At 43.2% G+C, this 143,675-nt stretch overlaps 3 protein-coding genes and 1 long non-coding RNA gene across 5 annotated transcripts in view; 3 read left to right on the top strand and 1 right to left on the bottom strand.

Annotated features, from left to right (window-relative positions):
* Positions 1-50, top strand: part of LOC113839198 — an 820-nt gene extending 770 nt beyond the window's left edge. Inside the window, exon 2 of the long non-coding RNA XR_004768316.1 lies at positions 1-50. This exon is cut by the window's left edge and continues 198 nt beyond it. This is a non-coding gene — a long non-coding RNA (uncharacterized LOC113839198).
* A 21,573-nt stretch (positions 51-21,623) lies between these two features.
* On the bottom strand, positions 21,624-34,159 carry Haus1 (HAUS augmin like complex subunit 1). 2 transcript variants are annotated; one of them, XM_027397950.2, is made up of 9 exons: positions 34,093-34,159; positions 33,272-33,446; positions 30,649-30,784; positions 28,349-28,483; positions 26,440-26,563; positions 25,813-25,878; positions 24,293-24,364; positions 22,490-22,537; positions 21,624-22,250 (listed from the first exon to the last, which is right to left on the bottom strand). In XM_027397950.2, the coding sequence occupies exons 1-9, from the start codon at positions 34,120-34,122 to the stop codon at positions 22,200-22,202; spliced, it is 837 nt and encodes a 278-aa protein (XP_027253751.1). In that variant the 5' UTR covers positions 34,123-34,159; the 3' UTR covers positions 21,624-22,199. The 2 variants fall into 2 exon arrangements, with proteins under 2 accessions (XP_027253751.1, XP_027253752.1); XM_027397951.2 differs by lacking the exon at positions 28,349-28,483.
* Positions 34,160-38,360: 4,201 nt separating this feature from the next.
* Positions 38,361-47,695, top strand: Atp5f1a (ATP synthase F1 subunit alpha). The gene is made up of 12 exons (XM_027397952.2): positions 38,361-38,511; positions 40,317-40,395; positions 41,987-42,156; positions 42,866-43,039; positions 43,136-43,302; positions 43,495-43,643; positions 44,945-45,096; positions 45,200-45,424; positions 46,180-46,287; positions 46,413-46,557; positions 47,035-47,185; positions 47,477-47,695. The coding sequence occupies exons 1-12, from the start codon at positions 38,452-38,454 to the stop codon at positions 47,556-47,558; spliced, it is 1,662 nt and encodes a 553-aa protein (XP_027253753.1). The 5' UTR covers positions 38,361-38,451; the 3' UTR covers positions 47,559-47,695.
* A 46,780-nt stretch (positions 47,696-94,475) lies between these two features.
* Pstpip2 (proline-serine-threonine phosphatase interacting protein 2) lies at positions 94,476-142,491 on the top strand. Its single transcript, XM_035438712.1, has 14 exons — positions 94,476-94,574; positions 103,821-103,921; positions 114,453-114,530; positions 117,016-117,050; positions 123,792-123,898; positions 129,511-129,573; positions 134,278-134,376; positions 135,887-135,932; positions 136,081-136,160; positions 137,833-137,931; positions 138,841-138,937; positions 139,625-139,706; positions 141,300-141,334; positions 142,442-142,491. The coding sequence occupies exons 1-14, from the start codon at positions 94,476-94,478 to the stop codon at positions 142,489-142,491; spliced, it is 1,071 nt and encodes a 356-aa protein (XP_035294603.1).
* Positions 142,492-143,675: the final 1,184 nt, after the last annotated feature.

The following is a 143,675-nucleotide window of genomic DNA, read 5'->3' as shown; positions in this document are numbered from 1 at the left end:
TCACAGTCCATTTCTGTTAATAAATTGCCTCTGTGTAAGGAAAAAAAATCCTGAAATCTTGGGTGAGATTCCTCAAAAGGAGATTTGGAAAAATCTACAACACGGGGCCCAAGTCTCCATCAACATCAGTTCCCTCCTTAGACTAGGGAGCTCTGCTCTCTGATTCACTCAGGGTTTGTTTTTATCATGGGGGGGGGGGGGCAGGTGAGCACAGGAAACAACCTTGGGAATCTGTTCTCTCCTTTCACTATGGGCTCTGAGGGACAAACTCAGTCAAGCTTCCAAGGCAAGCAGTTACCCACTGAGTCTTCTTGCCAGCCCTTTCTCAAGACTTTTTTTTGGCGCGCCGGGGGGGGGGGCGGGGGAGGGGGGGGGCGTGTTCCAGACAGGGTTTCTCTATGGCTTTGGGGCTTTGGAGGCTGACCTGGAACTCGCTCTGTAGACCAGGCTGGTCTCGAGCTCACAGAGATCTGCCTGCTTCTGCCTCCCGAGTGCTGGGACTAAAGGCATGCACCACCAACGCTTCTCAAGACTTTTAAAGTATGTTTTATTCACATATAACAACTGTACTATTTGTGGGGTATGATGTGCATATCCATCACCTCAGACACTTATTTTTTTGGATTGAGGACATTTAAAATCCTCTCTATTTTATTCATGAATTGTTGCCATACATGGTTATCCTTCCCTGCTGCTGGAAAACTGTAAGCTGTTCCTCCTGTCCAGCTGCACCCCTGCACATGTTCTCAAACATCTCTCTACAAGTGATCCTCCCTCGTATCTCCCCCAGGCTCTGGGAACAACTGTCCTACTCTGTGCTCCTGTACCATCATCTTTTTAACCTCTGCATACATCATAGTGTCAGTTTTTCCACCAGCTAAAACACAACCATCCGATGGCCATCTTGGAGGAAAAATAACTTTGGCCCTCTAGTCGTGGCCATGGCACAGAACAACACAGTGACAACTAGGTCTGTGGTAACAGTAAGGGGACTGTTAATACATTCTAGTAAAAACAGGGGGGTGCCTTAGGACCTTAGCCTGGAATTCTAATCATAACTCCCCCCTGCCCTGCCCTGCCCCCAAATTATCACATGATCTTGGGAGTTTCCAGGATATATATATACACACACACCTATATATATACATGCATACATGATGTGAATGTATATATGTGTATATGAATTAGAAGGGTTAACTGAAGGCAGGACTCCATGGTACAGCTTCCTGAGGCCCCCACTCACTAGGCCCTTTGAGTGATGAAGCTGTTTTTGAATCACCAAGCTCCTGTCAGTAACCTCTCACTTGTGTTCTTATTATAAATGAACCAGTAAACTCACTGGTTCACTAAGTTGGACTAGAGTGCAGTCATTACATTGATCTGTCACAGGTGTCCTATTTTTTTCACATGTTCCCCACATTTCCCCCAGGAAAGTTAACGTGACAACATTTAAATGAAAGCATGCAGCATTTCTGCATTTGTCCTTCAGTCCCTGACATATTCCATTTAATATCCAAAACCTCCAAACCTCCAAGTTATAAGAAATGGTAGAGTTTTATTTCATGGCTGGGTAATATTTTACTCTGAATATCACATTCATATCTTGTAAATAGGGCTGTAATAAACATGCAAGTGCAACTGATCCCATTTGATATATATATATATATATATATATATATATATATATATATATCCCATACAGCTCATTCATTTTTGCTAACTGGCATTGGCACAAGATCTTTCCAGTCCTAAGTAAAGTGAGAGAATGAGATAAGAATGGCTTTTATTAAATACTTACTATGCACCAGATACTGTGCTATTTAAGTGGATTTATTCATCTACACCTCATAGCAGCCCCATGGGCTTGGAGGTATTTTTAATCCCTGCCAAAGATATAAGGCAATGGACTCTGGGGAAATGCTGAGCCTCCGCACTGTGATAGCCATGTAACCGCAGACAGGTGACAACTTCCAGAGTTAACTTACTTGCCCTGCCTGGGAGTATCCTCCCACAGAATCATGTTCCATCCTCATAGAGAAGGCTATCCAGAAGCAGTCAAAGGAATCCAAATAGTAGCAAGTCTGCATTTGGACCTGGCTCTGCCTCACTCCAGCAGGGTGACTTACATGCAATTGTGTGATCTCACTGACTGTGGAGACCCTACTGGTCCAAGGATGACCTCTTGATGCTCTTGAGGGTGAGGATGAAATGGGGAGTGCATAGGAAGACCCTAGAACAGTCCCTGGCTCAGGGAGAACAAACAAATCAGTGTCCCCAGTTACACAGGCGCAGTGCTTCAGTACAATGACATTCCCATCTCAACAGGATCCTTCCCCTACCCTCCCCCCCACCACAGAACAACAGGTTCACATGAAACCAGAGCCCTAATGGAATGATGCAGAAGGATGTCATGAGGCAGAACCAGGAGGTGGCCAAGGGAAGCTGGGAAGAGCTCTTTTTTCCTCTCTTGGCAAGATGACTGACATTTGTTGGCTGGGGTGAAGTGCCCAGAGACCCAGTTCCATTACCCTCTTTCTTGTCAGTTGAGCCAGTGAAACCTAGTCCATATAGAAAGACTAGGGTTTTTGTTTTGTTTTGTTTTTTTGGTTTTTTTTAGATTTATTTAATGTGTATGAATGTTGCCTGCCTGCCTATATATATGGTGCCTGTGGAGGTCAGAAGAAAGTGTCAGATCATCATAAGTGAGTCATCATGTGGGTGCTGGGAGTTGAACTTGGGTCCTCTGCAAGAATGAGTGTTCTTAACTGCTGAGCCATCTCTCCATCCCCAAGTCTAACTTCTTAAAAGAAGGGAAATGGAAATAAAGGCAAAATATAGTTCCTAATTTGTCAATTAGTCTCCCCCACCTTCTGCCCCTCTCTCTGCTTTCTTATAGAACCCAATCTATGCCTCAATGCCAATTGTCTTCCAGACCTGGGAAATACCAGGACATTCTGGAATTTACAATCAAAATAATAAAAAGGAACTGGATCTGTCTTGTTGATATTGGTGTTGTGATCGCTCAGAGAAAGAAAGATTGCTGCCGTAGATAACAAAGCCTGTGCCACAACCAGCAAGGCTGGAATCATAGTGCAGCAAGAATCTCAATGTGCTTCTGGGCCGGTGTCAGAGCACTTGCATGACTTAAACAAATCAACATAAAGAAGAATCCCAACGTGGAATGTTGCAGGCCTTGTGAAATTTCACGTGAAAACCTTCTACTTCTCTCCAGAAACTTTAGAACACACCTCCTCAACTCTATGCCAAAATGAAGGTTGGAGGGTCAACCCAAACGTCAGGGTCATACCATGGGCCTTCAGGAAGCTAGCCTCTATGCCAGCAGGTTCCCCATCCTCTTATGCAGCCCTGTTCCTTCAGCCTGCTCCTTGGCAGAGGTGTGCTCACAGCCAGAAACTTTTGGGTGATAGTTAGAAGAGCAAGCAAAGGCAGAGAGGCAGTTTGTCTCCCTGAAAGGCCTGCAAGAGATGGCCCCTGGCCACTGGGGGTGGGGATACTTAGTCATCGTCAAGGCCAACCTCCCTGCCGGTGCCTGCCAGGCTAGTGGCATAAATACCAGGTCTCTGGTTTCGCCCCAGCCCATTGGCAAACCACTACCTCAGGTCTGCTTCCTCGGTATGCCAAGCTCTGTTTCTTCTCCTTTTGTCTCCTGTCCCCACTCTGCTTTTCCTTCTTCTCTTTGAGCCCTGCTGGCCTTCTCTACTGTAGACTCTCTGGCTGTGTCTAGGTAGAGACAGGGGTCTCCCAGGCAGCCAAAGCGGGAAGCAATGAGAGTCTTCCAAGTGATCCATAGGAAGCCCTGGTGTCTTCATAATGGGAGAAGGGGGCAGCAAAGACAAGTGTGCTACAGAGAGGACAGAGGTGCCTGTGGTTTCCAAGAGTCCTCCTGGGGAAAAGGTGACAATACTGTCTCACAAGTTGAACTGGTATTCTTCGTATGCCCTTCGTCCCCTGGAGGTAGGCCTGGTGCTAGATGGCTGCATCATCTTCGGATCTGGCAGGATCCTGCTATTCTACACAGGCCCTTCTGGGCTTGTTTCTGGATGGGCCTTTCCTCTGCAGTTGTTGAACTTTATCTGTGCCATCCTCTCCACTCTGGTCCTCAGTGCTGGAACAATGGAAGGATTCATTAGTTGGCTGGGCCTTTGGTGTCCATTGACGAGAGTCCCTTTGTGCCCAACTTCCCACTGTGAGATAGCCACCATTCAGTCTCAGGAATGACAAAACACTCCCCAAGCAGATAAGGGAGTATGGAGTAGATTCTGGGTCAGTTCAAGACCTGGCAACATCTCCACAGTGTGTGTGGTGGTAATGATGGTGTGGGGGGAAAACTAGGGATGATTCAGAATTCCTTTACAGTGGATGACAATCTAGTCTTCCAATTCACCCATATAAGAAAAGTCACAAGCCAGGCCATGGTGGTGCACGCCTTTAATCCCAGCACTGAGGAGGCAGAGGCAGATGGATCTCTGTGAGTTCGAGGCCACCGTGGTCTACAGAGCAAATTCCAAGACAGACTCCAAAGCAATACAGAGAAACCCTGTCTCGAAAACAAAACAAAACAAACATACCAAACAAACAAACAAAAAACGGCTGGAGAAATGGCTCAGAGGCCAAGAATACTGGCTGCTCTTCCAGAGGTCCTTAGTTCAGTTCCCAGCAGCCACATGGTGGCTTACAACCATCCATCAAGGTCTGGTGCCCTCTTCTGGCCTGCAGGAATATATGCAGGTAGAATACTGTATACATAATTTTAAAATTTTTTTAAAAAGAAACATCACAAAGATACATCACCTATCTAATCTACCTACTTCACTATCTTCCTATTTATCTACCTACCTACTGATTGATCAATCTATTGATCTATCTATCTATCTATCTATCTATCTATCTATCTATCTATCTTCTATTTGTCTATTGTCTACCTCCAAAGCTGAGAAAAGAACCCAGACTCTCACACATGCTAGCAAGAGTCAACTCTAATGCCTAGTTTATACCCCCATCCACACTAATCTAATTTCTACTCCAAGACCCCCACCTGCCAGAAGAGCTCATGTCATTATTACCAAGGCCTTTTTCTCTTCCCTCCCTGCTAGGCACTCCCAGAATCCGATAGTCCAAAAAGATAAGCAATAAAGCTCAATCTATGCACATCCCTCACTTTCCCAAACCCATCAATACACTGGCCTCATATCATGTAGAATCCCCAAGGTCCTCCCAGGTCACCTCTGTAGTGGATGGCTGTCCAAGGGTGGGCACAGCAGCACCTTTCTCCCAGCTGAGGTTCTGAGGATTGGTTCTCTCAAAATGCACTTCCCACTCAACAACACACATGGAAATAAGTTTAGATTTTTCTTAAAAGACCGGAAGAGCTGCTAACCTTGGTTTCTTCCTCCCAAGTCCCTGACACTAGCAGTCACCAGCCTGGCAATCTACTGCCGATGGGAGAGGTGAAGAAGAAGAAGACTAGGTGGAAGGGATGGAAAGGCCAAATGCCAACCTGTAACTCATCCACTGAAGCAGCACTTCACAGACACCTGCTCCAGAGCCGAGTGCCCTACTAAGTGCCAAGTATACATGTGACAACAGGAAGCCCCTCCAGAGCAGCCTAGCCTCTGCTTTAGGACAGTCACCTCACATGAAAACTGGCTAAAGGGTTGTAGACAGGCAAGCTCTGCAGAGAAGACCAGTCAAGTCATCTGCATCTTCCTAGCAACTCTTGTATCAAGCAAGTGCTAAGAGAGGCCAGCCAGATGGGCTGAGAGATGGATCTGCATTAGCATTCATACTGCTCTTCCAGAGGGCCTGAATTTGGTTCCCAGCATCCACATCACAGCTCACAGCTATCTGTAATTCCAGCTCCAGGGGTTCTACTCCCTCTCCTGGTCTCCATGGAAATCCATATCCATACATGGAGATAAAAATAAAAATAAATCCTTCCTCTTTCTTTTTTCTTGTTCTTGTCTTTTTGTTTTGTTTTGTTTTTAAAACAGGGTATCACTGTAGCTCCAGCTGTCTTGGAACTAACTCTATAGACCAGGTCACCCTCCATACCATCAAACTCACAGAGATCTGCCTGCCACAGCCTCCTGAGTTCTGGGATTAAAGTCAAGCACAACCACACCTGGCAATTAGAAATAAATCTTGAGGGGGGGAAGGGGCAGTCCAGAGACACTCATGGAGAGAGGCTCTCACAGCACCCTAGCCGTATGGAAATAACGAGGAATTGCAATGAAGGCTCTTGGCACAAGCCAATGTGGTCCTTTCCTGAATCAAGAACTGCTATGCACATGGGTAGAAACCCAACTATGTACTTCCTTTTTCCTGGCAGTGCTGGGGATCAAACCCAAGTCCTCACCTTTGTTAGGCCCACACTCCACCACCCAATTACATTCCCAGCCATAAGAACTCAAGTTTGTGCGTGTGTGAACACACACACACACACACACACACACACAACAAGACAGGAAATCACCAAGGCCCACAGTCTCCTTTCACAGATAATGAGGTCCAGGTGTAGAGATAAGAGACCAACAAAGAGTGGCAGTTAGGTTAGAGGCTGAAGTTCCAAGCACTACCCAGTCCCCAGCTCATCTGACATTAAGGTCTGCTACCTGAAGCAGTCCTAGTGTTTGTATACTTTGCTCTGCAGCAACTATCCTTAAAACTAGCACAAATCTGCAGGGGTTCCAAGTGTCGCCCCAAGGTGTACTTCTGTTTGTGCTTGTCCTGTCTGGGCTCAGCTTAAGCACCAAGCCAGAGAGGATGATGAGCTAAATGTAAGCACGAATAAATGAATAGCTGAAGAACTGGAAGATAAGAAATGCTTTTTAAAGATATGAGTGAAGAGAGACTCTTGAAACAATAGAGCAAATGAACTTGGCATTAGCCAGAGGCCCCTGCCAGGCTTGTGTCCTGGCACCTGTCCCCATTCTCCAGGGATCTTTAAAGGTCATCTTGGGCTCCTTCCTCTCCTTCATCCCCATATCAAATTAGTTTCCAAGTTCTCTGGTTTCTCCTTCTTTTCCATTGCAGTGGCTGCATCTTGGCCTAGGTCCTTATCACTTGGGGCCAGTCTGGATGCTGGCTGGCTGTGTGCACACAAAGCCTGGCAGGCAGCTCCAAGGCCAGCTTACTGCCTCAGGCTGTGCTGGCTCTGGGTTTGTTTCCTCCCCCTTTGTGGCTCAGGTCTTCCCCCTTATCAGCTGCCCTCACATGTACTCCAGCTCTCCTGCACCCTGGGCCAGCTCCTGGCTTGGCCACCCAGGCCCAGTGTGCTCAGGCTTTCTCTACCACCTCTCCCTCCCCCCAGCCCCTTCCTCAGGTTTCAATTAACTAGCTGCCCATAGATTGCAGCAAATTTACTGTCCCTGAAATAGAAGTGGCCCATAGCGAGGCTTAATGAGATCATCCCCCAAGGAATTTAATAAGGGACAATCCCTTTAGCTAGGCAGAGAGTTTAGCTCTGTGTGCAAGGGAGTGTTGGGGGAGGGGAGGCAGAGGGTTCATGATGCACTCACTACTCCTGGGATGAATTGGGGGTGTCTGGGATGGTGGGACTGAGAGCCAGAAAGGTGTGATGGAGGGAGATAAGGTAGATCAGCTGGGTGGGGGAGTGCAGCACAGCCTTAAGCTTCTGAAGCTTGTCAAGAGCCAACCGGAAACCCGACTCCAGCCCTGCTGTGCTCCAGAGGGCCCAGGCCAGTTCTAGAGGACAAGCAGCAAGAGCTTCCAAAGTCTTGAGAGGAGGCTCTAGAGCTGTAACCTTTTCCCTCTCCTAAATATAGCGGGCCAGTGTCTAGCACGGAGGAACTTGCCTTCCAAGCAGGGGAAAGAGAGTGTTTCTTTTTCCTGCTCTTTGAAACTGACTTCCTCTGCAACAGAAGCCATGCCAGCTGCAGTCAGTGGCCAGCCTAGCAGATGCGGCAAGAGAGACCCAAGATGAGTCCTCAGCTGTCTGCACTTCCTCTGCTTGTACATTAGCCACTTCAACATCACAGCTCTTGGGCCAGAACAGCCCCCTCTGCCCTCTCAGGGAAGGGCTACACGACCACACACACACACACACACACACACACACACACACACGAGCAGTTGTTCTCAACTTTCTTAACCCTTTAATACAGTTCCTCATGTTGTGATGACCCCCGACCACACAAAATTATTTTTGTAGCTACTTCATAACTATAACTTTACTACTGTTATGAATCATAATGTGAATATCTGGATATATGATATGGAACACTTGTGGGAGTCGTGACCCACAGGTTGAGAACCACTGTTGTAGCGTTATTAGCCACTGGGTAGTATACAGTCACTCTAAAAACTGAAGCCTGAAAGACTCACAACCATGACCTAGACCAGCCATCCCTTTAATTCATAGGTGAGCAACCAGCACCTGGAGAGGTGCAGAGCCATCGCCGGGTCCTAGCTCCTAGGCTGTAGAGCAATTGCCGCATCTAACAGATCAAGCCAGAAGTCCCTTAGCTGAGTTTCTAGAGTGGGAGAGCCGTGCCACTGCCAGTTGGCACTGGTTTAGCTCTCAGAAGCTGAGATCAAGGTGTAGGGTCGAAGCTAGGCGGTGGTGGTGCATGCTTTTAATCCCAGCACTTGGGAGGCAGAGGCAGGTGGATCTCTGTGAGTTCAAGGCCAGCCTGGTCTATAGAGCTAGTTCCAGGACAGCCTCCAAAGCTACAGAGAAACCCTGTCTCAAAAAAAAAAACAGAAAAAAAAAAAAAGGTGTAGGGTCGGGGCAGCAGCCTAGGTCTCATGAGGACTCAGCTGAGGAAAGACCTCCCAAGAGTCCTTGAGCTGTTAGCAGAGCTCTTGTTCCTTTGCTGATGGTCAGATGCGACCACAGGTGAAGGCTGCCCACATCCTTGGCTATCTCCCATGGGTCTTCTAACAAAACTGCAAGCTATTCATTCATTTAAGCCAGGGTCCCACATACTAGGTGGGCACATTACATTGTTCTACACTTCCAGTCCCATGACAACTCCGAGTGAGTGAATGCTACTAGGGGTTAAAATCTCTTCTCTTTGCCATATTCTCTTGGTTAGTGGCAAGTTCTATATCAGTAGGGTTGTTTATAGGGCCAGAACAAATATGAGACAGACAGATCTAAAGCCAGGATGGTGGCAGCTTGTTTTTATTGCCAACTTGATTGGGATAGTGAGGTTCCCCTTGGCTGTGTCTCCGAGGGCATTTTCAGAGAGGAGTGACCTGAGAGTGGGCAGGCTGCACCTTCCCATGAATGGGGATCCCAGACTGAATAAAAACAATGGAAGGAGGAAGCTCGTGGAGCACTCATGCTTGCTTTTCAGCATCTTGAGCTGTCCATATGTGAGCAGCAGCCCCACAGTCCAGCTGCCACAGCTAACACAGCCAACAGCGGTCCTCCATCCCAGGCCTTCCCTGCCCGGTGGACTGTACCCTCAGACCTTGTGCCAGCATAAGCCTTTCTTCCAGTACTCTTGTCAGTGCTCGCTTCTCAGTATTTGGTTATAGCAGCAAATAAATGCGTAGTAATTAATACACATGCTTCTAATCCCAGTAGTTTGGACCAGGAGAACAAGGCCAACCTGGACTACATGGGGAATCCTGTCTTACAAAAAAACAAACAAAAAAAAACAAAAACAAAAACAACAAAAATAGATAAATAAGGGCTTATTAGGAGACTAGGTTCATGTTCATCTGACTATGTGGACTGAGAAGTTCCAAGACAGACCCAAGGGTGCCCGTACTACCATACACCCTTGAAAGGTAAAGGCCCAAGAACCCATGGCTTAAAGGCCAGAGATCCTAGAGTTCTGATGGCCTATAACAGGAGGTGATAAGCATCTCGGTTAAGAGAGAGAGAGAGAAAGAGAGAGAGAGAGAGAGAGAGAGAGAGAGAGAGAGAGAGAACATGAATACTGCCTTTTCCACATCTTCTCTAGAAATGACCTCACAGTCACAGTTCTTTAATTACCCACTTAATCCAGTCCAGTTGATTTCTAAACTGAACCTCACAAGGTCCCACCCACACTCAAAAGAAAGGGGTCACTAGAGGCATGGGTCCTGAACCTGAGGGCCACCTCAGGCTCTATCCATCACACCTTTTGTCACATGGATGGAGAATGGCTGAGATAAATCAGAGAGCCCTATTTCACAATAGGAACGTGTTCTCAAGGCCAGCTCTGTTTCAAAATTCAGGATGTTTCGGATTCAGGATGTTACTACCTTCAGGAAGTAGGTAGCTGTACTATAAACTCACAGTGTTCCAGTGAGGCCTGGGTCAGCACCCGTTATCACAGGTGTCCGCTGGCCAGACTGTTTGAGCCTGTTCCAAAGGTGGAACTCAGGCCTTTCATGCTAGTCAAGCCCTTCCTCCACCACTGAGCTTCGTGTAAAGTCCTCACAACGAATAAATCCAGGTCAGAGTTATGAAACTCTTTGGGTTTTGAGAGCTTTGGGAGCTTTGGAAATTCTGGTGAGGAGGTGTGAACATGTAGTAACTGATGTGCAGTGAGTTCTTACCGTAGGTCGGATGCAGGCCAAGGAGCTGTGTTCTCACGGTTCCAGGAGGGATACAGCACTGCCATGTCAGCCTGTGTCAGCCTGCTACTTCCTCCCTGTGACCCCTCTTCCCTTCTCACTCCAGTAGACTCTTCATGAAGATGGGATGGGAACAAGAGGAGGCTGCAAGAAGGAGGCAACTTTCTGTTTTATATTTTCATTATTATTAGTATCATCATCATCATTATTATTTGAGATACGGTCTCACTGTGCTGCTCTGACTGACCTAGAATCCGGTTCCATTGTGTTATCTTCCATCAGGGACAGGAGCTTCACGGTAAACTAGCAAAATCCCAGGCCTCCAGTGGGACAGCAGATTGGTTGCTGGACTTGGACCCCTGCCAAATTTTGCTATATAGTTCAGGCTAGTCTTGAACTCACAGAGATCATCTTGTCTCTTCTCTCTTTCTTCGTTTTTGTGGTACATAGATTGAACCTTACATGAGGTAGGTAAGTGCTCTACCACTTAGCTATATCCCCAACCTTTTATTTTTAAAAAAATTCTTAATTTTATTTTATTTTATTTTATTTTATTTTATTTTATGTGTACCAGTGTTTTACCTGCATGTGTGTCTGTGTGAGGGTGTTGGGTCCCCTAGAACTTCAGTTACAGACAGTTGTGAGCTGCCATGTGTGTGCTAAGAATTGAACCCAAGTCCTTTTGGAAGAGCAGTCGGTGCCCCTAACCAATGAGCCATCTCTCCTGCCCTATTTTTAAATTTTTTTATTAGCGTACAATTTACATAATACCTGATGGGTTTTGTTTGACATTTTCATAAGAGTATATAACATATTTTAATTATATTTGCCTTTGCTGCCCTCTCTTGACCTCTCCCACTGACATCCCTTCTCTTCGGGCTACCACTTTTTCTACACTCATGCCTTTTTTCTTTTTCTAACTAGTTTAATTAGGTTTACTCACAGGGGTGTGGGCAACTTATTAGTGTCTACACCATTGAAGGAAACCACTCTCCCTGCCCCAGCAATCACTGTCTTTCTAGCAATCTACAGAGAAGGGAGGCTTCCCATGAGCCCAATGCCCATCAGAATCCTGGAAGGTCCAGTCTTTTGCAGGTGATGTGCAGGTGGTCAGAGTTGCTGAGGGTTCAGGAGTGTAACTGCCATACTGTGCCTGGAACAGTGTTCCTCAGCTCTCCACCCCCTCCACCCTTTCTTCTGCCATCCCATCTGCGATTTCCCTGAGCCATGGAGGTTTTTGGGTTTTTTTGTTTGTTTGTTTGTTTGTTTGTTTACTTTCTATTTTGAAACAGGTCATCATTAAACTAACCAGGCTGGCCTTGAACTCACTGTACAGTCCAGCTAGACCTTGAGCTCCAGATCCTCCTGCCTCAGCCTCCCAAGTACATTACGGTTACAAAACCGAACTTCCAGGCTCCGACTCTCTTGCTTGTGTTTTCACAAATGTGCTCAAGCCCCATGTTTTGAGATTTCCAGGCTTTGACAAAAACACTTTAGAAACAAAAACCTACCAAACATATAAGCAAAACAGACAAAAAAGGCTGGGCTTCTGGAAGCACTCATGAGCCAGCCGGACACGAAAGGCAAGCTCTGTAGGCTGTTTAAACAACCTGAAATCTGGCCACATAGCAGCATTCATTCCCTCCAGTGGAGGGAAAGGGCATCCTGGCTGGGGCCACCCAGGAGTGCTGCCAGCCAGCCTTCTCTCGGTAGCTAGAGAAAGTCTGTCTCTCTCCAGCCATAGCTGTTGCTTAAAGAGCCATTGCTCAACAAATGCTCCCGACCGACTCTTCAGTGCAAACTTGACAGGTGGCATGCCTGTGGACGCTCTAGTACCGCCCCCATAGGTTCCTGCACAGCTAACATCGTGGGGGTGGGTGCCGGTTTGGGGTTTGGGAAACTCTGTGACCTAGATTGTCGTGGTGGGCATCCGGTTCCATTGTGTTATCTTCCATCAGGGACAGGAGCTTCACGGTAAACTAGCAAAATCCCAGGCCTCCAGTGGGACAGCAGATTGGTTGCTGGACTTGGACCCCTGCCAAATTTTGTTTCTTCTCCACATATCCGCCCAGAGCCTTTTCTGGACCGAATTTGTCTTTTTTGTTGCTATGTTGTTGTTTGGAAGCATTTTAAAGTTATAACTGCCCTCTGCTGTCTGAAATTATGTTTGCAGCGCCTGTGCCTTTCAAACATGATCCCAGACAGGGAACTTGAGTACCAGGAGCCTGAGAACAGCTGAAGTAGGTTCCTCAGTTATTTAGGGTCATGAGTGCAAAGCGGATTGTAACAATTTCCTGTGTTTACCAGAGTAAAAGTCAGACTTTAGTACATTTCATGTTTTTGCTTTGAGGTTTTGTTTGTTTGTTTGTGTTTTGAGGTTAGGGAATGTTTTGTTTAACCCACTGTTTAATCCTAATGCTTTGCAAGTGCTGGCAGGACAAGCAGTAACTACTCTAATATGTTGACTGACTGACTGTCTAACAAATGGCTCCTTAAAGGGAGCAACATAACTCCACTCATTTTTACCTTATTTTTCTGTCACTTCACAGATTTTTTTAAGGGTATTTGAAAAAAAAATCTACATTTATTTTTAGAGAAATTGCCAAAATTAGAATAGATTAGTTTCTTTAATATGATGGAACCAGGCTTAGAGCAAAACTTACTTAGTAGACTATTTCTGCTTAACTCAGGAGTGTTAGGCTCTCCTCTTTGGCAGACTGTATTTCTCAGTACAGCTCCATGTTCTTACTAAACAGTCCTGACAATCCCTTCTCTGGGTGAGAAGACAGCGTCCACTTTAAAGGAAAGTGGTATGGAGAACTGGGGAGAAGGTTCAGCTGTTAAGAGCCTTCCTTGCAGCATTTGCAGGGAACTTAGTTCCTAGCACATTGCTGGGCAGCTCACAACCACCTTTAACTGCAGCTCCCAGGATCTGAAGCCTCTAGCTTCTCTAGCCAAAGCCACAGAGAAACCCTGTCTCAAAAGCCAAAAAATAAAATAAAAAAAAAGAGTGTCTTACTCTAAGCCAAGCTGACCCAGAACTCACTATACAGCACAAGCTGGTCTTGAACTCAAGGTGATCTCTTGCTGGGGCCTTCTGAGTGCTAAGATCACAAGCAAGTACCACCATGCCTGAGTGTTCTAAAAGATTTTAAATGACAATGCCAAAGATCTATGAGGATGTGGAGCTGAACAGTATAGAAATTACTACAATTACTACTAGAAATTATTTCTATCAAATATTTTGATAGAAATGTCTAGTTTAACATATCAACAATTTTATACCTAAATGCATATACATGTATACTAAATGACATAAATGGTAATTTATAATCATTGTTCATATCTGTGGGCTTTGCATGGGCAGATTCTACCAACCCTAGAAAATACTTGGTTAAAAGTTACATGTACTCGAGTGGTGGTGGTGCATGCCTTTAATCCCAGCACTAGGGAGGCAGAGGCAGGCAGATCTCTGTGAGTTCAAGAACAGCCTAGTCTACAAGAGCTACTTCCAGGACAGCCTCCAAAGCCACAGAGAAACCCTGTCTTGATAAAAACAACAAAAAAGTTACATGTACTGACAAATACAGCCTTTCCCCTTCTCTTCTCTAGACAATACAGTGTAACAATTATTTTCATTGTACTGGATATTATAAATAATCTAGAAGTGACTTAAAAGGCCAGGCATGGTGGTGTATACTTTTCATCTCAGTACTTGGGAGACAGAGGCAAGTGGATCTCTGTGAGTTCTGGGCCAGTCAGGGCTACACAGTAAGACCCTGTGTCAAAAATAGATAAATAATAAATAAATAAGTGTGTTAGTTGGTGTTTTATTGCTGTGATGAGACACCATGACTATGGAAACTCTTTTTTTTTTTCTGAGACAGGGTTTCTTTGTATGGTTTTGGAGCCTGTCCTGGAACTCTGTAGACCAGGCTGGTCTCGAACTCACAGAGATCTGCCTGCCTCTGCCTCTGCCTCCCGAGTGCTGGAATTAAAGGATTGTGCCACCAATGCCAGGCGCCCATGGCAACTCTTATAAAGGAAAACATTTAATTGTGGCTAGCTTATTGTACAGGTTTCATGGCAGAAAGCATGGTGACATGCAGGCAAACATGATGCTAGACAGGTAGCTTAGAGTTCTACATACGGATCCCCTGACAACAGGAAGAGACAGTGAGCCATTAGGTCTGGCTTGAGCTTCTGAAACCTCAAATGCCACCCCCCAGGGACACAGTTCTTCCAAGAAGGCCATCCCTCCCAGTAGTACCATTCCCTATGGGGACCATTTTTATTCAAACCACCAGAATAAATAAAAAAATAAATGTGATTTAAAGTATATGGGAAATACAGAGTTCATGAGAAATACAGTCTCTAGACTTCAAACACAATTACCTTTGGAGAAGGAATAATATGTAGTAAGGTTACCAGCTCATGCTGAGTAATCAATAGCTCTCAATATATGAGTGTGTTGTTTTGTTTTTATTGAGAGTCTCCTGTGGTCCAGGCTGGTCTTGAATATGGATGTAGTTCAAGATGACTTTGAGTTCCTGTTTCTACCTCCATAGTGTTAGGATTACAGGCATGTGTCACCATGCCCATGTGAAATTTTATATACTTAAAAGGGAATTTACATGTATGGATGTTTCATTAAAAAATGTATGTGGGGAGGCAGAGGCAGGCAGATCTCTGTGAGTTCGAGGCCAGCCTGGTCTCAGAGCAAGTGCCAGGATAGGCTCCAAAGCTATACAGAGAAACCCTGTCTCGAAAAACCAAGAAAAAAAAAGTATGTAATGGGTGTTTGCCTGCATATATGCCTGTGTACAACATGCATGTAATGCTCAAGGAGGCCAGAAGAGAGAGTCAGATCCTCTGGAACTGGAGTTACAGATGGTTGTGAATTGCCATATGAGTGCTGGGAATTGAACTTGGGTCTTCTGTGTTTATAATAAAAAGTAATACAAATAGGCAAAGTCTATGGATATACAAGACATCTACACCATGTAAGGTGTATGTTTTACTTCGTTTACAAAACTATGATTTAGACTGGGCAGTCTGAGTGTCTTTGAATTTATAAACTGCCTCTCTGGGATTGAGGAAAAATTCTTAGTATCTTTATAGCTCCCCCTCCCCCCGTAAGATATCATGCTTAGTGCTAAGAATGGAGCCAGTGAACAGAGAAGAAGGCCTTTGGGCTGTGCGGTCTGACACCAGAGAGTTGCCCCGCAGCCTTTAAGGTCACACTGCAGGCAGCATAAGGCTCCGGTGCTCTGTGTTGTACAGGCTGAAAATTCGGATCCTGAAGAGGGAGAGAGCAGTGCCGCCTCCCTACACTGTGGAGGCAGGCTGTCAGCTAGCTCACAACTGCTGCTGAGGAGTTGAAATAAAACTGAACATGTGGGATCCGGGTGCTGTCAGAAGAGCCTAAAAATATACAGCTGTACAATGTGAGAGGAAGCATGCTGAGATCAGAAGGGAGACACGCATCATGTTCCCAAATAAAGGTGGGAGATTAGCCTGTTGGCCATGTCCCATCCGACCTAAAACCTCAGCAGTCCAGGTACGGGGCCACAGCCAGCCTAGGGCAAGCCATCTCTCACGTGCTTCTGTGATAATCCACAAGAAAAAGTTTCCCTGGCAACCAAGGACATCCGACACATCATTCCACTCTTAAAATAGTACCAGCCGCATCTTCACAGCAACGTCTTCTCGTTCATGCAGCACCTCTCTCCCACCAGCCAGCTTCCAGGGGCAAGTGGAGCAGAAGTATCAACAACTCAAGCTCATCCCTGGTTACATACTGAGTTTGAGACCAGCCAGGTCTACATTAAGATCCTGTCTCGCCTGGCAGTGGTGACGCATGCCTTTAATCCCAGCACTTGGGAGGCAGAGGCAGGTGGATCTCTGTGAGTTCGAGACCAGTCTGGTCTACAGAGTCAGTGTCTACAAGAGCTAGTTCCAGGATAGCCTCCAAAGCCTCAGAGAAACCTTGTCTCGGGGGAAAAAAAAAAAAAAAAAAAAGATCCTGTCCTGTCCTGCCGGGCATTGGTGGCACACCCTTTAATTCCAGCACTCAGGAGGCAGAGGCAGGTGAATCTCTGTGAGTTCGAGGCCAGCCTGGTCTACAGAGTCAGTGTCAGGATAGGCTCCAAAATTACATAGATAAACCCTGTCTCAAAAAAAAAAAAAAGAAAAAGAAAAAAAGACCCTGTCTCAAAAAAGCAGAAAACAGGGCTGGAGAGATGGCTCAGCAGTTAAGAGCACTGACTGTTCTTCCAGAGGTCCTGAGTTCAATTCCCAGCAACCACATGATGGTTCACAACCACCTTGAATGAGATCTGGTGCCCTCTGCTGGCAGGCAGGAGACTGTATACATAGTAAATAAATAAAATCTTTAAAAATAAAAAGCAGAAAACAAAGACAAACAGGACTATACATAATATATGTTCCTGAGTTGGGCTATTGTATATACTGTGCATTACTAAGATAATAGAATAAATTAATTAATTAAATTTCCTAAATTTGATTATTTTACTGTGCTTAAAACTACAAATGTTTCTGTTCTTAGGGGATGAATATGGAAATATCAGGAGGGAAGCAGTCAGACCTGTAGTCTAGGGTCAGACATAAAGACAAAAAACAGAGGCTGCCCCTCACACCAGCTCCCCTGTCCATACAACTGAGTTCACAGCAGAGAGCCGTGGTCCATATCCTTTGTTTGCTTTAAAAAAAAATTATATGTGTGTGGGAGTAAACACACCACAATGTGCATATGAAAGTCAGGGGACAGCTTGCAGGAGTTGGTTCCCTCCTTCCACCATGTGGGTTCCCAGAACTGAATTCAGGCTGTCATGCTTGGCAGCAAGTGCCTTCCTTCAGCCAAGGAGTCATCTCCCCTGCTGTGGTGGTTTGAATGAGAATGAATATGTTAGAATGTTTGGTCCCTAGTTGCAGGAACTATTTGGGAAGGATTAAGAGGTGTGGCCTTGTTGGAGGAGGTGTGTCACTGGTGGGCTTTGAAGTTTCAAAACTCATGTCACTCCCAGTTAACTCAACCTTTTTTTTTTTTGTTGATCAAGATGTGAGCTTTCCACTATTCCTGATGTCATGCTTTTGCTCCATTATCATGGAATCTAAACCTCTGGAACTGTAACTCCAATTAAACATTTTCTTGTATGAGCTGCCTTGGTTATTATCTCTTTACAGCCATAGAAAATAAACAAATATGCAAGTTGGTACCAGGAATGGGGTATTGTTGTGATAGGCTTAACCATGCTGTTTTTTCTTTGTAGAGGAACGTAGATGACTTTGAGATGTTATACTAGGAAAGCAGTTGAATGTTATAATCAAAGATTAATGGGCCACACTAGTAGGAACATGGAAGACAGTAGTGCTGAAGGTAGAGGCACAGCTCAAGAGGGGAACAATATTGGCAAGGAGGCTAGGGACCATTCTTGTGATACTTTGGCAAAATACATAGCTGCTTTTTGCCCCCATCCTAAGAATTTGCCTGAGGAAAATTAAAAAGTAATGGATAATTTCTTTGGTGAATGGGATTTCAGGACAGTCTAATGTTGGCTCTGTTACATGGTTATTAGTAATCACATCTATGTAGGACTACAATGAAAAAGAGCAAGTAGGGCAAAAGAAATAGAAAATGTAAAGTTTGAGGAGAAAAAGAGCACCTGGTAATTTCATGTTAGAGCCAAGGTGTGTGCTTAAAAGAAACAAGGAGATCAAGGTGAGGCCTGACCTGCATTGTTACAAAGGGAGAGGAGCCCTCAGGGCAAGACTCTACCCAGATAATCCAACAATTTGTGAAATCAAAAAACCCAAGAAGGGTTGGAGAGATGGCTCAGCAGTTAAGAGCAGTTCTTCCAGAGGTCCTGAGTTCAATTCCCAGCAACCACCTGGAAAACCACCTTAAATGAGATCTGGTGCCCTCTGCTGGCATGTAGGCAGAAGACTATACAAAATAAATAAAAACCTTAAAAAAAAAAACAAGAAATTTCGTTCCCCTTTAAGAGCAAAAACTAAGAACAGCTTCTGCAGATATGACTCAAGGGAGCCAGGCTCCAATCACAAGTGAGAGTGAAGGGACCAGCTCCCCATTTCGGCAGCCATGGCAGTAACACATGCTTGCCATGACCTTGTCCTAGTCACTAGAAGTCAGATGCCTGCCTTGTGGCAAGGAACCAATCAGAAGTTAGCTGGTGGCGCTATGCTTTACAGCTCTGGGTGTGCTTTACTGGACAAGTGCACAGCAATGACACGCAGAGCATAGCAACCACCCTGGGAGGGCCATAACAACCAGTTGGCCAATCAACACACGGCAAGCCCTCCAAGCCTGGAGGCACACCAATCCTGAGCCTGTGTGCACCCCTAGACACTCCCCTTACACTGCTCTACAAGATCTCTCTGCAGCCCCTTCGAGCTGTCTTTGCTAGCCATCCGCCATGGCGGGTGGGTGAAAGACCCAAGCTAACATGGGGTTAGCTCGTTAAACAATAAAGCCTCATGCAGTTTGCAGCAAGTTTTCGAATCTGCCTGGTGACTGGGGTGACTGCGGTCCTGGGCTGGAACCCCGGAGGCCTGAGTTTCCGGGGGTCCATCAAGAGGTCAAGTGAGGTTGTGTTGTCCACTTGGTTCTGGTTTTAAGAGTCATGAGAGATACATGAGCAATGGGATTATGGGATTTTCAGGGTAAGGAAACCTGAGGCCAGGTGTGTAGCAGAATCCCAGCATGGAGGCCCTGAGAAGCCAGTGAATGAAGTTGTGAAAGAGAAGCCTGTACTGCATCTGGAAACCCCAAGATGTTAGATCAGCCAGTCATGGGATATCTGCTAAGGAGAGCTACATACAGGGAGTGGAAGCAGCCTGAGAGAGAGGTGCCTTACAGGCAGTAAGCTGCAAGTGTGTAGTAAGCCCTTTGACATCAGACAGGATTTGGAGTTGATGGGTTTTGGTCTTTATGTTCCAATTCCTCCCTTTTGGAAAAGCACTACATACTCTGCCATTGCATGTTGGAGTATACAGTTTACCTTTTGATTTTATAGGGGGTTGCAAATAAGAGATTGCTTTGAGATTCAGGAAAGATTTGGACTATTAAACTGTTAAGACAATGAAAGACTATGGAGACTTGTGAAGCTGGACTAAATGCATTTTGCATTATGATATGCAACTAGTCTATGGCAGCCAGGAAGTGGAATATGGTAGCTTGAATGAGAATGACTCCCATAGGCTCGTGTGTTGTTGGCTTTGTTTTTATTTTATTTTTTTACTCTTTTTGGCTTTTTACTCTTTGGGGGCCCTGACATTCAGCTCCCAAATAAATCACATATGGAGACTTATTCTTACTTACAAATGCCCAGTCTTAGCTTGACTTGTTTCTAGCCAACTTTTCTTAACTTAAATTAGCCTGTTTACCTTTTGCCTCTGGACTTTTACTTTTCCCTATTTCTGTACATCTTTACTTCTTACTCCATGTCTGGCTGTATGGCTGGTCCTCCTCCCCCTTCTCTTACTCCTCCTCAATCTCTTCCCAGATTTCTCCTCCTATTTTAGTCTCTCTGCCTGCTAGGCCCACCTATCCTTTCTTCTGCCTTCTTATTGGCCATTCAGCTCTTTATTAGGCCAATCAGTTGTTTTAGACAGGCAATGTGATACACCTTCACAGAGTTAAACAAATGCAACATAAAAGAGACACATCTTTGCATCACTAAACAAATATTCCATAGCATAAACAAATGTAACACAACTTAAAATAATATTCAGAACACATGTTTGAATACTTGGTCCCCAAGTTTGGGAAGACTTGCAATGTGTGGCCCTGGCTACATACTGAGTTTGAAAATCAACTATCAGTCAACCTAGATACTCCGAATTATTCTCCCTGTAGCCTTTTCTTTTTGTGTTATTTCTCTGTGTATATCTTGCTTGGAATTTTGTTCAGATTTGGAGATGACTTTGAGATCTCTTTGGTAGAGTAAACTACGGTGTAGATTTTTTTTTCTTTACAGTTAGGGTAGACGGAGATTTTGCTTGAGTTAAAGAGTGGATGGCAGGGCAGACCCTTGATAGCATTACACATCTTCTCCCAGGTACTCAATCATACACCAGTCATGCGGGGTGCTACAAATAGGCTTAACATCCCACATCAGGTCAGCTCTGGCATGGGCCAGTATGCTTGAACTCTGCAGTCTGCCTATGACTCAACTGGTGGTAGAAACTCTAAGAAGGCGCACCTCATACATCTAGTAAAGCTTCCAGTCCAGCACTGAGAGAAGTCAGGGCAGAAACTTAACAGGAATTTAGAGGCAGGAGCTGAAGAAGCACATAGAAACGCTGACTAGCTTGCTCAATTGCATTTTTATACAACCCAGAACCATGTGGCCATGGGTGGCACTACCCACAATGGGCAGAGTCCTCTCACATCAATCAAAAAATGCCCTAAAAAGTTGCATACAGGCACTGGGCATTGGTGGCACACGCCTTTAATCCCAGCACTCAGGAGGCAGAGGCAGGCGGATCTCTGTGAGTTCGAGACCAGCCTGGTCTACAAGAGCTAGTTCCAGGACAGCCTCCAAAGCCACAGACAAACCCTGTCTCGAAAAACAAAAAAAAAAAAAAAAAAAAAAACAACAAAAAAAAAGAAAAGAAAGAAAGAAAAACCAGCATAGACATGCATACCATGCTGGGCTGGAGACTGAACAGAGCTTCATGTATGCCAGGCAAGCATAAATAGATTCATACTCCAGTCCAGTATCTTTATTTTTAAAATTTTATATTGGTCTTTGATCCTTTGGATTATCCTAATATAGGGCATGAAATATGAATTTAGAACCATATTATTCCTCTTTCTGCAACTGGCTTAAAGATCTAATCTTTTTCATAAACGAAACATATTGACATTTGGTGACAGGTCAGTGTGAGTTGCTCAGGAATGGAGGCAAAGCCCCAGAGAAGGAAGCAAGTAAACGAATGGGAACCACAGAGCAAGCCTGTAAGAACTGACATGATTGTTTTGTTTTTGTTTAAATTAGATATAAAGAAAAAGAGGAGGTGCAAGATAAGACATATTAACCAGTTTATTATTAGGCCCAGCAGAGTGAGTGCCCAGATTGTTGTCACGGGGCGGGGCCTGTCTCTTGAAGAGGTAGAGCTGATCAGCATTAAATGAACCTTTCAATGATGGTCACCTAAGGGACTGCCGCCTTCGGCAGAATTTTCTTTTCTTTTCTTTTTTTTAATGTGTATGAGTATTTTACCTGCATGTATGTCTGTGTGTCATGTGTGCCTGATGCCTGCAGATGCCAGAAGATGTCAGATCCAATGGTCTTGAGATGTCATGGTCTTGAGCCACCATATGGGTGCTGAGAATCAAACCCCAGTCTTCTGCAAGAGCAATATTTATTGCTCTAAACTGTGGAGCCATCTCTCCAGCCCCTCCCTGATTTTTGAGATTCTTAACTGCCAGGTATACAAATAACAGGTAACACAAAATGCTTTTTCATATGAAAACTGTACTTAGGCCAAAAAAATTTAAATGCATGACCAAAAACTGTTATTTTATCAAGAAGGATATTATTATCTCCTCTAAGAACAGTCATTGACTTCTTGGGAGAAGAATGTCTACTGGGCTCTAGTCACAGTTCCATCATGTCTACTTTCCTTGTAAGTTCAGCTTCAATGGCATCCTAGAGAAAGGAAATAAGCCATAAATGAAGACATGAAAGACATATCATCAACTTCTGATATCTAAAATAAGAGTAGAAAAGGAAAACATTAAAACCAATTTCTACCACAAAGCCTGTCTTGGGCTGTGTACTCCCAAGCAGCTGGACCTCATAGCTTGACCCAGCTTAGAAATTTTATTATCTCAACTTAGTAACTGCTAATTTAAAAGGGAAAATGAAGGAAGATGGAAACTACTTACTAATTCTCTCTTTGCCTCTTCAATTTTCACTTGAGCAAGAGATGGATTCTTAAAAAGAAAAACAAGCAAGCAAAGTGTGATAGTTAAATGAAGAGCTTCACACAGGCTCTGTTTGAATGCTGTTGGTACTGTTTTGGGAAGCTCTGAACCTTCAGGAGGAAGAGGTAACTATTGTAGGGAGACACTGTAGCCCCGCTTTCTAGTAGCCACTACAGGTGTGCCTGGCCACACCCATGAGGGTGTGGTCGGGGAGGTCGAAGATGACGAGGAGAGAATTCTTAAGAGGCCACGCTAGCTTTCGGCCTCTGGGGAGGCTCTGGCTTGCGTTTGGGCTGGTGTTTATCTGAATAAAGAAATCTTAGCCTTACGGACTACGGATCATCTTTGAGCGAATGCAGCACGCAATACACTATGGGTTAGGTTTTGAGGTTATAGCCTTGTTTGAGCTTGGGTTTCTATTGCTGTGACCAAACACCATGACCAAAAAGTATCATGGGGAGGAAAGGGTTTGTTTGGCTTCCACTTCCACATCACTGTTCATCACTGAAGGAAGGCAGGGCAGGATCCTGGAGACAGAAGCTGATGCAGAGGCCACAGAGGACTGCTGCTTACTGCCTTGTTTCCTATGACTTGTTCAGCCTGCTTTCTTTGTTCTTTCTTTCTTATTTTATTTCTTTTTTTTTTTCCTTTGGTTTTTTTGAGACAGGGTTTCTCCATGTAACAGTCCTGGATGTCCTGAAACTTGCTTTGTACTCCAGCCACGCTTTAAATTCACAGCGATTTCCCCTCCCAAGTGCTGCAATTAAAGGTATGTCTCACCTCCACCCAGCTCAGCTGAATTCTTATAGAACCCATGACCACCTGCCTAGTACTGCCCCACCCACAATCACTAATTAAGAAAACGCCTTAGAAGTGCAGGCATTCTCTCAACTGAGGCTCCTTTCAGATAACTCTAGCTTGTGAAGCTGACATAAAACTACCGATTACATGCCTGGTCACTGGTTTCTAACTTGCAGTACTGACCTGTCCCACCTGTCTTTCCCACCACTCTGGGTGACACTATGAAAATGTGACACGACTGAAATCTTGGCTTACTTAAGCTGTTTCTGTGAGGTAACATAGTGATACACAGTATCAGAGTTTGGTCATGGTGATACAAATACAGAAAGCAGTTCACTCAGAGGAAAGCTACTTCACAATACAATCCCTTCAAAAGCCAAGGAAAATCAGAGGGAGCACCCAGCCCACACTTCATACTGAAATTTACCAATAACCATTTGGGCAGAGTGGGGTGTGTGTGTGTGGGGGGTATTAAAACAGGATCTTGGTGGGAAAGATGGCTCACTAAGTAATGGCAGTTTCTGCCAAACCAGGTGACTTGAGTGCCCTTAGTTTAAGAGAATCTACTCTGGCCTCTATGTGCACTGTGGCATCTGAACCCAAAATAAACAAACAAACAAACAAACAAACAAATAAATGTAACAAGACAGAGCCCAAACTGGTCTTGAATTTAAGATCCTCAACCTCCCAAGTGCTGTGATTAGAGATGTGGACCACCATGCCAAGCCTACCACTGTCTTTATTTTTTTTTATTTTCTTATTCTGATACAAACTTCAGTCTGTAGCCTAAGCTGTTAGAACTCAATGATCCTTCTGCCTCAGCCTCCCAAGTGTTCAGATTATAAGTGGGAGTCACCACTCTCAGTTTTGACATTGATTTTAAATCCTTGAAACACAAACCCACTATGCTCTGACCACGTAGTGTCTTTACAGGAAGGTTAGAAAACCCATAACAACAGTTACCGGCATTAAATCTAAATAGGACTCCAGTTTTTTCTTCAGGGGTATAGTCTGCTGTTTTATTTCTGTGAGTTTCTGGAAATGAACAGAGAGTTATATAGCAACAGATATATCCACAAAACAACTGAACAGTGCTCATTTCTAAAATAAAATGCAATAAAACATTACTATTTAGTATTCATTCATTCATGGCTTCATGAAGGTTAGCAAGCAATCTACCAACAAGTTATACTGTCCAATCCACAGAAATATTAAACAAGGAATCAAAGAACTTCAAATAGATCACCTCATTTCTAATAAAAACAAAACAATACTTTTCCAAAATGTTGAAAAGTAAATTATATTCCTACTTACTTAGTATAGGACTATAGAGGCTAGCAATATGATTCAAGGGTAAAGACACTTGCAGCCAAGCCTGGTAAACTAAGGTTTTTCTATTTTTGTTTTAATTGTATTTTATGGTATAAGGTTTTTGTTTGTTTTGTACCTTTTTTATGTGCCTTTTGAAGTCAGAATAAGGCCTGAATCCCCTGGAACTGGAGTCACTGATGCTTTTGAGCCACCGTGTGGGTGCTGGGAGACAATCTGGGTCCTCAGCAAGAGCACAAGTGTCTTAACCACTGAGTCATCCCTCCAGTCCATCTTGTTTTTCACACTTATTTTATGTGTATGAGTGTTATGCTTGGATATATGACTGTGAGCCATATGTATGCCTGGTGCCGACAGAGGAAGGTGTTAGATCGCTGCAACTGGAGCTATAGACCGTTGTGAGCCACCATGTCGATGCTGGAATTGAATCAAAGCCCTCTAAAGAGCAGCCAGTGCTCTTAACCACTGATCATCTCTCCAGCCCCTGGTGAATGAAGTTGGATTCCCGGGACCAATGTGCAGACCAAGCTCCTCCAAGTTGCTTGCACTGTGTAAAGGCTGGAGGTTGATGTTGGGTGTCTTCCTCAGTCACTACACATGTTTTTGAGACAGTGTCCTTCACAAAATGTGGAGCTCACTGATAGGCTAGACTACCTGGCCCAGGAGTACCCAAGTTCATTACGTTACCTGTGAACCCTTAGCTACCCTCACAAGTGGTGAGTGGACGGGTGCCAAGTGTAAGGGTTTCAATGTCTGACTTGAACATAAACTTGGGCAAGTTACAGATCTTCTCTAGTTCCCTCATCTACAAAAGGGACCGATTACATAGGAACTGTCACTAGCCTCTAACTCCCCGGTGCTGGATTTTCAGACATGTGTAGCCACACCCAGACTTTATATGGGTGCTGGGGATCAAACTCAGGTAAGCACTTTCCCAGCGACTGAGCCATCTCCCACACCCTGGGATCTGCATTTTCTACTATGCACCTGAGAACACAGTAGAGGGCCCTCAGCAGATGTGGCCCTTGGATCTTAGACTTTTTAGCCTTCAGAATCATCAACAAAATAAACTTCTTGTTTTGACTGTTCCTAAGTGATCCAGTCTGTGGTATTCTGTGACAGCAGCAAAGGACAGACTAAGACAGGAAGCTTACCTCTGAAAGTGCCACTAGTGACCGGTGGGATAGAGACGCATCCATGCCTCTAGCAGAAAGCTGCTCCTACAATATGAGAAAAGAGTTTGGTTGAAAAATTAATTTGTAAGTAACCATCAGGCTAGTGAGATAGCTCAGAGCTTAAGAGCACTGGCTGCTCTCTTCCAAAGGTCCTGAGTTCAACTCCCAGCAATCACATGATGGCTCACAACCATCTGTAATGAGATCTGGTGCCCTCTTCTGGTGTGCAGGCATACATACAGGCAGAGCTCTGTATACATAATAAATAAATACATCTTAAAAAAAAAAAAAGTAACCACCATGAAAACATTTTCAACACTTAATAAAGAATGCTACAGATCACAATTAGAAAGCACACATGCATATAAGCTAGTTTATGTTACTTGTGAATCCTTTCTATACTCAGATGTGGTGAGAAGACAGGTGCTGAGTGTGAGGGTTTGAATGCCGACTTTGAACCAGGAGCTGCTGCTCAATAGTTACATAAACTTGGACAAGTTACAGTTCTTCCCTGTACTTCCATCATCTGCAGAAAGGACTGACACTGCTTCTTACTGTGAGGACAAATGTCTAAAAGGCTAGCTAGAAACAGTTCTTCATACACACCTCTGCAGCTTTGATTCCAAACCTGAACTCCTCTGCCTTTGCTTTCAGGAAGTCCATGTTCTGAAGACGACTGTCAACTTTGGCCCTTTCCGCAGACAGATGCAGCTCTGCCTTCTTGAGATCTCTTCCAAAAGTAAAATTAAAGCTTTTGTTTTTTCTTCTCAGTAAAGGATTGTTTAAGAACAAGAAAACCAACTCCCTCCTTAGAGATTTAATGCTGTCTTAGCCAATATAGATAACCTACTTGCCAGCTATTCCACCACAAGTTTTACATCCCAGACTACAATGCATGCTTTAGGACATTTGCTCCTCCATGTTGCCAAAGTGGAACTTTTCTCAAGGAACATAAAAACATTAACATTAACCTATAACAATTATTCTTGGACAAACTAAACCTGCTATTCAAAAAAGTGGTTTAATATATCCTAAGCCAATTTGAAATGCAGGATCCCAAAGACCTCTCTACTATATGTGACACAACACAGTGCCTAACACATACATTTTCTGTATTTGTTGAATTCATTTGTATGTCACCAATTTACTCCATCTTTACATAAATACTAACCAATAACTCTAATCTCTGGGGCAATCAGAATCTAAAGGCTCACAGCATCAAAGAGGACATTAGAGCGACAGAAAAAAAAAGCATACCAAAATATGTGACTTCAAATTATATGATAGCTTGGAAGTTTAAAAATTTGAAAATTAGCTCTTCTCTTTGCCTCCTCCTCTCTTTTCCACTGCTCCCCACCCCCTTCCCACTATTCCCCTGGGGCAGACAGGACTTTTCCCGTCTCCCTCTTCTCTTCTGTCCTCTCTCTGTCTCTGTGTCTCTTTACCTCTTTTCTCTTTCCTTCCCCCTCCCTCCCCTTTCTAAAACTTCTCACTTAAGCTCTGTCTGCCTGGCATGTTTGTCCCTCTGCCTCAGTCACCCTCACCTGTCATGGAATCTGCCAAGGTTCCCCAGGAGCTTTACACCTGCATGATCTCACTTTGTAGCCCTGGCTAGCCTTGAACTTGCTATGGAGACCAGGTAACCCTGGACTCACAGAAATGTGCCTGCCAGTCTAGCATTAAATGAGTGTATTACCACCTCAGGCAAGCCCCTGTATTTGATTCCCAGCACTGAAGAGGGATCCAGAAGACAAAGAAATCTCATGGAAAATATGGCTACACCTTGGAATCACCGAGACATTTGTTCAAAGAAATGATGCTTGGGGCTGGAGAGGTGGCTCAGAGGTTAAGAGTACTGGCTGCTCTTCCAGAGGTCCTGAATTCAATGCCCAGCACCCACATGGTGGCTCACAACCATCTGGAATGAGATCTGGTGCCCTCTTCTGGCAGGCAGAAATATATGCAGACAGAACACTATACATAGTAAATAAACCTTTAAAAAAGAAAAAAAAAATTGAAAAATTATAAAACTACATTTTTTTTTTTTTTTTGGTATTTTCGAGACAGGGTTTTTCTGTGGCTTTGGAGGATGTCCTGGAACTAGCTCTTGTAGACCGGCTGGTATCGAACTCACAGAGATCCACCTGCCTCTGCCTTCTGAGTGCTGGGATTAAAGGCGTACGCCACCAACACCCGGCCAAACTACACATTTTTAATAAAGCTAAAATTCCTCCAAAGCTAGAGAAACCCTGTCTCAAAAAAAATCAATAAATAAATAATATATTTTTTATATTTTATATATTTTAAAAAATAAAGCAAAAATAAATATACAGGTATTAAACTATATAACGTAAAATATGAAAGTCTGCACCTAAGCCCCTCCTGAGTTGCTCAGGCAGCCTTGGGCTTATTCGGCTCCTGCCTCAGCCATCCAGTAGCTGGGATTACAGTCCTATGTCATCATGCCCAGCTTGACAATGTGTTTATAATTCAAAATGTCAAGATTTCAACTCACTCTCGTAGACATTTTTCTAACACTAATGTTGCAGTCAGATTTTTTTCAAGTTTTTCCAATTCGAGCTTGATTTCTTCACTCTTGGATTTGGTACGAAAAAGGTCGGAAGTCAAATCATTCACTGCAGGGATAAAACTGAAAGAGGAACTTGGTTACAGAGCTGAGGATAAGCACTGCCTGAGATTGTCTTCTCTCTAGAGTTTATGTAATCACACTGCTCCATCCACTTACACAATTGTTACATGCTGTTCCCTTTGCCTAAAGCGCCCTTCAGCAGGTCAAAGTCCCATTTTCCCTATAGAACTCAGGTAGGCTGAGTGTGGTGGTGCACACCTTTTGTTCCCAGGACTGAGAGGCAAAGGCAGGCAGATCTCTGAGAGTTCAAAGACACCCTGGTCCACAGAGTGAGCAGTGAATTCCAGGCTAAACAGGGATACATAATGAGACCCTGTTTTAACAAAATAAAAACAAAACAAACAAACAAAAACCCTAAGGGAAAAAACAACAACAAAAAACCTCTTGGGTAAGATTTACCCATCCTGAATTCACTACCTTTTGTCTGTGTTTGCCAGGGATAGCATCTTTAGTTTTAGAGTGCAGCTGTTACAGGATGGTAGAATGCTCTCCATTGTCTTTCTCTCTCAATTGACTAAGAAACTGTCTTTGAAGGTCATGTCGAGCTCCCTATTCAGTATTACATCTATACAATTGTATTTGGTATCAGAAGAAATTATTTGGTCTACACCCCTGCTGCCATGTCGTCTACATGTTGTTACACTTACAACACTACTCTTCAAGCATTATATAAATCCCAAACATTTACACTGGCAGTTATGCGCAGCACACTCATGTGTACTCTTCTGATCATGGTTAAGTTGCAGTAGTAGTCCCAGCTAACAAATGACCACCAACAGTAGTCATATGACCTTTGGAGTCAGATTTGCTTAGAATCCTGACTCTTCAGCTTCCTCTGAGGACTGGTGGAAGAATTACATCATTATATAGGTGAAATTTCTATCTCAAACAATGAGGGTCCTTAGCAAGGTGGTAATGGTGCATGCCTTTAATTCCAGCATTCAGGAGGCAGTGGCAGGCAGATCTCTGTGAATTCAAGGCCAGCTCCTTCTACAGGGTGAGTTCCAGGACATCCAGGGCTACACAGTAAAACTGTGTCTAAAAAAAAAAAAAAAGAGGGTCCTTAACTTATTCAACGCTGTATATGACCAAATTTGCCATGTTCAACCAGATCATTTAACCTACTACTTTACTGTTCCTCTGTCTGTTCCGTGGTGGGAGGGGTCTCACATAGCACATGCTGGCCTCAAACTCCCTAAGTAGCTGAGGCTGACCTTGACTTTCTGATCTTCCTGCCACCACCTGGGTGCTGTACTTATTATAGGTATGTGCACACATACCCAGCCTCCAGCTATTCTAATGTGCTTTCCAGTGCTGTAATGAACACTAAGACCAAAAGCAACATAGGAAAGGGTTTATTTTAGCTTACACTTACAGGTACAGCAAAACAATCAGACAAGTCTCAGGGCAGGAACTCAAGCAAAAACAATGGAGGCTTCTGCTCTCTGGCTTCTGCTCAGCGGACCTTCTTTTCTTTTTTTTTAAATTTTAAATTTTTATTTTTTATTTTATTCTTTTATTAGTTCAAAATAGGAACAAGCTTGCTTCACATGTCAATCCCTTCTCCCTCTCCCTCTTCCTCCCCTTCCCCCCAACATCCTACCTGTCCCTAGCCATCCCCACTCCATTCCCCAGGTAGGGTAAGGCCCTCAAAAGGGGTTCCCCAAAGTCTCCCACATCATCCTGGGCCAGGCCTAGGCCCTTCCCCATGTGTCCAGGCCAAGAGAGCATCCCTTCACATGGGATGGGCTCTCAAAATCCCTTTTTTTTTTTTAAGACCTTACATATTTAATATAGTGCATTACCCCTGTACAAATGGAAAAAAATTAAGTTCAACATTTCTAGACCAATATGGCTGTTAATTTTTGTACAATTCAGCAGGCCTTCTTATACTGCTGAGCTAACTAGAACTCAGAGCGCACATGCGCTCTCAAATACATACACACACACACACACACACACACACACACACACACACACACACATCAACAACAAACCCACCCAAACCAATCTACCAAACAAACAAAACAACCACCTCAGTACTTTTGCTCTTATTGCTAATTTTCTATGCAGAATTACTGTGAGAACCAAAAAAAATCTTAGATCAGAGCCTTATAGCATATTCTCCTTATGGGGACACAGACTAAAACCATTAGAATAATTACCTTGCTAGTGAAGTGTCCTTTGTTTCCAGGGTGATTGCACTGTCAACCAATGCACTCAGAAACCTGGAACCAGTGTTAGACAGATTGGCAGGGGAAAAATTCACACTCTCCATAAGAAAATCTTGAAGATGTTTGGCTGAAATGATAAAAACATGTCATGATTATCTCAGATGTTTTGTCCTTTTTGTTTTTTAAACTTTTATTATAGATTTTTTTGTTTGTTTGTCTAAGATTTATTTGAGCCAGGCATGGTAGTGAAAGCCTTTAATCAAGAGGCAGGGGCACCCAGAATCAACCAAAACCAAAATGGGGCACCTCTGATTTCCAGGCTAACCTGATCTACATGGAGAGTTCCAAAAGAGCCAGGGCTATACAAAAAAACCCTATCTCAATAACAATAGCAACAACAACAATAATAATAACTGCTACTATTGTTTTTAATTATGTGTTTCTGTGTCTGTGCACTTTGAACACAGGTGCCTATGGAGGGAACCAACTTGTTCAATCCCCAGAATCCACATGGTGGAACACAGAACTGAGTCCTACGAGTTGTCCTCTGACTTCCACACACTCATGTATCCACCCCTCAAAAGCAGTAAATGAAATTTAAAAACAACATAAAACAGGGTCTCACTGTATAAACCTGTAATTTATTACGTAGACCATGATGACCTTGAACTCAGAGATCTGCCTGCTCCCTATCTCCTGAATGCTAGGACTAAAGATGGATGCCACCATATCCACAAGCGTAATTTAGCTGAATGGCAGTGGCCCATACCTTTAATTCTAGCACTCTAGATGGATCTCTGTGAGTTGGAGGCCAGCCTAGTCTACAAAGCAAGTTCCAGGACAGCCAGGGCTGTTACACAGAGAAACCCTGTCCAAAAAAACAACAAAAAATATCTAAAAATAAATAGAATTATAAAAAAGAAAGTTTCTGGAAATATACTTTAAAAAAACCCCAAAATCTACTTTTAAAAGACCATATGTGGGCTGGAGAGATGGCTCAGAGGTTAATAGCACTGACTGCTCTTCCAGAGATCCTGAGTTCAATTCCCAGCAACCACATGGTGGCTCACAACCACCCGTTATGAGATCTGGTGCCCTCTTCTGGTATGCAGATATACATGGAAGCAGAATGTTGTATACATAATAAATAAATAAAAATCTTAAAAAAAAAAAAAAAAGACCATATGTATGAGAATCCAAATAAAAGGAGTAAACATGGGTGTTTATTTGTGGTGATGGAATTGCTCTGTTCTCCATTGTGGAAGTATTCTACACCATTAAGATGGCACACAAAACACACTTGAGCTAATTTTAAAAGACTATTGAAAAAAGTATATATGCATTAGAATTAAATATAATTGCACTGTATTCATAGTATCATATAGGGTCTGGAGAGATGTTTGGTTTTTTGTTGTTGCTTTTTGTTTGTTTGTTTTGAGAAAGGGTATCTCTATGTAGCTCTGGTTGTTTTGGAACTCTCTATCTAGGCCAGGCTGGATTTGAACTCCCAAGTTCTAGGACTGCTCAACTAGAGCACTTGTCCTTGTAGAGGACCTAGGACCAGTTCCCAGGACCCACATAGTGACTCACAATCACACTTAATTACAGTTCCTGGGGATCCAACACCCTCTTTAGACCTCTACAAACACCAGACATGCACAGGGTGCATATAAATCCACACAGACAAAACACTCATACACATAAAATAAATCTAAAATTTTTTTCAAAATTTTATATAACAAACACCCTCCACTTGGTTAAAGGTATGGCAATCAGATCTCATTTCCTCTGTTTGATGTACGTCATCCTCAAATGTTTTTTTTGTTTGTTTGTTTAAGTAGAATGGGCATACATTTATTAAGAAAAAGTATGAAGGAACCCTAGAGTGGGAGGAGCACCCCAGGACTTTTGTCATTCCCTTTGGTTCCGTACCCTGCTCTCACTCTTCATTTTTTTTCACACTATACGTATGACCTACAAAAATGAGGGGAAAAAAAAAAAAACTTGTTTTAGAGTCTGGCTATGTGATCCAAGCTGACACTGTACTCATGACAACCCTCCTGCTTCTGCCTTCTGAATGCTGGCATTACAAGCTTGCACCATCATGCCTGGTTCAGTAGGAAATTTTAAAGCAGTTCCCTGATACACAGTCCAAGTCTCACACTTCTTGGCTGCTACCTCTGGCATCCTGCAAGCTATGTAAGGGGAAAAAAAAATACAAGTATCTTTCTTGTTAGGCTAATAAGCTTTTGTTTTGTTTTGTTTTGTTTTTTGAGACAGGAACTCACTATGCAGCCCAGGCTGACCTTGAACTCACAAATATCCTCCTGCCTCTGACTCTATAAAGCTCTGGGATTAAAGGCATTCCTCTACCAACCCCCGCCCCAGCAAATTTAATTCTCTTTCCGGATTCACTGTTTTAACTAGCAGAGAACCAATAAAACATACTACAGAGGAATTTCTAATCTGGAAGTTACTATAATAGAGCAGAAGTCAATTGTCTAAAATAATAATGACGATGATAATACAAGTTGTCTACCTTAATCTTAGACACTGGAGTGTTGTAAAATTTAGTTACCTTACTACCTCTTTCAAAACTCTAGACTTAACTCACCTTCTGATTCATACTCGTTTGCTTTCTGTTTTAAGTCCTCTATTACCAGGTTGATGTCCCTGTCCCGGACTCTGTTGCGTTCTGAAAGGTGATATAAAATTTCTGTCGTCCGTGGGTTCGCCTCGTATTTTGGAATGGGATGGTTTCCAAATATTTTTTTCAACCACGCAGCAACCTAGCCATTAAAAAGGTAAGCCTTGTTATAATGGCACAACGGAATCAGGCAAAAAAGTGCTCCGCGGCATGCTAAATGTTTGCTGTGACTATCCTGGGGTCCTACTTCACAGTCTGACTTGTCAACAAGTGAGGAGCCAAGTGACAAAGTCGAAATTAGCAAAGAGCATCACTATTTCCCGACGCTGCAAACCAAACGCAGCACAGGCGAAAACAACCACCACCTACAATTGCCTCACTTGGAAGATCTTAATAAGCGAATTAGAAAGCACGACAGACTGAGGATTCGTGCACGGTCTGAAAAGCGAGCGGCCTCCAACACACCGAACCCCGCGCAATGCCGGGCCGCTCCCGGAGTAAACTGCGGCTCAGTGTTTACATTCTGGACTGAAGCCGCACAGCACTGGGCTGCAAGGGAAAGGGTTTGCCCTCGGAATCCCACTCCAGTCTGAAGCGAGCGGCTCGATACAGCGCCTGGGTCACCAGGAAAGGGAGGCATGGCCTCCCAAGGGGCCTCCGGGCCCACAAGGGGTCGCGATGGCACAGTGGGGTTGGGACAAAAACACCAGTGGCGGCGAGCATGGAGTCCGGCCGAGGCGCGTCCCCAGCAGGGTTAAGCGGGGTCCGGACCCGGCTCCGGATGTCACCTGCAATTCTCTCTCCTCCGGCGCCGCCATGGCCGCCGCTCCCGCCACCTCACTCTCAAAACCTCGCGGGGAACGCCCCAGGCCCCACCTCCTCACCGTTGGGTCCGCCCCCCGGACCCGGGAATTCTGGGAGTTGTGGTTTTTACTGATTCCAGGACCGTGAACCCGGGGACTAGGCTGACAGAAGGTTTCAGCAGGCATCCCTACCTCTAAGCTTATATTTATTTCTTGAATCAAATTGTCTTAAAAAAAACCGGTAACTTCCAGTTTTTAATTATCAGATAGTGTTGCTTCTGCACTGATTGCATAAATCTAGTAAGTGGGGAGCATGGTGGTGTACAGGTGATGAGGTGCTGGAGCCAAGAGTGCTACGTCTTGAAGGCAACAGGACATCAACTGACAGTCACACTGATGGAAGCTTGAGCAAAAGAGACCTCAAAGCCCAACCTTACAGTGACACACTCCCTTTGGGGACCATTTTCTTTCAAATCACCACAAAACACTATCTCAAAAAACAAAACAAAACAAAATCAACTTTTTATTGTACACCAGCATAGGATCTGCAGCAATCTTTGTTTGTTTGTTTGTTTGTTTTTCTGAGACAGTGTTTCTCTGAGCCTCTCCTGGCACTTGCTCTGTTGACCAAGCTGGCCTGGAACTCACAGACATCCATCTGTCTCTGCCTCCTGAGTGCTGGGATTAAAGGCATGTGCCACCACTGCCCAGCTAGGATCTGCATCAATCTTAACATTAGTTTCTGCTATCAAGGATCTAAATGTCCTTAAGATTTATTTATTTAAGGTTTTATTACATTACAAGATTTGTTTGGGGGAGGTGGTAGTAGTAGGGGTTAAAGCACAGCTTTCAGGAGTAAATAGATTCTTGTGGAATAACCCTTCTGTACACTGTGAAGATGTGTTGCTCTCATTGTTAATAAAAAGCTGATTAGCCAATGGCTAGGCAGGATTTGGGGAGCAGAGAGAATGCTGGGGAGAAGAAGGGTGAAGTTGGAGGAGTCGCCAGCCAGACAAAGAAGCAGCATGAAAAGTACACAGATGAGGTAAATGGGCCTCCGGACAGCACATAGATTAATAGAAATGGTTTCATTTAAGTTGTAAGAGCTGGCTGGAGACAAGCCTAAGCTGTGGGCTGAGCATTTATACTTAAGAAGAAGTTTCCTTGGGGGTCAGAGAGATGGCTCAGCGGTTAAGAGCATGCCTGCAGGCATACATACAGGCAGAACACTGTATACATAATAAATAAATCTTAAAAAATAAAAGACTCTGTGTGGTTATTTGGTGACAACTACTGGAACACAGAGAAACTCTGCCTACAGATTCTCTCTATCTAACATTTGGGTCCCTGGGATCAAACTTGGGATCAAGGCTTGAAAGAAAGCATCTTTACCTATTGGGCCATCTCCATAGCCCTTTTTATTTATTTCTATTTGATTTGGGGCTTTCTCATGTAGCTCAAGCTGGCCTCAAAGTTGCCATGTATGAGGCTTTGAACTCCTGATATTTCTTCTATGTACATTTCTTCGGTTTTTCCACTCTGCAGTCAAGGATGGCCTTCTATGCTTTACTTCCAGCTGCCAAGTGTGGGGATCACAAGTGTCTGCACCAGAGGTGGCTATTGTGTGTAGGATTTTTTCCAAGACGGCTAATGCTGGCATAAGCTAGTCTGGATGGCTGTTTTTTGATTGGCATCCCTTTTGTTCAAAGCAGCCAGTATACAACATAAGGAGGCCAACAGTTAGGGATTTAGGGAGTTAGCTGGCGGTTAGGGAGTCAATTGCACTGTTTTCCACCACCATTGTTTATTTAGAGGAAAAATACAGTCAGAAGGGGTGCTTACAATAAGAACTTTAAAAATATCATTAGCCAGATGTGGTGGCTCATACATATAATCCCAGTGTTCAGAAGGCTGCAGCTGGAGGACTGCCATGAGTTTCAGGCTACAGGGTGAGCCCTTATCTCAAAGGAAGGACGGGAGACAGAAAGAAAGAAAGGAAGAAAGAAAGAAAGAAAGAAAGAAAGAAAGAAAGAAAGAAAGAAAGAGAAAGGAAGGAAGGAAGGATTAACACTAATAGGGATTTTAATTCTCACTGTATTTATTTACCCAGTGTGTATGTGTGCGTGCGTGCGTGCGTGCGTGCGTGCGTGCGTGCGTGCATGTGTGTGTGTGTGTGTGTATGTGTGTGTGTAGCATATGTGAAGATATCATGGGGCACCTTGAGAGAGTTAGCTTTCCTCCCACTATGCTGGTCTAAGAGATTGAGCTCAGGTCATCAGGTTTGGCAGCAGGTACCTTTCTACCTGCTGGCTCTCCTTGCCAGCTACTAATAGAGATTTTAACAGTGATTTTAGAGTGGGTAACATTTGTCCGTGGGGGAAAGGAGGGCCCTTGTTATCTAGCTCACTACATCACTACAAATTTCATCATTTGTGTAAGTAGTCTCCCTGCCACCTTAAGCATCTTCATACTCACTCCTTATTCCCTGCAAAGGCTTGCATATTTATCTCTGGCTCCCTTTGAAAATGCAGTTAGTTAGAGAATGGATTACTAACCATGCATTGACAAGCCATGTCTCAGGAGATGGCATTTTAAACCCAGTTATTCATAGCATTGCCTAAATTAAAGCTTTGAACGTAGGCCATGTTTGTGTGTATTGAGCTAAAAGATACCTCTTTGAACAGTTACAAGTGAAGCCAGTGCTAAGTCTCCACTATCATATCATGCCCAGCACAACAAAGAAAATTATGGGCATGTCACACACACAAAAAAAATCTCAGTGTCCTAAAATTCTGAAGGGAAGGACTGGAAAGATGGCTCATGAGTTCAGAGCACTTTCTGCTCTATCAGAGGACCTCAGACCAGTTCTCAGCTCAGATGTGGTTTTTTCAAAAACACCTGTAACTCTAGTTCCAGGGGAGCTTATTGTTTGAAATGATTTTTCTCTTTTTACTCTTTTGGATTTTTGGGGGGGCACCCAGCTCCCAAATAACTCACACATGGAAGCTTATTCTTAGTTATGAATACCTGACCTTAGCTTGGCTTGTTTCTATACAGCTTAAACTATTCTGTTACCTTTTGCCTCTGGGCTTTTCCTGTTCTCTTATTTTTCTAAATCTTACTCTTACTCAATGAGTTGCTGTGTAGCTGGATGGTTTGTGGCTGGCCCCTGATATCCTTCTGTCCTTGTTCTCTCCTTGCTCTTTTCTGCTTCTCTTTCTATTTTTACTCTGCCTAGCAGCCCCGCCTATCCTTGTTCCTGCCTCGCTATTGGCAGTTCAACTCTTTATTAGGACCACCAGGTGTTTAGAAAGGCACAGTAACACAGCTTCACAGAATTAGACAAATGCAGAATAAACAAAAGTTACACAACTTAAAATAATATTCCCCAGTAGGATCTGATACCTCTTCTGGCCTCTGAAGACACTTGCAAGCATGTAATACACATACTTAAACTCTCTCTCACACAAATATACATAAAATAAAAAAATAAAATCTTTAGGTGGGTGTGGTGGCACATGCCTTTATTTCTTGAATTTGGGAGGCAGAGTCAGATGGATCTCTGTGAGTTCAAGGATAGCCTGTTGTAGTGAGTTCCAGGACAGGCAGGTCTACATAGAGAGACCCTGTCTCAAAACAAACAGACAAAACCAAAACAACAATATGATGGTCCAGGGGGGTAAATTGCTTGTATTCCAAGCCTGACCCAAGTTTGAGTCCCAGGATCTACAGCAGGATGCAAGGAGAGGACTAGCCTTTGGGCTTCACATGCAAGCCCTGGCACACGAACATATACACCACACACTAGTAATAATAAACACTTAAAATAACTTCAGATTATTCCCAAGTCTGGGGAGAGGCCAGGACCTTAGGACTAAACCCTCTGGGTGGGTGCACTGTGCAGGAGTTACACTGCCCGGGATTGCTACACACTGCACTGCGGTGTAACCCCACAGACACAGGTAATCCTGCTCACAGTCCACGCAGTAGGCCCTAGGTGGAATGACACCCACTTCAGGGACAAATCACTACTCACGCGGTCGCCAGAGGCAACCACAAGGTCGATTCAAAAGACCAAAAAAAAAAGTATGATATATGCCAGGGAGGAGGCTAGAAACGATTGATTCGTTCATCTTCAGTTCCAAATGATAACTATTTTAAAAGAGAGAGAAAAAAAAAAATGTTTAAAAAAAAAAAAAAAGATTTGCGTCCGGCGGTGACGGAGAGGGGCGGTACTTCCGGGTCAGGTGGGCCGGTTGCCTTGACCTTCCTTCGCGCTCGGCCATTTTGTGCCAGTCGTCCGCAGGCTGCGGCTGCAGAGGATCTCCCCGAGAAGCTGCGAGGATGCTGTCCGTGCGCGTCGCCGCGGCCGTGGCCCGTGCCCTCCCTCGACGGGCGGGACTGGTGAGCGCCGGGGCCTGGGCAGGGGGCGTGGGCGCGGCTAGAGGTGTCTGCGGAGCGAGCGGGGCTGTGCGGTGCGGTGCGGTGCGGGGCTGGGCCGGACGGCGCCATCTTGCACCCTGGCTGCTCGACTGCTGTGCTGCTAGGACGGCCGCGTTTGCAGGCCTTCGGTGCGCGGTGCTGCAGCGGATCCGTGACCTCGGCGTTGCCGGGAGAAGGGGTTTTAGGAGGATTCCGGTGTTGGGGTGAGGGCCGGACCGCGGTGAAGGTCAGGGTTTGCGCGCTGCCTGTCTGGCCTGCAGTGAGGCGTGTTGCTGGGGTCTGGCTCCGCTGAAGGTCAAAGGAGCTGTCAGCAGCAGCTTTGTGCGGGTGAACGGAGAGAGCCTGACATTGCCTGAAGGTCAACAGGCCCGATCCTGTCACCCCAGCTCGGAGGTCAATTCAAGGGAAAGGAATAAATGAAAGTCATTTTTTTTTTTTTTTTGGGTGGTTGGCCTCTTGGTGCAGAGTACGGAAAAGGTCGTGAACACGTCGCTAGGTGCAGAAGCAGTTTATGTGGTTTACGCTGTCAGCGACGAAGGAATTGACTTTTTGTAAATGGCCTAGAATTAGGCAGACGTGGGATTTTTTTTTTTTTTTTTGACACTCTAAAAGATTTTGCCCTTGAGTTGTCCACCTCTTGTTTTAAAGAGTTGTAAAGCAGAACAAAAGGTTGGGAAATGTTGAGTCAGTGCTCTTCACTAATGATCTTCCATGATGTTGAGAATAACTCTTAAAAAATGTATGACCTTTAAGTCCTACATACATACATTTGCCGTTTCATTTATGGAACTAATCTGGATCCAAAAGGCGAAATAAATAATACTGGCTTTCCTGCTTCCCCAACAAAACACTGGTAGCATCTTAATTTTCTGTTATTAGAAAAGAGGCATTTTAAGAAAAGATTTGTATTGGTTCCTATTAAAAGATAGACAATTCAGAGTTCCCCTTGGCCAGTCGCAGTATTGCAGGTAGAAGGAAACATGCAGGGGTACAAGTTCCACATTGCAGCAGGATTTGCTCAAAATAGCGAACAACTTCCCTGCAGCATTGATTTACCCAACCAATCTTTATTTGCCTTTAAAAAAAGAAAAGTAGGAAATACAGTGAAGTTTTCCCCCATTTGATAGGGGTTATCTTACTGAGTTTTCCACAACTCAGTTGAAATCTGACAGCAAAATAGGAAAACCTACATGTCTTTAAGGGAAAGGCTTTCTTAACATTTGCTTTTGAAAATACTCTTCCTATAGTCTTGTGTGTATACCAGCAGTTTGCACAATAGATGCTGGAATCTCAATGTACTTTCCCCTGTAATTAAGTTTTCGACTTTTAAGCAAAATTTACCGGTTGATCAGCCTAAGCCCATATTTAAGCTTGTCAGTTTTGTGGAGGCTTTGCTGCTTGTTTTGTTGTTTTTGAGATGGGGTCTTGCTGTCCAGTTCTGACTGGCCTGGACCTTGCTATATAAACCAGTGTGGCTTCAAACTCCCGTAATCCTCATGCCTTTGTGCAGGTGAACGGGGAGAGCCTGAGGTGCCTCCTGAGTGCTGGGATTACAGGCATGTACCACCATCACAATCAGCTCTTAAAAGCTCTGTGAGTTTGTGTTTGTGTGTGTGTGTGTGTGTGTGTGTGTGTGTGTGTGTGTGTGTGTGTGTGTACATACATACATACACGTGTGTGTGCAAGTATAAGAGTGTAAGAGTGCAGCTTATGTGTGGTGAAAGCTTTTTCTAGAATCAAATTGCTAAAAGAATGTTTTGTACTAGGTCTCCAAAAATGCTTTGGGTTCATCCTTCATTGGTGCAAGAAATCTCCATGCCTCCAACATGCGACTTCAGAAGACTGGTAAGTCAGTATTTAAAAACCTACATTGTGGATTCCCCGCCCTTCCCCCAGCGTTAAATTTTTCTCTTTTAAAGCTTGGTACAGAAACTTGAGTTTTTAAACCATAATGTGCCTTGTCTTGGTAGATTCTCTTTGATAAAACTGTATTTATTTCTGTTATGCTCTATGGCTTCTAATTTCTTTTTCATGAAAACAATATACACAGGCAATAGGCACCCTCTCTGAACTATGTTTTTTTTTTTAACCTCATGTATGAAGTGTAAGAAAATGAACAGTTTTTTTAAAACTGATAGGCTTCTTCAAATACAATCACTTCTGTTTTATACCCACAGACAAATTAGGGAATTGGGGAACCAAGCATACATAAAAAGACTGTGGTTGGCAGTTTCTTTGGAGATGTGCTTTTTCTCTTATGGAGGTGCAGGTGTTGGGACCCAGAGCTTTGTAGGTCAACGTCCCTGACCATATATTAGTAATTTTAAATATTAAAATGAAGGTAAAATATATACATAGTGTATATAATAAGATGAGCACTAGGCTTTAGGTGCTTTAAAGGGACATTTTGTAACTTTTTGTTTATTTTTTATTTGTTCATTGGACAAGCACATGTTGAGAACAGTGGTGTATGTGTGGAGGTCAGAGGGCAGCTTTCAGGATCCAGGCTTGCTGGTGCCTTCACCCAGTGAGCCATCTCACTAGCTGCCATTTACATTATATTTTATTAGCTGTGGTGGAGGCACTGTATGCCATCAGGCAGGTGTTTGTTGAGATTGGAGGACAGGTTTTGAGAGTCTGTTCGGTACTGCCTTGTGGGTCGTGGGGTCAAGGTTGGGAGGTTGAGTTTGTCTGCCAGCACTTTTCCTAAGGAGCTAGTTATTCTGCTGCTCCCATGGCTCTTTTTCTTTTTTAATGTACTTCATTTAAAGTGTTAGTAGAGTTTAGCCAAAAACTCAGATTTTAACGTATGTGCAGAAATTAAATGAGAAAAGGTAAAACACTAGGAAGGGTAATATTTTTTTCATCAACTGTTTGTCTAGATTATTTTCTGCTTTCTGAAGAATGTTTTCCTCTCAACCACTTGGAGTTTTCAATAATTTTGACAGTGATGGATATCCAACTTTATAAAAAAGATTTACTTTAATTACAAGTGTGAGTGTTTTGCCTGGGTGTATGTATGTGTGTGCACATCTGGTGCCATAGGGGCTTCAGATCCCCTAGAACTGGGATGGATATAGTTGTGAGTTGCTATGTAGGTGATGAGCTGAACCCAGAGCCTCTGGAAGAGCAGCAAACAACATTTAGCTACTGAATCATCATCCCTCCAGCCCCAAGAAACCCAAGTTGGGTTTTTTGTCTTTTTTTGTTTTTTTGTTTTGTTTTGTTTTGTTTTTGAGACAGGGTTTCTCTTTAGCTTTGGAGTCTGCCCTGGAAGTCTCTGTAGACCAGGCTGGCTTCAAGACCCAAGTTTTTAAATAGAATTTGTATTATGTTTTAGAATGATTTTGATTATTACCATGAAACCAATTGTTGGGAAATGGGTTTTGAAAAGCTGTTTGGAGCAGATTATTTAAATTGAGTTGTTCTGTCTCAGGCACTGCTGAGGTGTCCTCCATTCTTGAAGAGCGGATTCTTGGAGCTGATACTTCTGTTGACCTCGAAGAGACTGGGCGTGTCTTGAGCATTGGTGATGGTATTGCCCGAGTACATGGGCTGAGGAATGTTCAAGCAGAGGAAATGGTAGAGTTTTCTTCAGGCTTAAAGGTAAATTAAAAAGTAGGGGTTTTGTTATTTTAGGATCTGTGGCTTTGGTTTCTCATCTAATAATTTAGAGCTTATCAAAATTTAAAAACATTGAAGTCTCAATTTGCCTCATTCCTCCCCATTATAGGATGTAAAGAGAATAAACTAGAAAAGCTTTGTTTAAGCCAAGTCCCATAGTTGCCTGTCCCCTCATAAGGGCTGATAAGTAAGTTGTGACTGCTGGCACCAAAATTAGAATTTTAGTGAACATTCACACAGATTTCAGTAAATTCATGTCAGTTCCTTTGTGGCTGTTAATATTGTTTTATACAAAAGCATTTGGTTATTTGAACTAAATTATGTTCCCAGTAAGAGTAGATCCATTACTAAAAGCTGAGTCAGTGTGTAGCTGACCAAAGCTCTGCTGCTGATACTTTACACTTAGTTATTAGAGGTTGAGGCTCCCACACCATAGTGTGCCAGTGTGGAGGTCAGGACAAGTTTCAGGTGGGGTTCTCCCACCTGTCTGTGAGCATCTCAAGTTAAGCACCCACCCTGTTACATGAGGTCTTCACCAGAGAACATTAGTTGAAAGAGATTAGCATAAAGGAGATAGAAGGGAAATTCTGCCCCTCCTGCTGCTTGCAAGCTGCTTACTGTTATTATTATTAACTAATATGTTGGGGTCGAGCCCCTCTGACTTCATTGTTCACGTGTTCCTTTTGTGTAGGGTATGTCCCTGAACTTGGAACCTGACAATGTTGGAGTTGTCGTGTTCGGAAATGATAAACTGATTAAAGAAGGCGACATTGTGAAGAGAACGGGTGCCATTGTGGACGTTCCAGTTGGCGAGGAGCTGTTGGGCCGTGTAGTTGATGCCCTTGGTAATGCCATTGATGGGAAGGTGAGTTAATGTTGATTGCATGCTGGTGTGGCAAACATCAAAACTAATTTTGAGAATTCCTTTTTATTTATTTTTCATGTTTAATATTTTTTACAGGGTCCAATTGGTTCCAAGACCCGTAGACGAGTGGGCCTGAAAGCCCCTGGAATCATTCCCCGAATCTCAGTGCGGGAACCAATGCAGACTGGCATCAAGGCTGTGGATAGCCTGGTGCCAATTGGTCGTGGTCAGCGTGAGCTGATTATTGGTGACAGACAGACTGGGTAAAGACTCAAAATCCTGTTAAAAGTTCTAACTGATGTTGATTCTAAGTAAATAATTTATGTGTTTATTTTGAGTGGCAAATGTCTTGGCTGTAATGGGGCAGTGACCAGTGATAATGGCGGTTAGCAGTAGGAGCACAATTTTGCCTAGAAATCCTACATGTAGTGACACTTATGTCACTCTCTTCAAAGGAAAACATCGATTGCTATTGACACAATCATCAACCAGAAACGTTTCAATGATGGGACTGACGAAAAGAAGAAGCTGTACTGTATCTACGTTGCTATTGGTCAGAAACGGTCCACTGTCGCCCAGTTGGTGAAGAGACTGACAGATGCAGGTATGGAAGGACATTAGCCTCATGGCTGTTCTAGTGCTGCTGGACTTGGAACAGCATGTAACCAAGGCTGGTTCTACTCCAGTGAACTGAAGTTACAAACATACAAACACACACACACACACACACACACACAGAGACAGAGACAGAGACAGACACTCACATACACACACACATACACAGAGACAGAGAGAGATATAAGTCAACAGAAACAAGGACACGCTGTGAATCACCACCTAACTAGGGTGCTTGGTATATCACTTTAGATTGCTGTTTTGATTAGGGTCCCCCCCCCCCCCCCAGGGTTTCTCTGTGGCTTTGGAGGCTGTCCTGGAACTAGCTCTTGTAGACCAGGCTGGTGTCACTCTCAGATCTTCCTGCCTCTGCCTTTCGAGTGTTGTGATTAAAGGCGTGCGCCACCACTGCCCAGTGATTTTTTTTTTTTTTTTAAATATCTTAATTTTGGTGGAGGAGGGGGGGTAGAAGAAGGTTTAGTCATGGCTGGCTTAGACCCTCCTATGTAGACTAGGCTGGCCTCAAACTCAGAGAGATCCACCTGCTTCTTACTCCCAAGTGCTGGGATTAAACATATGTACCACCACTGCCTGGCTTGATTTGTGTTTTTTTATATATAATTTATTTATTTTATTATATTAGCATGAAGGTGTCAGATCTTCTGGAACCAGAGTTACAAACAGTTGTGAGCTGCCATGTTGGTGCTGAGAATTGAACCCAGGTCCTTTGGAAGAGTTGCCAGTGCTCTTAACTTCTGAGCCATCTCTCCAGCCCCTTGATTTGTTTTTTTCTAAGATGGGGTCTCGTGCAGCTCTGTCTGACTTTAAACAATCATCTTTCTTCTACTTCCCAGGTGCTAGGGACTAAAGACTTGTGCTTAGGGTTATTTCACAGGGTGTGAGGAAAAGTGTAGTGTGTTTCATCTGTCCCTGGTTGACTTTGGGCTTGTTATAACCAAGGATATCGTGGAACTCTGCTCTTTTGTTTCCACTGCCTAGGATTATAAGCATGCTCTATTATGCCTGATTTATTTGGTGGTGGTGATCAAATCTAGGACTTCAAGCTGTTGAGCTCTGCCAGTTGAGCTCTTTCCTTTCACTTTTATGTAGGTTCTAGGACTTGAACTGGTGTTTTCAGGCTTGCATAGCAAGCATCATTGCCCCTAGGGCCCCGCCCCCCTCTCAACCCATTAGTTTAATAGAATGTAGTAAACAATTTTGTTTCCTAGCCTCTAATTTAAAATGACAGTATTAATAGCTTTGTAAAATGTAACCCTTTTTTCTCCTCAGATGCCATGAAGTACACCATTGTGGTGTCAGCTACGGCTTCTGATGCTGCCCCACTTCAGTATTTGGCTCCTTACTCTGGCTGCTCCATGGGAGAGTATTTTAGAGATAATGGCAAGCACGCTTTGATCATCTACGACGATTTATCCAAGCAGGTCAATGGGTGTCTTTTCATAACTTGTAGATTTGCATTAGTGGACGTTAGCAGATGCAGCTTGCTTAGCAGTTGAATTTCACTGCCTTCTCTCTGTCCCACAGGCTGTGGCTTACCGCCAGATGTCGCTGTTGCTGCGCCGACCCCCTGGGCGTGAGGCCTATCCTGGTGATGTGTTCTACCTGCACTCTCGGCTGCTGGAGAGAGCAGCCAAGATGAATGATTCTTTTGGTGGTGGCTCTTTGACTGCCCTCCCAGTCATAGAAACCCAGGCTGGTGATGTGTCTGCTTACATTCCAACAAATGTCATTTCCATCACTGACGGACAGGTATCAGATCAATGACTAAAATGATTAGTAAGGCACTGGTTGAGGCTAGTAAGCATGAACTAAATTAGTAACTTGCCTTTGCTTTTTTGGTGTATGCTGGGAGTGGGTGTCAAGACAAGGTTTTTCTGTATATCCTTGGCTGTCCTGGAACTCGATCTGTAGACCAGGCTTGCCTCTGTCTCTCGGAGTGCTGGGATTAAAGGCATGTGCCACCACCACCTGACACCTTTTTCTTTTTTATGAAATAAACATAAATCTAAAGAGAATAGGGACTGTAGAAATGCTTCAGTGGTTGAAAGTACTTGCTGCTCTTGCAAAGGCTTGAACCCCAACACTCATTTGCTCATAACCATCTATAACCCCACTTCCTGGGTGCTTGCCAAATAGCTGAGAATGAATTTAACCTCCAGTCCTGCTGCTGCTTCTTCCTAAGTGCTAGTATTAAAAACATAAGCCATCCCACCAGGCTAGACCTGTTATGGTTCATTATCTTTCAGACCTAGATAATTTTAAAGTTATTTCAGAAACTGTATTACTGCCTTTCCTTGTTTTAGTTATTTGTTGAGACTGGGCATTGTATAGTCTAGACTGGCCTGGAACTTTATGTAGCCCAGACTGGCCTGAATTCACAGTGACCCTTCTGCCTTTGCCCCTACATGTTGGGGTTACAGGCATGTGCATCATGCATGTATTTGGGAAAAAAGAGAAAAAAAATTTTTTTAGAGGTTGCTAACGTCTGGAATCTTGAATTGCAGATCTTCTTGGAAACAGAGTTGTTCTATAAAGGCATCCGCCCTGCCATTAATGTGGGTTTGTCTGTGTCCCGTGTCGGATCTGCTGCCCAGACTAGGGCCATGAAGCAGGTAATTTCTTCACCTCACTTGGACAGGGAGGAGTTTGTTACTAGGTTAAAATCTTATAAGTGTGTTAACTATTTACATACTGCTATGTGACATTGAGTCGTGTTAACATCAACTTGTGTGCTCAGGTGGCTGGTACCATGAAGCTGGAGCTGGCTCAGTATCGGGAGGTTGCTGCTTTTGCCCAGTTTGGTTCTGATCTTGATGCTGCTACTCAACAGCTCTTGAGTCGTGGTGTGCGTCTGACCGAGTTGTTAAAGCAAGGACAGTACTGTGAGTTCTTTTCATTTAACCAGGTTCCTATCGTAATTTAAGGTTCTTGCCAGGTCAACAGGGCTGTTGTACCACAAAGTCTTCTATCAAAGAAAAGCCACCTGTTTTATTTCACTAATGTAGTCCTTTTCTCCATTTGAATGAAATGTTACCAGTTTAGTAACCAAATACATTTAATACATCTTTGTGTTGTATGGATATGGGATTTAGCAGATTTAGAAGAATATTAGCATGTTTAATTATACCACAAATCCTGAGTAAACACTACCAGGTTATAAGCAATGCTTATAGGCTGTATCTAAAGGTTACACTTGGAGTTTGCAAAGGAGGGTTGGGGAGAGGGGTAAGTGGAATTATAGGTACAGAATGCTAGAGTGGGTGGGCCATAGGACCATGTTTAATATTAAAAAAAAGAAAATCTGTGACTTTGGTAAAATGACATTAGAGCAATTCATTTGATAATGTGCTTGTTTTCAGCTCCCATGGCTATTGAAGAACAGGTGGCTGTTATCTATGCAGGTGTGAGGGGCTATCTTGATAAACTGGAGCCCAGTAAGATCACAAAGTTTGAGAATGCTTTCTTGTCTCATGTCATCAGCCAGCACCAGTCCCTCTTGGGCAATATCAGGTATGAATGGAGTTAGTGACTTTCATTGTGACTAGTGCATTTTTTACATAGTCTTTCTTTCCCTGGGGCTTGGGGATTGGGATTGGGTCTTCTGTATACTAACCATACCTGGCCTTGGTACTCACTGTGTACCTGGGTTCTCAATATTTGGCAGTCTTGCCACAGCCTTGCAAGTGCTGGAATCACAGGTGTGAACATAAGTTGCCTTTCAGCTCTTTAGGTTAGCCTTGTCATTGAGTTTGCCCAGGTCATTTACACTAATCATTGATTCTTTTGATTTTATTCAAACAGGGCTGATGGGAAAATCTCGGAACAATCAGATGCAAAGCTGAAAGAGATTGTAACAAACTTCTTGGCTGGGTTTGAACCTTAAAGCCCTTTGAATCCATGTCAGACACTGCTTTGGTTTTGTCATTTGTTCTGGTGAAATCAGCTCCATTTGTAAAAGGACTGCTCTCGTACTCCTGATGTACAGAAATTACATAAATAAAAGTTCCGTATTGTGTGCTAGTTTGTGTGGGGACTGGTGTAAGTATATACTGTGGCTTGTGTGTGGAGGTCAGAGGACAGCCTGTAGGCGTCAGTGCTGTCCTTCCACTATGTGGGTTCTGGGATTATAATTCAGGTCATCAGGTGTGATGACAAGAACCTTCACTTGCTGAGCCATCTTGCCTGTCTTCATGTTGCGTTCATACACTTGTTTATAACTGAGGTTATTTATGCACTGGGGCCTTTAGAGGTCTTTGAATATGACTAAAGCATTCATAATCATAAAGGCTGATGAAGATATCTAGGCAGGGATATGTTTTGTTGAAGTACTCCTAAAGAGAAAAACCGTAGAGCTTGGGGTGGACTAGGGAAGGGAATAGATTTGAAGGACCTTAAATGTTAAGTATTTTGTACAGAACTAGAATACAATGGTTGTAGTAGTTACTTTTCTTTAGGACCAAATGTTCAAATACATGAGCCTATGGGAACATTTCTCATTTAAACCGCATTCTGCCCCTGCATCCCAATAGGCTCATGGCCACATCCTGCACCCCAATAGGCTCATGGCTGTCTCATGGTGCAAAATGCATTTGGTCCAACTCCAAAAGTATAAAACCTTCAATAGTCTCAACACTTAAGTTTAAAATATTGGGTCTCAAGGCAGTCTATTAACTTATAAAATTTACATGCTTCCAACATACAATGGCACGGTGTACATTCTAATTCCCAAAGGGAGGAGTGATGTCCTAGGAAAGATTGGACCAGAGGAAGACCAAAGCACAGCAGGGCAGTTTCCAAATCCTGTAGCTCTGTTTTTGGCATCAGAAGTTCCAGTTTCAACCCTTGCCACACATTGTCTGGCCTCAACAGCTCTGAAAACATGGAGGGACAAATGCAAACTCCTTAGTTGAGCATGTGTTGTCTCCCAAACCAGTACCCTGTGGCTGACACTGCCAAGTTTAGCTGCCAGCTTGAGAAGGACACCTTGGATCACATTCCTACCAGCTTGTGTGTGGTTGCATTCTGGTAGAACCTTTTAGATTCTTTCACAAATTGTAATTTTAGTGGTGGGATCTTTCCTTGAAGGTACCTTTCAGGGCAAATTGGGAGGTTTCTCTCTAATGGCACTAATCTAAACAACAGCTTCTAACCATGGCTTGGCTGAAACATTAAGCTTCCTGGTGTCTTAGTCTCTTCCTATGTGCATCCTTTTTTTTTTTTTTGGCTCACTTGTTGCTCTTTGGTTTTTTTGTTTTGTTTTGTTTTTTGGTTTTTTGAGATAGGGTTTCTGCTCGGCTTCATTTTTATTTTTTGGTTGCTGTTTTTAATTGTAGACAACCTAAGAGCAATAAGTGACAACCATGCCACAGACTCAATGTGATGCTTTCTTGAAATTTCCTACTTCAAATTAGTACACACAAGTTCTTAGGGTAGAATACAGCTAGGTTCTTTTTTGTGGGGGTGGGGCCAAGGTTTCTCTATATAAAAGACCTGGCTGATCTGGAACTCTACACCAGGTTGGCTGGAACTCACATCACACAAACACATGCACACTCATAATTCAGAGTCCACTAAAGTGACTCAAATACTCTTTCCATACAAGGCTGGTAACGTGAGTGAACCTTAGAACCATGAAAAATGAGAGAAGAGAACTAGCTACACGAAGTTGTCTCCTGCCTGCTACACATCTTGTGACGCCCACCACACACATCCTACACATGCATACACCTGTGAATAAGATTTTCTTTTTAAGAAATGTTGATTAAGATAGGGTAGATCAAGCTGGGCTTTGGTAGCACATGCCTTTAATTCCAACACTTGGGAGGCAGAGGCAGGCGGATCCTGAGTTTGAGACCAGCCTGGTCTACAAGAGCTAGTTCCAGGACAGCCTCCAAAGCCACAGAGAAACCCTGTCTCGAAAAACAAACAAAAAAATAGGGTGGAGCATTGTGGAGTCTTCTGGACATGGCACTCTTGAATTAAAGCAGCTCTGATGACCCATACACGATTGGGCCCATCAATGTCCCCTAGTGGAGAGAATTCAGATTCACAAGGTTCCACCCCTTCCTGAGGATTTAGAAGTAATTAATTAGATGGGGGCATGGGGAGACTTTTTTATGGTAGTGTACCCTTTGACAAGGTGCCCATGCCCTGTAATCTGTGTTTATATTAGTTTGTTGCTGTGATGAACACCATGATCAAAAGCAACCTGGGAGGAAAGAGCTTTTGTCTAACAGTCACAGTCTGTTGAGGGAAGTCAGGCAGGAACACAAGAACTGAATCAGGAGCCTTGGCAGACCCTTGATTACTCACTAAGCTATGTTTTGTGTGCTGTGGGGAGCAGAGGAAGACCTGAGTGAAGTCCTAAGTGAATGAGTATTGTTAACATGAGAACAACCATGTCAAGGACACCAGTGCCTCAGCCACATGGGAGTGGCAAAAGGTGAGGCTTATTCCTCCAGGGTCTAAGTGCAAGTGATTGACCAATGTGTACAAAAATAGTAACTGCAGCTAGTTCCTTCTTTTGGATGCTTATATATTGAGGCTGCTGTCCTATAGAAAGCTCCGACGAGACTAGCTAACCCCTTCCCCTGTGCTGTACATAATAAATACATTGAGATTCCTGGTGGTAGGTGCAGCTCCATCAGAAAATGCGACTCCTGACTCCAGCTTTCCTGTGTGTGGGTCTGTCTTTTCTTCATTTCCTTGATACCCCTAGTCAGGGTTCCTGAGCTGTGTGGGATTCTACATTATACAACTTGGGACCGCCTGCCAGGAATGGCACCACCTATACTGAGTTTGGGCCTTCTCACATCAATCACTAATCAAGAAAATATAATACAGATAACTAGTTTGTGTCACACACACACACACACACACACACACACACACTCATAAACAGAAGGGGGTCTAATTGTGAAGGAGATCAACAGCCTGGTTGTCCTGGAATGCATTATGTAGACCAATCTGACCTCGAACTCACAGAGATCCTGCCTTTGCCTCTCAAGTGCTGGGATTAAAGATGTGTGCCAATATACCCCGCCCCATATAAAATTTAAAAAAGAAAAGTCAAGGGACCTAGAGAGATGGTTCATGTAAGAGCGCAAACTGCTCTTGTAGAGGACTAGCGTTCAGTTCCAGCAGTGTCCATAGAGGCCAGAAGAGGGCACCAGATCCCATGGAGCTGGAGTTAGCCACAGTTATGAACTGTGGGTGTTGGGAAGCAAACTCTGACCCTCTGGAAGAGCAGCAAGTACTCTTAACTGCAGAGCCATACTCCAGCCTTGTATTTATTTATTTTTGAGAAAGGGTCTTGCTTTGTAGCCAAGACTTGTCTGGAACTTAGTATGTAGCCTAGGCTGGCCTCAATCTGATAGGGGCCCTTCTTCAGCCTTTCCAGTGCAGAAGTTACAGGCAGCAAAAGTCATACCCAATTTAACTCTTCTCTTTCTCCTTCCCTCCCCGCCCCATACATATTTATGTTTGTTTATATTGTGCATGTGCAAATGTGTGTGTGAGGGTGTACAGGCCAGAGATCAATGTTGGGTGTCTTTTTCAGTTGCTCTCCACCTTAGTTTTGAAGTTATCTTTCACTGAACCTTGAGCTCTTTGATTCAACTAGATGGCTGGCCAGCAAGCCCCGGGAATTCTCCCATTTCCACCTCCCCAGGGATTGAAAAACCAAGGTGATCCCCCTCTCCCACAAAGCCCACCATGCAGCTAACCCGGTGTGGAGGTCCTTCTGGGTATTTGTTGCTTGAATCTCATTCCTGAACTGTATTTACTCTCCATTCCACTCTTCAGACATCTCAGTTCTGAGCCCAGTGACCATGTCCAGCTTCTCAGATTTTAACACTGATTTAGCAGACCTGACCATGGCTTCCCCTTGGCCTCCAGTGCTTGAGGACCAGGGCCTCTGTTACGGAATATTGTTTAACTAGGCAAAGATGTGTTACATTTGTTTATGCTATGGAATATTACTTTAACTGGGTAAAGGTGTGTTACATTTGTTTATGCTGCATTTGTTTAATTATGCAAATATGTGTTGTTGTTTCACCTTGCCTGCCTAAGGCACCTGATTGGGCTAATAGAAAGCTGACTGGCCAATAGCTAGGCAGAACAGGGATAGGCGGGGCTGGCAGGCAGAAAGAATAAACAGGAGAAATCTAGGCTTGAGAAGAATGAGAGGTGAGAACAAGGGGAAAAGAGAGGAACATGACCAGGGCCAAAAGTCAGGCAGCTGCTAGCCAGCCAGTCATGGAGAAAGCAGGAAAGTAGGACATACAGAACAAAAAAAAAAATGGCAAAAAGCCCAAGGCAAAGCATAGATAAAGAAAAACAGGTTAAGTTAAGGCTAAGCTAAGGCTGAGCATTCATAACTAATAACAAGTCTCTGTGTCATGATTTGGGAGCTGGTTGATACCCCCCCCCCCCAAAAAAAAGCCCTTTGCTCAGCCAGTCTGAGTTTCTGGGATGCCACTTGGTTTTAGCTGCATGGCCCCTGGGCCCCTGGTGAGATGTGCTATGGTTCCTGGAAGAGAGAGAGAGAGCTGAAATAAAAATGAGTCCTGTTGTCCTTCTCATTGTCTAATCTACATGTTTTCAGGAGAAAAATCCCACCCTTATCTTGAGGTACTTGGCAGTCTTCTTGTGAGGAAGATTATGAGAAGCAGAAGCTAGAGGAGAGTATAAGATTATAAGCAATGATCTTTAAGGCTAATTTATTTGATAAAGATGACAAGTTATAAAAATCCAAGAAGTGAGAAAAATATTGAACAGTATTGACAAGGGCTGTTCACAGCATGGAGGGTGGAGGGTGATCCAGGAAACCTGCAAAGTTCCCTCCAGTGAGTGTGGTAGGAAATGAAATGGAATAAAAGCTCAGGATTAGGGGCTGTATGCAGAGAGGGGCACATGAAAGACAGGGGATCATCAGATTTGGGAAAGTTAAAAAAATAGGTTTCGGACATTGGGATTTGGTTAGGGTAAGTAACAGAGAAACTTTGTGGCTGTGGGAGCAGACAAAGAAAAGTGGGAAGGGGGATTTGGTTTTGAAGTCATCTAATGCTTGGGACTAGAAGATAGATTAGACTGCTCAAAGGTTCTTTTCAAATCATGTTTATAGTTCATAGATAATCCTACAAGGGGAAGGACTTTTGGCCAGAAGAAAAGGTTATAGAGGACACAGAGAGATTAGGTTATATAGATTAGGTTATATATGAGAAGTGGACTCCAAAAAGGCCTAATGAAGTGAAACTCAGTTCAATTGAATCAATAAATATTGGATGTTCATAATGTGCTAATTAGTACTAGGCCACAAAATGGAGGGATAGATGTGTGCAAAGCAGATGGCAAATTGATTAGTAAAATAGGCTTTCCCCCCTTTTCTTTCTTTTTTTTAAACCAAAGGCAAAGGGTTTCGATAATATCCAAGAGAGTGGGAAACATATAAAACCCGATCAATCACTTAGAAAGGCATGATTAAAGCTTGGATGGTTATAACCACATAGGTGGAATAATTTTCAAATTTTCAAGGGTGATGCATGATACTACTCAATGTTTGTGAAAGGGCTGAAGAGACTCCTGACACACTGGCAGTACAGACTTCAAAGATTTTCTGGAAGACAACTGCACTCAATACTTAATGGTACTTGTTTCTTTGACCTGCAATTCCTTTATTAACACTTCTTGAAAAGCCTTTTCTAAAAGATGTTCATCACGGTAATATTTCCCAAATAGAGAGATGCAGGGTATTCACAAGACTGGAAATCATACAATAATTTAAATGTTACTAAAGAGTTTTGAAAAGAAAAATTTGGTTTGCAGCAAACTCACAGGGTAGAAATTCAAAGCTGAAAATGGCACACAGTGAAGAGCAGGTCTGTCTTCCTTCTGTGTTACTTGCCCCCCAGTCTCTTGCCTCAGAGAGGACAACTCAAAATGTAGCTTTATTCTTTGATCTCCCTGTTGAAGCAGTAACTTCTTTTGCATTTTCTTTCTCCCCCACTTAGAAGTATTCTGAGCTAGGTGTGATGGAGCACTTGGAAGCCAGAGACAGGCTGATCTCTGTGAGTTTGAGGCCAGCCTGGTCGATATATTGAGTACTAGGACAGCCAGGGCTACACAGAAAAACACTGTCTCAGAGAGAAAAAAAAAGTATATTTGATGACTCATTATTTTTCTCGATTGCACATGATTGTATAGATATATCACAATATTTATTGAATCAATTCTCCACAGATAGATACTTGATTTTTTTTTCTCAAATAGCTACACTACTGTAAGCAACTGCATACATCTTTCACTTTGTGTGAGAATATATGTAGAGTAAGTCATCATTTGACATGGGACTATAGAGTGGAAAGACAGGCACATGCTCAATTTGAGGGATTTAGCCAACTGTCTCTTTAAAGAGATCGTCAATTTTTACACGCAAGAAGTCTATTTGCTCACACAGCAACCAGAACTGTGTGACATCAAACATTTTGTTAGGAAAAAAATGTACCTCATAACTTTAGAAGTCTTTATGAAATAGTGGTAAGTTAAAAAGAGAAACTCAAAATTTTGTATAGAATATGAACTTAGCCATGAAATGTATATTACTGAAAGAGATTATGCCAAAATACTAGTCTAGTCACTGTTTCATTATTGCATAATTTCTGTAGTAGTAGTATTTAACTTGGCTAGCAAAAATATACTGTTTCTCATAGACCCATAGATATAGCACACATTTAACTTGTCTTTCAAACACAATACTTTCCCCTGGTGATGTGTTTAAAGACATTTGAGGAGGAGCTGGAGAGGCTTAGTGGTTAGGAGGAGTATCAATTACTCTTCCAGAGGACCCAAGTTCAGTTCCCAGCACCCATGTGGTGTGGCTCACAACTGCCCATAACTCCAGCTCCAGGGGATCCCACACCCTCTTCTGGTGGAGGAACAGAAGTATACTCCACATGACTATCCATGAGTGTCCTACATATATACACAGAAACAAATTTAAGACCCACAAAACACCCCAAATGGGCTAGCCAGTAGGTAAAGTGCTTTTTGCCAACCATGAAGACTTAAGTCCAATCTCCAGAGGTCCCCTGTCAACCACACATACCATGGGTGCCAATGGCCATGTCAGAGGAACAGCAGATGACAATTAATGTTCAGGTGTTAGTTCACTAGAAGGAAAATCCCTGATGGGTGAATCTCTAGATAGGCAAGACCTGAGATCTCAGACCCCAGAATGTCTTTTGTTTCTGCTGTGCCTTTACATGTTTGCTGATGCCATCTTTTTCTGGTATCCAACATGATGTGAATGGGTGTGGGGAGATCCCCACTGCCTGTAAATGTGGTGTGTTTATCTCATGGAAGCATCCTGTTCTACTGGGTATTTTTACCTGTGGACTATTATGAAGATGATTTCTTCCTACGCTGTACTGTCTAATTGATAATAATGTTAGTTTACACAGAGTTTTTATGATTAAAAAAAAAATGAAGTGTCACACAGCTAGAACACATGAGTTTTATTGAGGATCTGTATAGACTGTGGCTTAGGTTAATGAAAAAACAATTGAGTTGGGCGTTGATGGCACATGCCTTTAATCCCAGCACTTAGAAGGCAGAGGCAGGCCAATCTCTGTGAGTTGGAGGCCAGCCTGGTCTAGAGAATAAGTTCCAGGATAGCCAGAGCTGTTACACAGAGAAACCCTGTCTCAAAAAAACCAAACCAAACCAAACCAAACCAACCCCGCCCCCCCAAAAAAGAGTCCCAGAAGCCCAGCTAGCTTAACTTTTTTTTTTTCTTTTTTAGACCGGGCTGGCTTTGAACTCACAGAGATTCGCCTGCCTCTGCCTCCTGAGTCCTAGGATTGAAGGTGTGCCTCACCAATACCTGGCCTAGCTTAGAATTCTTTTAACCTTAATGTTGGGAGATATGTTCACAGGTTTCAGAGTGCGTCACTAGCTGAAACAGAGCCTTAAAATAACTTCAGGTCAGATCAGATATCTTGATAATAGCTTTGAGGTGAAAGACCCAAGAAGACAATCTCAAGTTTTAGAAAGGCATATAGTTGAGTGAGGAACTCTTTAAGGTCAGGGAACATAATATAAAACAGCCCAATTTTTTTTATCATTTATAATTTTATTTTCCTTCTATAAACATGTAAACAGCTTTCAGTACAATTAATTATGTATTAAATTATGGTTTTTAATAAGTACGTAACTGTATTGTGTTTAATGCTGTGATGGCAGTGGGGTGCCAAAATTTCTGATCCTTACAGAGAAAGATAGTATTGTTTCCTTCTTGTTAAAGGGCTTTTACATAACCACAGGATTCTATGATGTCCTAAATTCCTTTTATAAATCCTAAGTTGAGCTTTCACTTTGATTTATTAGTAGGTATCGAATTCTGTACACCCATTTCACCTCTTTAGTTTTCCAGTTGCATCTCTCAAGGTCCTAGGACATATCTAGTTAGATAAACTTTCTTCCATAATGCACACTAGTCGTTTAATTATTACTACAATTAACTATAGAGTTATCTCCCTTAAATATAAAAAGGAGTCCCCTTTTTGAGCTTCTTTTTGATTTTGTTTTGCCTCAAAACAGCCCAATTTTTACTAGCTGACGTACTTTCCTTGCTAGGGTTGGCTGATGATCAAAGGTGATGATCAATTCCTTACACCCATTTATGCCCTCAATCTCCTGATATAAAAAAAATACTGATGAGTGGGTGTGCACCCTAAAGGTTTAAAGTAGAGCTGACTGATCTTTTTCATATATCGAAGTTTACATTTGTGATCCCTTTAAGATTCCTTATAAGATTACCTTTTAAGATAAGTAATAATGCCCCTCAACCGAAGAATGGATAGAGAAAATGTGGTACATTTACACAATTGAGTACTACTCAGCAGAAAAAAACAAACAAACAATGGAATCTTGAAATTTGCAGGAAAATGGATGGAACTCGAAGAGGTAACCCAATCACAAAAAGACAAACATGATATGTACTCACTTATATGTGGATTTTAGACATAGAGTAAGGGATTACCAGCCTACAATCCACACTGCCAGAGAAACTAGTAAACAAGGAGGACCCTAAAAGAGACAAAGTTTGTCCCCTGGAGAAGGGGAAAGGGTCACCATCCCCTGAGCAAATTGAGAGCATGGGAAGAGGGGGAAGGGAGCTACGAGAATGAGAAGGGAAGAAAAGGAAGGATGCAGAGGACATGAGGGAGCAGAAAGGTTGAGTTTGGTGTAGATTAGAAGAAAGAATATGTGATAACTAGGGTTTTTAGTTGGGGGGTGGTAGGGGAGGAAGGGAGGGAGAAGAGAAGTGGGATTGTCATGTAATTCAATCTTGTTTGTAATTCAAATTAAAAAAAAGGTAAGTAATAAAGTAATTGACCCTTTCTTTGTAACTGCAAAACGAAGCCTGCTAGTAAAAGACCAGACTGAGAAGAATATCTTGCTTGCCTACATCGTTAATCTATAACAAGTTGCTTGGGTATGAATGTATGTGGGTTCTGGGGATAATTTTGTTTCCCACTTGTAATATTTAAAATGTAAGGATATGGAAAACATAGTGTTTTTTACTTGTATTCATTGTATTCATTAACATGAAAAACAGAATGTAACCACATTTTAAGTTATATTGCTGGAAAGATTTTGCTGGGACATATAAGCTGTAAGGGAAAGAATAAAGAGAGAGTTAAAATGGGTTAGAAGGAAAACACCAAGAATGAGAAACTTAGAAGGGAAACATGAAGAGAGATGGAAGAGACATTTCTGGATAGAGATAAGAAAAGAGAATATAGAATGAAGAACTCAGAAGAATAAAGAAGGAAACCATCAAAGACTTTTTTCCCTTGACCCCTCAGATAAAAAAATTATAGTACGGGCCGACCCTGTGGATTCCCTTTGAGCTCTGCACTGCTGGAGGCTGGTCCCAAGACAGCAGAACATGGATGGACATACATAGGTCTCCATCTTTACCAAGCACACATTTAATATTAACAAACAACAATAACTAAAAACATAGTTGGAGAATATTTTCTGGCAGCATGAACAACCACTTTCAATTTTCAATTGTACCACCAGAGGGTGGAAGAGAGTTAAAATCCAGAGATCTTAGAAGTCTGCATCAGGAAAACCAAGTTTCGAATTGGGAGCCTGACTTAAGACTTAAGACAGACTTAAAAGTAATATACACATTACAAATTAAAATATAAGCCAGACATAGTGGCACTTGGGCACTTTAATCCCAGCACTTGGGAAGCAGAGGCAGGTGTATCCCTGTGGGTTTGAGGCCAGCCTGGTCTACATAGTGAGTTCTGGGACAGCCAGAGCTACATAGTGAGACTCTGTCTTAAAAAAAAAAAAAAACAAAAAAACAAAAAAACAAAACCAGGAAAAAATTAAAATACAGATAACGAGAATTTCATGTAAGATATTTGTCACAAGCTTCCTGATGGCTATGATGGCACACGCCTATAATTCCAGCAACTTTGGAAGCTGAGGTAGGGAAGTTGCTAATTCAAGACCTGTCAGGGCTACAGAGTGAGTTCAAAAACAAGTAAGCAAGCAACAAAAAAACTTAACACTAGGACAGGGGCCCTGGTTTCAACATCCAGAGGAGGGAGAGAGAGGCAGAGGGGATGGGGTGGGGGGGAGGGAGGAAAGGAGGAACCCAAATCAAAAATAACAAGCTTCCAGGCTAGTCTTGGTACTCTCCAGCACTCCAGCTTCCTGTGCCCCTGTGTCACGTGAGGGTCACCCACCCCTGCAGTACAGTTTATCTTTACCCTCTGCTCGGCCTCTGCTGCTCCTTGAAGTGTAGCCAGGCTTCCCGCCCTGGCTACCTCAGCTTATTATTTTATGTGTATGATTCCTTTGCCTGCATGTATGTCTGTGCACCACCTGCATGCATGTGCTAGCAAAAATTTACTAACTGGGTGTTAGATTCCCTGGATCTGGAGTTAGGGACTGTTGTGAGTTGCCATATGGGTGCTGGGAATTGGGCCAAGTCCCCTGAAAAAGCAGTGAGTGCCCCTTAGCCTCTTCATGAATGCTCATGAAGAGCCAGGTAAATGGACACATGTCCTTGGAGAGTCACAGGGCTGGGAGCACCCTCTATCATCCCTGTCATTGCAGATGACCTTACTGGTAGGACTTGGGGGTAGAGTTACTGAGTGGAACCTTTGTGAGCTTCTTCTAATTGGTCCACAATTGCCTTGTACTGTGCCTGGATCTAACTAGAACTTGGTGTAGTGGCAAATGTTTGCTTTGGCCTGATGGATAATGGGCTCCGTGTCCTCAGTCTTGGTAGCCTAACCTTCATTCTCTCCCCTTTGAGCACTTATTTCTTTTTTTGTATAACTTCCTATTTAAATTAGAAACAATCTTATTTTACATATCAATTCCAGTTCCCTCTCCCTCCCATCCTCCCTTGCCTCCCACCACCCCCTCCCATCCCCATTTACTCCCCAAGGAGGGTGAATCCTTCCATGGGGGATGATCAAAGTCTGTCACATCATTTGGGGCAGGGCCTAGGCTCTCCCCCGTGTATCTAGGCTGAGAGAGTATCCCTTTTTGGGGAATGGGTTCCCAAAGTCCATTCGTACACTAGGGATAAACACTGATCCACTACCAGAGGCACCATAGACTGTCCAGGCCTCCTAACTGACACCCAAGTTCAGGGGGCCTGGTTCTGTTCTATGCTGGTTCCCCAGTCTGGGGGTCCCTGAGCTCACTCCTGCTCAGGTCAGCTGTTTCTGTGGGTTTCCCAGCATGGTCTTGACCTCTTTGTTCATCACTCCTTCCTTTCTACAACTGGATTCCAGGAATTCCGCTCAGTGCTTAGCTGTGGATCTCTGCTTCTGCTTCCATCAGTTACTGGGTGAAGGCTCTAGGATGGCATTTAAGGTAGTCACCAGGAAGATGTATCTTTTGCCTTGTTAGAAAGGACAGACTTCTAACTTTGGTATCTTCATCTCCGAAACAAGTGTGAATTTGGACAACTCTTTCAGCCTCCCTGGGTTTTAGGATGGGCGCTTAAGCACACAGAACAGATTTCTACTATCAGGCAAGGAATGGTCTGACTTGGCCCGGATCCTATTTGGTTGGTTTGTTTATGAGGCAAGGTCTCCACTCTGTAGCCCAGGCTGGGCTTGAAACTCATACTCTCTGGTCTCAGTTTCCTTAGTACTGGGATTACAGGTGTGAACCTCCTTTTCCTTTCTTGGTTCTATCTTGTAGTCTAGAGGGCGAGGGAAGCAGCCAGGCTCTTACTAATGGGTGAGACTGGTGATGGAGGAGGGTCCTTAACTGAGTACAGGTTAAGATATGTAGAGTTGACGGGGAACATCGGTAATTCATTATTCTTGGCATTTCAGACTAAAACCTGCAATCACCCCCAGGTCGGTGCGTCCATTCGTTGTAGCATCGGTACTAAAAGCGAAGCCTGGCGCTGTCCGCTGTCCGTCTCAGGCTTTCAGTATCTTAAGATTTCCGCTGATCCACATTCTGGAATACTAGGTTGAGAGGGCCTGACAGGAAGAACCTGGAGTGGGCTTCCAGAGGGAGAAAGACCGGTTCTGTCAGTTGTTCAGGCGTCCTGCAGGATGGGGCTCCGACTGGGCGCCCCCCACTGAGCTGCAGGAACAGCCGCGCCCAACAGTCAGGGAGCGCTGCCCTTTGCAGGTGCGCCGCGCGGGCGGGGCGCGGGGCGGGCGCAATCGGGCGTGGCTTAGGACCCGGGGCGGCTTCCCGGAGCGACAGTGGAACTCCGAAGTTGCGCTGGACCTTGGCCCTGACGGTCAGAGCTTCCAGCGCGATCCCGCCCGCTGTCCTCCCTCCGCCGCCGGTCACTGTCCTCCGCCGTCACCCGCTGTCTTCCGCGCCCAGCCCTCCGCGCAGGCATGACAGGGTCGCTGTTCAAGGCAAACTTCTGGGTAAGTGAGCGCGGCGTAGGGCGAGCGGCCGGGGCGCATGCGGGAGCGAGTCCCGGGTGTGCGCCTCTACCCTGCCAGTACACTCCGGGGCCGCGCTGGCTGTGCCAAGAGCGCGCACTCCCCGGAACACCTGGAACCTGACGTCACCCCTCGTTCTCACGATTGAGAAAACTGAAGCCCGAAAGGAGGAACATCGTCGGGCCTCGCGGGTGCCCGAAGCCGAGTCCCGCAGACCCGGGAGAACCGGGCTGGGGTTGTGTGAGCAATCACTCTGGGGTTCTCGGCCGGAGCTTTGCCCTGTGTGACAGTCCCGCTTTCTGATTTCCCTCCCGGCCCCCAAAGCACCCGGGGTCGGCCATCGCGTGTGAGACCCAAGAGCTGGTGGTTCCTAGGTACCAGGTCTTCTCCCCGCTTCACTTAGACACCCTTTTCTCATTCTGCTACCCTACAGCTACCTACCCTCCAAGGGTCCATTTTCTCCTTAACCCAGGAGGAAGCCCCCCCCTGGTTCTTAAGGCAGGGCACGAAAAAGTGACTCACAGCTACTAAGGGGCTCAGCCTTTTTCTAGTACCCTGCCTGTTTCTCCGTTAACTTCAGAGTTGGCTACCACACCATTCTTCTGCCATGATCCCAGGGACAGTTAGAGCCTATCGTGTCCCATTTGCTTGAGGTTTTGACGTTCCTCTGGGGCACTGACAGGAAGGCAAAGGGCTGGGGTAGCATCACAGCAAGGAGTAGGAACCTACTTGGTCCTCTTATGAAGCCTAGGTAATCTTCAGGAGTTTTATACTGTGGGAAAAAAAGGACAGACCTGTGTACAGTTCACAGCAGAGTGGTTGATGTTGTTGTTGTTATTATTATTATTATTGTTATTATTGTTATTGCTAACAATTGAGTACAGAGGTTTAAGTGGATGGTATGTCTCACAGTCCCAGGGGTGGGGGACCGGGTGGTGTCTGCAGCACTTCTGGCCCTGAAGCAGGCTTAGTCAAAAGTGTCAAGGAAAGGACTGCTGTTGTCCTTCGACTCTGGATATCTTAGCTTGAGTTCAGTTAAGGACCCAGGACCCTTCTCCACCAGTCCCAGCATCCAGCACTAAGAGCCATAGTTTCTTTCCTTTCCTTCCAACTCACCTAAAAAACTCAAAGCCAGAGTGGTGGCTCACACCTGAGATCCCAGCTCCGGAGAGGCTATACCATCATCCTAAGAAGCTGTTGGCAGCCCCCAGCTGTCCCATGTACACTCTGGCAGGAATGGCCAGGAGGAAGGGCAGAGTGGAGTCTGAGTTGAGACCTAGGGTGAAGGTGTAGGAGTGGTGGTGGTGGTGGTGGTGGTGGTGGGTGTGTGTGTGTTGAGTGTCTGGACTACGTTTCTTCTTCTTCTTCTTCTTCTTCTTCTTCTTCTTCTTCTTCTTCTTCTTCTTCTTCTTCTTCTTCTTCCGAGACAGGGTTTCTCTGTAGTTTTGGAGGCTGTCCTGGAACTTGCTCTTGTAGACCAGGCTGGTCTTGAACTCACAGTGATCTGCCTGCCTCTGCCTCCCAAGTGCTGGGATTAAAGGCGTGTGCCACCACCACTTGGCTGATTATTTGGTTCTTTAAATGCTTTACACATATTATTCCATTAAACCTCCCAGTTACCCTTGGAGGGAACTGACTCACCATGGTATTTTGCTGATGAGGAAACTGAGTGACAGGGAGGTTAAGCAACATTCTCAAGGCCCCAGAGCTGATGAATAGTGGCTCAGGGCTCTGCATGCACTATCTGCTCTCTCAAGTGTCTCCAAGAGAGTGGCATGGAGTGAGTATGCTCCAGAGTAAATGTCTGCCTGCAGTGGGTGTGGGACATGTTAGGCCATCATGAGAGTCTTCCTTTCTCCTTCAGCTGGGTCAGGAGTTCTTGGTGGGTAGGCAAGATTTACCATCAGCAGAGTCAGCAGAGGCCCCAGCTACAGCAATCATGCTTGCTTTGTGTATACCTAAGCTGAGGCAAATGGGACATCAGGACCTTGGAGAAAGGGCACAGAGGGGGGCTGTTGGAGAAGAATGGCCACTTGCCAAGTAGTCATGCTTTTAGGGAGCAGGGACAAAGTCTTGACTGAGCTGAGGATGTGTCATGGATGAGAAAGTCATGATTGGATTAGGCAGGAAACTTTGAAAACATAAACAGGCACTGACTACCCAGGTTTAATAAACTTGTATGAAATATTTACTCTACTCGGAGGCAGAGGCAGGTGGATCTCTGTGAGTTCAGCCAGCCTGGTCTACAGAGTGAGTTCCAGGACAGCCTCCAAAGCTACAGAGAAACCCTGTCTCAAAAACAAAAACAAAACAAAACAAAAAAAATATTTACTCTCTATAAAGTGCTCTCTCTAGTAGATGTGGCTGGGGTTAAGTCTGTTGCAGGCTTCATGGGAACATAGACAACTCCTGAGGAAGGCAGGTAGGGAAGGGTTTTGAGACAGGGTTTCTCTGTGTAACAGCTTTGGATGTCCTGGCACTTGATCTGTAGACCAGGCTGGCTTTGAACTCACAGAGATCTGCCTGCTTCTGCCTCCCAAGTGCTGGCATTAAAAGCGTATGCCACCACCACCTGGCATTTTTTTGGGGGTTGAAAGAGAAGGTGTTGGCCATAGGTGTTTGACCTCAAGAATATAGAGGAGGGCTGGTTGTGGCGGCACATGTCCATTATTCCAGAAGTCTGAGGCAGGAGGATTGAAAGCTCAAGACCAGGTTGGGCTATACAGCTGAACTCTGTCTCAAAAAAAAAATAGAAACAAGACAGGAATACAGGGGAGGGAGGAAGGGTCTGGGAATGGAGAGTAGTTAGATGGTACCAAGGAAACTGAACCAGAGAAGCCTATGCCAGGGTGGAGACCATGGGTGGGAAAGGAGGCAGATATAGAAACCACAGAGCTAGATATAATTAAAGTCACAGGCTAGGTCAGTCAACGGGGGTCAGCAGCAGAAGGAAGGAGAGGAGCCTAGAGTTAGCTCCGTGGAAGGGAACTGGAGAATGAGGTGGGGGGTGTCCTGAAGGAGGAAGTCAGCAGGAGGAACTGGTTTGTGGAGACAGAAGGAGAGGGGAGAAGTGACAATGAACAATATTTAGTCAGGTGTCACACCTGTAGAGGCCTGAGTACAAAGCTCCTGCTGCCCCAGGCCTAGTCCTGGAGGTTCAGGCTCACCTGGTAGCTCCAGGCTGGGTTGATGAGTGTTGAGGACTTCCTGCCAGAGGAGAGTTTTTTGGGAGAGAGGACAGGGTATCAACTAGCAGAGTTTGAGAGTGTTCTAATATTTTGGGCATTGCAAACATGTCAGTGAGTACTCCATTGTCTGCTGGTCAACATCTATTGTCTGGTGTCTGGTGGAGATGCCTCTTCCTTGGGAGAGGGTGTCCCAGGAGACTGCATGGAACAGAATGAAATACAAGAGCATCACCTAGTGTCAGCAGGACCTCTGAGGTGAACTTGCCTTCTCTGGCTTGATGACTTTGTGCTAGTTGCCTAACCTCTGAAGCTTCTGGTTTTGTTTTGTTTTCTGTGTATTATAGTGGAGATAATGCTGGTCTCTTCCAGGAGACTCTTTCTTGGGAGATTAAATTACTGCATTGGACACAGTGACTTGTACCTTGTAATTGTTAGTGGTTGTTACTATTGGCACAGGTGACAAAGCAAGTTAGGGACAGTTACTCAGGAGAAAGGATGAAGAGATAAGTCTAAGAGGAAGCACTTGGAGGGGGGCTGTCAAGATGGCTCAGTGGGTAAAGTACCTGCATGGACCCACATGATGGAAAGACAGAAACAACTCCCACAAGTTGACCTCTGACCTTCACACATGTGCTGTGGCATGCTCGCCTTGTCTCCAAGGGGGGAAAAAAAAAAGCTAAACAGAAGAAGCACTAGCCAAGTGTGGTACCTATGCCTCTAATCTTAGTACTTGGGAGGCAGAGGCAGGTGTAAATTTGAGGCCAGCCTGGTCCTCAGAGCTAGTTATAGGACAGCCAGGGCTACATAGAGAAACCCTGTCTTGAAAACAAACAATAACATGAAGAAGAGGAGGAAGGAGAAGGAGAAGGAGGAGGAGGAGGAGGAGAAGAAGAAGAAGAGGCAGCAGCAGCATTGGATGGATGCCTGATTTAGGAAGGAGGGGAACAAAGAGGTAGGGACCAAAGGAGACAACCAGGAAAGAGCCATCACAGGCTCTAGATAGGAACATGCCGGAGAGGTTCATGATCAAATTAAGTACTGTTCCTGAAAGTTTAGCCAACACACTCATTTAAATGTCCTATGAAAATATTTATTTCAAGGGACCTTTTGAGCCAGTGAGATAGTTCGATGGGTAAAGGCACTTGCTGATAACCTGAGTTTGATCCCTGGAACACACACAGTGCGGGGAGAGGAAAACTCTTACAAGCTGTACTCTGTGAGCTGGAGAGATGGCTCAGCAGTTAAGAGCACTGGCGATCTTCCAGATAGCCCAGGTTCAATTCCCAACACCCACATGGCAGCTCACAAGTTGTTTCCACATGTGTACTGTGGCACATTTTCCCATGCGCCCAGTAAACAAATAAATGTAAAATGCAAAAATAAACAGCTAAATACATAAGGTAACATTTTGATGAGTCTGCTTTGCAAACAAGTAATCAGTATTCAAGAAGTATATTTTAAGGTTTATTTTATGTGTATGAGTGTTCTCCCTGCATGCATGTGTAAGTACAATGTGCATGCAATTCCCCTGGAGGACAGAAGAGGGCATTGGATCCTCTGGAACTGGAATTATGGGTGGTTGTAAGTGGTGGGAACTGAACCTGGCTCCTCTGTAAGAACAGCAATTTCTCTTAAAGATGAGCCATCTCTTCAGCCCCATAATCAGTAGTTTCAAAAACAAGAACTCAACCATGGTGGCTCATGCCTATAATCTCAGCAGTTAGGCTGAGGCAGGAGGATTACTTTGAATTTCAGGTCATAGATAGACTGTATCATGAATTCCGGGCCATCTTGGGCTACAGAATGAGATATAAGAAGCACAATAAAGATCCGGGATATCAGCCCTGATGAAGTGTGCCTTATTACCTGTGTACTCTTCCCTATGCATCTCTTCCCGGGACAGTTGGGTAGGCAGTGCTACCTGACTTATCTGGGTTACCTTTGATGGTTCCTCACCTTAATGAGACAATAATCAGTGATGTTTCAGAGCTCTGGGGGATGAGCTGAGCCTGGGGAGGGAAGCAAGTCTTCAGCATAGACGAGAGATGGTACAGTTCAGATGTGGGTGTACTCAGGCACAAAAGTGTCTTTCCACTGTGGGCATGCACAGATGATTGTAGAACCAGTTCCAGGAGAGTCAGATGATAGCAATGTCCTGAAACCCCAGGGGTTTCCCCAAGTCTCATTTGAGCATGAGGTCCAGCCTGTGCTTGAACGGCTTTCCTGAGCCCAAGGCTCTGAGTCCAGAATAGCCTCCCAGTCTCTGTCATCACCCTATACCTGCTCTGGGTGGGATCCCTCATTCTACCTGGAGATTGTCCAAAGGAAGTCTGGGGGCCTACCTAATTAGTTCATTACCTAGTTGTCAACCCACAGCTGTTCTCCTGCTCCAAACCTTTGGCCCTAGAGTGGGGCCCATGCAGCGTCTGGCTTACTCAAGGCTTTTCTCAATACTGTGTGCTTCAGAGTATGTGGGAGTCTGCCTTTCCTTCCTTCCTTTTTTTTTTTTTTTTTTTTTTTTTTTTTTTTTTTAATACAGAGGGGAAAAAGGCGATACCAGCCGCTGCATACTGACTCACATGGTATGTGTTGTACAACATTCAGAATGTTTCTCTAATTTGTTTTTGAGCTGTTTTTTTTAACAATCTTGCCTTGATTTGCTATGTGTTATCACATGTAGCTCTAATATATATACATATATACATATATATACAGCTTTTTTAAAAAAGTTTTTTTTTTTATGTTTTGCCTGAATGTATGCATATGTACCATGTGCACACTTGTTACCCTCAGAGGTCAGAAGAGGGTGTTAAAAACCCTGGAACTGTGAGTGTGCCAGGTGACGCTGGGAACCTCTGCAAGGGCAACAGGCGCTTTTAACCCTGAGCTGAGTCTGTGGTGTTCATCTGCCCACATCCCACCCCCATGGTAAATATTCTCCCATTCACCTGGCCCCTAAAGTGACTGTGAGAGCTTGTCTGTTTTGTTTTGCTTAAGGCAAATGCCAGGTGAGTCATTGGCAGGTACCTCTCTCTGGTCCCCACTTCCCCAGGCAGCTAGAAAAATGGTCTTTAAAATGCTTGTCAAAATTCCTTATTTCATTTAAAAAAGCTAGTAAGAATGATATGGGACTTACCTTTCAAGAGAAAAAAAATAGCTTAAGAAATCCATGACAAAATTTGGATACTTGGAAAAATACAGGCTTTTTTTTTTTTTCTCCATTTTTTAATTTAAATTAGAAACAAGGTTGTTTTACATGTCAATCCCAGTTCCCAATTCCCTCCCCTCCTCCCCTGTTTCCCCCCCTAACTAGCACCCCCCCAACTATTCCATGCCCTTTTTGCTTCCCAGGGTGAAGCATAGGGGGTCTTCAGAGTATGTCATATCCTTTGGGATAGGCCCTAGTTCAACCCCCTCGTGTCTAGGCTCAGGGAGTATCCCTTTATGTGGAATGGGCTCCCAAAGTCCATTCCTATGCTAGGGATAAATACTGATCTACTACAAGAGGCCCCATAGATTTCCCAGGCCTCCTCACTGACACCCACGTTCATGGGGTCAGGATCAGTCCCATGCTGGTTTCCCAGCTAGCAGTCTGGGGACCAAGAGCTCCCCTTTGTTCAGGTCAGCTGTTTCTGTGGGTTTCGCCAATGATAGAGGCTTTTGCTGGATAAAAAGGTGAATGAATACTTAAAAAAAAAAGTATAGTAACAAAAGCACATTCTTTGAAAAATCTAAGTATTTCCTTATGAGTTAAAAAAGAAGCAGTATTTTTCCTCATACTGGCCCAGTCTAATCCAGTCTTTCCTCACCATTACTTAAAACTCTAGCCCAGTCTTTCCTCACCGTTACTTAAAACTCTTAGCTCCTTCTCTTGGTAGTTACTGATACCTCCCCTCCCCGTCCCTCCTACCCTCCCCTCCCTCATGTGGAATCTTGCTGTGTTGTCCAGGTTGATCTCAAACTCTTGGCATCAAGAGACACTCCTTCCTCAGCCCCCTGACTAGCTGGGTCTATTGATGTGCACTGCTGTGCCCAGATTGCACTTTTCTTTCTATCAATTTTAATTTTATTTTTATTTGATGTATATGGGTGTTTTGCTTGCATGTATGTGTACATACTGTGTGTGCAGTGCCTGAGGAGGCCATAAGAGAGTGCAGGATCCAGGAACTGGAGTTACAGATGTTTGTTAGCTGCAGTATGAGTGCTGGGGACTGAATCCTGGTCTCCGGAAGAGCAGCCAGTGCTCTTAATCATGGAACCACCTCTCTAGCTCAGTGATTCTTGACCTTCCTAATGCTAAGACCCTTTAATACAGTTCCTCATGTTGTAGTGACTCTCAACCAGAAACTTTTTTGTTGCTACTTCATAATTGTACTTTTGCTACTGTTATGAGTTGTAATGAAAATATCTGGTATACAAGATATCTGACATGTGGCCCCTGTGGGGTCGAGACCCACAGGTTGAAAACCTCTTCTCTAGCCCCTGCTTACACTTTCTTGATGGAGCTACTCAGAGTATTATCCATTGATTACTGCTATAACGGAGGCCTTAGCACTCTTATATTATTGTCTTACTTCTCTAAAAGTTGTGCCTAAGAATTTTTAACTTTTAATTTAGAAAAAAATTCATAGTTCCAGAAATTTCAAGGTTATGGATAAGTAACATATAATGTTTCCTTTGTTCATATTGTTTGTTGTTAAATACCATTTCTTATATATATGTATTTCTGGCACCCAGGAGGCAGAGGCAGACAGAACTCTGCGAGTTCGAGGTTAGCTAGGACTACATTGTCTCCATAAGGAAGAAAGAGAGGGAGAGAAAAGGAATCACTGTCATTGCCTATGCTCTTAGGCTGTAAGAGGGCTGTTTACTCAGAGCTACATATACACTGTGACCACTTCTTTGTTCTTGGTTTTCTTGGACATTATCACTGTCATTTGTCCCTTATGTATCTTATTTTCTTATTTGTCTGGAGCCCCGCCTCACCCTTTCCCTTTTAAAATGCTCCAATGTATGGGGTACTTCAAAAACTCCTTTCCCAGCCAGGTGTGGTGCTTGCAGCTGTAATCCCAGGACTTGGGAAGTTGAGGCTGAGGCTTTTGAGCTCCAGGCCAGGTTGGGCTACATGGTGAGACAATGTTCCAAGACAAACACACAGAACCCTTTGTCCTCACATCCTTCTGTGGAGATTGTACCCAGAAGCCTTTGGTCCCCTTTCTCACCTTGACTGGTTATTTTCCAAGTCTGCTGCTGTTCACCTGTCATCCCCAGCTTCCATTCTATGTTCTGCTTTCAAGTTGCTGATTTCCAGACCCCAAGTCACTGGGAGAGCTCTTAAAACATAAATCAAGTCATGTCATCCTTGGCATAATTCCTTCCCAGATCCCAAGTCACTCAGATCCCAAGTCCCAAGAGCTCTTAAAACATAAATCAAGTCATGCTGTTCCATGTATAAATTCTTCCAGTGGCCTCTCACTGTAACTGCTGCCTCTCTGAACATATCACCTTCCACCATCCATACCACAGTGTCCTTGGGTCACTTGTCAGATAATGACAAGCTGTGTCACCTGTCCTCATGACAGCCTACATGTTCCCCTCAGAAAGGTACATCCATGTAATTATGAATATTGCGTTTATACTGTTTTTTTCAGTGTTTCAATTAAAATGCCACAACTTCATCCCTCAATAAGTACTACTGAGCTACATCCCTAGCCCATAACTATGATTTACTACATGAGAGATACCACTCTCTTCTTGTTTGACTGGTGTGCAATTTCCAGAGCTGCTTTCTATAATAAATGACGTTAAGATGCACAAGGCATTTGGTGTCTCCTTCTGCAAACACGTGATAGACAGCCTGTCCAGCCCTGTTGCTGTGTCCCTCACTAAGATCTCTCTCTCTCTCTCTCTCTCTCTCTCTCTCTCTCTCTCTCTCTCTCTCTCTCTCTCTCTCTCTCACAATGGTAATTTCATACCTTCTGATTTGAACCTCTAACTCTGCTGCATTCTCACTGTGCTGATCTTCCGTCCTCTTGACATTGCAATCCGATATTGCCACTTACAAATGTGTTGGGCTGATTTCAGAGCTATCCTGGGACACATGCAGCCCTGGGCCACAGGTCAGACACATTTGCTTGAGTCTACTCCATTAAGAAACTGAATGCTAGCCAGTGTAGTCTCACTTACCTTCTAAATAAATAGGATTAGGCTCAGCTGAGAAGCAGGGAATTTCATACAGCAGTGGCCCAGATAAGGATCAAGTTGTCTCTCTCATCACTAGTTCCTAACTGGTCTTGGTGGGGCTAAGCATGGACCCATATTCCTATGTGGTCATTCCTATAGTGCCTAGTCAAGTATCTCAGGAATGAGGCCTGCTCAGTTTTGCCGAGCAACGAATACAAGCCAAAACACCAGAGCAGCAGTTTCCTCTCTCTTGCTGGTGCCTGGTCTCTTGCATTTATTTGAACACCACGGAAATCCTTCTTTAGCCACAGTTTCTATTTCTTTGGTTTGCAGTTACTTATGATGAGTGGTAGCTGAAATATACTAAATGGAAGCAGGTAATTCACATTTTAAGTGGCACACCATTCTGAGCAAAGCTGAATCACAGACTTTTCTTGCTCTGCTCATCCTTGCATATGAATCATCCCATATGTATCCTCTGGAGGCACTACTCTATTTTAGTTAAAATAGCTTTGCAGTATAAGACTGTAATGTTGGTAATGCCAACATAAAAAGGAGAAGTCCCGTTCCCTTTAATTGAAAATAAAAGCAAAATAAAATATTTTTAAGGGAGACCATGTGCACATAAGTTATATATTTAAATTAACTTTAATAGTGTGTGTCTGTGTGTGGTATATGCCCATGAGTGTGGGTACCGTCAGAGGCCAGAGGCATCTGATCCCCCTGGAGCTGGTTTTATAGCAGTTGTGAGCTGCTGTAAACCAAACTCAGTTCCTCCATAAGAGCAGTATGCACTCTGATCCGCTGAGCCATCTCTTAAGCCCCCTCATATAGCTTTTTTGTTGTTGTTTTGGTTTTGAGACAGGGTTTCTCTGTGTAACCGCTCTGGCTATACTGGAACTCACTTTGCAGACCAGGCTAGTCTCGAACTCACAGAGATCCACCTGCCTTTGCCTCCTGAGTGCTGGGATTAAAGGTATGGGCCACCACCACCAAGCCCTCATATAGCTTTTATTATAATATATATTACTATTATTACTATGATTCTTGTATTTTTTATTTTCTCTTCCTTCCCTTCTTTTTCTTTCTTTCCTCCCTCTTTCCTCCCTCCCTCCCTCCTCTCCCTCCCTCCTCCCTCCCTCCCTCCCTCCCTCCCTCTTTCTTTCTTTCTTTCTTTCTTTCTTTCTTTCTTTCTTTCTTTCCTTTTTTTTTGAGATAGGATCTAGCTATATAGCCTGAGCTGTCCTCAGACTCACCGTGTACCCCAGGCTAGACCCCAGGATGGTCAAGGGTATATGAGTAGCTGCACCCCCTTTCTCAAAACACTTGGTCATTGTCCCTCTGCAGACACCACCCCAAAGGGCCCCCATCAGCAGGAAGCCTGTCTGCTCTCTGAGAGCAGGAAATGAGTCCTTTGGGTGAAGTTTCAGATGGGGAAGCTGGAAGCTGAAACGACTTGGGCCTTAGAGAGTCCGGGTGTGCGAAGACTGCTGCCTTTCAGGAGAGACTTATCCAGAAACAACAGTACCCATGGAAGGCAAGGCCACTTGCCAAGTTCCGGGCAGCCCACCTGGCCAGGTGTCACTTGAGATCTGTAAGCTGTTCTACTCAGTGTGTGAGGGATTGTCTAAACCGTCCTGCAAGCCACTCTGGGCTTGAGCTTTCTGTTGTACTGTGAAGATAATGAGGTATGCACCCATGAAGTGTAATGTCCTTGAGTTAAAGTAATAGGAAAAAATTGAGATGAGATATGAAAGTGAACCACTTTTAAAATTTAAGGAATTGTTAGGACAAATGAAATTTAGTTCCTAATCTCTTTCCATCTTTTGGGTCTGGGGATCAAACTCGGGCCCTGAGGATTGGCTGCAGGCATCTTTGCCTGATAAACTGTCTCATTGGCCTTGTTCTAGAACTTACGGTCCTCTTGCCTCAGTCTCCCAAGGGCTAGCATTACATGTGTAAACCACTACACCTAGCTCACTGTGAGATTTTTGGAGAAATATATTTATGTAAGAAATAGCATGTTATAAAGCCTGCTATAAAGTTTTTTCAGCAGCCCAGCATTGTATGTTTTCTGAGGTTTTGCCTTCCTCTCTTTCTTTCTTTCTTTCTTTCTTTCTTTCTTTCTTTCTTTCTTTCTTTCTTTCTTTCTCTCTCTCTCTCTTTCTTCTTTCTCTCTCTCTCTCTCTCTCTCTCTCTCTCTCTCTCTCTCTCTCTTCCTTTCTTTTCCAAGGTATTCATTGCAGAAAAATAAAATATTCTGTAAGCTAAAAAAAAAAAAAACCTTCTAAGTGCACCCAAGAAATAGTAGGGTGTGTGTGTGTGTGTGTGTGTGGGGTCTAGTGGAGGAAAGCCGCTACTTGAATGCCCTTGACTGAAGACCAGTTCTCCTCTACGGGGAAGGCTGTCCTCTTCCACGGGCTGTACTCTTCAGGAGTAGTGAGGGAGGAAGGGGAAGGGCTCCTAGTCAGCCATATCAACTGAATGAGCCTTGATATCAATGGCATAGCTGGTGTTGTACCCAGATTGCTCCGGAGTCTGTCATGGGCGGCTTGATGTTATTCGGTGATCTGCTGTTCTAGGAAGCCCTGTGGAAAGAGGAGTCTTTTGAGTAGGGGAAAAGGTCAAGGCCAGGATTAGGGTGAGAGGAACTTGGAGGGGTAGGGAGTTTAAAGGGTGCAAAAGAGCCCTCCAGTAGTCATTAGAAATAATCCTTTAACACTATAGGAAGCAGCTCACGATGAACAAATATCAAAATTAAAGCAACTGCTACAGCAATGTCTGACTGGCACTTGCCTCCACCAATCAGGGCCCGAGAGAAAGTGGAGGTGCTGCATGTGCATGGGGCTGCTCTAAAAGCTGGGCTTTAGCTGAGTGGAGCCCAGTCAGGTCCTTAGGGACCAGGCAGAGGTGGCATGAGGATGTTGGGTGTTTCCTTTGAGCAGAAGCTCATTTGCTTTATTTCCTTATCCTGAATTAAAAGTGATCTCCCTAATTCACAAAAGAGAATGAAAATGAATTGTAAGAACAGGGAAACATGTTTGACCTCACTCATAAAATTCAAATTAAAAAATTAAAATTAAAACCGAAGTAGGGTGGCAGTTTATGCCTGCAATCCCTGCACTCCAGAGGCTGAGGAAGGAAGGTCTCTATGAGTTCAGAGCCAGCCTGGGCCATAGAGTGAGTCCAAACCCTGCCTCAGAAAAACCAAAACAGAGGTAGATAAGTCACTTGCTGACAAGTGGATGACCGAGTGTAGTCTCCAGGACCCTGTGGTGGAAGGAGAGAACCGACTCCTGGAAGTTGTCCCTTGAGCTCTGCCAGTCTGTGGCACAGTGTACCACCTTCCATTAACAAAACAACAGCAACAAAGCAAGTCAATGTGTACCTAATTCTTTTCAAAAGACCCCCCCCCCACTTGGTGGTGGTGGCAGCAGCACATGCCTTTAATACCAGCACTCAGGAGGCAGAGGCAGAGGCAGAGGCAGGCAGATCTCTGAGTTTGAGGCCAGCCTGGTCTACAGAACAGGTTCCAAGACAGCCAGGGCTACACAGAGAACCCCTGTCTTGAAAAACAAAACAAAACAAAAGACCCCCAAGAAGCAGTTCACCTGAACCAGGAACTGATAAGTAAAAATTGTAATTCTACTACTCATTCAACTGGGTTTGTGGCACATGCCTGTAATTCCGCTGAGGCAGGAGCTCTTGGGTTGACAGCCAACCTGATCTACACAGCAAGGGCTTGTCATTAAAAAAAAAAACAAAAACAAAAACAAAAGTGTGGCAAGATGTCCAGCTGACGGCAGAGGATCAAGAACTGCACGCACCCTTGCCAACCATCATAAAAAGAACACAAGTGCCATAAAGAGCCATTTGCCTGGTGTTCCATACCCAGGGGAAACTTGCTCTACAAAGATTTCTTATTCAAAACTGCCATGATGAATGGGATCCAAATTGTTTCCTCTTCCCCCTTCCCCCTACCCCTGCACACCCTATGTTTTATTTCCTCTTCCCTTTTCCCCTACCCCACAGACCCTATGTTTTACATGACAGACTCCAAACTTCAAAATTCCTAAACAAAATAATTTGCTATACCCCTCTACCCCTCTACCCCTCTACCCCTCTACCCCTCTAGCCCTGGAGGTGCCACACTTCTCTGTGGTTTTTGAGACTGGGTTTCCTGTAGCTCAGGCTGCCCTCCAACTCCCTATGTAGCCAGGGATAATTTGATAGATAATTCAGATCTTTTTTTTTTTTTTTTTTTTTGGTTTTTCGAGACAGGGTTTCTCTGTGGCTTTGGAGACTGTCCTGGAACCAACCCAGGCTGGTCTCGAACTCACAGAGATCCGCCTACCTCTGCCTCCCAAGTGCTGGAATTAAAGGCATGCGCCACCAACGCCCGGCTGATAATTCAGATCTTTCTGCAGGCACATGCCACCGTGTGGGCTGGACCTCTGTACTTCTGCTATGTCACTGATCATAGGAGGCCCTGAAGTGCTGAGCAGCACAGGCTCTGGCTCTGTATGGCTATCCCATTGCTGGTCCATCTTGGTCTTGTAGTACAACTTCTCTGAGTCTCTGTGTTTGTGTTGTAGCATTTGACCCTAATCAAGATGGGGTCAAAGTTCTACCTTTAATGAGTATCTGTTGAGAGGGCCTCTTATGTGCTGCATGTGACATGAGATTTTGGGAGCTTGTATCCTAGTGTGTGAGATACCTAGTAGCTAAATAAATACACTGTATAACTAAGGATTTTGGTGAGTTCAGTGAGGGAAATACAGAGAGTATATGAATTTCCTATGGCTGCCTTAACAACTTAGCAGAGACTGGTTTAAAACACAAATTTACCTTACGGTCTCCCTCCCGCCATCTTTCTCTCCTTCCCTCCCCCCTCTCTCCCTCCTTCCTTCTGTGCTTGGAGTCAAGGGGCTCAAACTTAGGGACTCATAAATGCTAGGCTGTACTCCTGATATGTGTTTACTGCCCCCCTGAGAGCCCATGCATCTCCCTGGTCGGAAATGTGTATATTTCAAGGCTATATCTCTGGGAGAAGACTGGAGGGGAGGAGCCAGGGTTTAATCAGAACCTTTGTCTTGCTCTAAAACCAGTGGTTCTCAACCTACCGGTTGTGACCCACCCAGGGGGTCACATATTAGATATTTACATCATGATTCATAACAGCAGCAAATTACAGTTATGTAATAGCAATGAAAATAATTTTATGGTTGGGGGTCACCACAACATGAAGAACTGTATTAAAGGGTCACAACATTAGGAAGTTTTGAGAACCACTGCCTTAGACTCCAGAGTTTACTTTCAGGAACTGGCTCATGGGACACTTTCATTTTCATTCTAAAAATTAACTAACCAATTAATTTGTGTGCATGTGTGTATGGTGTATGAGTGTGTGTAGGTACATGTGTTGGTGTGTACTGGTGTGGAGGCCATAGGTTGAGGGTCAGGTGTCTTCCTCAGTCACACACCACCATTGTATATGTGAAAAAGTCACTGTGTGTGTGCCTGTGTGTGTGTGTTTATTTGAAACAGTGTCTCTGTTTCTCACTGAACATGATGGAATTCACTCACTGGTTAGACTGACCAGCCAGCGAGTACCAGGACCAGATGGTGCAACATCTGGGTATTTCAGATCCCAGCTTCTGAACACAGCTTCCCTGGGCATACGATGGTGAACTCAGACCCCCCTTAGTCCATGACTTCCATTTTTAAAAGCAGTCAAATTTAGGCATGGTGGTTTATGCCTGTAATCTTAGCTTTGGAAGGTTGAGGCAGTAGGGCTGCTTTGAGTTTGAGGCCTGGTTACAGTGTAAGACCCTGCCTAAAAAAACTAAAAACAAACAGAAAAACAACTCCCAACCCCCAGCAATCACATTGGCCTGTTCTTAAGGAACCCTGTAATTACATGGTATCCACCAGGATAATTTAGAATAATCTCCCGTCTCAAAGTCCTCAATTTAATTATACTTGCAAATTCCACTTCACCTGTTTAATTTTTAAGTGGTTCTGGAGATTAACACTTCTTTTTCAGGGTGAGTGTGCCTTTTTGCCTGCCACACTGAGTAACTGGTTGGAGACTTACTGGTGTGTATGGGTGACAGTCTGGCAGGGGATGTCCCCAGAAGGTGACACATGGCTGAAGTGGACCAGCCCTTGAAGGGCTGGGGATGGGGAGGGAGGGTGGTAGGGCTGGAGGTGGCGGGTACTTACCATGCCAAAAGGAAAGTAGGCCAAAGTGTTGACCACCCACTTCAGAAAATCTAATTTGGTAAAATGATCAAGTCACTAAATCCTTGTTTCCAGTCCTTACCTAGAAGGCTAAAGCATGCCATTAAGTCATTTTTAACAATTGATTAATAATTACTTTAGTCCCATGTAGCCCAGGCTGGCATCAAACTTTCTTTGTAGCCTCAGTTCCCCAGTGCTGAGACTTCAGGGATGTACCACCATGTACACCCCACATTTTCAGCAGATTTTAATGATTAATAAGACTTGGTGAGTGTGGTTGCTTATGTTTGTAATTTCAGCAGAAGCCATGGCTCTCTGTGAGTTTGCAGCCAGCCTGGTCTACAAAGAGATCTCTAGGCCAGGCAGACTACATAATGGACTCTGTCTTAAAACAGAACACCCACAGGTCTACTGGTTTAGGAGTTCTATTAAAAAAAAGATTTCCCATGTGTCCTCCCTACCATTGCTAGCACCTTTCTTTAGTGGGGGTGCATGTGTTTCAAGGGACACAGTAATTCAGATACGCGTTGTTGTCTAAGGTCCATCGTGTATCATAGGCTTCCCTGTGTTTTGTGGGTTTAGACAACTGAACATCTCCATCACTGTAGCACCCACAATAGTTTCACTACCTGTAAGTCCCTGTACTGGTATTCATTCATTTCCTCATCTTTGGAGTTTTGCCTTTCCTAGAACTTCACATAATTGGAATCACGCGGCATGCAGCCTATTCAGACACTGGCTTCTTTTATCCATCAGGGTGTGTGTAAAATTCTTCCCTGTCCATTGACTTCATGTCACAGGCTGGAAGTGGGTGGTGTGGTGGGAGAGGGGTTCCTCCTCATCTCTGTATCTTGATAACACATTTCTCTTGGTCTCTGAATGGTGTCTCATTGTACGGATGTACCACATTCTGTCTATCTCTTCACCCATGGAGCACTTTGGTAATTGTGAATACAGCTGTTATAAACAAGTATGCATATTTATGTGGGAATAGCTTTTGATTTAGGGTTAACAAGTCAGCTGGCAGAGGTCAGCTGAATGTCATTTTTATATGATTGAAATTTAGATGCTTGGTCCTCAGAGGCCATGAGAGCTGTTTATTGGATCCATCCAGATAAGAAATCTGTGAGCTAGAGGAGACAAGGCAGTGGACTTTGACTAATGTAATGAAAGAATACTTCCTACAACTTCCTTTTAAAATCCCAACTTTTAATACAGGCCCGAGTTTGAAGTTTGACTGTATAAAAACACCCTATTCCTGTGGTTATGGGCCTGAAGTATGGGAAGCCCCAAGTACATCAAGTTTTGGATGGACTCAGCAAAATGGCAACTGTGAAACTAAAAATAAGCTGGGGCTGGGAACGTAGCCCGGTGGTAGATTCCCTCGCTTACTTAGCATGTATAAAGCCCTGAGCTCCATTACCCAATGCTAAAACTAAACTAAATCTTAACCCAAAATACTCCAGGACAACAGAAAGTGTAAATTAAAAAAATATTTTTATTATTTTAAATCATGTGTCTGTGTGTGGAATGCAAACGTGAGTGCATGTCCCCTAGGAGAACAGAGTCATCAGGGGAGTTACAGGGGGTGTGAGTCACCCAATGTAGATGCTGATACCTGAAGCCTGGTCCTGTGCCAGGACAGTATACACTTTGAGCCCCTGAATCATCTTTCCAGTTCAGATATTGCAAACTTTATAAAGAGTTAGTAGGAATAAGTGGAAACAAGGGTCATTTGTTTTTTGGGGGTTTGGGGAAAGACAAACTTGGTCTTAGAGGACAATTTGGGGCTACAGGAAACCCCGTTTCAAAAAGAAAACAACCAAAACAAAACAAAAAACAGCCAAACAAAACAAACAAAAAACAAAAACCTGAAACAGAAAGCATGTATGAAGAAACTATGCAGAATTTGAGGCTAGCCTGGGCTAACAACAACATACCTCAAAAAAAAAGTGAAATTAAAAAAAAAATTAAGACTTTGGTCAAATTGTTTGTTTTGTTTTGAGGTAGCAATTCTCCTGCCTTGGCTTCCCAAGCACTGGGGTTTAGCAGGTATGTGCCGTCACAACCAGCTCATCTTTGATCAAGTTGTAATTCATTGTGTGGCTTCTCTCTAAGATGTTTAGTTTTGTAGAACCTTGAGACCACAGTACTATAGGAAACCACACAGACCCTTTGATTCTAGAATGTTTAGGAAATGAGATACTTTGATTAGTTGTGATTGATTGCTTCATTGATAAGTAGCCCTGATTAATTTCTGGTTCAGAAGAAGATTATAAATCCACTATGTCCAGGAATCTCCATGTCCAGACCATAAGGGAGCTCCTCTGCTGAGTCCACGGGTATAGGTCCCTAAGATAGAATGGGTGGATGCTGTTTCTTCCACAGTATGGTTGCTTGTCCTTAGATTTAAGAGGCTGAGGAAGATTAGAAGTCATCTTCCCCTACATAGTGAGTTTGAGGTCAGCCTGAGCATCATGAGACTTAGCCTCAAAAAATCACAAAAGGGGCTGGAGAAACAGCTTGCTCAGTAAAAGCATTTACTACTCTGTCCGAGGCTGGATTTGGATGTTAGTACGTATTCGGCAGCTCCCAATGGCCTGTGAACTCCAGTTACAAGGGTTCCAACATCTGCGTTTGGCTTTTGAGGGCACCTCATACAGACACTCATAAATTAAATAAATTTTAATTAATTAAATAATTAAATAAATCTTTTTAAAAAAGATTTTAATTCCAGCACTTGGGAGGCAGAGGCAGGTAGATCTCCATGAGTTCTAGTCTATCAGTTCAGGCTACCCAGAGCTATGTTGTGAGACCCTGTCTCAAAGGGTTTTCTTTGTTTTTTTTTTTTTTTAAAAGAAACACCAAAAGATTTATTCTCCTTATTTTCCTCCTTCAAGTAGCACAATGTGTTGAAGGCCTTCAGAACTGTAATGCAGTGCCGTGGAGGAGATATGACCGGGAGGGCTTCAGAACCGTTGGAGTTTTTGTGGACTGGGCTCTTCTAACCTTGCATTTAGGGTAATAAGGAATGCATATTAGTTGGGGCAGCAACTCTGACATTGCCCTAGCTTTGATCTACTCTATATTCCTGGCTCCTGGTGCTTGTTAATTTTTTTTAACCTAGTTTCTAGTTAGCATACACAGTAGTGTGTTTCATTGCGATGTTGGCATCATATAAATAATCATTCATATGTATTGTCACACTTTGTTCTGATCTGATCCTCTGAGGCCTGCCTTCTCCCCTGCTGGTTCCTGCTCGGCATTTGCTTTTGGCTGTAGTGGCAACGTGTTTACTGTTTGATCTGACTTGTTCTCAGCCATTAAGAGCACTGACTGATCTGACTTGTTCTCTTGGTTTGGTGTCAGACAGCTGAGGTTTGCTCTCTCCCTCTCTCTTTCTCCCTCCCTCCCTCCCTCTCTCTCTTTCTCTCCTCTCTCTTCCTCCTGCCCCCCCATCCTACATATGGGTACTTCATTTTGGTTTTGAGGAGCTGCTTCTCTGTGCTCGCCTGCTTCCTCAGACTTATGGGACAAGAGTAGGGACAAATTAGGTAGATTCTCCAGGGAATTCCATGGACCAGGAAGAGAAATTGGCACACCATAGATTTTCCCTGTGATGTCATGCTCTTGTTGGGTAATTGCCAGATTTTCAGATTGTATTTACTTATGTAATTAAAAATTAATCAGGGGACTGGAGAGATGGCTCAGTGGTTGAAGCACAGAGGACCTGAGTTCAATTCCCAGCAGCCACATGGCAGCTCACACCTGTCTATAACTCCAGTTTTGGGGTTTCTGACACCCCCACACAGACATACATGCAGGCAAACCACCAATGAACATAAGTTATATAATAAAGTTAATCATTTGAGATGGGGCTTCACTCTCTATATAGCACAGGCTGGGAGTCTTGTGGAAATCCTCCTGCTTCAGCCTACCAAATACTGGGATTGCAGTCATAAACCACCATGGCTAACCCAGCCTGTTCCTATCAACTGAAGAATGTCAGTACCAACATCATCGTGTTTAATGTTCCTGAGGAATGGGGACATTCTCATTCAGTTCTTAGCTTCTCTCTCCCAGTGGATTTGTAAATGCTTTCCTGAAATTTGGAGATTAGATAGGTAACACTGACCATTAGCTGACTTTCTGAATATACATCTGCTAAATCCTGTGACTCTGTTGCAAGAACAGGGAGCCAGGCGCTCACCATACATAAGCCAACCAGGGCTTAGTGAAGTATGGAGTGCTTTCTACCATTATGTCTGGTTTTGCTCTTGGAATTCCAGTCTGAAAAGTCTGAAAGCTAGGCTGCTGCTGGTGTGTGTGTTTCCAGACTGTCTTTCTATGACATATAATGTATGCCAACATAGGTGGGTTTACATGTGTGCACCTTTCCTTTTCCTTGTAACGCTAATGCTGTGAATATTTTTTATGACAATGCATATTCTCTCAGAGTTGTTCGGTTTCCTACTTGTGGTTAATTTTCCTTGAAAACTTCATTGCTGAGCATTAGGCTAATGGAGTGCTTGTCACAGTGAACACTAATGTGTATCTTTTCACGTTTTGTTGTTACTCTTATATAGTGTTAGTTTTTAGTGTTTGATTTCATGTGGTCAAAGGCCACAGGGAGTTAAAATTCTGATGGATATTGCTAGTTATTTTTCTCCTCAAAGATTGTGCCAATAGCAAATGACAGTGACTATTTTTCTATACTTTCTCACTAATGTGAGATGTTCAACTCTTCTCCTCCATTAGCATCCTTGTCCTACTTTAAGAATGCTTATTGGTGGTGAGTATAGGGACACATATCTGTAATCCCAGCACTTGGGAGGTTGAGCTGGGAGGGTCCTGAGGGGGAGACCAGCCTGGGTACAGTGGGAAACCCTGTCACAAACAAGCAAACACACACAGTTGCTCGTTATTCATTTGGCTTTGTTCTTAAGGGTGCAACCTGTTTCTGTTTTTTAGTCATTGGAAGAAAATTGGCTGTTACTCTATTGTGAGTGATTTTAGGTTCTTGTCACCTGCATCGTTTCCTTTCTGGATACTGTTGTTCTCTTCACTTTGTCACTTGTCTTTTTATTTTGCATAGGAAATATTTTGTTATAATTCATTATAATCTTAAAAATAATTGTAGATTTCAAAAAAATTGCAAAAACAGCACAGAGAATTCCCAGATACTCTTTACCTGTATTCCTCATATTTTTCTCTCTCTCCACTCTTCCTCTTTCTTTTTTCTTTTGAGACAGGGCCTCGTGTAACTGCTGTTGGCCTCAAACTTGCTGTGTAGCTTAGGATGGCCTTCAACTTATGATCCTCCAGCACTCACCTCTGCGTGGGTTTCTGGAGCATGCCTCCATGCTTAATTTCATGGGAATTGAATTCAACTTGGACCTGAACTTGGGGCTTGGTACATTGCTAGGCAAGCAGTTATCAATTGTGCTGTGCCCCTAGCCCAAGCCCTCCCCTGCTATGCAGTGCTCTGTCATTGAGCTATAGTCTTTTTTTCTTTTTCATTGTTTTTTTATATTTATTTTTTATGTATTTGAATTACAAACAAGATTGAGTTACATGACAATCCCAGTTCCCTTCTCCCTCCCTTTCTCCTCTACCACCCCCCAACTAAAATCCTACCTGTCATATGTCCTTTCTTCTAATCTAACCTGACTCAAAATTTCTGCTCCCTCATGACCTCTGCATCCTTCCTTTTCTTCCCTTCTCACTCTTGTAGCTCCCTCCCCCTTCTTCCCATGTTCTCAATTTGCTCAGGGGATGGTGACTCTTTCCCCTTCTCCAGGGGACAAACTTTGTCTCTTTTAGGGTCCTCCTTGTTTATTAGTATCTCTGGCATTGTGGATTGTAGGATGGTAATCCCTTACTCTAATGTCTAAAATCCACATATGAGTGAGTACATATCAGGTTTGTCTTTTTGTGATTGGGTTACCTCACTCAGAATGGTTTCTTCGAGTTCCATCCATTTTCCTGCAAATTTCAAGATTCTATTGTTTTTTTCTGCTGAGTAGTACTCCATTGTGTAAATGTACCACATTTTCTCTATCCATTCTTCGGTTGAGGGGCATCTAGGCTGCTTCCAGTTTCTGGCTATTACAAATAGTGCTGCTATGAACATCGTTGAACAGATGTCCTTGTTGTATGAATGTGCTTCTTTTGGGTATATGCCTAGGAGTGGAATTGCTGGATCTTGTGGTAGACTCATTCCCATTTTCTTGAGAAGTCGCCATACTGATTTCCACAGTGGCTGTACAAGTTGGCACTCCCACCAGCAGTGGAGAAGTGTTCCCCTTTCTCCACATCCCCTCCAGCATAAACTGTCATTGGTGTTTTTGATTTTAGCCATTCTGACAGGAGTAAGATGGTATCTCAGAGTTGTTTTGATTTGCATTTCCCTAATGGCTAAGGATATTGAACATGTTCTTATGTGTCTTTCAGCCATTTTAGATTCCTCTATTGAGAATTTAGTTCTGTACCCGACTTTTTAATTGGATTGTTTGGTGTTTTGGAGACTAGCTTCTTGAGTTCTTTGTATATTTTGGAGATCAGCCCTCTGTCAGACGTGGGGTTGGTGAATATCTTTTCCAGTCTGTGGGCTGTCGTTTTGTCTTGCTGACTGTGTCCTTTGCCTTACAGAAGCTTCTCAGTTTCAGGAGGTCCCATTTATTAATTGTTGATCTCATTGTCTGTGCTACTGGTGTTATGTTCAGGAAGCGGTGGGTATTTCCCACTTTATCTTCTAGTAGGTTAAGTGTGGCTGGGTTTATGTTGAGGTCTTTGATCCATTTTGACTTAAGTTTTGTGCAGGGCGAAAGGCTTGGGTCTATCTGTAGTCTTCTACATGTTTGCATCCAGTTATGCCAGCACCACTTGTTGAAGATGTTCTCTTTGTTCCAGCATATATATTTGGATTGTTTGTCAAAAATCATCTGTTCGTAGGTGTGTGGGTTAATATCAGGGTTTTCAACTCTATTCCATTGGCCTACCTGTCTTTTTTTGTGCCAATACCAAGCTGTTTTCAGGACTATAGCTCTGTAATAGAGCTTAAAGTTAGGGATGGTGATGCCTCCAGAAGTTCCTCTATTGTACAGGGTTGTTTTGGCTACCCTGGGTCTTTTGTTTCTCCATATAAAGTTGAGAATTATTCTTTCAAGGTCAGTGAAGAATTTTGTTGGGATTTTGATGGGGATTGCATTGAATCTGTAGATTGCTTTTGGCAAGATTGCCATTTTTACTATGTTGATCCTGCCTATCCAAGAGCATGGGAGATCTTTCCATCTTCTTTAATTTCTTTCTTTAGAGACTCAAAATTCTTTCGGTACAGGTCTTTCACTTTTTTGGTTAGTGTTACTCCAAGGTATTTTATGTTGTTTGTGGCAATTGTAAAGGGTGATGCTTTTCTTATTTCTTTCTACACCAATGTGTCATCCGTTTATAGTAGGGCTACAGATTTTTTTGAGTTAATGTTGTATCCTGCCACTTTGCTGAAGGTGTTTATCAGCTGTAGGAGTTCCCTGGTTGAGTTTTTCGGGTCACTTATGTAGACTATCATATCATCTGCAAATAATGAGAGTTTGACTTCTTCCTTTCTGATTTGTATTCCCTTGATCTCCTTTTGTTGTCTTATTGCTCTAGCTAGAACTTCAAGGACAATATTGAAGAGGTATGGAGAGAGTGGACAGCCTTGTCTTGTCCCAGATTTTAGAGGAATTGCATTGAGTTTCTCTCCATTTAATTTGATGTTGGCTGTCGGTTTGCTGTATATTGCTTTTATTATATTGAAGTATGTTCCTGTTATCCCTGATTTCTCCAGGACCTTTATCATGAAGGGGTGTTGAATTTTGTCAAAGGCTTTTTCGGCATCTAGTGAGATAATCATGTGATTTCTTTTCCTCAGTCTGTTTATATGGTGGATTACATTGATGGATTTTCATATGTTGAACCATCTTTGCATCCCTGGGATGAAGCCTACTTGATCGGGTTGGATGATTTCTCTGATGTATTCTTGGATTCGATTTGCCAATATTTTATTGAGAATTTTTGCATCAAAGTTCATGAGGGATATTGGTCTGTAGTTCTCTTTCTTAGTTCTGTCTTTGTGTGGCTTGGGTATCAAGGTTATTGAAGCCTCATAAAAAAGAGTTTGGTAATGACCCTCTGTTTCTATTGTGTGGAATACTTTGAGGAGAATTGGTATTAGCTGTACTTTGAATTTCTCATAGAATTCTGTACTGAAGCCATCTGGCCCTGGGCTTTTTTTTGGTTGGGAGACTTCTGATGACTGCTTCAATTTCATTAGAGGTTATAGGTCTATTTAAGTTGCTTATCTGTTCTTGATTTAATTTTGGTAAGTGAAATCTGTCCAGAAAGTTGTCCATTTCCTTTAGATTTTCAAATTTTGAGGAATATATGTTTTCAAAGTATGACCTGATGATTCTCAGGATTTCCTCTGTGTCTGTTGTTATGTCCCCCTTTTCATTCCTGATTTTATTAATTTGCATGTTCACTCTTTGTTGTTTGGTAGGTTTGGATAAAGGTTTGTCTATCTTGTTGATTTTCTCGAAGAACCAACTTTTTTTTTTATATTCTTTGTATTGTTCTCCTAGTTTCCATTTTATTGATTTCAGCCCTCAATTTGATTATTTCCAGGCATCTGCTCCTCTGGGGTGTATTGGCTTCTTTGTTTTCTAATGCTTTCAGTTGTGCTGTTAATTCTCTAGTGTGATTTTTCTCCTGTTTCTTCATGTGGGCATTTAGCGCTATGAACTTTCCTCTTAGCACTGCTTTCAAAGTATCCCATAGGTTTGGATATGTTGTGTCTGCATTCTCATTGAATTCTAGGAAATCTTTAATTTCTTTTTTTATTTCCTCCTGGACCCATGAATTGTGCAATTGGGTGTTACTTAGTTTGTAGGTTTTCTGTAGTTTGTGTTGTTGTTGAATTCTAATTTTAAAGCATGGTGGTCTGATAAGACACAGGAGGTTATTTCAATTTTTTTGTACTTGTTGAGGTTTGCTATGTTGCCAAGTATGTGGTCGATTTTAGAGAAGGTTCCATGTGGAGCTGAGAAGAAGGTAAATTGTTTTGTATTTGGGTGGAATGTTCTAGAGATATCTGTTAAGTCCAATTGTGCCGTAACTTCTATTAGTTCTTTTGTTTCTTTGTTAAGTTTCTGTCTGGTGTTCCTGTCCAGTGGTGAGAGTGAGGTGTTGAAATCTCCCACTATAAGTGTGTGCGGTTTTATGTGTGATTTGAGTTTTAGTAATGTTTCTTTTACAAACGTGGATGCCTTTGTATTTGGGGCATAAATAAGTCAGAATTGAGACTTCATCCTGATGGATTTCTCCTGTGATGAGTAGGAAATGACCTTCTTCATCTCTTTTGACTGATTTTAGTTTAAAGTCCAATTTATTGGATATTAGGATTGCTACCCCCGCTTGTTTCTTGGGTCCATTTGATTGGAAGATCTTTCCTCAACCTTTAATTCTTAGGTACCGTCTGTCTTTGAAGTTGGGTGAGTTTCTTGTATGCAGCAGAAGGAAGGATTCTGTCTTCTTATCCATTCTGCTAATCTGTGTCCTTTTATAGGGGAGTTAAGACCATTAATGTTGATGGATATTAATTGATTATTGTTCATTCTTGTTTTTGATTTGGTGATGGTGGCAAGATTATGTGTGGGATTCTTTCCCATTTTCCTTTTGGCTGTTGGTAAGTTGGGATTATCTATTACCTATGTTTTTCTGGTTGTAGTTAACTTCCCTGGGTTGCAGTTTTCCTTCCAGTACTTTCTGTAGGGCTGGATTGGTGGATATGTATTGTTTGAATCTGGTTTTGTCATGGAATATCTTGTTTTCTCCATCTATAATGATTGAAAGCTTTGCTAGGTATTGTAGTCTGGGCTGGCATCCATGGTCTCTTTGTGTAGGTAGAATATCTATCCAGGACCTTCTGGCTTTTAGAGTTTCCAAGGAAAAGTCAGGTGTGATTCTGATAGGTTTGCCTTTATAGGTTACTTGACCTTTTTCCTTTGCTGCTCTTAATATTTTCTCTTTGTTGTGTATGTTTTGTGTTTTGATTATTATGTGGTGAGGTGACCTTTTTTTTTTTTGGTTCAGTCTATTTGGTGTTCTGTAGGCTTCTTGTATTTTCATTGGTATGTTTTTCTTTAGGTTGGGAAAGTTTTCTTCTATGATTTTGTTGAATATGTTTTCTGTGCCTTTGAGTTGGATTTCTTCACCTTCTTCTATACCTATTATTCTTAGGTTTGGTCTTTTCATGGTATCCCATATTTCCTGGATATTTTGTGATAGGGATTTGTTGGACTTAAGATTTTCTTTGGTTGATGAATCTATTTCCGCTAGTGTGTCTTCAACTCCTGAGATTCTCTCTTCCATCTCTTGTATTCTGTTGGTTATGCTTACATCTGTAGTTCCTGATCATTTACCCAGCTTTTCTATTTCCAGCATTCCCTCAGATTGTGCTTTCTTTATTGTCTCTATTTCAGTTTTTAGGTCTTGAACTGTTTCCTTGAGAGATTTGTTGATATCTTGTATTTTTTGGTTTGTTTTTTCTTCCATTTCTTTAAGGGATTTTCTCATGTCCTCTTTGAGGTCCTCTATCATTTTCATGAAGATGCTTTTAAGGTCATTCTCTTCTGGTTCATCTGCATCGTGATGTTCAGATCTTACTGGTGTATGGCTCCTATTCTTCGGTGGTGACATATTGGGTTTTCTGTTGTTGGATGTGCTTTTGTCTTGTCCTCTTCTCATCCTTTCTTCTGGTGGGTGTAGCAAGAGTTTCTTGTTCTCCTGGTTGGTGTGGGAGCAAGGTTCTCTTCCGGTAGATGCAAACAGATCCAATACTCTGATGTCGGTCCTCTTCTCTTGGATGGAGGTGTCACTGTTACCTGGGTGTCAGCATTGTTCGGGCATGCTGGGTCCTGCCCGGCTGGCAGTTGGAGGCAGAGCTATCACCGGGCCTCGGTGTGTGGGATCCTGCCACCGAACTCCATCCGGCACGCAGGTCGCTTCTGTCAGATGACTCTGAGCAGCGATGTCGACAAACTGGAACCAGAACCGGAAACAGTTCCTGGCCTACCTGGGCCAGCAGATGGAGGCTGGGCTACTTCTGGGTGTTCGGTGTTCGGTGTTTGGAACTACCGAACTCGGTCCGGCAAGCAGGTCGCTTGCGTCAGATGACTCTCTGAGCTATAGTCTTAATTCACTCTTCCTCCTTTTGGAGAATGGTTCTTGTGCTGCTGGTCTGGTTGCAAACTCTCAGGTTTAAACCACTCTCCTGTCTCAGCCTTCCAAGTAGCTGGCACTGAATGTGCACACCCCGATGACTACTTGCACATTTTCCCCATTCCCCAAACTACCCAAAATACAACACCAGGCACAATTTGATTTTGTCTATAAACATTTCCATAGTGCTTTCTAAATAGAAAGGTGTTTTCTCATGTAATCACAGTCCTATGATTGATAAAAAGTCTGGAAGGGCATGTGTGGTGTTGCATACGTATAATTTCAGCACTCAAGGGTTGAGACTGGAAGATTGGGAGTTTGAGGCTAGTCTGGGCTACACTGTGAGACCCTACTGAAAAAATAAACCCAATAAATAAAAGGAAATAATATAAAAATAGTATTAATAGCTAAAACACACACACACACACACACACACACGCCATTTTAAAACACCTCTAACTGTCCAAATAACTAATGTCCTTTATAACAAAGGAAATACTTAGCATTGCCTTTAGTCTACCTGCTATAGTTGCCTTTAATCTAGATCAGTTCCCAAGCCTGTGCCATTATGGCTGACACTTTTGAAGAATACAGGACAGTTGCTTTGCAGAATGGCCTACAGTTTGAGTGTGACTGTTTCCTTATGATTAGGTCCAAACAGTGCATTTCTGGCAGGAATACTGTAGAGATAACAGTGACTTATTCTCAGTATCAGGAGTCCTGTCATGTGAGGTGCTGGTGTGATGACTTTGGTCCTTTGGCTAAAGTTCCTTTGTTAGCAAACTGTTGGTACTGTAGCAAATGACCACAAAATGAATTGAAATAGCACACTTCCATTGTCTGGAGGTTAGAAAGTCCGAAGTGGGGTTCCCTAGGCTAGAATCAAGGTGTCAACAAGACTGGTTCCTTCTAGATGTCTCTGTCTCTCTCTGTATGAGAGTGAATTATTTGTTTATTATCTGTTTATTCAGTGAATTATGTGATTGTCACTACTCATCTTGCATCTTGATGCTCAACTTGTCTCACATTTGAGGGGCCCCTTTAAACTGGATCCTTTCCCCTTGCTATATCCCCACCATTCTCTGGACACTTCCTTGCCTTTTGGCCCCTTCTCTTACAAGGCTTAACCCTCACCCTAGTCAAGGGAACTGCCATTTTTTCAAGTCCTTTTTCCTTTTAGCAAAGAATAGTGTTTAGAAATTAAGATGTATGCTTCAGAATAGTTGTTGCCATTTGGTTTTAATCGTTTCTAGGTTCTTCAAGCAGACAGAGCCAGGAAATAGGTGTAAGTTGTCTCCAAGTCTGTCCCAACACCTCAGGGATGATTCTAGCTTCCTTTGCTTGTTAAAAGCCTTCATTCCCTCCCAGTGACATGCTGCTGAGTGTTAAATGACTATCCCACTAGAGTAGAACATATCTGATTTGGGTGAGCATATGGCCTGGTGGGTTAGACTGCTTGTTATGCAAGCCCGAGGACCTGAGTTGAGTTCTTGGTAGTCACATACTTGTAAACCTGGCACTGTGGGGTATTATAGTTAATATAAATCTTGTGTATTTATTTGGGGGCTCCAAGGTGGCAGCAGAACTGGGCAGGAAATTCCAAAACAGTGGGGGCAGAGACAGACAGATCCTGGGAGCTTTTTGTCGAGATAGCCTCATTGGAAACACCAAGCTTTAGTTCAGAGGGAGACCCTGTCAGAAGGCAATAAAGCAAGGAGCAATAGAGGAAGAGAGCCAGCTCCTTCCCCTGCCTTCTGCATGTATATGTGTTAGCACTTCATCTGTACACTCATGTGAGTGTCCCCCCATCCAGAATAATACTTGGCCAGCACAGAAATACACTTTACACAAGATATTCCTTTCAGGCTGGGAGATGGATCGGGGGCTAAAAGTGCTTGCTGGGCAAGCATGACGACTAGAGTTCAGAGCGTCAGAACCACGTGAATGTCAGCTGGATGTGCCGGCTCACCAGTACTTTCAGCACTTAGAAGGTAGAGAGGGGAGATTAGTCAGATCAGTGAGCTCTGGGATCGAGAGATCCTGCTTCAATGAATAAGGCAGAGTGTTATTGAGGAAAACTCCTAAGAGCAAGTTTGAGCCTCCACAAGTACGTACACCGATACACACCCACCCACCCACCACACCACACACACACACACACACACACTGTAGGTACACACACACTCAACACACATGCAAATATAAACCATGCCAGTACACATACCAGAAACATATATACACAAAAAAGAGTTCTTTTGCCAACAATTCCTTGAAAAATTCCTCAACATCAGAGTTACCTGGAGAATTCAAATTTAAATCAGAACAAATGGCTGGAATTGTAAAACTAAGCACAGAGGTAAAACTAAGCACAGAGCTCCTGTAGCTCCAGCATTTGGACAGCAAGAAGGTGGTGAGTTCCATTGTGAGGTCAGTCTTGGCTACACAGTGAGGCCCTTTAGCAACTCTCCCCTCAAGACAAACCAAACAGAAATGGAAAACCAAAAAGAAAAAGTCAGCACTGACACCAGCAAAGATGACAAGTGAGACCACCAGGACTCCTGGGTGTTGTGTGAGACAGAGTGTGAAATGGTGAGTCGTTTTGAAAAAGGTTCATCAGGGTCTCAGCAAGATGACCATACTCGTAACTGATAACCCAGATTCAACCGCAAGCTTTTACGCAAGAGGGATGAAAACACAGGCACAGAAAATAAACTTGTACAAGCATATTTGTGGGGATTTTATTTACAACATTCCAAGTTGCAAACAACTCAAACATGTACCCACTGGTTAATGGAGAAATATTTAGTCATACAATGGAACACAACTCAACAATAAAAAGGAAAAAAAGATAATGACTCTTTTATAAAAGAAATAAGAACAGTGATGGTGTAAGAACCAGGGAGAGATTGCTATAGCTGGGGGGGTGGTGCAGCAGGAAAGAACATTCTGGAACAAGGGGACTGTGTGAACCCATGTAGCCCACATCCCTATAGATATTCTCTGTAGAGATGTGAGCATATAAGTTGTATGATTGTGATTTTTCAAAAAATTATATTTGTACTTTTCATTTTATATACATTACACTTCAAGACAAAACAAGTCAGGTGTGCTGCATACCTTTAATCCCAGCACACAGGGAGGCAGAGGTAGGTGGATCTCTGTGAGTTTGAGGATAGCCTGGTCTACAAAATGAGCTCCAGGACAGCCAGGGAAACCCTGTCTCAAAAAAAAAAAAAAAAAAAAAAAAAAAAAAAAAAAAAAAGGAAAGAAAAGAAAAGGAGATCATTCCCCCAAACAAAAAGACCAAACAAAATTAGGATTTAGGGGAATAACAGGAGAAAGCTGTTATTAGAGAGAACATTAGACCTCAAGAATGGGTCTGGCCTTGAGGCCAGATAAGGAGGGAGAGAGGTGTGAGGGCAAGTCGGAGAGCTGAGGAACCAGGTGTGTGCTGTAAGTGATTGTGGTGATATATTGTTTATGATTTATTAAAACCACTGGAGATAAAAATAGCAAAGCAGCCCATACTAGTTAGCCATAGAAGCCAGGCACACACCTTTAATCCTAGGACTCAGTAGAAAGGCAGATGGGTCTCTGAGTTCAAGACCACCCTGGGCTACGGGAGAGTGAATAAGAATTCACACCTTTAATCCCAGGATTTGAAAGGTATAAATGGTAAAGGCATTCAGTTTGAGAGTTAGACTCTAGACACACTGAGGAGAGCATAGCAGTCTATGAGTGAATATGAGGAGCAGTGAAGTCAGGAGCAGTCTGAAGATCACCCCTTTGGTCTGAACTGAGGCAGAGGTAAGAGCTAGCGGCCAGCTGCTTTGCTTCTCTGATCTACAGCTTGAAGCTTGAATCCCAGTATCAGTCTCTGGGTCTTTTATTTATTGTGCTATAAGTGATCTTCTCAGAGAAGACCCATGTGCCCTTCAGCTCTCACAAAGATCTGGAGGGCAAGACTTAGCAATGTACAACAGAACAGAAGTGCATAATGTTCTCATTTTGGTAGATGTATTAACTCCTTTACTGTGAGTCCACTTAAAGACTTAATTAAGACAAAAACCCCTCCATAACCTTTCCAACAGTGAACTATGTATGCTATATGTAGCATACATGTGAGTTGGAGAATAAGAAAAAGTCTCACTGAGTACAGGCCACTGGGCATTCAGTGTGTTTCCCACCCCGTCCAGGGCAGGCGGCATTCACTGTTCCCGGCTCCCACCCCAGCTCTGGCTTTCAGCCTGCCTTTCATTTCGTCTTTGAGGCATATGCATTGTACTCCTAGTTCCTGTCCAACCTGTGCACCGCCGTGCTGCAAGGATTTCTGAGGACTTCTTTCTGTGTTCCCTCCCACCTCTTCCACCTGTTGTGTGGCTTGTGGGCAGAGGGCATAGAGAACAAGCGAGAGGCAAGTGGAGCCTGCAACTTGTCGAGCCACCCTCAGGGCTGCAAGCACAGCATCGAGCGTCCTCACATTTGGTTCTGTGCTGCATTTCAAGTCCACACCTGTCATGTCTACCACACATAGCATCTCCAGGCACAAGCTCCAAGAACCTCTTAGGCCGCCACCATCCAGGCAACTGTTAACTACATAGATTCCTCAGCCCCCCAGTCCTGGCCTGCTAATTCCAAGCTGCAGTGGGCCTGTTTACTCCTTCAAGAGGCCAGAATGTATTGAGATCTGCTACCACAAGAAAACCAATTGATCATAATGGGTCCTTCATGGAGGAGATAGCAAGAAGACTCTAGAAGCATGCATGGTATGATGGGGAGATGGGAGAATGATGCCAGCAAAGGGAAGAGACAGGAGGAGAATCTCCATCATTTGCATTTCATTTAAAAACCTCCAGTTTTAAGTAAAACATGCAAATTGGCATTGGTGCCTTTTGGAAGCCTAGAGAGCCCCCCGGAACAGGGAGGCCAGGTGGTTGGCACCTCATACAAAGGCTGCATTTGTGTGCAGCTTGGGCGAGGAGGGCACAGATGGGCAGTGCTTTGCATCGAAGACCACAGCATGCTCCATAAACAGAGTGTGATGGAGCCATTTCAGGGCTTCATAGGGGGAGAAAATGAGACACAGGAAGCAACGTTTTTACTGCTGCCTCCAACCACAAAGACTGTAACTGTCCACCAACAGTGTCATCAAAATCCTCCAGTTACTTATTAACTACTAAAAGACAACCGCAGACTTGAGATAAAGACTGCAGGGTTCACTTCCTTCCCTGAGCTTTCAGCTTTGGCCTGCCTTTTCTATTTGTTTACTACCTCAGTGGATCTAACTCTGCAAATATGGATGAATTACTGTTGATTAATATTAACAAATAGCCTACCAACTATAACTGGAATGTCTTGTCTAAGCTCACAACAATTGTACAATACAAACATCATTATTATCATTATATTTTAAAGTAAAAAAATTATTTTTTTTGGTTTTTCGAGACAGGGTTTCTCTGTATTGTTTTGGAGCCTGTCCTGGAACTAGATCTGTAGACCAGGCTGGCCTCGAACTCACAGAGATCTGCTTGTCTTTACCTCCCGAGTGTTGGGATTAAAGGCGTGTCACCACTGCCTGGCTTTAAAATAAATTTAGTGTGTGTGTGTGTGTGTGTGTGTGTGTGTGTGTGTTTACAAGAGTGTCTCAGCCTTCATATGGAGGATCAGAGGGCAACTTATGGGAGTCATTTCTCTCCTCCTTCCACGAAGGACCAGGAATTGAACTGAAGTTGATACCTTTTGGGGAAAAGTGCCTCTACTGTTGAGCCATCTTGCTCATCTTTATCTTTGTTGTACAGCGCAAAAACCTGAGGATCAAACATCTGTATTGTGAAACAGACTGAGGTCTGCTGAAGCCACTGGGCCACACAGCTTTTTTTTAATTTATTTTTTCTGTGTATATATGTGTGGTATGTGGGCATATATGTGCAGTCTTTGTATGTGGGTGGGTATACGTGCACATGCATGTGTGTGAAGGACAGAGATGGATGCCAGATGTCCTTCTTGATCCATTGTTGCTTCATTTGCTGAGCCAGGGTCTCACTGACTCTTGAGCTTGCTGATTTGTATAGTCTAGCTAGCTGGCTTGGCTTGGGGATTCCCTATCTCCCAAGCTCAGATTATAGGCCAGCCACTATGCCTGTCTTTTACACAGGTGCTAGGACCTGAACGCTGGTCCTTATGCTTGTGTTGTTTATTCTTGCTCCTACAGCCCTCAGACAGCTCTTTGTAGGTGAGAGCTACTCTTGACATCCACACATGTCTAAATGTCCTTCCTCTCAAGTCAGAAGGTCAATGGAAATGACAGCATCAATGGGTTGTAGACAAGTGAAAGCAGAAGGGGAGAAAATAGCTATGCTGTGCTTAAACACACTAAGCAAGCAAAGCAGATGAAGCCAGATGTGGTGGCACATATTTTAGCATGCCAGAGGTTGAGGCAGGAAAGGGAACTGGAACTGGAAACTAATCTAGACTACATGGTGAGACACTATTTCAAAAGAGATGGGCCGGGGGATATGAATATGCACCCAAGGGTTGAGAGTAATTGCCATCTTAGCATTGTATGTACTGTCTAAATTTCCTGCAATATACATATGCTACTTTTATAATCTGAGGCCTTCCTCCCCACCTCCATCCTTGAATGGGAAATTAAATGCTCTTGTTTATCAGTCATCTGTTCCTAAGCCATACTAAAATAGCAAATGATACATGGCAGTACTAGAAAACAGAGAAAGACCTGTTGGTGAGCTGCTGATTGAGGGAAATTCTGCAGTGGAAAAGGCAGATGGGACTAGATGGACAGAGGTCGGAAGGAAGTTTTCCAACCCAGGATAAACAGAGAGTAAAGTACACAGATTCTCTACACCACGTCTTGAGACCTTAGCCACAAGCTCTGAGGCAGCTGGACTGGGAGCATCCATAGAGAGATCAGTTAAAGGACCCTGGGAATGCAGCCAGGGCCCTCCCCACATGGGTGAATATGGAGCAGCTGCTTCTGATTGTTCTGCCAAAGTGTCAGCTGATGACACCCTGAAGCAGGTGCCTGTCATGAGCTCGATGGCCTCCAGGGTGTGATTCTACCAATCTTCAAGGAAAAAGCGCAGCTCTGGAGGAGCCCGTGCATGTCCTATCTGCAGGCTAGCACCTTTCCTATCACGTCTCACTCCACACAGAAGCCAAAGCACCAGAAATTGTACCAAGAGGTTATCAAAACACCAGGTGCTCGCATGTGTGTGTCGCGTGCGCGCGCACAGAGGCAACATGGTCAATTGACCAACTTTTTTTTTTTTTTTTTTTTTTTTTTTTTTTTTTTTTTTGAGATGGGCTCCCTGTGTACCTCTGGCTGGCCTGGAACCTGCTATGTAGACCAGGCTGGCCTTACACTCACAGAGATCTGCCTGCCTCTTCCTCCCCAATGCTGGGATTAAAAAGTTTGCAATAGCATTCTATATGTCACTAACAACCACTTAAAACTGTAATTTAAAACACAGAGCTAGGGTTAGGAATATAAGTGAGCAGGTAGGAGTGTTAGGTGTACAAACATGAGTGGGTGACTTCAAATCCCCAAATAGCTATGTAAAAATCCATGCATACTTATAACTCAAACACTGTTAAGGGTAGAGACAAGAGGATCACTGGGGTTTGCTGGTCATCAGCCTACCTCTGGGTACAGGGAGAAGCCTTGTCTCAAAGGAATAAAGCAAGCTAGGTGCAGTGGCACATACCTTTTATCCCAACACTCAGGTGGTATAGACAGACAGATCTCTGTGAGTTCAAGACCAGCTTGATCTACATAGAGAGCTCTAAGACAGCCAGGGCTACATCGTGAAACTCTGTCTCAAAACAAAACAAAAGAACAAAAAAAATCAGACAGTGACAGAGCAAACACCTGCCATCTGTCTCTGGATACTGGGCACCTTCACACACATGTGTGCACACACACAAACAACACTCATACATTACGAAGACCAGGACTAGGTATAGTGGTGCACATTTATAAACCCAGTACTCTAGAGATGGAAGGTTCAAAGCTAGCTAGCTACCCTGTTTCAAAAAACCAAAGTACATCCAGTGCAGGATCACAGGTGAGGGTACTTGTCACAAAACCTGTGAACCTGATTCCAATCTCCAAATTCCACTGACTGTGGAAGGAGAGAACCAGTTCCTGGAAGTTGTTCTCTGATTTTAACAAACACACTATCACAGGAGTGTGACACCCATACTTTCACACCCACACTCAAGTGAGTAAACACACAGGCACACGTGCACACACACACACACACACACACACACACACACACACCTCAAAACAGACAAAAATAAAAGTAAATTAGAACACCCTAGAATCAGTCTTTTAAGGTAAATTATAAAACATTAAAAAACTGTTTTCATTGCAAAATTTTGGAAGCAGTGTATATGCTCATACATAGGAAAGTGCTCAGTAAACTGTGCTACATCCATAGACTCAAGTTCTGTGTGCTGTCAAAAAGGAACTGATATGGAATGCTGTTAGGGTTTTTATTTTCTTTGAGACAGGATCTCTCTTTATAGCCCTGGCTGTCCTAGAACTCACTCTGTATACCAGATTGGCCTCAAACTCACAGAGATCCTCCTGCCTCTTGAGTGCTGGGATTAAAGGCCAGCACCACCATGCCTGGCTGGTTGTCAGTTTCTAGAGTGACTACATTGTCCTAAAGCCTGGACAGAACAAATGATTTATTACTGTTATCTTATTGAACATGGAATGTTTAAGGACATTATGTATGGTATGGCCAGTTGTCCTTAGCTAGCCCATCAGAACATCATTTCTCTCTACCCTGTGCATCTTTAGGTGATGCAGAAGTGTTCAAGAAGCAAGTCTGGAGAGACAGCACAGGCTCCCAGGATTTACTTTTTCTTTTTCTTTTTCTTTTTTCTTTTTTTTTTTTTTTTGGTTTTTCGAGACAGGGTTTCTCTGTGGCTTTGGAGGCTGTCCTGGAACTAGCTCTTGTAGACCAGGCTGGTCTTGAACTCACAGAGATCCGCCTGCCTCTGCCTCTGAGTGCTGGGATTAAAGGCGTGTGCCACCAATGCCCAGCTCCAGGATTTACTTTTATTATTTTTAAGTGTGAGTGTTTGGGGGGGTGGGGGGGACATGAGCGTGTGCGTGCTCATGAGCACACATCGGATTCCCTGGAGGTGGAGTTACGGGCTAGAGTTACAAGTATTCGTGAGCTACCCAGAATGGAGCTGGGAACAGAACTCATGTCCTCTGGAAGAGCAGTAAGTACTTTTAACTGCTGTGCCATCTTCCCAGCTCTGTACTAGTTACTTTGGCCTGCGACAAAGGAACAAATGAAAAAGATATTTGATCCTGCTCACTTGCACAAGAAGAAATGCCAAGAGAATAAGCCAGAGATGATTGAAGTTTGTCACTAATAAGCAAGAGGTGCGATAAAAGTGGCAAAGGTACAGGATGGCACTGGTATAAAGGGAGTCTGTTCTTTGCATATGTCTTTTTAAGTGGTCACAAAAATGTTATGTATGTGCTAGTATTAAGGGCCATGAATGTAGCATAGAGGTGGCATGCTTCCTTGGCATGTGTCGGGCTCTGGGTTCAGTCTGTAGCACTTTTAAAAAAGTATTTTTTCTTTTAACATGTGTGAGTGTTTTGTGTGTATATATGTATGTGCACTGTGTGCATCTCTGGTACCCAAGGAGGCCAGAAGAGAGTGTCAGGTCCCCAGATACAGTGTAAATTGCCATGTGGGTGCTGGGGATTGAACTTGGGTTTTCTGGAAGAACTGCCAGTGCTCTTCAGTTATCTATCTATCTATCTATCTATCTATCTATCTATCTATCTATCTATCAATCTATCATCTATCTACCTATCTTCTTCTGTCTGTTTATCTATCATTTATCTATATCTATCTCTATCAAATCCATGACTCTGAATGCTAGGTAATTGTTCTGCCAACTAAACCACATTACTGGCCCAGTACTTTTTAAATTTTAAAATAAATTAATTTCTCCCTTATTTTAAAAAACCACTATTTATTTACTTATTTTGTGCGCGTTTGCATGTGATTGTTATGTATATGGTGTCAGATCTTCAAGCTTGATGGCAAGGGCTTTTACACCCTGAGCTATCTTGCTAGTCTGCTGTTCTGTATTTTACTTTTTATTTTTTAAAATAATTTATTATTTTTATTTTATGTGCATTGGTGTTTTGTTTGCATGTATGTTTGTGGGGTGTCAGATCCCCTGAAACTGGAGTTACAGACAGTTGTGAACTGTCATATGGGTGCTGGGAATTGAACCCGGGTCCTCTGGAAGAACAGTCAGTGCTCTTAACTGCTGAGCCATCTCTCCAGGCCCTGTTCTGTATTTTAAATAATGAAAAAAAAAAACTAGAAACAAATGAACGGGACAGAAGAAACTCTTCATGGGAAATATGAACAGACACAGGTGTACTTACTTTTATTTTTTGGTGGTCCTTACAGGGCAAGCCTGGGGCCTTATGTATGCTAAGTATACCCCCATTGAGCTAAATCTCTGGCCATTAGCTTTAAGACTTTTTTCCCCTAAGGATTTGCTAAGTCTGTCTATGGCTATACCACCCTGAATATTCCCAGTCTCTTTTGATCTTGGGAGATTTACTAAGTTCCCCAAAGCATTACAGTTCTTTTTCTTTAAAAAATGTATGCATATGCCTGCATGCTCATGCATGTGAAGGTCAGCGTGCAATAACAACCTTTGGTGTCATTGCTAGGAATGCCACACACTCCTTTTGAGGTTGGGTTTCTCACTGGCTGGGAGCTCACTATTTAGGTGAGGCTTGCTGGTCCATGAGCCTTAGGGATCTATCTGTCTCTGCCTTCCCAGTGCTGGCATAGCAAGTGCACTACCACGCCTAGTACTTTTTATGTGGGGTCTGGGGGTGGAACTCAGTTCTTCATGCTTCTCAGGGCAAGCCCTTTATAGACTGAGCCATTCTGAAGACTGCTATGGTTTCTTTTTGATGACCTCGAGTTCTTAATTTTCTATGTTTTCTTCTAAATACATTATATTTTTAGCTTTACATTTAAATGCACACTCACTTCAAATTGACTTCTGCGTTCAGGAGAAGATGAGTGTAGACGTTCCCCATCAAGTTTCTGAAGTTGTTCTAGGAACATCTGTTCAGAAGAATTGAGCAGCTTTGGTTCCTTTGCTGAAAGTCAGTTGGTTATAGACAAATGAGTCTATTTCTGTGTCTTTTTCTGTTCCATTGCCTACTTGTTTATCTTCAGGTCTCTACTGTGCAGTTCTGTTTATTGTAACTTCATGGAAAGTTCTCAGGTCAGGTGGTCTGAACCCTCTAGCTTTGATGTTAGGGAGCTCTGGCTGACCTTGAACTTGCTATGTAGTCAAGGCTGTTCTTGAACTGATCCTCCTGCTCCCACTCCCTAGGTGCTGGGTTACACTTGTGTGTTACCATGTCTGACACTGGTTATGCTTTTCAAACAACACAAGTCAATCAAAATTTTATTTTGTGCCTAGTCCAGGTCCTCTGTAACTCTTTATGAATTTAGGTCCAAATTGCATTTATTTATAGAAGAGGATTTGGGGATTCTGTGGAATTATGTTGAATCTGGAGAAACTGGGAGAAAATCAGCTTTTCAAAACAGGGTTCACGCCTTCAAATAAGCTTTACTTAGACCTTCCTACAGTTCTTTCAGCAATGCTTTTTTTAAAGGTGTGCACTAAAGAGATTTTACAACAATTTTAATGTTTATCCCAGAAAAGCTTGTATTTTTTTCAAGACAGGGTTTCTCTGTGGCTTTGGAAGTTGTCCTGGAACTGGCTCTGTAGACCAGGCTGGCCTTGAACTCATAGAGATCCACCTGCCTCTTCCTCCCAAGTCCTGGGACTAAAGGCATGCACCACCAACACCCCGCTAGCTTGTATTTTTTCATGTCACTGTAATATTTAAAATCTTTCTCTCTCCTTTTCTTTCTTTTTCCTTCTTCCATTCCTTCTTCCCTCCCTCCTATCCCTCTTTCCTTTCTTTTTCCTTCCTTCCTTCCTTCCTTCCTTCCTTCCTTCCTTCCTTCCTTCCTTCCTTCCTTCCTTCCTTCCTTCCTTCCTTCGACAGGTCTCACTATGTAGCCCTGGTTGGCTCTGGAACTTGCTTCCTTCACTAAGCTAGTCTCAAACTCAGAGATCCGCCTGCCCCTGCTTCCTTAATGCTGGGATTAAAGGCATGAGCCACCACACTGGGCTTTGGGTCAGTTTTCTTTCATTGTGATAGAGCTCTATGTTTTATGTTTCTTTAAAGATGTGGAGCTACTCATGTCTGTTTTTCTTTTCCCATGCTTATTTGTGTTGTTAGTAGACTTCATGTTATTGCCTTTGTTTGTTTTGTTTTTTGAGACAGGTTTCTCTGTAGCCTTTGTTGTCCTGGAACTCACTCTGTTGACCAGGCTGGCATTGAACTCAGAGATATGCCTGCCTCTGTCTCCTGAGTACTGGGATTAAAGGCATGGGCCACCATTCCAGGCAAATTCTGATATTTATATTGTCACTTTAGTTGAAATGCATCTTTACTTTTCATGTGACTCCTGGTTATTTTAAAGGACTCTGTTTAAATCGTATTTCTTGGCCATTAGTGGTGATACATATCTGTAATTCTAAACCCTGTGAGGCTAAGTTAGGAGGGTTGTCAGTTTCAGGCCAGCTTGGAGAATATGGCAACAAGACCCTGCCTCATTTGCCCCCCCATTTCCTTATTTCTTCTTTATCTCATATGACTTATCTCCTTTTTCTACTGTATTAATCACACATATTCTTCATATGGCCATGTTATATACTCTCCTCATCTCTAACCTTCCTTGGACATACATGCTTATTTTATATGTATGATTTTACTGACTCCCTGGAATGAATGGTAGGCTCCCTGGTTGCAAGTACCTCAATCTTGGGCTGGCTTTATAACTTTGTTAGTATTTTGTGTGTAGTTGGGTGAAATTAAAATGCATATCAAAAATCATTAATGTGATCGATAAAGTTTGTGCATAATCCAAATTACCTATGGTGAGTTATACATTTTATTAGAAAATATGATAACTAGGGTTGGTTTTAGCTCAGTTGGTAGTGCTTCACTAGCATGTACTGGCCCTGGGTTTGATCCTCCATACTATATGAACCAGGTGTGATGACTATAATTACAGTACAGTGTAAAGCAGGTGTGATGGCTGTAATCCCAGCACTTGGGAGGTTGAGGCAGAAAGATCAGAAGTTGAGGGCCATACTTGGCTACAATGTAAATTAGATCAATCTGATTTCATCAGACCTGGTCTCAAAAGAAAGAAAGAAAAAAAAGATGATACTTCATGGCACAAAACAGTATATGCTAATAGCCAAGCAACAGTAAACACTCCAGGCATTCTAAACACAGACAGAAGATAGTAAATTCTCCCAGGAAGACTCCATTCAGATGGGATTTGAACAGGCTCTGAAGCAGAGGTAGGATTTAAGTGAAGAAGGAAGACGTGCCCTTCCCACTAAAGGAATAGTATGTGGAAAGGTCTTGGGGTAGCAATGTGCATCATTCCTCGTGGAGATGAGAGGGGAGACCAGTGTGGGAGAAGCTGGCAGTGGGGAGGTGTGGATTAGCATAGAGGCTCTGAATATGAGGCTGAGGACTGGGGTCAAGGGTTTAGCATTCCCATTCTAATGGCAGATAGTGATGCTCTCTTAAAAATTTTCCTCTTTATTTTGCTACTTATATATCTCCATTTATTTTAAAAAGATTTATTTTTAATTTGTATGCACACAAGCATGTGTGCCTGTGTGTGCGTGTGTGCAAGCAAGTAACCTCTGAGCTATCCCTCCAGCCCCACTAGTTATTTTTATTTTCTGCCAACCTTTCCTTCCTTCCCTTTCCTTCCCTTCTCCATCCCTCCTCGTCTTCCCTCCCTCCCACCCTTTCTTCCCCATTTCTGTCCTTGTGGATGTTTGTGCAGGTGGATGTATGTATAGAGAGGCCAGAGGCCAGCCTCTGGCAGTTCCCCTCAGAAGCTGTCCACCTTGGTACTTGAGATACTCTCTCACTGGGATGGTCTCTTACTGGAGCTTGCTATGTATGTAGTCTACAAGCTCCAGGGATCTGCTTGTCCTTACCTCCTCAGTTCTGGGATTATGAGCACGTGCTGCGACACCTGACTTTCATGTGTGTGCCTGAACTGAACTCAGTTCTTCACACTTTGGTGTGAAGCAGGCATTTTGCCCTCTGAGCTCTCTCTCTCTGGGCTCTCTCCCTTGGTGCTGTGTGTCTTGGTATGTCTTTGGTTGCATGTGCATTGCTCTGTTTTGCTTCACTCTTCCACTGTTATTTCTGTCCTTCATTTAGTACTCATGCTCTCTGACTAGCATAGGCCAGTATCTCGACGCTTTGGACCTGGTGCTGGGTGCTTTGCTTTTTCTGGGAATCTCTTTTCTTAGTTCTTACTTGCTTTCCTTTCTTCACCAATTCAGAGTGACTGAGCAGCTGTTCTGTTTTGTCACTGAGCCTGGCAGCTGGGAGGTCTGTGTTTTCAGGAAACTCTGTTCTAGTTTCCTTGCCCCACCAGACCTAAACTATTTGTACCCTTCATTAAGAAAAGTGGAACCACCTCCCAGATGTCATGGTGCAGAGAAGTCTAGCATGCTTGATGGGTAGGAATGGAGACGTGTGTCTACAATGACTTAGACAATGAGCCTTTTTATTCCTTTGTTCACTTCCCCAGGGGGCTTTGTTTCATTGTTCTGTTTTTGTGTATTTGGATGGGGTTGTGGGAGACATCTCACCCTGCACATTTCTGCTGTAGGCCTGTGAAGTGCATAACCTTAAGGGAGATTTTTCTGTGAGGGGTACAGGAATGGTGATGGTGTTGAACAAAATTCTAGGAGTGTTCAATAGAGATGGGACAGAAATCTGTGTGAGCAATACATAGCACCAAAGTCTGAGAACCCAGAAGAGGGAACTGTGCTACTCAGAAAGGAGTCTCAGAAAGCCTGAGAGTTGAGAAACTGGCTTTGGATTTTGCAAATGAAAATGTAAATACTATATTGAAGAGGGGGTAGTGAAGTTGCTAATTAAAAATTGAATATTCTTTCCCCCAGACTAGGGCCAGGAACTCTGTGCAGCAATGCTGGCCCAGTCTTCCTTTCATGATTCCATCGGGCCAATGGCCACTTTCTTCCACTCTGTGGCTTACCTTCTTACTCATGCCTTGTGGTTCAGGACTGCTTGCCTTTTGTGGCTATTCTGCAGTCCTTCAAGACTAACTGGCTGTGGGAGGAGATGTCAGGGTCTTTGGTGGCAGGTTTAAGGACAAACTGAATGTTGTTTAACCCCTGATGAAAATAAAATGGGCCCTATTGCCTAAAGCAGTTAAAACCCTCCTTCCACCACTCTATCTCTGTCTTTCCCGTGGTCTTACATATGGATACTTTATTTTAGTTTGGAGAGGAGCTGCTTCTCTGTGCTTGCCTGCCTCCTCACACTTACAGGACAAGAGTAGGAACCAAATTTGGTAGATTCTCCAGGGAATTCCATGGACCAGGAAGAGAATATTGGCACACCACAGATTTTCCCTGTGATGTCATGCTCTTGTTGGGTAATTGTCAGATCTTCACGTTGTGTTTACTAATGTATTTAAAAATTAAACAGGAAGTAGACTCAGACACTGGGTGGTATCTTGAGCCTAGGAAACCTCAAAGCCCACCCCCACAGTGACACACTTCTCTAAGGAGGCCATACCTATTCCAACAAAGTCACAGTTCCGAATAGTGCCTCTTCCTATGATCTTATGGGGCCGATTACATTCAAACCACCACATACTGTGTAACAGCCCTGGTTGTGCTGGAACTCAACCTGTAGCCCAGGCTGGCCTCCAATTCACAGAGATCCATCTTTGTGTGCCCCCACCACGGCCTGGTAGCCTGAGGTAGTTTCTGCCAAGCAATGTGAAGGTGCACACAGCAAGAGGCAGGAGTAGGAGCCTTGAGCCATCTCTCTTGTCTTGACTTAAGGGTGAGTGGAGGCCCAAAGAGGGACTTGAGTCTGCCTCACCCCTCATCCTTAAGTCTCGATGCCTGTCTTGTCCTTGTTTTGTGACTCTTCAGTTTCATCATTTTAACTCTTCTTCTGAGCTGTTCATTTTTGCTTCTGGTCTGTGCTCTCTTGGGTCATGTGTTTTCATAAAAGTGATTCAGTGAAGTACCTTTGCGGCTTCCTGCCCCTTCTGCCCCACGCATCCCTTCCTTCTTCATGCTTATTCCTGGTCTGATGCCATGTTGTTCATTCCTCAGAGCACGGACATTCTCAGCACTGTCGGCTATGACAGCATCATCCAGCATCTGAACAATGGCCGCAAGAACTGCAAGGAATTTGAAGAGTTTTTAAAAGAAAGGTAAGACGCCCAGGTCTACAGCATGCCCCACCCCCACCTCAGACAGGGAATCATTTCTCTTGTCTTTCTTTTTGTTGTTACTGGGCATGCTTGTGCTATAGTGTGTATGTGGAGGTCAGAGGACACCTTTGTGCTGTTGGTTCTCTCTTTATACCTTTACATGGGTTCCAGGGATTAAACTCTGATTGTTGGGCCCCCCAAGCATATCACCCTTGAGTCATCTCACCCACCGTACATTTGTTGTATTTGATTGTGTTTACCAGTTCCAAAGACCCTCTACTACAGGGTATGAAATGATCCAAAGAAGTGACTGGTACTATTCTAGAATTAATATTAATATGCCTTCTCAGGGAGAAGTCACTCTGCACATTTAGAGATCAATGAAGTGGGGGGGGGCATTTTTAGCATAGCACGTGTCCAGCACTGGCTATTGCCTGTAGAGGAGCCAGTCATAAATAGATGGTTTTAGTGGTCCATACACACCTTAGGCTTGTGCATTCCACACACATTGTCATCCTTAAGTTTAGGTTCAGTCCCAGTTCACACTTTGAATGGTTTAAACAGAGACATAAGACTGCAAGTCTGGCCACTTAGCAGATGGGAGATTTACACAGCAAAGATATTGCCAGACTTACTTAAGTATACCAGTGTTATACTTTTCCAACAGTTGTTACCTGGGGTCATCTTGCCCACTTGGAAGAATTATGCTTTTTCTGGATAAGAGCACAGGGGACTTAATGGCAGGGCTAGGACCTAATGATGCCTGTAACCTGTGCTGCACTTATCATGTTCTTTGATATGAGGATGAGCCTAGTGGCCATTTGTAATTCAGAGTTTTCTCCTTTTGTTATGGGAATGGAGCCTAATTGGGGATCTGTCTTTGTAAACAAACATTAGGATCCTAACATCCTAAATTTCACTGACCTCAAACAGACCTGGTTAGCACACTTCTTATCTTTGTTGTATTGTGGAGCCCGTGCCTCTTAACTAAATTCTACTTAGGGTGACTTAATGTCTCCTAAGCAAATCTGTTCGTAAATATTTATAGTTCTGACACTCACAATTCTTCTACATCAAGGCCTGTTCTAAAATTCCTAGGAACCAATTTGAAAAATAAGATTGATAAATGTAACAGCACATAATGCAGCAAGCACACAAACTATGTTAAGAAGCATAGTATCAGTGACACTGAAGAGGCAGATTAAGAATTGACAAAATAAATGGGTGGTGATGGTGCACGCCTTTAATCCCAGCATTGGGACACAGAGGCAGGAGGATGGATGTCTGTGAGTTCAAGACCCAGCCTGGTCTACAGAGGGAGGTCCAGGACAGCCAGGGCTATACAGTGAAACACTGTCTTGACACCCCCCCCCCAAGAAAAAAGAATCGACAAAATAGCCAGGTGGTGGTGGTGGTGTGTGCCTTTCATCCCAGCATTCAGGAGGTAGAGGACAGCCAAGAGTTATCTAGTTGAGACCCTGTCTTGGAAGAAAAAAAAAAAAAGGAATTGGCAAAATACAATAAACAATAGAGCAAAACAACAAAATTCTTTCTGGGGTTGCTTCCTTGCAGGGCTCTGGCAGGAAAGGCGGCTCTGTCAGCTGTGGGAGACAGGCAGTCTTGGATGTGGCAATAAGGAGCCGTAGATGGCAAGAGGGGGGCAGGACCTCATTCAGACACCAGAAGATGAGGCACTATGGGAGAAGCGGAAACAGGATTTGCTGTCTGGGAGGCTCTAGGGAGAATGTACTTGTGTAGTTCCTGGTGTCACTAGGGGTCCTTGATGGGTTTCATCCCCATAGTCCCCTACCTCCTTCGTCACTCCAGGGAGTTCTTGCCTTGCGTTTTCTACATCTCCATCTTGTGAGGACTCCTGAGATGATAGATTAGGTGCTGACCTGCTCAAGGGTGCTCTCATCTCAGCTAATTACATCTGTAGTGACCCTATTCCAAAGAAGAGTACAGTCTGAGACCATGGGGACTAGACTTGGACATGGTTATTTTTTTAAAGGGAGAAAGCCCATGACATGCAGATGGAACAGGCAGGAAGTTGAGACCTACAAAGGAAAGAACACCAGAAGAGTCTAATCGCTTCCTCTTTTGATCCTGCTTCCTTAGTCACTGTCAGGGACATGCATCAATGGCATGTATCTTTCCAAATGTCTGTTTCCTCATCAGTAAAAGGAAGCCATTGTACTGTTAAATCTCTTGAGCAAGGAGCTCCACTAGGAAGCTCTTCTGTTTCAGTCTTTCCGTGTTCCTAGCATCCAGAAGGATGCCTGGCACAAAATGGATGTTCCAGAAATGGTAACTTTGGGGCTGGAGGGATGGCTCAAAAGCTAAGAGCACTTGTAGCTCTTGCAGAGGACCAAGGTTCCATTCCCAGCATCCACATGGCAGCTCACAAACATCCACAACTCTGGTTCCAGGGGATCTCATGCCCTTTTTTTTGGGGGGGACGTGCATGCTCTGCACACACATAATACATAAACATGAATGCAGGCAAAGCACCCATACATATAAATTAAAAAAAAAGAATCTTAAAAAAAAGACTAATGAATGGGACCAATGAGGCAGTTGGTGGATGGTGATCTAGGTAAAGGTTTCTCCAGTCAAAGGGGAATTCTACAAACTCCTGGTGGTTCCTTCCTTGGCTGTGGCCTCATAACCCAGAACTTCCCCTATGCTTGGGATCTTCCTCTGTCAACAGTGGTTCCCCTGGTTTCAGAGTGTGACTCAAGTTTCACTTCAGTAAAGCTCCCCCTTTTCTTCAGAGAGCAGACCACTGGGCATGCCAGGGGTGGGGATCCTGCCCACTGTGGCCTTATTGCTAAGACACCTTCTCCTAGAAGCGATGGGAGGGTGGTTCTTCAGGAGCGTGCAGGAAGGAGAATGGAGGGCAAGAGACAGGGCTGCTCGCTACGTCCTGCACACAACACTTGGGAAAGCTGGATAATGACTTTTGAAGTGCTTATGTTTAGTAACCACTAGTTTTAATACCAAAGTTTAAATCTAAACCTGGACACAGAGTCCTGGAGAGACTTATTTGTTTGAGGAGCTGTTCCACTTCCAGTGAGAGGAAAAAGCAGATAAGAGTCATGGCTCAACACAGAGAGTAATAAGCACTTTAAGGTGCAGAAAAAGAGGGAGAGGCCAGACAAGGGATTCAGAGCAACACTGGCAGAGCAGGGAGAGACCCCAGGAAAAGTCTCTTCTCAGTACTAGGCAGCCGTGGGGTACCACTGTAAAAAGTCCTCTGTAGTTTCCATGGCTATGGTGCTCTGATGTCTTTGAATCACGTTCTTGGGAAACTGAGAGCAAAGTGCTGTGGGACTGTGTGCTGAAACCTGGCCAGAATGCTTATAGACTGCAGGAAGAAACTTTGATCAGAGCTATGCATTCTTTGGTGAGATGAAAACTTGGTTGGAGCAGAGTCTTCGGGGGAATGTAGATAGACCTAGTTTCCAAGCAGCAAACTGAACACTGGGAAGGGCGACACCAGGGCAGGGCCAGCACTGACAACTGGACTCCTAAAGGGTTGTCCATAGGTGTGACCAGCATCTATGACCCAACCTTACAAAGGGATGTCTAGGGGTGTGGTGGCAGTCCTCTGAGAGCCAGAGAAAGGGACAGTTAGACTAGCAAGCAGGCTGGACTGCATCCGACTCCGTCCTGCACTTAGCTCTCTTCCCTTTCTTTAGTCTTCCTTATTTAGCATCAGTGCCAGATTAGCAGGCCAACTCTGGTCTCCTTTGCTTTTGCCCTCAACCTCTGTCTTTTTCCTTTTTTGCTTCCCTTTTCAAGGAGCACAGGCTTTTCCTGGTTTGTAGGGTTTCTGTGTCTCAGCCTCCTGAGGTCTGCATGGTTGTAGGTCATCTGAGTGTATGAATTTACTAATGTCTTTTCATTTTACTTTTAGCCCAAACTGACTCTTCTTCTTCTTCTTCTTTTTTTTTTGTTTTTGTTTTTGTTTTTTCGAGACTGGTTTTCTCTGTGTAACTTTGGAGCCTATCCTGGCACTCGCTCTGGAGACCAGGCTGACCTCGAACTCACAGAGATCTGCCTGCCTCTGCCTCCTGAGTGCTGGGATTAAAGGTGTGCACCACCAACGCCCAGCTGACTCTTCTCTTCTGCTGTTTCCTCTTTTATTCATATCCCCCTCTTCCTTTTTCACCCTCTATCAATCCAATACTAATCACTAGTCTTACTCTGCCCCCCCCATTTATACAGTAGTTAATGTATCACCCTTCATAGTATGATCAGTGCTCCTTTACTTCCTAAAATGATTGGCATTTAAGAAGTGGTTTTTTTTTTTTATTTGACTATTAGTAGATTTTCATAGCGGACATACCCTTTGATAGTGATCCTTTTGAAGACAGTATTCTAATTTCAGGGGAGCACTGGAGATTGGGCCTGGTGTCCTAGACACCAGTTCAGCAGAGAAAACGAGAATTCAGCCCTACTGAAATCTAGTCCTTGTTGAATGTTAAACACACTTCCCCAGAAGGAATCAGGGCAACTTAAAAAGAATTCAACCGATGACCCAAACCCAGATGCACAGGTCCCAATGCAAATAATAATTTTGAATATTAATGGTCTCAAGTCCCAATTAAAAACACAGATTAATATATTGGATTAAAAAAATAAATCCCATGTATTTGTTACATCTAAGAAACACACCTCAGCATCAAAGACAGATGCTACCTACCTCACAGTAAAAGGAGGAAAAAAAAATTCCAAGCAAATGGACCTAGTAAATAAGCAAATGTTGCCGTTTTAATACCTGACAATGATTAGGAATGATACTTTATGGTGTTAAAATGGAGTGGCCCATCAAGAGGACATTGTAATTCTAAACATGGATGCATCGAGTACAAATACACTAGATTTTATAAAAATACATACTATTATATGTACAGTCACAGATCAACCCCAACACAATAGCACTGGGTTACTTCAATATTACACTTCTACAATAGATAGGCTGTTCCAAGGGAAAAAATATGTGTCTGTGATAAATAATATCATAGACCAAGGGGAACCTTTATGGAACATTTCATCCAGACGTGTAAAATGGACATTTTTCTCAGCAGAACATATGATAGGACACATGGAAATTCTTAGCAAATGTGAACTTATTCCTTGTATTTTGACCACAATGGAATAATACTGTGAACTAACAGCAAGAGAAAATATACAATATACACAAACTCATGGAGATTAAATAATACACTATTACATGATAGATCACTGAAGAAATCAAGGAGGAAATGAAAAAAATCCCACATTGAATGAAAATGAACATATATCAAAACTTTTAGGATACAATGAAAGCAATTCTGAGAAAAAGGTTCATAGGTACATTGCCCATATTAAAAATTAAGAGATCCCAAATAACTTAATGATCACCCTTAGGGCAAGAACAAGTTGAACATAAAATCAGTGGATAAAAGAAATAATATCAAGCCATAAATTACTGAAAGAGAAAGAATATAAATATTCAATGAAGCAAAGAGCTATTTATTTGAAGAGATCAACAAAATAGGCAAACCCTAGCCAAACTAACCAAAAGAAAAAGAAAGAAGACCCAAATTAGAAATAAAGAAAACGGAATGGAGACTTTATAACAGATACCAGGGAAATTCAGAAAGTTCTTGGGACACGCTTTAAGTTGGAAAATCTAAAAGTAATGGATGAATTTCTGATGCGTATGATTTTCCCAGATTAAACCCAGGTGGAGTAAAGAATTTAAACAGGGGGGCTGGAGAGATGGCTCAGTGGTTAAGAGTGTTTGCTGTTTATTCTTCCAGAGGACCCAGATTTGGTTCTCACCACCCAAGTCATGTGGCTCACAACTAACTACCTGTAACTCCATCAGGGGATCCAGTGACTTCTTCTGGCCTTTTTGGGCACCTGAACACACATGTACACATACATGTGCACACATGCACACACATGAATAATAAAATGAATTAAAATAACACATCTACATAAGATAGAGGAGGGTCTGGCTCACGCTCTTTTGGGTTTCGGAGAGCATCAGAAGGGAAGAGACTGCATCTTCTGGAGCAGAAAGGCCATGGCAGTTATTTACTCTTACCTGTGAAAGCACTTCCCCAATAAATATCTACTTATCATTTATCTTTGGCCTGGTGGACTCATTTAAACCCCACCTTCATCTGCAATAATTTTGTTGAGATTGGGGGCAGTAATAAAATCTCCCAGTAAAGAAAAAGTCTAGGTCCAGATGGACTCACTGGTAAAGCCTATCAAACATTTATTTATTTATTTATTTATTTATTGACAGGGTCTTACTACATAGCTCTGGCTAGCCTGGAACTTGCTATGTAGCCCAGGCTGGCCCCAAATCTACCATTCTCAGCTTCTACCAGACTTTTAAAGGAGAATTAACACCAATGCTTGAACTATTTATTCCATAAGATAGAAAAGGGGTGCTTCAAGCTCAGATAAAGACACAGCAGCAACCCAATAAAGTCATAAGCCAATATCTTAGATGAGCATACATGTAAAAATATAAATAAAATACTTACAAACTGAATAGAAGAAAACATCAAAGAGATCAATCACTCTGGCCAAGGTAACTTCATTCTAGAGATTCAAGGATGGTTCAATAGATGAGAATGTTGAACATCGTATAAATGGGCTCAAGAACAGAAATCACATGATCATCTTAATAGATACAGAAAAGGCTTTTGACAAAATCCAACATCCTTTTATCATAAAATCCCTGAAGAGGTAACAATAGAAGGGACGTATATCAACATTACAAAAGTATATGTAACAAGCTACATCTGGCATGATACTATATTGGGAACTATCTCAAACATTTCCCCTAAAATCAAGGACAAGGCAAGCATGCCCACTTTCTCTACTTTTATTCGATGTAGTGCTCAAAGTCTTAGAGAAAAAAAACACACACACACAAAAATAAAAGTGATATAAATAAATAATAAAGAAAGAAGCCAAAGTCACTTTATTTTCAGATGACATGATTCTATAAATAGGAGACCCTAAGGTTCTACTAGAAAACTTATAGAGCTGGGCAACTCTTGCAGCAAAGTGGCAGGATGCAACATCAAATACCAAACCCTCAGCCTCTTGTGTACCAGCAATACACATGACGAGAAAGAAATCTGGCAAGCAGTTCTATTCACACCTGCCTTAAAAAGATACCTTGAGATAAACTCAGCCAAAGAAGAGAAAGACCTCTCCAATGAAAGCTTTAAAATTCTGATGAAGAAATCAAAGACAGTTGAAGATGGGTAGACTTCCCAGGCTCGGGGATGGGAAGAATCAACATTGTGAAATGGCTATCTTGAAAATGTTGTTTTTATATGGCCTGGAGAGACGGCTCAGGGGTTAAAAGCACTGCCCATTCTTCCAGAGGTGCTGAGTTCAATTCCCAGCAACCACATGGTGGCTCCCAACCATCTGTAATGTAGTCTGGTGCCCTCTTCTGGGTTGTAGGGATACATGCAGGCAGAACACTGTATATATAATAAATAAATAAATCTTTAAAAAAAAAGCATGTCTAGCTCAAACCTTGAATAAAACTACTACTTCAAAAAAAGTTTTTTACATTTTTTTAGCAGACAATCAGCAGATGTGTGCTCCAAGCTTAGTTATAGACCCTATCTCAAGGGAAGAAGATGGAGTGTGGGTTAAGGTTAGGATTCTAGTCTTTACATGTGTGCACACAGTCATATGCTCACGTGTGCACACATACTACAGACATACATATTAACAAACAAACAAAAAATTAAAAAATATTCATTTCAATCACCATCAAATGATACAACTAATTTATCTATGTCTGTGGTATATTTGTCTATACATGTTCATATATGTGCATGCACATATGTGTGTCTGCATAGCTATGTGTGTACATGTATGTTGTACAGATCAGAGATTGCCGTGCATGTCTTCTCAACTGTTTTTCACCATTTTTTACTTTATTTGTGATGTGTGTGTGTGTGTGTGTGTGTGTGTGTGTGTGTGTGTGTGTGTCTGTGTGACTTATTTTTATTTATGTGTATGTGTCTGTATGCCATTTATGTATGGGTGCCAAGGAGGCCAAAAGAAAACGTCTGTTCCTCTGGAGTGACAGGTGGTTGTGAATTGCCTGATATGTGTGCTAGGAACTAAACCCAGGTCCTCTGGAAGAGTAACAAGTGCTCTTAACATGAGCCTTCTCTCTAGCCCCCTCTTTTTGTTTTTTGAAACAAGGTCACATAATCCTCAACTGGCCTCAAACTCCCTGTTTAGCTAAGGCTGGTGTTGACTCCTGTCTCTTGTCTTTTCCTCCTGGTTCTGGGATTATAGATGTGTATCACCATGCCTGGCTTTGAGTTTTATTTTATTTATTTATTTTTAGTTTTTTTTTAAAATACTGAGTCTTATATCTTAGATAGTGACATTATATCTGAACTTGTACAGTAGATGAATGACTTTCTTTTTTTTTGCAGATTTTTAAATTTGAATTAGAAACAGAATTGTTTTACATGGCAATCCCAGTTCCTTTCTCCCTCCCGTCCTCTCCTACGACTCCCCCAACTAAAACCCTACCTATCATTTATCCTTTCTGCTCCCCCTGGATGGTGAGGCCTTCCATAGGGGGTCATCAGGTGTCTATTGTATCCTTTGGGATAGGGTCTAGGCCCACCCCCTTGTGTCTTGGCTCAGGGAGTATCCCTCTATGTAGAATGGGCTCCCAAAGTCCACACCTATGCTAGGGATAAGTACTGAACTACTACAGGTGGTCCCATAGATTTCCGAGGTTTCCTCACTGAAACCCATGTTCCTGGGGTTTGGCTCAGTCCCATGCCGGTATCCCAGCTATCAGTCTGGGCAGAGCAAGAGTTCACTGATGTTCAGGTCAGCTGTTTCTGTGGGTTTCACAAGCCTGGTCTGGACCCCTTTGGTCTTCACTCATCTTTCTCTGCATCTGAATTCCAGTTCAGTTCAGTGATTAGTTGTGGGGGTCTGCTTCTACTTCCACCAGCTGCTGGATGAGGGCTATCGGGTTGCAATAAGTCACTCACCAATCTCATTATCAGGGGAGGGTATTTAAGGTAGCTTCTCCTCTGTTGCTTAGATTGTTACCTGGTGTCATCTTTGTAGATCTCCAGACATTTCCCTAGTGCCTGATTACTCTGTAAACCTAAAATGTCTCCCTCTATTATGGTATCTCTATTCTTGTTATCTTCTATTCTTCGCCTGACTCAACCTTTCTGCTCCCTCATGTCCTTTGCATCCCTCCTCTTCTTCCCTTCTCATTCTTCTAACTCCCTCCCTCCTCTTTCTGTGTTCCCAATTTGCTCAGGGGATCTTGACCCTTTCCCCTTCTCCAGGGGATCGTGTATGTCTCTCTTAGAGTCCTCTTTGTTTCCTAGCTTCTCTGGCAGTGTGGATTATAGGCTAGTAATCCTTTACTCTATGTCTAAAATCTGCATATGAGTGAATACATATCATGTTTGTCTTTTTGTGATTGGGTTACCTCGCTCAGAATGGTTTCTTCGAGTTCCATCCATTTTCCTGCAAATTTCAAGATTCCATTGTTTTTTTTTTCTGCGGAATAGTACTCCATTGTGTAAATGTGCCACATTTTCTCTATCCATTCTTCGGTTGAGGGGCATCTAGGCTGCTTCCAGTTTCTGGCTATTACAAATAGTGCTGCTATGAACATCGTTGAACAGATGTCCTTGTTGTATGAATGTGCTTCTTTTGGGTATATGCCTAGGAGTGGAATTGCTGGATCTTGTGGTAGACTCATTCCCATTTTCTTGAGGAGTCGCCATACTGATTTCCACAGTGGCTGTACAAGTTGGCACTCCCACCAGCAGTGGAGAAGTGTTCCCCTTTCTCCACATCTCTCCAGCATAAACTGTCATTGGTGTTTTTGATTTTAGCCATTCTGACAGGAGTAAGATGGTATCTCAGAGTTGTTTTGATTTTCATTTCCCTGATGGCTAAGGATGTTGAACACGTTCTTATGTGTCTTTCAGCCATTTTAGATTCCTCTATTGAGAATTTAGTTCTGTACCCGACTTTTTAATTGGATTGTTTGGTGTTTTGGAAACTAACTTCTTGAGTTCTTTGTATATTTTGGAGATCAGCCCTCTGTCAAATGTGAGGTTGGTGAATATCTTTTCCAGTCTGTGGGCTGCCATTTTGTCTTGCTGACTGTGTCCTTTGCCTCACAGAAGCTTCTCAGTTTCAGGAGGTCCCACTTATCAATTGTTGATCTCAGTGTCTGTGCTACTGGTGTAATGTTCAGGAATCAGTCTCCTGTACTAATTAATTCAAGGGTATTTCCAAACTTTATCTTCTAATAGGTTCAGTTTGGCTGGATTTATGTTGAGGTCTTTGATCCATTTTGGCTTAAGTTTTGTGCATGGCAATAGGCTTGGGTCTGTCTGCAGATGAATGACTTTGATGCAGGGCCAAGTCTTATGTGTCTTAGCTAAGAACTGTATGAAGGACCTATGACCTTCTCTCCTTTTCCCTCTAGGGCATCAATTGAGGAGAAGTATGGCAAAGACCTGCTGAGTCTCTCCAAGAAGAAGCCATGTGGACAGTCCGAGATCAAGTAGGTACCAGTGTCCTTCTGCCTCCTAGGCTGGCTACTGTGGCCCAATGCCCCACTATTTCAGCAAATACAATTGAGTTGTGGTTTCAGCATGTAAGACTGAAAGAACATTTTTTCTTCCTTGTTGCCAATTGTTAAAAGTCTGTGTCTTTTCATAGATGTTTTTTTAAGGTTTGACTTACTTTTTAAAAAAATCATCATTTTCTTTAAATTGAGCTATACATTTTCCCCTACTTCTTTTTCCTCCTCCCCTCTCCCTTACCACTCTTCTCCCCTACTCTCAATTTACTCAGGAGGTCTTGCCTTTCCCCCTTCCTAGGTGGATCCATGTGTGTCTTTCTTAGGGTCTTTTCATGTATCTTAATGGGACACAGGATTTGTGGTTCTAAGTTAGCACAATTTTTTTTCAGTACAGTCTGAAGAATCCTAAGCTACAGATTTATTTTAAAGTGGCCGTGGACAAGGTCACTGTGTTTGTGTCTGCTTTACTGACTGTCAGTAAAGCAGACACAAACACAGACCCTTGCTGCAGAAACACAGTGAAACCAAACATTTAGTTCATAACATGTATTCATGTACACATGCACCCACACAGTCACATACATACACAAGAACACACACAGGCACACACACATACATACCCACCTACACAAAGGTTACTGTGAATACAATTCCACAACGCAATAGATAGCAGAATTAGATATACATAGATTTTTTAAAATACTGTAATGAACAGATCTAAAAACCTCGAGTATATGGGGTATGCTTATAGAAGAGTGAATTAAAAGCTTAAGTGAGGAGATTTTTAGAAATGTCCTAGAAATTGTGAAAAAGAATCAGATGTGAATAAAACCTTCAGGGACTGGGGCCAAGATTAGGGGGATGTTAGTCAAAAGATACTATAGTTTCAAAGCTAGGGAGATGATTCCGTGGTTGAACCATGTGTTGCACAAGCACAGAGACCTTTGTTCAGTCCCCCAGAACCTGTATAAATGCTGGATGAGCATGGAAGCCTGCCTGTAATTCCGGCCTTAGAAGGTGGAGACAGGATCCCCAGAGTTAACTGGATAGTAAGGCTAGCCGTATCGGTGAGCTCTGGGTTTGACTGAGAGGCCCTGCCTCAGAGAATGAAGTTGAAGAGGGTAATTCCCAACACCAACTTCAACCTTGGGCCTCTACATGCACATGCATGAGCACTCACATACATGCCCACACATGTGGAGACATTCATGTTCACACACATACAACATACGTGAAAACAGAGAAGAAAAACGGTATTAAGGGTTTAGTAAGGAGAAATAAGTTCAAGAGATATATTGTATAGCACATGATATAAATGTGACTATCATTAGCAGCAATGCATTATTCTCCCTCCCCCCCCCCACCAGCTCAGCTCTCTTTGTAGCTTTGGAGCCTGTCCTGGAACTCACTCTGTAGACCAGGCTGGCCTCGAACTCACAGAGATCCTCCTGCTTTTGACTCCTGAGTGCTGGGATAAAGGTGTGCACCACCACTGCCTGGCACAATGCATTTTTCTTAAAAAGAACTGAAAGCAGATTCTAAGTATACCACTCCAAAACAGTGGTAAGGATGTAAGGCAATGGATACGTTAATTACTTTACTGAGGCATTCCACAATTCGTACAGATTTCAAAATACCATGTAATACGATGGTAAATGGCACAATTTTATTTTTCAATTCTAAGATAAAAATTTAAAAAGGAATAAGCTTGACCTATAGTTTCTGATCAGTAAGTAAATGGCTTTAATCCCAGCACCCGGGAAGCAGAAGTAGGTGGATCTCTCTGAGTTCAAGGTCAGTCTGGTCTACATGTTGAATAACAGGGCGGTCTGGGCTACAGAGTTAGACTCAATATCAGGAAAAAATATGATGATTTTCTGAAAAAAGAGTCAGTTAAGAGCCAGGGTTTGAGCTGGGGCATGGTGATGCATGCCTGTAATCCTAGCACGTGGGAAGTGGAAGCAGAAGGGTTAGAAGTTTAAGGCTGGCTCAAGCTGTATAGCAAGCCTGGCTAATTGAGATACTCTCTCAACATCTATGCACACACACACACACACACACACACACACACACACACACACACACACACACACCACAGATATTCACCCAAAGTGCAAACTAGGATTTGAGCTCTCTCTTTAGTTGTCCTGTTTTAATATTCAAATGACAACATGTTCTTATGAGAAAGGGGTCAAATTCCTATATTATCACTGGGGAAGATAAAACACAGAGTTTTTACGTTTTGCTCGACCCAGGGCAGACAGTGTAGAACTGTTTATGCCTGGGGTTGAGGAGGTTGATCTTAAGGGGTTCCAGTCTTTTACTGTTTTCTGAAGCTCAAGGGCAAAAGTGAATCTAGAGTCCTCATGTTAAGATGTAGGCAAAGAGAAGCACATGAAAACATTGTAATACAATTATATGGATGATTTCCAGGACTGAAATTGCATATGTACTTGTTTTTCAGTACCTTGAAGAGAGCCCTTGACGTCTTCAAGCAGCGTAAGTGAATTATTTAACTTTTATTTTATTTGTATGGGTGTTTTGCCTGCATGTATGTCTGTATGTACCATGTGTGTGCCTGGTGCCCACAGAGGTAGGAAGAGGGCATCAGATCTCCTTGAACTGGAGTTACAATGGCTGTCAATACCATGTGGGTACTGGGAATTGAGCATGGGTCCTCTGGAAGAGTAGCCAGCACTCTTATTGCTCAGTGATCACTCCAAACCTTAGTGCAAAACTGCATTTTCTGTCCTTGGAAAGCTTTGTGTCTTTCTTCTAAGGTGAGTTTTATTTTGAACACTGGTTTAGCACTGGGTAAAAAGATTTAGCACAACCATAAAGTGAGAACTAGCTCCGCAGAGTAGAAATGAGAGAGATTCTTCACATCTCCCTGTCACTTGGGGAGCTGAGGTTAGCACAGATTCATGGCCCATCTGAGTTTCTGACTCAGGGAGTTTGGAGTAGGGCCTGGGATTCTGTGTGCTCTTAAGTTCCAAATGGGACCACTGCCAGGCAAGGACACCCTGTCCTGCTTTGTTGTTAGAGCTATTGTTGCATGAGTGCTTGTCTGCAATCCACCTGATTCAGACATACCCAACCTCTTTTATGTTCTTGTGTGGCTTTTCTCTTCACAGAGACATTTCTGCAGGACTTCAGTCACTGGGGCAGTGTTGTAACTATCTTGCCATTTCTCCCAGATTTCCAGACATTTTTATACAGAAGAAATCTTTATTTTCTTAGTGTATGTATTCATGTGTGTAAGGGCATATGAGTGTAGAGGTCAGAGAACAACTTTGGGGGCTCTTCACCTTTCACCTTGTTGAAACACAGGATCTCTTTTGTCTTTACTATGCAGTATTCTCCAGGCCAGCTGGCAGGCAAGCTTCTGGGGATTTCTCCAATCAGTGCCTCCCATCTCTCTGGGAGTACTAGATCTCAGATGTATGGCACACATCCGGCTTGTTTCATGGTTCCGGAAATCTAACTTAGGTCGTCAGACTTGCTCAGCCAGTGGTTTTACCCAACAGCCCCAGTTCTACAAGACATTTTACATTATGACAGTCTTCAAAGAACAGAGTACCTAGCCATTCTTTCCTCTTATTGTAATCTGGCACTCGGTCCTACCCACTACTACCCCAGACCTGCTCTCTCAGTGGGTACCAGCAATCTTTCCCATGTGTCTGGCCTCATAGGACTTTCTCGCCCATTTTGGCACATCCATTGGTGTTGCCCTTGTTTGGTTGTGAATCTGACTTGGAATTACACCAGCAGACTTTTATTAGTCACAGTAATGTGTTGACATCCAGGAGCTGGGAGGTCTGGGGTGAGACTTGTTACATTGCTCTACAGAGACTCCTGCCCAGCTCAGTTTTCCTCAGGGTTTCTGCTTCCAGGGCTTTCTATCCTTCCTCCTATGGGATTTCCAGGTGAAGGGTGTCAAAGGGTATGCTATGTATGACTGATGCTTGAAGTGTTTCTGTAGCTGGATGAGTGTTCTCCGTCAGAATCCCTGCTATCATATTGCAGTGTGACTGTGTCATAATACAGGAGACTTCTGACCCCATCACATGAGAGGATTTTCCCCCCATAACAACTAAGCAATCTCTTCTCAGGTGGAAACTAGCCAGGGTCCTCTGGTTCAGTTCAGTTGTCACACTGTCATCCTGGAGGTGATCCGATCTTATAGTCTGAAGGCTCAGTCCCCACTCTAGATACCTGTCTCAAGGCTTCTACCTGTTTGACCAACAGGCTGAAGATCAGGTTTCCACAGCCTCCATTTGGTTCAGTTTACCCCAGTGGCTCCCAGAACCCAGGGGGAAGAACTACATGTGCTAGTTTATAATAAAGGATATTGCAAAGGCAATGGATTAAAGCGAGGGGGCCGAGGTGGGGCGTTGAGGAACTTTCATGCCCTCTTTGAGCACACCCTGCTGTGCTGAATGGGCTCAGCAGGCTGAGCAACACCAGGTAATCTCTACATGCTTGGCTATTAGGAAGCTCCCCAAAGCTATGTCTGTTTTGATTTTACGGAGACTTCATTGGATAGGCACGCTTGTTAACAGACTTAGTGGGAGAGTCAGTTGGGTTCTTTAGAGTCTTCCTGGCCTCTGGAGTGTCATGTCTACCTGCAGGGCATGGGGTGGGGCCTCTCCGGAGGGAATTGGGTCCTTTGACCTACTGCCAGACAAGATAATTTTTTTTTTTTTCGAGACAGGGTTTCTCTGTGGAGCCTGTGGAGCCTATCCTGGCACTCGCTTTGGAGACCAGGCTGATCTCTAACTCACAGAGATCCGCCTGCCTCTGCCTCCCGAGTGCTGGGATTAAAGGCGTGCACCACCAACGCTCGGCCAAAGAATTTTTTTTTATGGCCCACTAAAGGCATAGGCAGATTAGTTTTCACAATATTCCTTGGGCAGGAGTCACAAAAGCAGTGGGGTAAAACTAAAATATATATATTATACATCATATGTGTAAAAGGTACGTAAATAAATACGCCTCTCAACTTCTACATAGACAGTATCTTCTTTTCCCTTCAATTCAGCAATGGATCTGCTTCTCAATGTAGATGCAGCATCCTTCCCATGCTCCTTCTTTACATATACACTGTGGAGCCAAGTGTCCCGGAGCAAAGAGCTTCAGCATAGCTTGGCTTGCTTAAGTAATTTACTTTTTTGCTCTTATTTGTTTCCTACTCCCTCTAAAAACAGCTTTATTGTTTCTGTTGTGGTAGCATATACTGGTAATCTTAGCACTCAGGAGCCAGAGACAGGAGGATCTTGAGTTCCTGGGATACATAGCAAGAGATGATAATGAAGAAACAAACAAGTAATAAAGCAAAACAAAAAGCCCTCAACAGTTTTATTTTTTCTTATTAAAATGATATATTAAGAATATTAAATATTGAATTTAATATAATAGATACTTTACATTCAAATGAGACAGCTTACTCTACAGAAGACAGTGAACACTGGAATTTTTATTTCTCAATGTAAAGTAGTTCTTGGTGATTATTATTATTTTTCTTTTTTGTTTTTGTTTTTTGAGACAGGGTTTCTCTGTGTAGCTTTGCAACCTATCCTTGCACTCGCTCTGTAGACCAGGCTGGCCTCGAACTCACAGAGATCCGCCTGCCTCTGCCTCCCAAGTGCTGGGATAAAAGGCATGCACCACCAACGCCCGGCTCTTGGTGATTATTTTGCCAGGCATTTAGATGTAATTTACTTTTAAATGCATTTAGATTCATGCTTATAATATATGTATGATATGCCTATTCATGTACATAAATAGTAATATGTCAAGGGAGTTGTTCAGAGTCTCTCTGGATTGGGGCCAGACACACATTTAAACTTTTTGTTTTATTGGTTTTTCAGAGCATATGTTTTAATTTTAAAAAAGCATGTTAACAGTTTGTCATATATCTTAAATTTTTCTATTCTATGTGTATATGTATTTTATCAGCATGTATGTCTGTGTATCATGTGTATACCTGGTGCCGGCAGAGACTAGAAGAGGGTGGGTGCTGGATCCCTGGAACTTAAGTTATCAGTGGCTGTGAGCCACCATGTGGATGCTGGGACATGAACTCAGGTCCTCTGCAGTGTGTGCTCCTAACCACTGAGCTATCTCATAAGCTTCCCAACCTTTGTTTTAATCCTCTATACAAATTTAGGTATGAGTATTTTTATATAAGAATACACCATCACATTTCTCTAGAAATTTTTGTTTATTTAATAGCTATTTCAGTTCATAGACTTCTGCCTCATTCTTTTATGTTAAAAACATTTTTGACCTTTCAAAATGCCAGATTTTTTTCCACAAAGTTAGTGCTATTTTCCCCCACCAACAATGACATTCTTTCACTGGTCACTAGTAACCTAGAGTTTCTTTGCTTTTACAGTTTTTATAAAACTGAAAGGTAAAAAATGATGACATGTACTGTGTTTAAAGTTCTGCTTTCTTCAGTATCCTTAAGTCCAAATGTAGTTTCCAAGTATGTATTAGCTTTTTTATTCACTCTTTTCAATTTCACATTACGTAATTTTTCAATATGGTATATATATATATACATTATATATATTACTTTATTTGTAAAAGTGCTATTTTGAAGTTTGAAATTTTAATCTAGTTTTACTGGTAACATAAAGCAGTAAAATAATTATATGAAACATTTAAGGAATCTAATCACTTATTTTGAACAAAAAGGTATATAGAGCCATTTGTGCCCAACCAATTGATGAAAAAAGATTTTAGATGCATAGGGTATTCATAAAACAGTAGTAGAGTAATGGAAGTTCTTAGATGTCTTAATGTATACCAGGTAATCAATAGTGTTCAAATTTAGCTTGTCTAAACTTAACATAATGAAATAAAACTAAATTACATCCAGAACCCTTTACAAGTCATACTTGGGGCTGGAGAGATATGGCTCAGTGGTTAAGAGCATTGACTGCTTTTCCAGAGAACCTGGGTTCAATTTCTAGTGAACTTAGGTCCTTTGGAAGAGTAGCCAGCAAGGTTATTTTAACAGTACAAGTTAAAATTCTTTTCTTCATGAGCTAGAGGGATGGCTTAGTGGGTACTTGTCATGCAAGTGTCAAGACTTGAGTTCATATCCCAGGAACACACATAAAACCAGATATGGTAGTACCTGTCTGTAATCCCAGGCAGAAGCAGGAGAATTCTCAGAAGCTCATGGACTAGATAGCTTGGTGAACACAGTGGCAAAATCAAAAGAAAAACCTATCTCAAATAAGGTGGAAGGTGGGAACTACCACTCATATGTGTTCTCTGACGTCTACACGTGTACTGTGACATGTGAGTTCTTGACACACACACACACACACACACACACACACACACACACACACACACACACACACACACAGGTTTTTAGAAAATTAATGTTTTCATTAAGTCAGTCTTTCTAGCTTTAATGCCATATTTCTTCTTCCTTCCTTCCTTCCTTCCTTCCTTCCTTCCTTCCTTCCTTCCTTCCTTCCTTTCTTTCTTTCTTTCTTTTTCTTTTTTTGAGACAGTTTCTCTCTATATAGCCCTGGCTGTCCTGGAACTCACTGTGTAGATAAAACTGACCTCACTTCTGCCTCTGCCTCCCAAAGGCTGGGATTAATGGTGTACTCAAATCATACACAGCCTAATTTGAGCAAAACACAACTGTATTTTTTTCTTTCCTTTCTGTTACAAAGATAAATAAACTTCAGAGGCCAAAATGTTGCACAAACTTTTGATAAATGTTTAAACTCATGAGAGGCCAGGGATAAAAAGCACCCAGAGATCATGAAAAGAGGTAGAGAATCAAATTTGGTGATTTCCTTTTTATTTTTTAGGTGCATTGGTGTTTTGCTTGCATGTATGTCTGTGTGAGCGTGTTGGATCCCTGTACTGGGAGTTACACACAGTTATGAGTTGCCATGTGGGTGATAAGAATTAAACCAGGGTCCTCTAGAAGAGCAGCCAGTTAAGCCATATCTCTCCAGCCCCAAGTATGACTTGTAAAGGGTTCTGGATGTAATTTAGTTTTATTTCATTAACCTCTAAGCCATCTCTCCAGCCCCAAGAATCAAATTTGAAATTGTGATGCTCTCAGTAGCACCCTAGTTCTATTTCTCTTGCTATGACAAAATATTCTAACAAAAGAGTTAGGGAGAATTATTCATCTTATAATTCCAGTCAGGGCCTATCACGGAAGGCAAGGCATTATGCTCACAGGCAAGGGCAGAGAATAATGACATGTATATTCACTGGTTTTCTTGCCTGTGCTCAGCTGATTTCTCCACTTTTTTTTTTTTAAAGCAAAGCATCTTTTATTGTTCAGCAAGTTAACTGTCTTTTTTTTTTAAATAATTACCTCTCTTTTTAAAATTTTTATTTATTATGTATACAACATTCTGCTTCCATGTATCTCTGCACACCAGAAGAGGGCACCAGATCTCATAACGGATGGTTGTTAGCCACCATGTGGTTGCTGGGAATTGAACTCAGGACCTCTGGAAGAGCAGTCAGTGCTCTTAACCTCTGAGACATCTCTCCAGCCCCCTGATTTCTCCACTTTTATAAAGTTCAGGATCCCCTGACTGGGGAACTGTGCTGCCCACAGTAGGTTGGATATTCCCACATCAACTGACTTAAGACAACCACCGGCAGACACGCCCACAGGCCAACACTCATTGAGAATTTCTTTCCAGGTGATTCTAGGTTGTGCTAAGTTGACAATTAAAGCCAACATCCATCTCAGGATGTAAGGACTGTTAATCTAGGCTGCTCCTCTCCCCAAAAGCCCTGGGCATACAACTGGGTTAGTAACAGAGTCGAGGCTAAGCTAAAAACTTAGGTTTGAGCTGGGTGGTGGTGGTGAACACCTTTAATCTCAGCATTTGGAAGGCAGAGGCAGAAGGATCTTTGAGTTTATAGAGAGCCTGGTCTACAAAGTCCAGGATAGACAGGGCTACACTGAGAAACCCTATCTCAAAAAACAAAACAAAACAAAAAAAAACAAAAAACAAAACCAAAACCAAAAAACCAAAAACCAAAAACCAAAAACCAAAAAACTTAACTTTGGTCTTGGTCGGGCACAAGAAGGACCTCAGTGAGTGTTGGTGACGACTTATTCTTAGTTTTGTTCCTTGCTCCAGATTTGTATGTACAGTTTTGAATCATTGTGCATATTTGAATCTAGACTCATGTGGGCCTTGACTTTGTCTTATTTACAAATTCTTTTCACAGAGGTAGACAATGTGGCCCAGTGTCACATCCAGCTTGCACATACTCTCAGAGAAGAGGCCAGGAAGATGGAAGAATTCAGGGAAAAGCAAAAGCTACAGAGGAAAAAGGTTAGTTTTGTGTATGTGTTGCAATATCACCTTTCTTCTGTGGAAAAATCTCAGGCATGCCTGTTACTAAATTGTTCAATTGGCTGGGCATAGTGGTGCACAGTTTTAATCCCAGCACTTGGGAGGCAGAGGCAGGCAGAACTCTGAGTTCGAGGCCAGACTGGTCTACAGAGTGAGTTTCCAGGCAGCCAGAGCTACATAGTGTGACCCTGTCTCAAACAACAACAACAAAAACCCTGCACAGCTTGGTTCCCACCCCCAATATAATCATAACCTGTTTGTGGCTGAGAAATTATGTATTGGAGTCTCCATGTATAGGAGGTATGCCCTGTACTCTCCGTCAGTCTTCCTTTTAATAAAACTTTGCAGGAGTGCTGGAGAAATACTTCAATTAATAAAATGCTTTCCATTTGCAGCATTAGGCTGTGATTTTAGACACCAAGAACCTGGGCAAAATTCTTAGGGGATTCAGTGGTTGTGTTTGTGCACGTCTCATCTTTTCGGATCTGCTGCCCCTGTCAGGACTGTGGCTGGAGATCTCTTTACTCCCATCAATGGCATCTATCACATTCTAGCTAGTGAGCTTCCAGATCACACTCCTCCTAAGCAAGGCAGTAGGGGAAGGATGAAGACCCGGAGAAGACTCATGATTTCCTTGAAGTTCATAATATAATGGAATAATTCTGTTTTTTTTTTTTTGTTTTTTTGTTTTTTTGAAACAGGGTTTCTCTGTGGATTTGGAGGCTGTGCTGGAACTTGCTGTAGGCTGGCCTTGAACTCACAGATATCTGTCTACTTCTGCCTCCCCAGTGCTGGGATTAAAGGCGTGCGCCACCAACGCCTGGCATAATTCTGTTTTATAACTAGAGAAACTGTGGCCCTGGGAAGTTCAAGTTGTTTTGTCTTCAAAGCAGCTCTGGAGGGACTCCTTTTTATTTAAAGATATATTAATTTTCATTTTATGAGTATGCATGTTTGCCCACATGTATGTGTGTGTACCACATGTGTGCCTGGTGCCTACAGAGCCACAAGAGGGTAACAGATCTCTTGGAACTGGAGTTAGAGACTGTTGTGAGCCATCATGTGGGTACTGGGAACTGAACCCAGGTCTTCTGGGAGAGCAGCCAGTGCTGTTAACTGCTTAGCATCTCTCCAGCCCCCATGAGACTCTCTTCATTGATGGGATTTATTTCACCTATAGGAAAGGTGATGGGAGTGAATGAGAGTCATTAAGATAAAAGTAGTAAATGTATGAGGATTTAGAAGAATCAAGAAATAACTCCAGGGGCTGGAGAGATGGCTCAGAGGTTAAGAGCAGTGGCTGCTCTTCCAGAGGTCCTGAGTTCAATTCCCAGCAACCACATGGTGGCTCACAACCATCTGTTATGAGATCTGGTGCCCTCTTCTGGTGTGCAGATATACATGGAGGCAGAATGTTGTATACATAATAAATAAATTAAATCTTAAAAAAAACAACAAAAAGAAATAACTCCAGCCAAAATTCTGTTTATTTTTTTTGTTTTGTTTTGTTCCTGAAAAACCTGTATGTGCAGGCTGATCCTTTAGTCAAGTAGAGCCCTTCAAGAATGTCTTTCAGGACTGGAAGGCTGACACCAAAGGCTTCTATTCAGGTCTCTGTGGACATTTGGGGACCTGCCACTCTTCCTGGAGGTCTCTTTGGAATTGACTGTACCTGATGTTGTGTTTACAGTCTGTGCATCCAATCAATGGCCAGTGTTAAGGCTGATTGTGTCCTCACCTCTCAGGATGAGCGACTTTGCCTACAGTTTCAAGTTGGAGTCTGGGTTGGCACTAATGTGTCGGGTTGCCCACAGCATCTTAAGAACCTCCCTGTCTCACATCCGCCATCATTTCACCAGCTGCTTTTCCCTTTGTTTGTTTGAGACATGGTCTCATGGAGCCCAGGCTGGCCTCCAGCTCACCGGATAGCTGAACCTACTGCCTCCACCTGCTGAGTAGTAGGATGCAGACTTGTGCTGCTGCGCCAGGCTTAAGAGCTGCTCTCTGCACACCACTGCCTCTTCCTATTTCTCAGCTGTTGCTTGTGCAATGCCTCTTAGCATGAAGGAAGGACAGATGCAGATGGTTAAGGAACGCTGTATCAAACACTTTCATACGCTCTCTCAACCCTTGAGGTTGCATCTGTCACAAAGCCTTTTTCCAAGCAGAATTATTGTGTGTGCTGTACTCGTTGGATGGCAGATTCTTTTGTCTGACATTGCCAAGTCTGCCATGTCTTTGAGGAAATTACAGTTTTTTTTTTTTTGAGACAGGGTCTCCCTATGTAGTTCTGTAATTCTCTATAACTCTAGGCTGGTCTATAACTTAATGGAGATCACCCTGTCTCTGCCTCCCAAGTGCTGGGATTAAAGGTGTGCACCACTGTTCCTGACACCAGGTTTTTAAAAGTTACCTTTTAATTATCTATGTTTTAATACTTTATTTTTTTAATGTGTATTGATGTTTTGCCTATGTGTGCGCTTGTGTGAGGGTGTCAGATCACCTGAAACTGGAACTATAGATAGTTGTAAGTTGCCATGTGGATTCTGGGAATTAAACCCTAGTCCTCTGGGAGAGCAGCCAATGCTCTTAACTGTTGAGCTATCTTTCCAGCCCCTTACTTACCTATTTTTTTAATTGAAATAAAATTGCATCAGCCCCCTTCTCTCTCCAGCCTCTCTTAACTACCCACGTCTGACCGCTCCCATGTACCTGTTCCACAAAGGGTTCTTTTTTTAATTTTTAAATTTGTGTGTATGCATGCATGTCTGTGCATGCGTGTGTGGGTACACATGGATGCTCTGGATCCCCTGGAACTGGAGTTACAGGAGTTTGGGAGCCACCTGACATGGGTGCTGGGAACCAAATGTGGGTCCTCTCAACTGCTGAGTTATCTCTCCAGTCCTGACAGTTTTTGTCTCTCTTCTCCTCTCCCTCCCCTGCTCCCTCTTGAGACAGAGTCTCTCTCTATAGCCCCGGCTGTTCTAGAATTCACTACATAGACCAGGCTGGCCTGGAATTCACAGAGATTCACCTGCTTCTGCTTCCTGAGTGCTAGGATCAAAGGCATGTGCCACCCAAATGACAGCAAAGGAACTTGGAGGTTGTAAAGATGGCTCAGCCGTTGAGTACTGTCCTTGCAGGAGATATAAGTTCCATTCTCAGCACTCATGTTAGATGGCTGATGACCATCTGGAAATCTGCTCCAGGAGTATTAGATCCTTCCAGCCTCCATGGGTACTGCATGAGCACACACAGACAGGCACAGATATACAATTTGAAAAAATGCAAGCTGAGTGTGGTGGCATACACCTTTAACACCCTGGAGGCAGAGGCAGGCAGGTCTCTGCAAATTCAAGACCAAGCCTGGTTTACACAATGTGTTCTAGGCCAGTGGGAGTTACTTAGTTTAGCCTTGTCTCAAAAAGAAGGGAAGGAAAGAATAACTAAAAAGTTAAGGAGAGATCGTGTCTTATGTGGAACAGTTAAAAAATAAAAGAAGCATAATACCTTTGTCAATGAACTATGCATATGTGACTCCACTAAAAAAGGGCAGTTTCCTCACATCCTCAGGTGTCTTCAGAAGCCCTGTTCTTTGTGGGGAGAGCTGTTAGCTCTGCACAGCTTCTGGAACTTTCCCGCTAATGTTACACATGCCAAGTGGTTGGAGTGAGAGGCGCAGAAGAGCATTGCACGCTCACTTCAAGTTCCCTTCTCAGCAGGAGTCACTTTCAAAACGTTGAAAAGTTTAGAAAATTGTAGTTATGCATTTCACAATGGACTCTGGGGTGGCTTTGGGTACCTTTTTTTTTTTTTGAACACTTTTAGGGGAAAATGTGTCAATGTTAACTTCCCTTTTTAAAATTGTCACAGTGCATGCCTTGGCTTTCCACTTCTTAGAAATCGAGCTGTTTCCACTCATCAAAAGAACCAGTCAGTTGTTTGCTTTTCTTTCCACTCTTTCTTTTTCTCTTATGCTGCTGGTTGAATCCAGGTTCTTGGCTGTGCTATGCAAATACAGTATAGAGCTGTGTCTCCTCATATAATTTACTGATTTAGTTTTAAAAGCCTAATAAATTTTTAATAGGATGTTTTATATAACTTTATTTTTTTTAAATTTAGATTAAAAAAATCTTTAATCCCAGCACTTGGGAGGCTGAGGCAGGTGGATCTCTGTGAGTTCAAGGCCAGCCTGATCTACATAGTAAGATCCAGGAAAGCCAAGGCTGCATAGTGAGACCCTGTCCCAAAAAACAAACAAGTCCTTATCTTGCATATATGAGTGTTTCGTCTGCTTATGTCTGCATACCATGTGTGTGTCTGGTGCTTGTGGAAGTTAGAAGGAAGTGTCAGAGATGCTCCTGAGTAAGAGATGCAGCTGCTATGAGCCACCACGTGGGTGCTGGGAATTGAACCCAGGTCCTCTGCAGGAGCAACAAGTGCTCTTAATTGATGAGTCATCACTCTAGTCCTGTTTTCTTTTTTGAAGTTTCATTTTTCTTTTCTCTGTGTGTGCATGTGTGTGTGAGTGTGTGTGTACGTGTGTACATGTGTAAGTGCATGAGCATGTCCATGCATATATGTACATGCCATGGTGTACATGTGAACATCAGAAGACAACTTGCAAGAGTTGGTTCTCTTCTCCCACTGTGTGGGTCTTGAGGATTGGATTATCAGGCTTGGCAGCAAGTGCCCTTATCTACTGAGACATCTAAACAAGGCCACACCTCCTAATTATTCCCAAACAGTTCCGCCAATTAGAGTCCAAGCATTCAAATATACGAACCTCTGGGGGCCATTGTCATCCAGACCACCACACTGACTTTGTTTCTTTGGGCTCACAAAGTTCATTGCCATCAGGAAAATGGCGAAGTAGTACTTACACAGAATGCTTCATATAGAAGTGATAGATGAATGGAAGCTAGAAAAACTGTGTCTGAGAGGTAGGTATTTATTATGAGCAGCATTGTTTTGGCCAACAAAAGTACCACCATCGCAACTGCAATGAAGAAACCATGCTCAGGTGAACTACATGGAGTTTACCTTGCTGGCTTAGATGAGGCAGAGGATTGTTTCCATTAGCGGTGCCACAGATACCTCCTTCTTCCCCTGGTGACTTGTTGTAAAGTGTTTGTCATTGATGGGCCACAGATGTGGAGGTTGAGCTCCTAATTGTCTGTGCTGACATAGCTTTCAGAATAAAGCTGTTTTTAAAATACAAATAGTATTTTAATAAAATTTAAAATTCCTTCTTGAAACCAAAGTCCTTGATTCTAGGTTTGCTGAAGAAAGCACTCCATGTGATTAGTGAGTCTTCGGTGGTGTTTTGAGCATTCAGGACCCTGCGTGGGAGTGCCTGGCTAATTAAGATGCAGCATCACTAATTTCCTGTGACTTCTTGAGCAAGGAGTTTAGTCTCTGTTGTGTACTGTCCCCATTTGTGACGAAGAGACTGTAGATAGCATATTTCGCTTCTGGGTGATACGAAGGCTAAACTGGATTACCCATGTTGAATGCTTAAGCCCTCAAAACAAGTTGCTGTTAGCAGGAACTTGCAGTTTTTATTGACAGTGTTTGCATTCTCTTCACAGACAGAAACTATAATGGATGCTGCCCACAAACAAAGGAACTCACAGTTCAAGAAAACCATGGATGTGAGTCACACTTGTTGCTGCTGTTTTTGTAATGGTGACAATTATTGGGAATTCTGTGCTTGCGCATGAACATGCTCCTACTGAAATGATGTTTCAATGATGCCATTTATCAGGGAGCTGTTAAGGGAAACACTTGGCTTTCCTTCCTGCCAAGGTCCTGGGAAGCTTGAAGATGGGAGAGTGCGTGCAGTGCTGTTTTGTTTTTGGTGAGCTGGCTGTAGAACTCGGTCCTCTGGACATGGCATGACTATTACCTTCTAAGTCAGAATATCTGTGACTACCAACATCCCTAGTAAGACTGGACCCAGTAAGATTCTCTCCTGCAGGAAAGGGAGGCTCACAGGGCAGCGAATGAGTGGTCACAAGCAGGATAAGGGGCCTTACAAGGCCATGCCTTCAACAAGGACCGGGTAGATAACAGCCCTAGGTAGGGGCAGACTTTTCCTCTGCGGTGTAGTTACCCATAAGTTGTTTATGCTTCTGTAAGTGACCTTTCACCCTTGTTCCTATAAATGTCCACAGTCAAACTCATTAGTCCACCAAGCTGGATTTGAGTAGAATCATCTCTTTGGTCTCTTGGTATTTGATGGTATTGTTCATCTCTGCTGGAATAGTTCACATAGCAACTATAAAAGTAAGCAATTCACTTAAATATTTTAGGATGTGATACAAAAGCATGTGACACACAAATGTACACACACATACACACAATGTACACAGACACACAGGTGCACACACACATATATACACACAGAGACACACACACATAGAAATATTCGCACACTATATACACACTACATGCATATACACACATATCCTATTTATCACCACACACACACACACACACACACACACACACACACACACACACACACAATTTATCTTGTATTTGAACTTTCTATCTCATGGTGATTCTGAACCTCGATTGTTGCTCATTTTACTGGATGAACAACATCTATGGCCTGGGCTCTGAGTCTGAATTAAAAGGGGAAAAGGGAAAAGGCCAGGTGAACTCCAGCATTTCCCTTTCTCTACTTCCTGGTCCAATCCACTGAGCTGTGAGGAGTGAGGAGGAATAGGTTCTGTTGCCGTGGACCCCACCATACCTTTCCTGCCATGATGGATGGTGAACTAAGGTAAATCCTTGCTCCCACCAGCTGCCTCTTGATCACAGTGGTGACAAAATACCAAATATATTCTTGGTCACATGAGGTGATGCTTACTCTTTACTGTTCATTTAGTCCACTATCTCTTCTGTTCTTCATCGGGCTTTTGTATTTTCAAACTACTCTGCAATTCCGAGATTTCCTTTTTGCTTCTATTTCTTTCCTTAGCTTTTTTTTGTATCTTTGCCATGCTGTTTTGCTTTGGTTTGTTTTGGTGTGTAGTTGTTTGAAGGATTCTTTGCAGTCTTGGTCGGACAATTCTTTTTTTTTTTTTTTTGATTTATTTATTAGTTCTAGTTAGGGAACAAGTTGTAAGTCCCTTCTCCCTCTCCCTCCCCTCACCCCCAACCCTCCTCCCCCACCCCAACCCCCCCACCCACCACTCCCCAGGCAGGGTAGGGCCCTCAACGGGGGCTCTGCAAAGTCCACCAAATCTTCCTGTGCTGGTCCTGGGCCCTTCCCCATGTGTCCAGGGCCAGAGTGTAACCCTTCACATGGCATGGGCTCTCAAAGTCCCTTCTTGCACCAGGGAAAAATACTAATCCACCACCAGAGACTCCCTGGAGTGCAAAGGCCTCCTTATTGTTGGTCAGACAATTCTAAAGTTTGTCATCTTGATTGTCTTTGTCCATTCAGTTTGATATTTTTTTTTCTAGTTTTTGGTTTGGGTGATACTCAATTGATTTGGATATTTAGGGTATTACAGAAAAAGGTTTGGGTTATTTAAGCCATGTTTTAGCTGGTTTCCTGTGACAGCATGCCAGTAGGAGGTGATACAATTGCTTCATTACTCTTATCTGGGGTTAAGAGTTCAGGTTCCCCTTTGTCCTCATCAGATGTTCCATTTTCCACTAAACTTCCTCTGCTACTACCCCAGGAGGGAAGGGACTTGACTACTGTAGGTCCAGTAGGTCAAGTTGGACAAGGAGGGGTAGAAGTTCAGGTTCCTCACATGGGGACTACTGCTCCTGTCTTGAAGAAGAGACACTGCAGTTCCTGTTGCTGTTGATCTCTCTTCAGATGATCTGGGTGTTACAGCGTGGTAACCATGGGAGTCTAGACTCTCTCATTGGCTTTTACTATCTTGTGCAAGTGAGCCCTAGTTTGTTTATTGTTGTTGATTTTGTTGGTGTGTGTGTGTGTGTGTGTGTGTGTGTGTGTGTGTGTGTGTGTGTCTCATGACACTCATGTGGAGGTCAGAGGAACCTTGTGGAGTCAGTTTTCTCTTTCCACACCTTACGTGGGTCTAGGGTGGTCAAACTCAAGTCAACAGGCTTGCACAGTGAGTACCTTTACCCAATGAGCCGTCTTGCTGGTCTGAGTCCTTGTTATTTATGCTGTGTTTAGTATCAGGGGACTGGTTTTTTTTTTTTTAAGTTTATGTTTTTGTTAGGTTAGCCTTTTTCTAGTCTTTTGACTAAGGAGAATAGGTAAAAAATATTTTGAGTTGTTACTGTATTTTTGAGCCACCTGCTTCTTGGAACTGGATCTATAATGTACGAGGCAAGGAAACTCACTCTTGGGTTGCTCTTTGGCCAAAGGTTACTAGCCAGTTTGTCTTTGTGAATTTTCACTCTCAGAATCTTAGGTTGGTTTTATATATAATGCTTTGGAGTTTTAGATGCCATAGCAGGGTGGTGGTACATATAGACAATCCCAACACTTGGGTGTCTGAGGCAGGAGGATCATGAGTTTGAGGCCAGCCTGGGTTACATAGCAAGTCAAAAGCCAGCCTGAACAACATAATGAGACCCTGACTCAGAAAACCAAGGGCTTAGATATAGCCAGTGGCAAAGTTCTTCCCTAGAGTTCAGAGCCTTAGGATCCATTCTCAGTACCTCAAGGAAGTGTGGAGGTATAGTGATCATGTTTGGTAGAGAGAGAGATCTCCAAGGTGTTGCATAAAAGGAATTATTATACAGGTCTTTTTACATGATTATTATGCATTTTCATATAATTATGAAAACCAGGAACATACTATTTCTATAATAAAATTTTACATGCTATGTAATTATAGAGTATATAGCTAATATAACATAACAGACAACATATAGAGAAAGCTCATGAAAGAATAACCACAGTTGAATTATGGAAACTTACTTATGAGAAATATAGGGAAGTGTGTATAATAATAAACACAAACCACCTCTCCAAAGAAGCCACTGTCCTTTGGAGATCATCTCCAATTGAATGAAACTGCTTCTGTGGGCTCAATTTCACATGTCCACATGTAAGAACTATAAAAGTACATTTTGTGTCTTATTTTGTCTTCATGTACCTTTGGACATAAGAATCCTTGGTTTATAGATGGGGAAACAAAAACACAGAGATGAATTTATTAAAAACAAAACAAGTACACAGATATTGGTGAGGCCGGATTTGAACCTCTGCAGTCTGGTTCCAACACTTGATCTCTGTTTCACAGGCAGCTGAAGAGAAATAAACCAAGAAATAAGTTGTATTTTTGGTTGTGAGCTAAGCCTTTGGTGTCTGAGCCATCTCTCTAGCCAAGAAAGGACATCTTCATTCTTAGTCAAGTATAACTATCATATTGACTTATTTGTTAATTGTTTGATCCATAGCTTTGTTTTGTGTTGTTTAAACAAGCTAAGGCTTTGTTTCTAGACCTGAAACAAACTAATTTTCTTGATTTAACAATTGTTAGAGTTTGTGAAATGATTCTATAATCCTGGTAGTAGTAGTGGTGTTAGATAGGCCATTGGCTACTTTAAACTGACACCAGGAAATAATCAAATTGAGGGCTAAAATCAATAAAGTAGAAACAAAGAAAACAATACAAAGAATCAATGAAACAAAGTTGGTTTCCGAGAAAATCAACAAGATAGACAAACCTCTATCCAAACTAACCAAAAGGCAGAGAGAGAATATGCAGATTAACAAAATCAGAAATGAAAAGGGGGACTTAACAATAGACACAGAGGAAATACAGAGAATCATCAGGTCATACTTTGAAAACCTGTACTCCACAAAATTGGAAAATTTAAAGGAAATGGACAATTTTCTGGATAGGTATTACTTACTAAAATTAAATCAAGAACAAATAAGCAATTTAAATAGATCTATAACCCCTAATGAAATATAAGCAATCATCAAAAGTCTCCCAACCAAAAAAGAAGCCCAGGGCCAGTTGGTTTCAGTGCAGAATTCTTTAACCTATGTTGAACTGAAGTCTTTAAAAAGAAACATGACCAAAGTGGAAGAGACATAGCATTGCTGTGCCCCTTGCTGTGCATGGCAGTGGCTGGGAACTCTAGAATACTGATGCCTGTTGAGAACGAGAGGAAGTTGGTTCCAGTGACTGAGTGATTGCATAGACTCTAAGGATTATAAATGTCACACAGATGTTGGATTACACATCTTAGATGTTATATACATGGGGGTGCATACAATCATATTGCTGTGTATAATTGTATGAAAATTTCAAGAACAAGGAAAAATCAGAAAAATTAGTTATATACACTTCAAGTCCCATTTCTTACCCTGCTCACCCATATTCACCCTCTGTTTGTAAACAAAGGCCAAGAAGAATTATGAACAGAAGTGCCGGGACAAGGATGAGGCGGAGCAGGCTGTCCATCGCAGTGCCAACGTGGCCAACCCAAGGCAGCAAGAAAAGGTACCTAGCATGGTCTACAACCTGAAGAGTCAGAGATGCACCTGTGTCAGTTTAAAGCCAACTTAGGGTTTGGTATGATGCACATGCATGTCGCTCTAGGACTCAGGAGGTTGAGGCAGGAGGGTCACGAGGTTAATGCCAGACTGGGCTACAGAGTGAAATCCCATCTCAAAAAATAAAAAGAGATTTCTATCCCAAGTCTCTGGCAACAATGTTTTTGGCTTGTAAACTTCAGAGTAAAACCAAAAGTCCTTGTAACACTTTTTTTCCCCAGGAAATTATTTTATTAGTTCAAATTAGAAACAAGCCTGCTTCACATGTCAATCCCTCCTCCATCTCCCTCCCCTTCTCCCCTTCCAACCCCCTACCTCATCTCCTCTCTGCTCCCCAGGGAGGGTAAGGCTCTCCATGGGGGATCCCCAAGGTCTGTGGTATCATCCCGGGCAGGGCCTAGGCCCTCCCCCATGTGTCTAGGCTGAGAGAGCATCCCTCCACATGGAATGGGCTCCCAAATCCTTTCTTACACCAAGGCTAAATACTGATCTACTACCAGAGGCCCCATAGAGTGCAGAGGCCTCCTCACTGACATCCACCTTCAGGGGTCTGGATCAGTCCTGTGCTGGCCTCCCAGATATCAGTCTGGGGTCCATGCGCTCCCCCTTGTTCATGTCAGCTGTATCTATAGGTTTCATCAGCCCCGTCTTGACTGAAAGTACCAGAGAAGCACACATTGGAGAACAGTGGGTGGAATGGGAGGCTTGATTTTTTTTTTGGTTCTTTTGAGACAGGATTTTTCTCTGTTAGCTTTGGAGCCTGTCTAGAACTTGCTTTGTACACCAGGCTGGCCTCAAACTCAGAGATCTGCCTGTCTCTGCCTCCCAAGTGCTGGGATTAAAGGTGTGTGCATCACCACCTGGCTTCATATTCTTTTTAAATGTCTTCAAACCTCAGCTCATGTATTCTTTGTTGACAGAATACTTCTTGTGGGTGAGGGTTCTACATTTAATAATATGGGCTGAAATAATAATATTAGTAAATTAAATAATACATTTAGTAATATGTCTGGAACAATGGCTCAGCAGTTAAGAGCACTGACTGCTCTTCCAGGAAATCTGAGTTAAGATTCCCAGAATCCACATGGCCACTCACAACCATCTTTAACTCCAGTCCCAGGGTATACAACACTTCTGATCTCTTTGGGTGCCAGGCACAAGGTGGTACACAGACATACATGCAAGCAAAACACTCCTACACACAAAAACTATAAAACAAATTAATAATGTATCATCTGAATATAGTATTATCCACAGCTTGAGGGCAAGGAGATGTGTCTGTAGGAAGACATAGGATTGTTGTTTTCTGATGCTGAGAAGATGAAAGATTGATCTGCTTCTAAGTGCAGTGTATGTAGGGCTTGGACCAGATCTTGCTTTTCCAGCACTATTGCTTTCACAAGTGTTTGCCCGTGGGATAGGCTTTCCTAATCTCTCTCTGGTTTTGGTCCTCACAGCTTTTTGTGAAACTGGCAACTTCAAAGACTGCAGTAGAAGATTCAGGTGAGGGGCAAGGTGCTCTGACGGGGGTGGTAGTGGTTGGGGGCTGTTTACATTATTAAGAATATGTAGGATTAACGGGCATCAGAAAGGAACAGCTACAATCCAGCAAGCCTGTCTTGTTTCTAAATCAAGCCCCTGCCCATTGCAGACAAAGCATACATGCTGCACATCAACATGCTAGAGAAGGTCCGAGAAGACTGGCAGAGTGAGCACATTAAAGCCTGTGAGGTAGGTACCTGGGACTGGAAGCAGTGTGAGACTGAGCACATCTTCCTTCCAGAACCTGAGAATCTGCTCTCATTTTAGTGCTGTAATTTAAGAAAAGCAGCGTGAGAGAGAAAAATGCCATGAGATGCCAGGGTTCAAGTGGAGGGGTTTTTATTAGGGAAAGGGATCGTAAAAAAGGGGAAGGGGGGGGGAGACTGGCCTCCAGGGAAGGGAGCAGCAGGAGAGAGGAAGCAGGGTGGGGTTAGGGGTGGGGGAGTGGCGGGGGGGGCAACAGAGAGAGGGAGAGAAAGAAAGAGGGAAAGATGGGAGGTGGGCAGGGCCCACTTAAAAGGGAACACAGTGAATAGGCACAGGTGGCTGCAGGTGAGGGCAAATCCTGTTAGTACCCTAAGGACAGGCAGTACAGATGCCTGAATACTACTAACAAGCACTTCGTGTTTCATTCAGGCATCGAGCCCATGGATGAGTTAGAAACTGAGAATTTAAGTGAAGACTGGAAGGGATTGGAATGATTTCATCTAATCCTCATCCTTTTGCCACCCCGCCCCCCAAAGCCTGACCTCACTGTCCAGGTCACTCCAAAGCTAATGGTTGCTTAGCGCAGGCATGATCCCGATACATCAGTTAGTGGTGGGTTGAGCACTGTAATTATTCCGAGAGTCAGGCTTGTACTTGCTAGGTTCTAAGGGGAATACACAGGACTCCATAATTTTCTAGAGAAAACTTAAAAGATACAAGCTGGAAAGTTCCTCAACTTTCTGATGTCAGTTTTTAACAGCGTCCCGGGGCCAGCAGAACCAGCATTATCTTCGGACTGGGTAAAAATATGGGCTCTCTCAGCTCAGTCCAGGCCTTCTGGAGTCAGGAACTCTCAGGGTGGCAGCCAGCAGTGTCAGTGAATTCAAGAATTAGGCGTGCTGGTTTACAGCTCTCCTTCAGGAGTTGCTCCCTGCCCTGTCAAGGAGTCTCATGCTGTCCAGCTGGCCTCTCTACACCCTTTGGCACAGTCTTCTCCCTTCTTAGCCAGAGATATACTCTCTCTTTTTGTCCTTGACTCTGTCTCCCTCGATGTGCATGTGCACATGGGTGCTTGTGTGTGCGCCCACGTGTGGGTGCATGTATTGTGTGTGTTCGTGTGTGCCTGTGTGTGCCTCTGTGTGTGTGTGTGTGTGTGTGTGTGTGTGTGTGTGTGTGTGTGTGTGTTGGGAATCAATATCAAGCCTAGGTCCTCATGCTTGTATGTGCTCTACCACTGAGATATGTTCTCAGCCAGTCATGTTTTTTTGAAGTTGTTTGCATGTCCCATGTTTCATCCTAAAGGTTATTCTCCACACCTTCTTTCTCCTCCCTCATGGATACCTGGGATGCCCTTGGTGTAAGGTCCAGTGGGCCTTTGTGGTTTCTTATGCATGCTAGGCAAAGCACCACTCCAGTGAGCTGTACCCCCAGACTAACACTGGTGATTTTTAAAAAAAATCTTATTTGATTGATCTCGTTTGATTTATCGCTACAATTTGATACTCAGGAACTTTATGCCCACACTAAGTACTTTTTTCTGCTTTACTTTTTAAACTCCACTCCTCAATGTAGGTTTATGTTGTTTAAGTCATAGCCAGTCTAAACGGATGTCCCTTCTTTATGTATTTATACACATGTAATTGTTTTTCTGTAGGCGTTTGAGGCCCAAGAATGTGAGCGAATCAGCTTCTTCCGGAATGCATTGTGGTTACATGTAAATCAGCTGTCACAGCAATGTGTCACAAATGATGAAGTAAGTCATCGGCATTCACAGAGGGCTGTGCTCTGCAGGTTAGAATCATCAGAGCAGAAAAGAACCATCAGTGTTTATTAGTTCATCCTCTCCCCACTTCCTGCTTCTATTTGAGGTACAGAGAGATAGTGACTTGAGTATTGCTTTCATTTTCCTGATTCCCAGTCCATTTTACCACGGTTACTCTCTAAGTTAGGGGTGGACAACAGATAATGAAACCCAAACACAGTTTTGTGTGTGGAAGACAGATGTCACAGAAGAATGTGAGTCCCAGAGACAGCTCCAGTGTAGAGTGCCATCACTTCCTGCACCAAGTATTAGCAGACTGACCCATGGCAGGTTGATGGTCACCCAGGGTGAGGATTTGCTTTTGTGGCTTCATGGTGCTTGTCCAGAATTAACTTGTGAGCAGCAATAGTAACTGGGTCCCCAGATATCAAAGACACCAGGTGAGGTTGTCACAGCCTTAGCTAAGAAATAGCCCTGATCTTAGGTGGGACATGACTTTAGAAGAATGATCAGATATCCAGGAAACCTATAGAACTGAGAAGAACTTATCCACAAATTAAAGTAGTTGTGTTTGCATTTGTGTGTGGCACTGAGACTTGGTCATGGAACTTGTCTCATGGGGCTTGGCATGTAGTTTCTTTATTCCATCTATACTTAAAAGAAGTAACCAGGGTTTTGGTCTGCCCAGAAAGAAGTATTTCCTTGTATCTTATTTTTTTCATTTAAAAAAGGCAATAGAACAAATGGACTATAAGGGTGCCCTTATGTGAGTTTTGGACTTGGGAATGTCTTCTACTCTTAAAACAAAGTCGAAAAAGAGTTGGTGGCTCATGAAAGTTGAGTGGTGCCATAATTATCATCAATAAACTTCTACATAATGCTTTATCTTGTTTTTGTCAGATGTACGAACAAGTCCGCAAGAGTCTGGAAATGTGCAGCATTGAGAAGGACATCCAGTATTTTGTGAACCAGCGTAAAACTGGACAGACCCCACCCGGTGAGCCGAGTGGCACAGTGGGAGGGACAGTTAAGCAACGGTATTAGTCTTTCTTGTCTTGGGTCACAGAGGATGTAAGATACACTGTATTAGTCAGCTTCTGCTGCTGTAGCAAATACCTGATGTGAATCGGCCAGTAAGACACAGGTTTACTTTAGCTAGAGTTTTCAAGGCTTTAGTCCAGTCAGTTGATGCAGGCTGTATTGAGGCAGCGCACTATGACAGACAGTGGCCCAATGGACTGTTCATTGTACAGCCAGGAGATGTGAAGGAGGAGGAGACCAGGGCATGCCCCCAATGGCCTGACCTGGTATATTCCTACTGGGTTATAATTCTTAAAGGTTCTGTCGCCTTCCTTTAGCACTAAGCTGGGGACAAAGTCTTAACACATAGGCTCTTGAGGAGCATTCTAGGTCTTTATACCTTTTTTTTCTTTTTTGAGACAGGGTCTCATGTATTCAAGGCTAAAATTAAACTTGCTGTGCATCTGTGGATGGCACTGAACTCCAGATCTTTTTGCCTCCACCTCCTGAGCACTGAGGTGACAGACATGTGCACTCAGACCTGTCTTATGAAGCACTGGGTGACAAAGCCAGGGTTTTGTGTATGCTAGGCAAGTGCTCTACCAACTGTGAGACAACCCCAACCTTTACCCTTTTCTGATACCTTCTGTCTTAAAAATTGTAGCACCCATCATGTATGAGAATTTCTACTCTCCTCAGCGGAATGCAGCCCCACCAGGAAAGACTACAGGGCCCAATGTAGCAAGGTAATAACCAACTGTTTTTCATGTGAAGAAAAAATCTTAATAAGTGTTTATATTATTAATGATCTAAGATATTACCTTTAATTTTAAATTGACCAAAATTTGCATAATTTACCTATTAAGGAAACTGAGTTTTTTTGAAATAGCATTTTTAGAACAAATATTATATAACCTTTATTAATTGCAGTTTCTGGGGTACTATAGTATTACTTGTTTATGAATTCTATGCCTTCCTATGGTTGGAAGAACACAGGAATGAACAAACTATGCCCCCATTTGAGTCAGATCTCATCTGCAAGTTTTCATAGGGCCTATGAGTTAAGAAGGATTTCTCTCTCTGTCTCTGTCTCTCTGTTTATTTGAGACAGGACCTCACTCTGTAGCCCAGACTGGCCTTAAACTCACAGAGATCTTCCTTCCCCAGCTCTTGGGTACTAGGATTAATTGCAGTCATGAGCCATTATGTTTTTTTTTAAGATTTTATTTATTTCTTATGCATACAGTCTTCTGCCTGCATGCCATCAGAGGGCACCATGTCTCATTGCAGATGGTTGTGAGCCACCATGTGGTTGCTGGGAATTGAACTCAGGACCTCTGTAAGAACAGTCAGTGTTCTTAACTGCTGAGCCATCTCTCCAGCCCCTGCCATTATGTTTCTTTTTAATTATTTTTAGCTATGTGTAAGTGTGTGTGTGTGACTGTGTCATTGCATGCTTTGTGTATGTGAATGCCCACAGAGGTCACAAGAGGGCATCAGATTCCTTGGAGCTGGAGTTACAGGTGGCTGTTACTGGGAGCTGACCTTGGCTCTTCTGAAAGAGCAGCAAGCACTCTGCAGTCTTGAGCACTGATTCATCTCCCCAGCCCTGGCTTATAAATTTAAAATGACTGGTGTTCATATAGAAAGCCATTGGAGCATAATCAGTGGATCTCTCTTTTTATCTGGCTGTCTTCCTACTAGATCTAAGCAGAGGTGTGCCAGAGACATTGTGGTCAGCAAAGTGGAATGAGCCACTTCCATTGGGCCCATTGACAAAAACAAAATGTGCTGCTCCTAATATAAAGGGTCTTGAGGGAAAGAAACTTTTATTTCACACCAAGCCAGTGGGGGTGGGGTGGGGATGAGGTCTCATCTGTCGAGTTTTCTGTCCAGTCTTAGGGAAAGTGGTAAGTGTTTAGGAGAGGTCAATGCATACTGTCAATAGTAAGGGCCTTTCAAAACAGTAATATGACTGAGCTGACAATTCTCCCAGAGAGGGGAGAGCTGTTTGTGTTTCTCATCCTATGTACAAAGACTCTGATACGCCAGGGGGTCAGTAAATTTTGTTCCAACAGCTGAAATTAAAATCGAGACAGCAGGCCCTGGGCAGAGCTCCACACTCCTGACTGCTGTGCAGTCTGCTTGTTGGCTTCACATGTGCTTGCCTTTTGGGTTTCTGCAAGTCAGGGCTGCAAATCATTTGCCTCATCTGAGCCTTCCTGACTCTCTAGGATAGAAGCCAGCTGATTACAGTGTGTTTTGTTTGCAGCACGAAGTAGAAAGGTGTAAAAATAATTAGAGCTCGCCTGAAAGACTTTGGTTTTCATCTCTTACAGGAGAGGACCTCTCCCAGTTCCTAAACGTTTACCAGGTATGTATGCCACCAAGAAAAGCCTCTTGGAATTTGAATAGCTAGAATGTGAAAATTAGAACCAGGCATGCCTGACACGTGGGCTTCATGACACAGCTCCATCATCTACAGAGTCTGTACTTGAGAGCAGTGTAGTCTAGTTATCAAGAATAAATAAATAAATAAATAAATAAATAAATAAATAAATAAATGTGTTTTAACTAAGTTTTTGAGTTTGTGTTGGGCCATGTTCATAGCTATCCTGGGCTGCATGAGTGACAGGATGGAATTCCTAAGAGATTGTGCCTATGTTTGAATCTTACTATACAACTTTCCCTTTTGAGGTACAGTCTCACTCTGCAGCCTTTAATTATAATGTTGCACACTGCCTAAAAAGGAGTCATTTTCCAATCATGCTGATCTCCTCTGCAGTACTGCAGACAGAACCACACATAGCATTTTTTTTTTTTTTTGGTTTTTTGAGACAGGGTTTCTCTGTGTAGCTTTGGAACCTATTCTGGCACTCTCTCTGGAGACCAGACTGGCCTCGAACTCACAGAGATCCACCAGCCTCTACTTCCCAAATGCTGGGATTAAAGGTGTGAGCCACCAACGCCCGGCTCATTTTTGTCCTTTCTTGATGATGTCCATGACATACCCATGAATGAAAAAGAGCAAATAATGATTTCTAGAATGTTTTCTGGTTTGCAGTCATGACTATCAATTTGGGCTTTGGTGCCCATATTTTGTATTTTGATGCTTTTAGTTGTTACAAAAAGGCAGTTGTCTGAATCTTGAAGTGGACGGCTCAAGTTTGAAAAGGGCTAACCCAGTTGCTCTCAATCTTCCTAATGCTGTGACCCTTTAATACAGTTCCTCATGTCATGGTGACCCCCCAACCATAAAACTATTTTCATTGTTACTTCATAACTGTAATTTTGCCCCTGATATGAATCGTAATATAATTGTCTGATATGTAAAATATCTGACTGATATGAGGCCTCTGTGAGAGGATTGTCTGATCCTCTCCCCCGTGGGGTTTCTACTCATCGGTTGAAAAACACTAGGTTAAGGTCTTATCAAGAAAAATGATTAGCTTTATTCTGCCCCGCATTCCTCTCTCTGCAGATGATCCCGATTACTCCTTGGTTGAGGACTACACTTTGCTCTATCAGTAGCACCAGTGGTGGTAAGAGTCTTTACCTTTCCTTTAATCCTGTTGAACAGCATTTCTGAAGCCTTCGGACCTTCTTAAGAACATCACCAAGAAGCCAGGTCTGCATCAGGCAGCATCCTGGTGGGTGTGGTGTCCTCTGTCCCTTCAGGCTCACCTCTAGAGCCTACAACTGTGAGCTGCCTGGAAACCTGTTGGAATGAGGGCATTTCCCCTTCATTTTTCATTATTCTGTGACTCTCTGAATTTGCTTTGCCTTTTTGTAGCTTTTGCACACCTATGTTTCAGCACCCCCAGATGTAGAACACGTGCAGTTCTCAGTCTTTAATATAGTCCTTATTCCCCCGAAAGGGGAGAAGTCAGTGAAAACCATGTAAGTGGTATCACTCACCAAACACAGGAGGATCATGGGAGTCAGCCTGTTTCAGGTCACAGGCTGTCATTACCTGAACTAGCACATCACAAGGATTCTTGGATGATAATTCAGCACTGCTAACCAACCGGAGCTACAGAGGTGACCACACAGTGACTGGTTCTCTGGGTACTCAGGCAATTGGCACATTTTCATAATGTGAAAAATGCCTCAGAAACCAAAAGCAATGCTAAATGAAATTCCCTGTAGGATGTACTGCTTGCCAGGGCAGGCTGAGCCTGCAATATAACCGTGGGATTTCAGTAGCAAAGAAAGAGGGGCTCTATTTCCCAGTAACTATTTCCATTTCCGGTCTGTCTTAGCTTCTCATTTGTCTGTGATGAGACAGTTTTATTTCTTCGATAAAAACTATTTTTAAACAGTTGAGCCATTTGAGTTTTTCTGATTGTGTGTGCTTCTGGGAGTCACAGGAGAGTGAGTGAATGGATGCAGGAAGCCATGAAAGACCTAGAGAAGTGTCACTTCTACTCTTCCTGGTATTGATAACATTTACTGTCAGTTTGAGCAGTGCCCTCTGGAGATTTGTTAGTCTTGTGTCCTAACCCACCAGAAAGCACCAGGAAATTAGCATATCCAACGTCTCTTCAGCCCCCAAGCCACCTACTTGCTGACTTAACCGGCATTAGCTACACAGGACAGGAGCCAAGTTATCTTAATTAAATAGAAATAATTAACTGGTATCAATTTATATTAAATAGAAGACCTTAAATTACTTCATAAATATGTTTAAGGTGTGAGTAAGGTGTGAATATACC

The sequence above is a fragment of the Cricetulus griseus genome, chromosome 2 (genome assembly GCF_003668045.3).
Source record: "Cricetulus griseus strain 17A/GY chromosome 2, alternate assembly CriGri-PICRH-1.0, whole genome shotgun sequence".
Classification (NCBI taxonomy): domain Eukaryota; kingdom Metazoa; phylum Chordata; class Mammalia; order Rodentia; family Cricetidae; genus Cricetulus; species Cricetulus griseus.
This window is presented reverse-complemented; position numbering and strand designations above follow the sequence as displayed.

Bases quoted from the DNA above. Each gene is read 5' to 3' on its own strand.
- Haus1 (XM_027397950.2), bottom strand. From the start codon at position 34,122: ATGGCGGCGCCGGAGGAGAGAGAATTGCAG. The intron at 33,447-34,092 runs GTGACATCCGGA...TTTAATGGCTAG, and splicing joins CGGAGGAGAGAGAATTGCAG to GTTGCTGCGTGGTTGAAAAA. The intron at 22,538-24,292 runs GTAACTGTTGTT...TTTCTTTTTAAG, and splicing joins CCTATTTAGATTTAATGCCG to AATCCATCTCTTGCTCAAGT.
- Atp5f1a (XM_027397952.2), top strand. From the start codon at position 38,452: ATGCTGTCCGTGCGCGTCGCCGCGGCCGTGGCCCGTGCCCTCCCTCGA. The intron at 43,040-43,135 runs GTGAGTTAATGT...TATTTTTTACAG, and splicing joins GTAATGCCATTGATGGGAAG to GGTCCAATTGGTTCCAAGAC. The intron at 45,425-46,179 runs GTATCAGATCAA...CTTGAATTGCAG, and splicing joins TTTCCATCACTGACGGACAG to ATCTTCTTGGAAACAGAGTT.
- Pstpip2 (XM_035438712.1), top strand. From the start codon at position 94,476: ATGGGTGAATATGGAGCAGCTGCTTCTGATTGTTCTGCCAAAGTGTCA. The intron at 134,377-135,886 runs GTACCTAGCATG...TGGTCCTCACAG, and splicing joins ACCCAAGGCAGCAAGAAAAG to CTTTTTGTGAAACTGGCAAC. The intron at 135,933-136,080 runs GTGAGGGGCAAG...TGCCCATTGCAG, and splicing joins GACTGCAGTAGAAGATTCAG to ACAAAGCATACATGCTGCAC.